Source organism: Galleria mellonella, unplaced genomic scaffold (assembly GCF_026898425.1).
Source record: "Galleria mellonella isolate WM207_F2 unplaced genomic scaffold, CSIRO_AGI_GalMel_v1 utg80, whole genome shotgun sequence".
NCBI lineage: Eukaryota > Metazoa > Arthropoda > Insecta > Lepidoptera > Pyralidae > Galleria > Galleria mellonella.
Window position 1 is genome coordinate 1,705,112 of NW_026442157.1, and position 144,179 is coordinate 1,849,290.

The window sequence follows — 144,179 nt, forward strand, 5'->3', positions numbered from 1 at the left end:
ATCTACGTTATAAATGAATGTATAAAAGCATATAAATAAATTAAAAAATAAATATTTTTTAGCTGTATAATTACGAATAAGTTACAGACATCCAAACATCTTAACGCAATATTATGAACGTGAAATACACGTAGACAAGTATTTAAAATGAAGTAACAATTTGAAATGTATAACTTTTTGTTCGACTTTGGTTAATTGAATTCTTTTGTTACGATTCAAATATTTATTTGGTTAAACGAAAAACTGTATATACATTTTATAACAAATACCAGTGTTTATTTTATAAACATTTTGTTTTGTTTTTGCCAATAATTTCGTAACTAAAAGTTGTGAATTTGCAAATTGCGGTTAAATATAAGGTAAGATAATTTTTTACGTATTTTCTACTGAATCTATTCATGAATAATGGATTTTATTATTAGATAAGAGGGAAAAAACACATTTACGTAACTTTAAAAGAAGAATTCTCGAAATAACTGCGTTTATTTATATATGTTTTTTGTGTGTATGTTACTGGATATTTTCGTTAATTTTGATCTAACATTTATGTCGATCGAAGTCCCTTGTCTAATTAGTAATGGCTTCGAACTTTGATAACAAAATACATCGTAAAACGATGAGATGTTTCTAAATTTTTTTTTTATTTAGAACGCGAAAACGCGTGTCTATATTTACATTTAAAGTTTGTTTTATATAATATGCTACAAATAACAACGGCATTTTGAATAGCCACAAAATTAAAACAAGATCAACACGGAAGTAAAACCCTATCGATTAAAAAAAGAATTATTAAAATCGGTTCGGGATTAACGATGTAATTGCGTATCAAATGAAAAAAAAAATACTTGAAAGATGCTAAATAATCACAAAACAAAACTACTACGAATATCAAATCATACAATATAGCTAAGTGCAATACAGTTACACCAATTTCCTATTCCGCGACCCTAGAGTATGTATTATGTATACATGTAAGCAGTATTTATATATCTTTATGTATCTGTTTATATATATATATATATATATATATATATATATATATATAAGTGAATATAATGAGTAGGGAATTTTACATTATTACATGTATCATATCTCTATATTATGAAATAATAGAATTTCATTGTGCCTTCGGTCACACTATAATTACTCCTCTCCATCCAAAGGTTGCCTGGAAGAGATCGCTTTTAGCGATAAGGTCGCCCATTGTTTTCTCATTGTGATTATTTCTTGTAATTGTTTATATTTATAATAAGTTTACTATTGTAATCTTTTGGAGGAAATAATAAAGAGTGTCTATTTATCTATCTATCTATTATGAAGAACCAACGAGCATTCGGGGGCACACACCAATTCAAAAAAGTTCGTTTCCTAAACTGACCCAAACTAGGAATCGAACCTGGGACCTCATTTACCCACAGCAACGTGCCCACAACTACGCTACGGAGGTCTGTAACAATATTTTGCCCTTTATAAACTATATACTTTATTATTCAAACTACAATTTATGCCTTTGTATCAACACATCTGCTACCTCCGGAAGTTTTATTTTTATGAGGCCAGTTCAGAGTCAGCCCGATTTCGTCTAGGTCAGCATTATTTGCAGACGGGAACTTTTTAGACAAAATTGGATCTTCAATATGGACGATATGATAGTAAAAAGATGAATCTCTTAAAATAGGTAGTATTAGAGTGTGGCAAAAGCTATCTATATGCCGTGTAGTGTTGACATAGAATGGGCTACAATTTTCTGTCTCGTTGGTGTCGTAAAAGGCGATTATGGGAATTTAATGGTCGAGGAATGGGCAATAGATTCCTTCTTAAAACATCATCATATATCAACCTATCTGCGGTGGGGGGAAAGGATTATTGGTAATATTTTTTTTTTATGAATGATAATGGAATGGTAACCCCGCCTGCCATTCATGCTCACCAATCACCCTCACTGGTGCTCTGCCAGTGTATACCGATAGCGCAGGCGGGGTTACCATTTCATTATCAACAGCTCGTCTGATGGTAAACGGTCACTGTAGTGTTGCAGGCTACAGTGACCGTTTACCATCAGACGGGCTGTTTGTTTGTTTGCCATCTTTATGGTATAAAAAAAGTTTCGATTCCAGCGCCCCAAAGTAATTTTTGTCCAATTTTGTTTAGTGATCAACTAACTTAATCATTTGAATAGATAGTAAACTATTACTTTTACTTCTATGCAAATACGAATATAAATTTACTTACTTAAACTACTTCCGCCAAGATATTGTTGGTAGACATGAAGTATCAGTTATGTTATCGAATATTGTCTATTATACTCATATTGAATGTTGGACAAACATTGCTTCCAATTTTATTATTCATATAAAATAATCGATAAAAAGAAGATTTTCTGTATAAACATTAATGAAATGTTATCTAGGTAAACCGGTTTTGTTGATTTATTTATTGTAAGAGTTTGTTCGTTGTACACTTCTTTATAGAAAGTGATTTTTTTTTATTCAACTTAGAATGGCAAACAAGCTGACGGCCCACCTGATGGATAGTGGTAACCGTCGCCTGTAGACATGAGCAGTAGCATGGACAAAACAGACTATACTGTTTCGCCCATGATACCCCCCATGCATTGCCATTCCTGAGGACTCAGGTGTTATTCCTCTGTACCCAGTAAATTCACGCCATATCTTACCCTTTAAACCGAAATACAGCCATGCAAATACAGCTGCTTCATGGTTGAAACACGAATGGGACAGAGGTACCCAAGCAATCGACTTTTGTATAAAGTCTCCCTCTGGTATGTGGGTTTTTTTTTATACACACAACGGCCCAAATGAGAGGCTAAGCGCGGAAAAGAGAGACATTACATTACATTTGTTTTTTTTTTTTGGATAAAACGATTTCAATTATTTCACATAAATATATAAAAATAAGTAAGCGATGCATTTATAAGTTCTCAGATTCATCATCATCATCATATCACAGTACTGTTCACTACAGAACATAGGCCTCCTCCATAAGGAGGGGTTTACTAACAGTTGCTACGCTTGGCAAGCAGGTTGGCAATCGTAGTTAGACTTTTAAGTTTTTTTTTACAACACAGGGGGCAAATGAGCATGCGGCTCACCTGATGGTAAGTGACTACAGCCGCCCATGATCACCCACAACACCAACGGCACTGCAGGTGTGTTGCCGGCCTTTTAAAAAGAAATATGCTCTTTTCTTGAAGGTTACGATGTCGTATCGGTCCGGAAATACTGCTGCTAGAAGTTGATTCCAAAGAGCGGTTGTGCGTGGAAGAAAGTGCCTTGAAAATCACACGGTCGAAGACCGCCACTTGTCCAGATGGTTAGGATGAAACTTTATGGCGGGTTGTACGGTGGTGAAAATCAGCAGCAGGTATCAATCCGAAAAATTCCTCAGAGCACTCCCCATGATAAATTCGGTAGAAGATGCCGAGAGGCAACATTTCTACGCAGTTTCAGTAGACCGTGTCGAACAGTAAGGCGCTGATCATCAATAATTCGAGCTGCCCGACTTCGAATGCAGTCTAACGAAAGGAGCTGGTACTGTGGCGCTCCTGCCCATAGGTGAGAACAGTATTCCATATGTAGCCTGACTTGAGCTTTCATAGATTAGTTAGGTATAAATAATATATTTATGTATCACTAGCTTTTACCAGCGATTACATCCGTGTGACCGGGATACGTTTACTGGTCGGAATATAGTCGCTTATATTTTAATTGGTTAAGTCATTTTTTTTTATGGGTGATAATGGAATGGTAACCCCACCCGCGCTATCGGTATACACCGGCGGGGCACCAGTGAAACGTGAGGATGAAGCAGGCCAGTTAGCCCATCGTGACGAATTCAATAAGAATTGTTCACGATGGTTTCCATGGGGAACCACGTGGAGGTTGACCTGATAGGGCATTTTGCTAGCAATGGGGCTGTCAAACTCCATTGCTAACAACCCCTTTCCTCCCACTTGATTAAGTCGTTAAGACGCTATAAGGTAACAAACAAACAAACTCACTGTCACATTTGTAATATAATTTAGAATATAAATAAAAAGTTTATTTAAGTAATGCAACCAATCGACAGCTGTGTTCCAGTGAAACAAAATATCGTCATAGTCGTAGAATACTGACGGATCTGACAAAGATTACATATAAAGATCCGTCAGTATTCTACGACTATGACGATGTGTATGTATATTTATATATGTTTATATGTGTATATATATGTATGTGTATATATGTGTATATGTATGTTTGTGTAAGTATATGTGTATGTTTACAGGGTATTTTATGTAATTTATAATGTGTAGTTTGTATTATTCTTTGTGTATACATAACTTATGCGTTTATACAATATATGCAGATCGTATGACTGTCTATTTTTATTTTTAAAATAACACAATTAACATGGAAAGGTTTTGCTGGAAGAAATCTCTTATTAGAGATAAACTCGCCTTTGTACATTATGTTTATAATGACTTGTAATTAACAAGTATGTCTTGTGTACAATAAAGAATAAAGATATTTTGGCTATTGCTGAATATAGATTTCAGAATTTGAAAATACATAATTCGAATAAGAAAAATTCTTGACGACGAAAAAAACCGAGTGGGCCATGAAAATGCCAACGCGAACTTACGTATGTAACGAGTTATAAGAAAGGGACCGTTGTCCCTTCTTGTTCCTTTGTCTTTTGAGCATTATCGCGTACCCTTATCATTTTATAGATCTGAAACTGATATCCTCGCGCGATTACCAAAACACAAACATGTATATGGAATTTTAAATATTTGCCACAATATATTTATTTGGGTAAACAAACATAATATGTTATGATCTATCTACAAGCCAAGTCACTTGCAAGGTAGACAGAGAGAATCGAATGCTTACAGTTTTTATCTATAGACATACTAGCTTTTACCTGCGATTTCATTCGATATGTTTATTGACTCGGATAAAAAGTAGCATACAATTTGCACCGTCTTTAATCTTTTAATTTGAATTCAGTATATTTATTAAATTGCCATATGGTCCCGGCATAGAATAGACCACCCCTTCCTTTTCCGTGGGTGTCGTAAGATTCCTCTTCGTAACATCCCTCTTAAAACATCTCTAAAGCTTAACTGCGGTTGCCAATTTTCCTGCCAAGCGTGGCAACTACTGGCCTAACCCCCCCGAGGGGGTTAAGAGCGGACAGTTAAAGGTTGGTATGATGATGATGATGATATTTATTAAAAAGCTATCTTTTCTCCGTGACATCGTCCGCGTGACCGGAATATGTTCATCGATATAAAAATCATGATAAAAAGTAACCTATGCCCTTCATATATATTCGGTAGTATATTCATTCTATGTAGTACACGTATATTAAACATCATATATATATTATTTATTGCACTTGTAAGTTACATATAAAATAATCTATTTATAAATGTTGTGAACAGGGGTGGATTTATCTCTGACAGAGATCTCTTCCAGTCAACACAGTACAGTAAGAAAGCATTTCGTTAGCGGGCAGCTGAAGTGCTACAACTGTTAATACATAAACAAATATACAGTTAAATAAAATATTAAAATATATAATATAATATTACATAAATACATACAATATAAATACATATAATACCTACCTACTTATATAATAAATGTTAAAATAAATGAATATACTACTTACATTAGAAATAGAATCATAGTGATTGGTTAAGGTTTCAATGTGCTATAAGGAAACGAATAAAAAAAGTCGCTTTCACATTAACAATATTAGTAAAGATATATATATGTATAATCGGAATTTTAATAGGTTACTACGTGTGTACAATGTTTTTCAACCTATTTATATTTGAGAAAATAATTTAATTTCACAGGTAGAACACGCCCTAAATAGATATTACTGATTTATTTTTAAAACTGTATATATGTATTTATAAAATATATTTGCAGTGGCATGATTATTACTGTTTTAAATTAATATTAATTTTAAACATTATTATTATTATTATATAGAAAACGCTATATTTTCGAAATTAGAATAAAATATGACGAACTTGCATTGGGAATGACATAATTATACCAGAGGGAGACTTTGTACAAAAGTCGATTGCATGGGTACCTTTATCCCATTCGCGTTTCAACCGTGAAGCAGTTGTGTTTGCATAGCTGTGTTTCGGTTTGAAGGGTGGAATATGGCGTGAATTTACAGGGTACGGAGGAATAACACCTGAGTCCTCAGGAATGGCAACGCATGGGGGATATCATGGGCGAAACAATATATTCTGTTATGTCCGTGGTACTGCTCATGTTTATAGGCGACGGTTACCACTTTCCATCAGGTGGGCCGTCAGCTTGTTTGCCATTCTAAGTTGTATAAAAAAAAATAATTGAAACTGGACTTGAAATTTTGAAAATTATGAATAAATGAAGGATTTTGGGCTTTTAGTTAACGCAGATAAATCTCAAGCGGTCATTATGGGTAGTTCTCATTTTATTGCTAAACTTCGGTATTTAACAGTTCCCAACGTTATTTATGACGGAAAAATAATCCCATATTCCACTACTGTTAAAAATTTGGGAACTGTTATAGACCAGACACTGTCATGGGGTCCTCATATAGGTGAAGTAAGTCGAAAAATCCACGCATCACTACATTCCTTAAAGCGCCTGCAGAACTTCCTCCCTTTAGGAACTAGACTTTTACTGGCTCAATCTCTTCTTCTTCCTCTTCTAGACTATGCTGATGTTGCCTACCTAGATCCCACACAGGAGCTTGTTGATAAACTTGAGCGACTGCAAAATCAATGTATTAGATACATCTATAACCTTCGAAAGTATGACCACATATCTAGTTATCGCAGTCAACTCAAATGGCTTCCTATCAGGCTACGGAGAAATGTCCACATTCTTACTCTTCTTTTCAATATCCTTTTTAATCCAACATGTCCACATTACCTTCAGGAAAGATTCAAATTTCGCGAAATTGATGTTCGCCTGAGATGCAGTAATGACTTCATTATAGATTTGCCTTGTTTTAATACTCAAAGCTATGCCATGTCATTTACTGTACATGCTGCACGTCTCTGGAATTCACTTCCTAATAACTTAAAGATGGCACAGTCGTTGAAATCTTTTAAAGCAGGTATCATAAAATTTTATTTTGAAAATCCCTCTTCATTGAGCCAATTGTGAATATATGTATTTATTATGTATACATGTATGTGTATGTAGGAGTGTATATATGTATGTGTATGTATATATATATATGTATATGTATGTGTGTATATGTGTATATATGTGTATATATGTATATGTATGTGTATAAGTTTTTATTTATTAATGTTATATTATTATTAATTTACTTTTATTATTTACATATGTAGGTATATAGAGCTGTTTTTATTGTGTTATATATTCAATTTTTTTTTTTTACTGGGTATTATTTAGTTTATCTTTAATTGTACGGTTATTACCCTTATACATTCTACAGTTTTCTTTCAGCTTCTCAAAGGTTGACTGTAAGAGATCCCTTTATGGGATAAGTCCGCCATTGTATACTAAATCATTTACTAGTATTTAATCTGACTTATGTACAATAAAGATTTTTACAATTACAATAAATGATCTGTATCTGTAAAATTACATTTTCATATTTCAGCTATCAAGTCAATTTGAATTAGGAATGCGTAATGGATACCGATTCGATATCTATTTTTTTTTATGGGTGATAATGGTTTGGTAGCCCCACCTGCGCTAACGGGATACGCTAGCAGAGCACCAGTGAAGGGTGATATATGAGAATGAAAATAGGCCAATTAGACACTATCATGATGAATTCATCAGGAATTAACCATGATAGTTTCCATGGGGAACCGCGTGGAGGTCGACCTGGTTGGGTTTATTGCTAGCAATGGGATTCTCAGTCTCCATTACTAACAATCCCTTTCCCCCCGATATCTATTTTATTGGGTTCCTGTGGACGGCGGTCGCCGGCTGGTTTTCACTACGCTTTTCGTAATTTCAAAAATAGGATAGGTACTCACCTGCGAACAATTCCAGCAGCTCTCTACAGGATCCGGTGTAGTCTGATGGTCAGAACGATGACACGAAACACAGCAGAAATATATTATTCGTTAATTTATTTGTAGGAGAGCGGCCAGTCGCGGTTACTCATACGAAGTTCGAAACAGAAGGGGCGATCGGCGCGAGAGGGCAGCACCGACCAAGATTGGACACAATCAGTCCATAGCCCATAGATTACTACTAAAATTGCGAGCATGCAAAGTACCCTATCCCTTATATATAATGAAAAGCGAGAAGGTACAAATATTAATATAAATTATGTTTTAATTTTAAACTGGCGTCACCATCGGGTATTTTCGAATATGTTAAAAGTCTGTTATTTAATATTATTTTTTGAATAATAGACTTTTAACATATTTATTATTGGACTATTATATAAATACTAGCTGACCCCGTAAACGTTGTTTTACCACTTATTGCGAAATATAAAAATCGCAATTAAAATACAGGGGTTGATCGTAAAACGATGAAAATTTAAAGTTGTATATATTTTTCATTGCTAAATTATAATAAAATAAAACTAAAAAAATTTGTCAAAAAATAAAAAAAAAATTGGGGTGGGTCACCCTTATCATTGACGGGTATGAAAAATAGGTGTTGGCCGATTCTCAGACCTACCCAATATGCACACAAAATTTCATAAATATCGGTAAAGCCGTTTCGGAGGAGTTTGGTAACAAACACCGTGACACGGGAATTTTATATATAAGATCGTAAGTAAATACGTAGATATTGCTACATATTATTTACCCCTAATTTGAATGGAAATTGGTACAGATATAGGTAATTCGAATTCGGTTTGAAGTAAATGTATTTCTATTAAGGCGAATTAAGTCGTTCGATATACGAATAATGAAATACGATACTGGCTGAATATAAATGTTATGTTTTTCTTCTATCTATTTTGTCTTTGATTTTGTCCATTAATCTTATGAAAAAAAAAAAATAAAGAATAAGTAAAACGACCTCCACGTCAACATTAATATCAAGAAAATAGTAGTTCTAAAATACACAGTGTGCTAGTAATTTCGCTAAGTTGAGATTTATGGCTTGTTTCACGTATAGAAAGCGTCCAGCGCTTGTAGTTCTGTTGCTTTTTTAAGCAATTTTCAGAACTAGGAGGTACGCGATTCGTTTCGATTTTTTATGTGTCTATGTTACGTGACTATGAATGAATGAATGAATATCCTGGAATAAACACCCTTCTTGTTCCCTTCAAAGATTAACAATATTTACACAAAATAAATAATTAATTACATAAACTTATTTACATAAAAACAAGATAAAGAGGCAACAATGGACAGTCTTATTGCAAATAGCTATCTCTTCCTGACAACTTTAGGATGGAGAGGAATAATTAAAATTATGTCTGATCAAGGCGTAACAGAAAAAAGAGACAAAAAAGGGCTAAAGATAAATTTAATCGCAGTCTGAACAATATAAATAAAAATATACAATGTCACCAACTCTGAACCGATTTTCACAATTCATTTTGTAATCGATAAGATTTATTCACATGTTAAAATTGCTATTTTCCTTTGCGGAATAAAAAAAAATTGCGAATTGTAAAACAAAATATTTATTTATTTGCTTATATTATATTATATTATTTCGTTTTGTCGATTGCAACAACATTTAATATTTACTATACCTATATCTATGATGTTCCATAGTATTTGGATAATAAAATAACGACCTATCTGTGAACTTCTCCATTGAACAATAAAGCATTTATATCTTAAAAAACCGATTTCAATTGTGACAAAACCAATTATCTTGATTTAAAAACTAAACTACTAAACTGATTTTGATAAAATTTCTATGAGACTAATCTGTATGATAATCATTTCGGATAAAAAAGAATTTTTCAAATTAGTTTACAACAATTGGAGTTATAAGGTAACAAGTATTTAAAAAAAATTGAAACCCTTTTTGAAGATGGTTGCGAGCAACCAAATCGACTCAACTCTTGACGGCGCACATATGCATTGATTTTACTAAAACGACAAATGTCAATTATAAAAATGATATGGCATTCGAAAGCTTAAGATGTCAGCTTTAATTTGATATCATTATCATTGGTGATTGACGCGAACTGCTGGATATTAGTGCAGGAAGAGTTCACCTAAAGTACAATTGCTTGAACATATTGGTAGATACGCGACTCCGCGTTCTAAATTCAAATATCCAAAACAAAAAAAAAAATTAAGTAATTCGATACTAAATTCATTTTACAGCCTCAGCTAAATCGATTCGACTTTTACACCCAATCTTTTGGCACTAATTAGAATTAATCATTTATAAAAAGTGATTCACCTTAATCGTTTAGCTAACTAAACATTGACAAAAAGAACGTATATTTTTTTCTAACGTTTAAAAAATCAGTTGATTTTGTCAAAGTCAACCCTTTGTTCGTTTTCATCGTGATTTATTGTTAGGGCTTAAAATAAAATGGTGACATGAACGAATCGATGACTCCATTCAAAGTTATGGTTGCGAAAACGCCCTGTGAAACTATGGTTGGATAACACTTTAGATTATTCCATTTCACTTGATTCGATTCGACGTAGAAAACAAAATTCTTTCTTACGTATCATTTTCTTGATCTTTTTTACTTTTTTTATTTTGGGTTTACGCTTTACGTTTAAATTTACTGTTGTAATCTTATCGATTGAATAATAAAAAATAGTCTATCTATTTATCAATGGATTCGGCATAATATTTAGGTTATAATAAAGTTTTAATTGCATATGCATATGTACAACGGTAGAAACAAAAGGCTTAGTGTGGTAAAAGAATCAAAATATATATTTACATTTACAAAGTTTTCATTGCATCATTTTCAAGAAGATTATAGATTTATAGTTCACTTTGTACTTGTAGATTTTAGTTAGTAAGGAGGCTATAGTATATAATATTATCCTGGCAACTGCGTTTTATATAACAAAAAAAAATTGCAACTTAAATCGTAATAAAACATACATGAATGAAAGGTATTGCATAGATTTCTCCCCTAAGTTCTTTCCATTTTATTTGAGGTACGCCAGACAGCAGTCGACCATACCACAGAATACATTTAAAAGGAAAGCCGATTTTTGTGTCTAGAAATGTGTAAGGGTTGCCACGAGAGTGTTAAATAATTAAAAAAAAAATTACTATTATCGCCTAATTATTCTTAGCTTTGATTATTACTAAGTTTATTAACGTGCTGCAACCAACAAGAGACAGATTGTAAAAAGAATTAAAAAATGCGAGTCGAACTTCCGGACCCAACAACCTACGTTGAATTTGATACGATTCATTGTTGTTCGTACGACACTTTACTCATAGGCCTTAGCGCTCCTCTTAGATAACAAAGCATCTAGGCACCATTTAACCAGTCTTCTCTATAAAACACTGGTTACTGTTTAAGTAGATAACAAAGCACCTAGGTACCATTTGACCAGTCTTCTCTATAAACGCTGGTACTGTTTAAGTAGAGTCTACCAGACAGAAGGAATTGTATAGTTTGACAGGTAGACAGTCCAACAATCTGGACAAACTAATGGCTGTAGGCAAGAAGAGGGAAAAAGATCACGCGGACGATCGCCTAATCGATGGTCGGACCAAGTAAACGGAATCTATCGTTGCAAAATGGAATATTCCAGATGAACCTTTATGAAGATCGAAGAGAGAGAGACAGGTGACATTCCCGCGGCCCTTCTGGAATCTATCGTGGTTATTCCAGATGATTGAATTCATCACGATAGGTTAATTGACCTTACTTTTCATCCTTACCTATCATTAGCGCAGGAGATGTTACCATTTTATTATCACTCAATAAAAAGATTATAAAATGGGTTTTGGCATAAAACCCCTTTGTTCCTGTGGGTGTCGTAAAAGGCGACTAACGGAACTTAATGGTCAAGGGAGGGGCAGCCGTGTCCCTCTTAAAACATCACCAAAGCCTAATTGCGGTTGGCAATCCCCCGCCAAGCGCCGCAGCTATTGGCAAATCCCAAATAGAGGGAGGCCTATATTCAGCAGTGGATAGCTAATGACCGATATGTTGATGATTAAAAAAGTAGCGGAGTCTATCAGCCTAATTATGCAGATTCAACGGATATTTCACATTTCTACCGCCTCATAAGTCATTCGATGTTCTATAACACGCCCATGACATCATGCAGTCAATAATCATATTTAAATCATAGCTGCTGCCTTCAAAATAGCAAAATCTACTATAACACAGTAATTTCATGGCTAAACCGATGTTTATATACCTGTTATTATTACCTTTATACTGGAATTACGAGGAAATAATAAATAATACACATACCTACATATAACTATGTTTTGAAATAGATTTGGATATAAAAATACAGTATTACAATGTTTGTTCAGGCTTAGCTTTGAAACTACTCAACCGAGTTTAATGAAATTTTGTAAATGTGTATTGTTTGCTCCAATTTGAGGGATGGAATAGTAAAACAACTCAAATGATTGTCAAAAATTTTTCACCTATAGAAACCAGAGGGAGACTTTGTACAAAAGTCAATTGTTTAGGTTAGATTAATAAAAAACACTCTTTATTATTAGGTTATTATTATATATGCCGTGTGGTCCCGGCACAGAATAGGCCACCCCTTCCATTTGGATGGGCATCAGTGTCCCTCTTAAAATTTCATCAAAATCTGCTTGCCACCTATTGGCAAAACTTCCCAAGGGAGAGGCCTATGTTTAGCAATGGACAGTTAAGGGCTTATATAATGACGATAATTATATTACTTATTATATATATCCACGTGCCCCTAATCTCCGCGTGTCACCCGAACTCTTAACAATTCTAAAGAAAATAAACTTTTGATTTTGTATCAAGTTTACGTCGTATTAAGAAAAAAGTTCTTATAAATTTTATAAAAGTAAATACTTGAAAGAACATCCTACATTTATTTGGTGTCAACTTAGGATAATATTATATTCTAAGATGTTTAAACGTGAGTAAGGAATAAACATTTGCTACAAACTTTTACATTTATAACATTGTCTAGTTAGCGACGTTGTTCGCGCGTTGATTTTGTATTACCTCATGGGAATGAAGCATTTTTCCGCAGTAAAAATATCTTGTACCACTAAATTATTGTTATATAAAATTTCATCAGTAGTTTTTGTGTAAAGACATATTATTAAAATAGCTTTTTGCTCGCTATTTCTTTTGCTTGAATTTCTAAAGTAAGAACATTAATAAAACAGATCACTTCTAGATAGCGTATCAAGATTTTTTTTATGCAACTTAGAATGGCTAACAAACTGACGGCCCACCTAATGGAAAGTGGTAACCGTCGCCTATAGACATGAAGTACCATCGACATAACAGAAACACACCCCCTATGCGTTGCCATGTCTCAGGTGTTATTCCTCTATACCCTGTAAATTCACTGCCATATCCCAAACCTTCAAACCGAAACACAGCCATGCAAACACAACTGCCTCACGGTAGAAACACGAATGGGACAGAGGTACTCAAGCAAACGACTTTTGTACAAAGTCTTCCTCTGATAAGATAAAATCTATACCAGTTTTAAGTTTTTAGTTAATGAAAATCATATCCAATTAGGTGTAGTAGTTTTTATTTGATACCGGAACAAAAATTTAATAAATTTAATCTTTTGACATCTATTGGTCTCCAAAACCACTTATATTAATTTTTCTTAAATATACATACGTACAGACGTCGTTTAGTTACAATTTTTTATGTTAGTAAGACAATATACTTATTTATTTCCAATACAGAATTTTTCGTAATCATATCTACAGTTATATAAAAACAACAATGTTCGAAGGTTGTACATTATATACATTGTTCGTACTTTTGTTGATTAATTGCTTCTTGGAACTTTTGGAATAATCAGTGACGTACTTACAAAACGTTACCTACTTTATTATAGTCACTATATTTTGATATTTGTGTATTTTTGACCTATTCTTACTTGTAAGTATAATATTTATAGAATAGAATAGAATAGAGAATATTTATTGCGAGAAAAACATAATTGCATAAAAAAAAATACAAAAATATTACATATATAATAAGTGTTTCATGTTAGGCAAAAGGAACTGGCTCAGCTAATGCTGTGAGTGTCCCAGTGCAATGTGTACAGCTGCAGTGTTGATTTTCAGCCAGTCCCTCTCTTTACAAAATACAAAATTTATATGATATTTACATATATTTATATGAATATTTTTCAAAAAAACTTCAAAAGGAAAATACAAAAATTTTTCTAGTTTTTTTATATAATTATTTCAAACGTTAACTATCCACTTTATTATAGTCCCCATATTTTGATATTTGTGTATAGTTGCCACGCTTGGCAGGCGGGTTGTAAGCAGTTAGGCTATTTAAAGATATTTTAAGAGGGACGTTCTTAAAGGGCATATGACATTAACAATTTCAGTGTACGGAGGCATAATTAATATTTATAGATATATATATATAGATAATGGAAACTCATGGCAAATTGCACCGCGTGAGGGTTATAAAGTGTTTTTTTTTTTACAAAATTAAGTTAAGTATATACTCTGTGCTCTGAAGAATTGTTTGGATTGATACCTGCTGCTGATTTTCACCATCGTACAACCCGCCATAAACTAAAATTTCATCCCAACCATCTGAACGAGTGACGGTCCTCCATCGTGCGTTTTTCAAGGCACTTTCTCCTACGCACAACCACTCTTTGGTATCAACTTTCAGCAGCAGTATTTCCGAACCGATACGACAACATAACCTTCAGGAAAAGAGCATGTTCCTTTAAAAAAGGCCGGCAGCACACCTGCAATGCCGTAAATATATATATATATATATATATATATATATATATATATATATATATATATATATATATATATATATATATATATATATATATATATATATATATATTCTAATTAAAAATTAATATGAATGGTTGAAATAAGACTAATAGATGTCAAAACAAAATTTTTTAAATTTTTTCCACCTTTCTGTCGATTTTATCTCTCTTTCTGTCTGTATGTTTGTTTTGGCATTACGTAAAAACTACGGAAAAATTTGATGCGGTTTCCGCATTTCTAGTTCTAAAGGTCTAACTTAAAATTCGGTTTATATTTTTACTTAATACGACATCAAGAAGAGCTCTAGTTTAGTAGTTTTCCAATTTCTGAAATCCACATATATTATATAATGAGTAATAAATTTGTAGTAAAAATATATTTTTTTATACTCTTTCTTTGTAAATAATTTTGAACTCAATTCGTAATGTAACAGAGACGAATGCCCATGTAATTGTTGAACAAGCTGATAAGCTACATGAAACGACTCCCAAGGGTGAAATTTCTGGAATACACTTCAAGGCTTTGTGATTTGAATTCAGTATTAAAGTTGAAGATGTGATAGTGCAATACAGTGCCACAAATAATGATTTTTACTGTAAATTTTTTATTTGCTGAATATTTTCTTTTTACACATATTTCATTTATTTATTTATATATTTTTATACATTCACTTATAGTATATATACTAGGTTATAAAAAATGCACACAGGCGGACTTATCTCTTAAAGGGATTTCTTCCATTTTTATTTTATTTTTTATATTACATTTATTCATAATTTAAGATTGTGTTGCATAAAAAAACTGATTTCAATCGAGACAAAATTAATTTTTTGATTTAAATAATCCATTTATTTTAATTCGAAAACTAAACTAAACTGATTTTGATAAAATTTTATGGGACTAATTAGTAAGTATATCCTTTCAGATAAAAAAAATAGTTTTCTAAATTAGTTTACAGCTAACGGAGTTATGAAGTAATAAACATAAAAAATATACAACTTAGTTAAGAACCTCCTCTTTTTTCGAAAGTCAAGTAAAAATAGAGATTCCCATGAAAATTATAACTCAAGGTACAAAAAATTTGCTTATTAAAGCTATAATTATAATACTAATTTATCTTTCTATTTATCTACTTATGTGAAACCGGGGCGGATCGCTAGTGTTTAAGTGTAAGTGATTTTGATTTTGGCATGTTAACGGCCCATCCAATTGACATACAATTTATCATACACTCTTAGTAGTTGGCATTGAGAAGGATATAGTTCAATCAATCAACATGTCCCAGTCACGCGGACATAGTCATGGGATGATAGTAATATTTTCCTTGTAGTTGACTATTCGTATAGATAGAGAATAATGTTAGAGAATTATACAAGAGAGACTGTATATTATTAGAGTTATATATATAAGATTTTTTGTCATTACAAATATTTTTTTTATACAACTTAGAATGGCAAACAAGCTGACGGCCCACCTGATGGAAAGTGGTAACCGTCGCCTATAGACATGAGCAGTACCATGGACATAACAGAGTATACTGTTTCGCCCATGATACCCCCCATGCGTTGCCATTCCTGAGGACTCAGGTGTTATTCCTCCGTACCTAGAAAATTCACGCCATATCCCACCCTTCAAACCGAAACACAGCCACGTAAACACAACTGCGTTACGGTTGAAACAAAAATGGGGTAGACATACCCAAACAATCGACTTTTGTACAAAGTCTCCCTTTGGCTAAAATTCGATATTATACGAATTTTTATTTCGATCTGTGAATGCTGTTCGCTGCAGATGGCCTTTACAGCTTCACCGGGCGCGTGTAGGAGCAAGTGCAGATGGTACTTTAACTCCCGCGAGAGAGAAGCGATGAAGTGTCGACTCTTACCGATGGACTTTAATCTCGTTGTCCGGTCTTCAAACTGAAATATCTTGTATTATGAGAAAATAGGACATGAACGTCTGAAGCTCCAATTTGAAAATTTCATTTTCCAAATTGGTCAATTTATGGTTCAAGAATAGAGTTCAGAACCTCCTTAATGTAAAACAACTATAACTACACATAGATAACGAAAGTGATAGATTAATTTATTTATTCAATAATATTAAGTACATTTCGAGACAGAAACTAAAGTGGCTGCTATTATATTGATTTTCAATTATGATTATTACTTGTCTAGTGTGGCTATAAATGTATGTTACATTCAAATTACCCCTAAATTACTATAAAATGCTAGTGTCTTAGAAAATATTGTTAACTGCCAGTTGTCAACGACGTAGATAAAATATTTAAACCATTGACGTGACTATTTCCGCTATTAAAAATAAAAAAAAAGACGCATAAAAATCTCATACTGATTGAATTTGAATCGAAATTTGAATATTTCAAATATTACAATCTATTAATTAAATTCACACAAAATATTTTATTTACTTATTAATTTTGTTAACAATCTACGTTGTGTAGATTTTATTTTTATATTTAATTAAACAATAATAACAATTTGACATATTTGAAGATGAATATATCGTCGTAGTCGTAGAATACTGACGGATCTGATGAATATTACATATAAAGATCCGTCAGTATTCTACGACTATGACGATATATGCTCTTCAAATGGCTGTATATTTCTGAATAAATCCGCTCTTGATTTATTGATAACTTCGATACGGTTCGTTGTTATATCTTAATAAAAATCTTTCGTTTCTGCGTCTCAAGGGTCCATGGGAAAAGTTTTCATGTTATAGCGTAAAGTGGAGACGAAGGCGACGATTTATCAAGTCCCCAGCAGAGTTGCGCACTTTTTTGCCCCTTTTCAGTGTTTATTGTTGTCATTTTAACAAATTTTAATGTCACATCTCTAATTTATTTCCACATTGAGTTCGTACTATACCAGCATAATTTGTAGAAGTTTTGGGATTATTCTGTCTCTGAATGATGTATCAAGTTGTTCAATTGGTTGAAGCTTAGATTTTACTAGAAATATACTACTAAAGTCTAAAAGCTTGGGCAATTCCTTCCCATTTCGCTAATCTACTGTGTTGCAGTTTGGAAAGTGAGTTATCATAGTAGAATTACAGGGTACGGATGCATAAAGTCTTAGTCCTCAGGAATGACGACACATGAAGGCTACCATGAGCATCACAGAACATTCTGTTATATACTTGATGTTGTTCACGTCTGTAGGCGACGACGGTTACCACTTTCCATCAAGCGGCCCATCAGTTTGTTTGCCATTCGAAGTATCACAAAAAAATATCTACCATGTCCATATTGTTTCATTAGGTAGGCTCTAGTTTGATAACTCACATGATGGAAGTGGCAAATTTTGTCAATAAACATAAACAACTCTAGAATGATCACAAAGTTGGCAATACAATAGTGCAAGAGAAGAAAATTTCGCAATAAAACCCTTTTTTATGTGGGTATATCCGTCATGGGGCCCGTTTGCCCCAGGGGAGACGAGTGGGTACTGTCGGATTTATGTCGTCAATATGGTACAGTGGCGAAATAAAACTCTGACTGCCTACTCAGCATGGTAAATATATATTAATTATTTTAACCAAAAAAGACACATATGTACTCTAAGATATGTCTTTGACGGCTGGGCATAGCTTACCTTACCTTCCCAACTAAATACGGCTATAATTTTATCACATGTACCGCCACAATATTATTAACTTAAATGATTGCGTGATTTTCCGTCTCTTATTGACTAACAAAAAGTATGATTTAAAAAAAAATGAATATTGAATGATGCACCCACTTATGCCAACGGTATACAGCAGAGGTCGCCAGTTCGGGGGCCGACCACATACTCTTTTTTGTTGCAGTATCCGACCGTAGTGCTCCTCAAATATTGTGTCTAAATTGCGTCCACCATGTACTCTCTTGTATAGGCATTCCGTCACCCGTATCCAATAGCGAGGACGGGATGCCTTAAATATTGCACCGCAAAACATAAAAAAAAACGCCGCGGTATATTAAAACAGTGGAAGATAAAAGAAAAAAAACGCAAACAAGCTGACGGCCCACCTGATGGAAATATTATAGACGGCAGCACCATGGACATAACAGGAAGCCCATGATAAAAGACTCAGGTGTTATTCCTCAGGTATAAATTCAGGTCAGTTGACTCATTATGGGCAATCTATATATATAAAAATTAATGCCACTTTTCGTTGTAATTTTATAACTCAAGAACGGGCTCACCTATCCAAACCAAATGTTTGGCTTTGAACTATTTAGTAAATGGTTTATGTGAAATTTGCACAAAATCGGTCGAGCGGTTCTTCATTTACCACATTTTTTGTAACAAATGAAATCGATAAATAGCGGATCATTTTGTTAATAGGGATTTTTGTGTCAAATTAAAACTTTTTTTTAAGATATGGATTGTGCTGTCAATTTGAAACCTTTTTCAGTGTTGACAGTACAAACATGTCGTTATATCATTCATGCGGTCATTAATTTTTTTTTATTATTTTACTTTATACGTAGCGAAGCACGTACCAGGCCGTTAGTACTGTATAAATTGAACACGATGGTTTCCGGAGGGACCGCGTGGAGGTTGATCTGACAGGGTATATTGCTAGTAATGGGGATTAGTATCTGCATTATTTACCTCCCCTGCAGATCTTATACTATAAATACTACAGAACTGACAGAAATACTTAAATATAGATTTTTTTGTAATACCTACATATTATATATAGAAAATAACCAGACTGGAACTAACGGATCTACTCATAAAGAGGATAATAAAAGGCGAGATAGTATTAAACTGCTATACCATCAAGGTCGGATATAATCTAATATGACATGGGGGGAAAGGGATTGTTAGTAATGGACACTGAGAATCCCATTGCCAGAAATATACCCAACCAGGTCGACCTCCTCGCGGTTCCTCTGAAAACTATCATGGTTAATTCCAGATGAATTCATCATGATGAGCTAACTGACCTGTTTTTATTCTCATTCTATCACCCTTCACTGGTGCTCCGCCAGCGTATCCCGTTAGCGCAGGCGGGGTTACCATTCCATTTTCACCCTTAAAAAAATCTAATATAGCATTCATCATCATCATTTCAGCCATTATCCGTCCACTGCTGGACATAAGCCTCTCCCATAGACCGCTATAAAGAACGGTCCTGAGTCACCTTCATCCACTGACTCCCGGCAATGCATTTCAGGTTGTCACTCCATCTAGTTAGGGTTCGTTCTACACTGCGTTTACCCGTATGCGGTGGCCACTCAAAAACCTTTCTTCCCCATCGGTTGTCGGTTTTTCGAACTATCTAACCAGCCTATTGCCATTATTAATATTTTTTTTTTTTTTTTTTTTTACAACACAGGTGGTGGTTTTTTACAAACACCTGATGGTAAGTGACTACCGCCGCCCATGATCACCCACAACACCTACGGCATTGCAGGTGTGCTGCCGGCCTTTTAAAAAGGAATATGCTCTTTTCTTGAAGGTTATGTTGTCGTATCGGTTCGGAAATACTGCTGCTGGAAGTTGATTCCAAAGAGTGGTTGTGCGTGGGAGAAAGTGCCTTGAAAAACGCACGGTGGAGGACCGCCACTTGTCCAGATGGTTGGGATGAAATTTTAGTTTATGGCGGTTAATAATGTTAGTTTAGTTTATGGTTTAATAATATTAATATAAAATAATATTATTAAACCTCAATATAAATTGAGAAATCATTCCAGTTTTATTATTATTTCAACAAATAGCGTAACCTGAACACCGGAAAGGTAAACACGCCAGACGGGTGAATTGCACACTGCAATGGCGCTTTCCGAAGTACAAATAGCAATAAATAACTTAAGTCTTGTAGTTTAACATTAAAATATATATGTTTTTTTAGTCGTTAACTGTACACTGCTGAATATAGACTTCCCCATAAGGCGCGTTTTGCCAGTAGTTGCCAAACTTGGTAGGTGTTTTGCAAACACCAGTTAGGCTTTAGCGATATTTTAAGAGGGATGTTACTGCCCATCCCTCGACCATTTAATCCCTTAGTCGCCTCTTACGACACCAATGAGTAAGAAGCGGGTGACCCATTCTATACCGAGACAACACGGCACATATGTATGTGTACTTTTATAAAATGTAAATTGGGCAAAGGAAATAAACAAAACAGATATAGGTACGTACATCGGTTACCTTTAATTAAAATAGTACAGTAAAATAGCAACATTGATAACATCTGTATCGCAGTAAACACGTAGTTGGCGTAACATATGTGCATAATTGCGGTCTGGTCTGGGTTTTGATCAATTTAGTAAAGTAATTATTCCGATTTAGCGAATATCCGCAAATTCGTATTCGCAATTAACACGTTTGTTATAATGTACTATGTTACATTTACTTACTAATATACTAAGCTGGGGGAAGGGATTGTTAGTAATGCGGACTATCAGTTCCATTGCTAACAATATACCCTAACAGGTAGACCGTCCGTGGGCCCTCTAAGAAAACTGAATTCTAAGTGTATTCATCACGACGGGCTAACCGACCTGCCTTTTCATTCTCACCTATCATCACTCACTGGTACCCCGCCAGCGTATACCGTTAGCACAGGCGGGGTTACTACTCCATTGTCATCCATTAAAATACACTAAGCCTTAATAATATTATAAATATGAAAGTTCGTTTGTTTGTTATCTTATAACGATTCAACGGCTTAAATTTATTACCATGAAATTTGGTATACTAGTGAAAGAAAGAAATAAAAAGAAATATCTATTTAGCGTTATAATTATATATAACAGTTAACAACTAAAACATAAACATTTATAAACTTAAAGAAAAGGGAAATACAAAAATAAGCTTATACCTAATTAGGAATTATGCGACCAAAATGGTCACCACTCAGCTAACCTACCGCAGCTAAATCAATCTCAACGTTGATTTTCTAATATATATATATATATATATATATATATATATATATATATATATATATATATATATATATATATATATATATATATATATATATATATATATAAAACTATGTATTACTATAACAATAACAGTTATGCAATATTTATATAATACGACTGATTATGTGTTAGAATTTGATTTTTTAGCAAAAATATCTTATTAGTTTTTGTTTAAACAAAGCAACAGATTAATGATTAATTAAGCTGTTAAGTCGCTAAGAGGTAATAAATAAACAAACTCATTGTTGTTTAACTTAAAGAGATTATAACAGAATCATGTCAAAGTTCAGTCGATTTCAAAAAAGGAGATGCACAATTCGATTATATTTTTTATCTTTGTAACCTTAAAACTCCATCAGTTGTAAACCCATTTGGAAAAACTCTTTTTATCTGAAAGGATATATTTACAAATTGATCCCATAGAAATTGTATCGAAATCAGTTTAGTAGATTCGTTTTTAAATAAAGATAACCAGTTTTGGCACAATTGATTAAAGTTGTTTTTTTTATGTACCCGTAATACAGGTATTCTTATACCTATCTCAGGCACCAGTCTCTCACAATTATATTTATAATTTGATTACTTTAAGCATGTCTCATTGTATTTCACTGTGATGAATTGTGAAGAGAAAATAAATTTATTTTTTTATTATAAATCTATTTTATGGAACATAGTCTTAATAATTCATTTTGTTCTACTGTCATATCAACATCAGCGGACAATCATAAGACAGTCTATAACGTCGGGAGAATTCATTCCTCTTTTAAACAAACTACCTGTATATCAGGTATTTAGTAGAATAAGTTTGACCTAGTCATAAAATGCATGCGACAGATGCCTAGAACGTAAAGCTAAGTTCAATGATATGGCTACCTTTATAGATCGGGTAGGGATCAGCTGAATTTTATGAGTCTCCGTTTGTGAAACAGTTATAATTTTTATATGACACATAAAGTTAGAAACATATATTAGATCATAAACCATTTCTACGTAGACGCTTGTCACATTTATATTAGGCGATAAGTTCATGTTTATTATATTATATGTAGATATTATTATTAGTACATTGCTGCAGCGGCCAGCAACTGAGGCATTGATGGACGAATGTGCAAGTGAGTGAGTCTACCAATGCCCAGTTTTGGCCAAGGCTTGTATAGTACTTTTCTCAAACAATGCGCGGAAATCAAAACCACAATTTTATTTTTTAAGTTCAATGACGAATAACGAACAATAATCATTTTTCACGCGCCATAATGTTCCTTTGTTTTTTTTTTTCAATAAACAGCTTTCCATTTGCAAGCCAGTTCAAAATTTAAATAAAACCTTTTATTAGTTTCCTCCTTGGTAGCCATGTTTCGAAGTAAAAGGTCATTCCATTTTTTAATTACAGGATAGATATGAGTTTACATAGTAATTTATCTGGCCGCAAAACACTACAGATATGGATTTTCATATAACTTTTGCCGGCCGCTGCGCGCATGTATCTGGCCAGTACGGCAATTTTGAATTATCTCTAAGAAGATTGTCAAAATAATGCTCACATTTTCAAAAATGTTTGAGAAAAAATAATTTAAGATTGTATTTCACAAAAAGTTACTGAGATTGTGGCAAAACCGATTATTTAAATTTCTAAACTACTAAGCCGATTTTGATAAAAACTCTATGGGATCAATCTGTAAGTATCTTTTTTACAAACAAAAAAGAATTTTCCAAATCGATTTATATAATAACTGATAGAATTATGAAGCAACAAACCTAAAAGTAGAGATTTTTTTTGAAGTCAGTCATAGCATAAACATAAATTATTAATTTTTATTCATAAGTGAAAAATCGACAATTATCTCTGACTACCCTATAAGAGATTATAAATGTGAATATATTTTATACACACATACAAAAACTTTACTATCTATCTTGCACTCGAGTAAAAGGTTTCTAATCAGTAAAACCTATGAAATCTCTATAGTTACTTTTAAAGTAGGGTCATGAATTTTAGTCGACAAGGGTCTTGTTAGAATTACGTATTACTTTTAGTAGTGGAATGCTCCAAGTATATGATGAAAGTTTTACCTTCCCTTCAATGGCTTGAGCAGACGCGAAACTTTTTGTCCGCGAACAAATTTCCTTATTTATTTTTTATATTAGGCAACAGGCTTGTATACAAACATAGGTCTACAGATAAGTACCTAAAACTCTTGTTTGGACTTCTATTACTCCTATTAAGATCCTCTTGCAGGTTTTTTTATTACATTTTTATAGATAGATGTTTATTTCTGAGGCCTGGCGATCTAAGACACAGACAGCTTGCTGCCCAATTTAGACGCCAGTCTCCCACAAGTATGTTTAATTTCATGTTATTATTGCCTATTGAATTGTAATATGGTTGTGGTGGAAAAATAAAAATTTTTGTTATTATTTTTATAGAAATGTTTCTTGGCCGAGATAAAAAGTAGCATGTATTTTTCTTCATCCCATGTAATACATATATGTCAGATGTTATAGTGATTGATCAAAGCGTTAAGGCGCGATATGGTAATAAACAAAAAAACTCACATTTATATTTATAATATTAGTAAGGAAGTAGATATATGAGGAAATATTTAAGAAAAAATTTCATCAAAGGAAGTAAGTATTCACGTATAGTCGAGTTTGTTACTAGTTCACCATGACGTTCAGATTTTCAAGCATTTTCAACCGAGAATGGTAAAAAAATGTCGACACCACATGTAAGTGAACAAAAAATTTATTTTATAAACTAATATTATAAGAAGAAAGATTATTATTGTTTTATTTGTAATGGATATAATCACATAAAATACTTAACCGATTCTAAAAATTCTTTTACCTATACAAAGCTTTTAAGCTTTTCTCGTGGCGTGTTTCCTTCTTTTTATCGGTTGGTTGTATTCATAAATCATGTTGTCTCTGTATTCGTTTAGGTTAGGTTAAAAGTTAAATTGTTAGCGAGTACAGTACAAAGCGTTTGGTATTAAAAAAAAAATAACAAAACACGTAGCCCAGATGTGTTGTTAGGAATGAACGAAATTTAATTCCCCTTGTTTTCGTGTGGATATATATACATACTGTATGTACTATATACATGTGGTGTCGGTGATGTGATGTTTGATATCATTATTCCTTGGCCGCCCCCCAAAAAATGACAGCTGTCAGTCTAAATTTTCTGTCATAATAGTCAACCATAAATCTCATCCACTCTCACCACAAATGAATGACAAAAAGTCTATCGTCTACTCAGGTCTTAAACATTATTCACCGTTGTAATAAATTCAAATTATAATTCCTTTTGTCTTTGAATATTTAATTTCGGGTCACTATTGTTTTCCATCTGAATTTAAGTTTGCGGTAACAAGGTATTTGAGGGGATATTTCATCACACTTAATTCCTGTCCGGTTTGGATCAGAATGCGAATTAAATATTTAGGATAACTTGTTAACAAATGCCTGATCTTCAGTTGTGGGGAATTCATGGATCTTTCGAATTCTTTTCGCGCTTGTAAGGGCACGTGAAGCTGTCGTCGGGTAAGCCACGTCTGAGGTCTTCGTGTATAATAAAGGTGACCTAGAAACTCTGGACCTCAGGGGGCGCCGCCCACACAGGAATAGTAGAAGGTATCTTTGGAATTCAGGGCCTCTTTTCTAATAAAAAAATCCTCGTAGAACAATATTTTATTTTGTTTTTAATCAACTTATAAAAAAATTACTAAGATTATAATTATATTTGGCGCATATTTTTGTATATATCTGATAGCATTTTTTCTAAGATTTCAAGATAGCCTCATAGTAATATAGTCTCTACGTATGTACATGAAAGTTATTTTTCATCATGATCATATCAACCGTTAACTGTCCCCTATTAGGGGTTTTAAGAGTAGTTGCCACGCTTGGCAGGCGAATTGGCAACCGCAATTAGACTTTAGAGATGTTTTAAGAAAGGCATTGCTGCCCATCCTTCGACCATTAAGTTCCCTTAGTCTTTTCATATGTCATCCATGGGAAAGGAAGGAAGGAACATAGTATTACAGTTGTATAAATACTTATTAATTTTCCGTTTAAGCATGATTAAAAAATAAATATATAAAGTCTACAAACTTTTGTACTTTTAAAACTATTCCGTTTAATTAAAAAAAAAAAATCTGCACTACAAATCAATCGGCGCTCATAATTAATTTTCAAGACTCGAGTCGAGATAGGGTCTCGAGTGACTTAGAGACTGCCATAAAAAAATGGAGCCTGCAATCTGCACAGAGTAATGATTGAGGGTAGTAAAACAGTCATAAACAACAAACAGTATTTTAATGGCCTGCTTTAAACGTAAACAACTATTAACTTGGTGAAATGCTCTAAGAAAAATTGTGTATAGATATGTAGATAGCCGTGAAGGGGAGCCAAAAGGGAACAACATAAAGATGTGTTTACCAGAGGGAGACTTTGTACAAAAGTCGATTACTTGGGTACCTCTGTCCCATTCGTGTTTCAACCGTGAAGCAGTTGTGTTTGCATGACTGTGTTTCGGTTTGAAGGGTTGTATATGGCGTGAATTTACTTGATACAGAGGAATAACACCTGAGTCCTCAGGAATGGCAACGCATGGGAGGTATCATGGGCGAAACAGTATACTCTGTTATGTCCATGATACTGCTCATGTCTATAGGCGACGGTTACCACTTTCCATCAGGTGGGCCGTCAGCTTGTTTGCCATTCTAAGTTGTATAAAACATGTGTTAATGTTTAATTTGATAACATAAAAACAATAAGAGGCCTAAGTACTCCACATCCTATTTACTATATCCTGTGTCAGGAAATAGACAACCAGTGTTTTGTTCAATAAGACAAAGATACACACTGACTTGTAGCCTTTTTGTGTCGCTATAGGATATGCATGTACAATATTTTTTTCTCTATAATGTTGTCGTGGAACCTTTTTCTTCGTTTTTCTTTGTAAGATTTTATATATGTATGACTGGAGCTTACAAAATGTTTTTTTTTTAAACAAAATTCATATCTCCCCTCTTAAGGCGAGAAGATGACAAACTAATCCCTGGTAGAAGCACAGGCGGCCGGGGTTCAAGGCTCCAGGGAAAGAAATAGGCGTACTATACGAGGAGTATCCAAGAGCATCGCTTGCTGCATCTTTTCCGGGAGAGAGCTGCCTTGGAATCCCAAACACTCAGACGTTTGGGATTCCAGGGCTGTTTCAGACAGGTTGGGATAAGATCGTTTACTGACAGAACGATTGGGATGACTTCGATAGCTGTTAACTCGACATTTCTTTAAATTATTAGTATGATTGAAAAATACTAAAAGACTACATTTTGTCGTAAATTCGTGCGTGTGGATTTTGGAAATAGGTAATCACTTCTAGATGGCGTATCAAGATAAAACATACACCAGATTTTATGTTAAATATTCAAGATCATAACTGTGAAACCTGCATCCAATTTGGTGCAGTAATTTTTGCATGATAGTATTTTTTAGATGCATAGTCCGTCAAATGGGCTAAAATTCTATAAAAATATTGTTGTGGCGTCTATTGCTATTACTCGTATTAAGATTATTTATATATGTTTTTTTTTTAATTTATGTTTTTTAAATGTCTCCTATGAACATGTATCTTTTCGGTATAATTATAATTTTGTTGTATTAGTATAATAAGGAATGATAAATAAAGGCTCGTGTATCCGACGGACATTTTATCCGCATTGCTAAAATTTACGTCGAGAATTGTCTCTCATGTCGAACTTAAAAGCTTGGGAAGACAAGATAAACATAAAAAGTAATTTTATCCGTCGACAAAATATGAGCGATATTTTTTCTGCGGATAAAATTTCTCTTGTTTGCGCCATTTATTTCATTGATATAAATAGATGAATACTGTTAATATAAAAGTCATTGGCTTTTAGGTTTATCTAAATGTGTGGTCCCGGTATACAATAGGCCCCCGTTCCTGTTCTGAAGATGTCATAAGAGGCGACTAGGGGAGCTTAGTCTCTCTTAGAGGGATGAGTAGCAGCGTCCTTCTCAAAATATTAAAAGCCTAACTGTGGTTGCCAACCCGCCTGCCAAGCGTGGCAAATATGAGTAAAACTCCTATTATGGGGTAGGTTTTTGTTGAGCAATGGACAGTTAACGGCTGACATGATGATAATGATGAATCCTTATAAGATTAATAAATGCCAAAACATTAATATTTACACATCTGTACGAGCGTATCTGGCTCCAAGGATGTCTCTGGTAATCCAACGCGGAAATGCCGCAAGTGTCATGGGGACTTTTGGGTCGGGTACGGATCATGAATGGGACTGATCATTAATTTTTTTTGTGATTCTGTGAAATATATTAGTTTTATACACCTACATATATAGATAAATAAATATATGTTTACAAATCTTCTACATCTGTATGTTTTTTTTTTTAATTGAAGGCGGTTTTCATAGTTGTGTTAATATGAGATAATATGCAAAAGAATATATATCTAATAGATACAGACAGATAGATTTAATACAAAATGATTTTGAAACCTTATATTTGTTAAGACATTTCTGGCTGCGCGGGTTTTATATTTTACTCAAATATGCGACATCTCTCAGTCCTCAGATTCAATATTTGTTATGAGACGGGACAGTGGTTTACTGTTTTATTTACATACACTACTTTCTTTCATCTAAACGAAGGCTGTTTGAATTAGAAATTAATGAAAATGTACCAAGTTTTGTTGAAATTATCATAGGAATACTCCCTAAATTAAATTATTATTTACATTGATATTATTTACTTTACATTATTACTTTGATTGATATTTTAACTCTACCTACTTTTATTGGTTGTTAACAGACTATTTTATGTTTTTTTTTTTAATGTATAATAATGAAATGGTAGCCCCGAATGCGCGGGGGAAAAGGGATTGCTTACATGACATCCCTTACTGGTGCCTTGCCTTCGTATATCGTTAGCGCAGGCAAAGTTGTCATTCCATTATCGTCCATTAAAAAAATCTCTGAATGCGCTATTGGTATACGCTGCAGGACACCAGTTAGGGATGATAGGTGAGAATAAAAAGGCAGATCAATTAATTTATCGTAATGAGTACACGTGGAATTTAGCACGATAGTTTCCATAGGAGACCATATGAAGGTCGCTCTGATGGGGTATATTGCTAGCAATGGGACTAGTAGTCCACATTACTAACAATCCCTTCCCCCACTATTTTATAGTTAGACCAATCAATCATTTGTAGACATATTTATTAAGTTCTGTTGAAACAAACTACATCTGTACTCGCAACTTCGCGTCACGGGAACATATTTATTGAATGGGATATATAACGTATGACCTTCTTCACACAAGTTACTACGTATGTATTAAATTTCATGACTTTAATACATACGTAATAACTTGTGTGTACTTGTATTGGTGGAGCCGTTGAGGCATCGTGAGATAACAAAGAAACTTACGAAGACGAGGTTTGTGAATAGTTAACAAATTCTTTGAGTTCCTCGGAGGCAATTATTTGGAAGAAAGCCATATTATATATGCCTTTCCGATATAGAATCTTGAAAAGTATGCTGTACCTATGTTGATGTAATTGTTTTGTTGTTTACGAACTATTTACTAATTGCTAGAATTCATTGTACAACAAATAAGCTACTCGCCATCCCGAGTTGATGTAGTTTCTGAGAATTTAATTAACGTAATGAGATCGAAAGACTTTATATGCTGACATGAAATCACACCTAATTAAATCTTTGTGTTAGTTAAACACACACAATTATACTTAAATATATGTAAATGATTTAATTTGGTTTCTACATAGATACGATGTTATAAGACGGATGTTTAATTCACAATTAATTTGGTGATATTATTTTTGATTTAGCTTGAAAATCTAAAATAAATAAATAAATAATTCATTCATCATCATCACTGTCATATCAGCTTTTAACTATCCACTGCTGAACATACCAATTATGGAGAGATTTTCCAGTAGTTGCCATGCTTGGCACGCGGGTTAACAACTGCAGTTAGACGTTTGGTGATGTTTTAAGAGAGACGCCCCTGCTCAACCCTTGATCATTAAGTTCTCTTAGTCGTCTCTTACGAGACCAAAGAGAGGAAAGGGTGGCTTATTCTATGTTGGTACTACACAGCGAATCTAAATCATTAATATGCTTTTTGTTCAATTTTTTAAATGCAGGTAACTCGAGATCGTTCCTTTTGGCAGTCTTGAAGGAGACCTATGTTTAGCAGTGGAAAGTCTGTAAATTTTGCGCACTAAAATTAAGAAATAATTTTGATACTACGACTATATTTCTCGGTAAAAAATATATAGAAAAAGAAAAAATTGGGATAAAATTATTCTCCACTTCATTTGTGTTTTATAAAAAAAAAATATGGCGTGGTTGCTTGGCTCCATTTATTAATTAAAACAAGAAACAGATTAAAAATAATGAGCTCTCCACCTACGCTGACGATCATAAAACGGATTCGATTTAATTTTAATTAACTACATAAATATAGAGTGAAAAGAATCCAATAAGTCAAGTAACCAGACAGTAGTTCTAATTATTTTGTAATAGTACGTTGACCCACTTCGTTAAAACCAACCTACCAACCAACTGACACAATAAAGTTTTTTTTTTTTTTAATAAGTGAAAATGGAATGATATCCCCGCCTGCGCTATTGGTATACACTGACAGGGTACCAGTGAGGGATGATAGGTGAGAATGAAAGCAGGTCAGTTGGCCTATCGTAATAAATTCCAAAATTAACCTTTATGGTTCCCCAGCGGGAATGACATGAAGGCTAGTGAAGGAGCTTTTAAACCTCATTATTAACAATCTCTTTCCCTCTAACATAATAAAGTTGGACCAAAATTCAGTCGAGATATTAATATAATGTATATAATATTGTTTTGTAGGCGACTAAAAGAACTTAACAGTCGAGAGATGGACAGCAGCGCCCCTCTTAAAACATCACGAAAACCAAGTGGGAGGTTCAGCAGTGGACAGTTAACATCTAGGTTATAGAATGAACTCCCGTCTTTAGTTTCCCCCTGACAATATAATATGGAGTATTTCAAAAAACGTGCCTGCAAATATTTAAAAAAGGCCGGCAACGCACAAGCAACTCCAACAAGCAACAGCAGGTGTTTAACCTGCAACACGACAGGAGTTGCTTAGGCGATGGTAGCCGCTTTCCATCAGGTGGATCGTCTGCTCGTTTGCCTCTCTAACAATAAAAAAAGAAGAAAAAAATATTTTGTGAACTCGTGATCTATAAATATCGCAGAGACGTAGATAAAGTTATTTATTTATTTAATAATTTATTGTACACACTAATTATACATACAAGTTACGGTTCATCATCACTGTCCATTGCTGAATTATAAGCCTTCCCTATGAGGGGAGTTTTGCCAGTAGTCGCCACACTTGGCAGGCGGGTTGGCAACTGCAGTTGACGTTTGGTGATATTTTAAGAAGGACGTTGCCACCCGTCTCTCGATCATTGACCATTTCCTTAATCGGCTCTTACGACATCAACGAGAAAGGAAGGTGTGACTCATTCTATAACGGGATTTACACAGCAAAGTTACTATTAAAAGCTAGTTATTAATAATATTATATTTAAAGTATTATAGTACAATAAGTACAGGATACCTAATAATATCTTATAATTACTAGTTGTGTGAATACAAATTAACACTTTATTTTCCAAAATTATATTGTATTGAAATAACATTTTCTCTAGCGATAGGACCGCCTCTTAAACCTTTATGTATATATTTCAATCTGTATTTATGTTATTGTCTTTCACTTGAAATATTCAATTATCATTGTATATTTTTGTTTCTGGTGCAATAAAGAGTTAAATAAATAAATAATACATTTTCCTAGAATATACACTTATAATAAGCTTGTATAATGGACTGTGTTTAGAGTAATTGTTCAATATGCTACCCACAGCCGCTTTCTACTATCGTACAGCTTACTAACGACAGGGAGTTTACACCCATACCTTAGAGCCTGGATGGTCACATACAGCGCGGTTTCATAGATGTTTCCTTTCATAAACGCTCAAGTTTATTTAATTTTTAATATTTTTTATTTATTTTAGATAACTTGGATCCCTTTTTGTTAGTAACTTAAAAAAACTATGTTAATACTTAATCACTAATAAAAGTTATGAAATGAGCTCCCTGTTGAGGTTTATCCAAGAGACTACAGCATAAAGTTCTTCAAAAAAGGGGTAAAGAGATTTTTTTCTTTACCCCTTAAGAGTGGATTGGTTTGTTTGTTACCTTTTGTCGCCTGAACGGCTGAACCAGTCTTCGTGAAATTTGATATAAATGTTCTGTTTGAGATGATGATGGGCATAACCTACTACTGATCTCGGTCAATCAATACAGCCTGGTCACGCGGACGATGGCGCGGGTAAAAGCTAGTTCATGTAATAAATACGTTTCATGGATGAATGCATGTTTATTACTCTTTCACACAAAAACTAATAAACGGATTTAATTGAAATTTGGTATATGAATAGGTCATATTCTAACTTAGCATATAGAATATATTATATGTTGATTCCGAAGGCAAAGTCGCAGGATACAGCTAAATAATATTTGTAGCAACGTTCCAAATTCAACATAGTTCGTAAATTTGAATGATGCAATGCGGACTATTTATAAAATGCGTATAGCATTACTCCCTCTGCAATATACAGTACGTACATGCTCTGTGTACAGGAGTAAGTATAAAGTAAGTCAGTTGTTCAAGTGTCATAAGAATTAAAAAATATCTTTATGGTGATGGCGTAAGTATCATAATCCAATACTCTTTACTACTAGTAAGTTGTAAGTTAGTAAACTCTATTGTAAATTTAAACGCAAAAATTCATGAGGATGGATATTTGTTACTCTTTCACACAAAAAGTACTGAACGGAATTGATTAAAATTAAGTACACTGACGGGTTATTTTCTATCTTAGGATATTAGATATTTTATATTTTGATTTATGTGGACGAAACCGCGGGATACAGCTAGTGTTATCTACCTACCCCAATGAGAAATGAACGTGACAAATATGTACGTAAGCATGTAAATTGATAGTTACTCTTTATTGTTTCCTCCATACTTCCTATTAAATATATATATATATATATATATATATATATATATATATATATATATATATATATATATATATATATATATATATAAGTAAATGTGAAAGTTAGTTTGTAATATCTTCGCATTTCACCGGGTCAATCAAACATCAATATAGTATAATTTGTCGTGTGGTCCCCGTATAGAACGGGCCACCCTTCCTTTCCCGGGTATCGTAATAGGCAACTAAGGAAACTAAATGGTTCAGGGATGGGCTAATGTTGGTGATGAATTCTTAAAACATTACCAAAGCCTAACTGCGGCTGCCAACCCGCCTGCCAAACTAACTAACCTACTAATAACTAACTACTGGCAAAACCTCCCTTTATGGGGAAAGCCTATGTTCAGCATTAAACAGTTAATGGCTGACATGATGGTATAATTAATGACATATTGTCTTTTACTCTATTACCGTATGGATACTTCGATAATTCATTTCATCAAACGAAAATTATAACAAAACAATAACAAACTGCGAAAGGTCTGTGAATGTTTTTGTATTCTAGATACGAAATCTTTAAAGTGACTTGACTGAAATGAAAAGCAAACATTGTCTCAGAGCATATAAAATAATTTATTTATATAATGGATCTCTAATAAAACAAAATATTACAAAAATAAAACATAAGTACAAATTGAAAATAGTAACGCTACGAGATTTCTACGGCAGTGCTACGCTGTAGTTCGTCGTAGCCGCACGTCGCGCATTTCCAGACTCGTACTACGTTACGATCTTGTATACGTACTTTACGTTCGGTAATTATAATTTCAAAATAAGAATATCGAAAACAAAAAAGCAGAATTAATTTTTATTTTTGTTTTTTAAATAAAACAATAAACAAATGCTCCAGTGAAGTTTTACAGTTTGTTGTCCATTATTATTTATTATGGGATGGTAATTATAATTTTGTGACACGAATAAAATGAATGTAGAATTATTGAATTTACTAAAATATGAAGCAAAGACCGCACCGAATATTAAAAGTAAGTGGCAATTTTATTTATATATTAAATTCTTTTATAGAGTTAAACAGTTTTTAATAATATTATGCAATAATTTTTTTTAAAGAATTGATAAGTTTAGAATTTGATACAATAACATAATGTAATTGTTCGTATCTATAATAAGTTTATTATTGTAATCTTTTAGAAGAAACTATAAAGAGTATTTATCTATTTATAGAGCAACAGGATATAGAGATGATTTATTTCGAATTCTGTAATGATCAAATCTTTTTAATTTGTCTAAAGTAAATTATGTACAATAAAGATTTTACAATACAATACTTAACCATATGTGATAAATATACCAACTATCATTATATAACTATTAGAGTTCCTGATTAAAAAATATGTATTTTCAAACTTCAAAAAGAACGAGGCTCTTCATTCGGTTGGATTATTTTTACATTTGTAAGATTTGGAAACTTATTTTTTATCTAAAAATATATTCTTTCAAATTAGTTCTGTTGAAATTTTATTAAAATCAATTTAGTAGTTTACTTTATAAATCAATATAACTTATTTTGCCATGATATAAATAGCTTTTTGTGTGGAATAAAATCTGAAATTATACTAATATCATATCCAATGAATAAAATATGAAGAAATAATATATAATTTAACATACTCGTAATTTATAGGACAGAACTTTTGATTACTGTAGAAATAAAAACCTAAAAGAAACTAAATAACTTAATGTCAGTAGCCATGACAAATGACCAAGTAAGCTGGTAACAACGAATAATTTGACATTATCAGATAATGGTTATTTATTAAAGAAACAAAACAAAAGTTATAAGATAAAGAAAAAATGTCAATTATTAACAGTTTACTTATTTATTCTTTATTAACTCTATTTATCTATATCATTTATATTTATTCGTTTAATATTGTTTTGTTTTTATAGTAAACAAATTATATAATAGATAATAATAAGATAATTTATTTTATTTAAACAAAAAGACTCGTAATATCTAAGCTCAATTGTGAATGGTGTTTATTTGCAATACTCTATGTTTTATTTAATTAATTACGCCTATGTTTTAAATTGAACACTCAATTTTACATAATGGCGAACTTATTCTGAGGTAAATTTTCAATCACGTTGATTTAAAATTATAATAGATTTAAGTCGAAACTACGTAACTTAAAAAAAATCTTACATTATTCTTAACCATTTATCTTAATACCTTTTTATCGCATTTCATTAAATCAGTCTTTAACTGTCTACTACTGGGAGGAAGGGATTATTAGTAATGGGAAGGTTAGTCCCCATTGCTATCAATATGCCCTATCAAGTCGACCTCCATGCAGTTCCCCCTGAAAACTATCGTGGTTAATTCTAGTGAAATTCGTTGCGATAGGCTAACACACCTGCTTTTATCCACACCCAAGAGTATCATCTTTCACTGGTGCCCCGTGAGCGTATAACGTTAGCGCAAGCGGGATTACCATTCCATTATCACCTATAAAAAAAAAGCTCTCTCATGCGGGGTGGGAGGGCGGTTGCCAGTAGTTGCCGTATTTGACAGGCGGGTTGGGAACTGCAGTTATGCCTTGGTGGTGTTTTGACTGCTACCTATTTTCTCTATCTTCAAGTTCACTTAGTCGCCTCATATGAAACCCAACGGAAAGAACGGGAAGTCACATTCTATGCCGGAACCACACGACATGGAATAATATATATCTATACTAATATAATAAAGCAGAAGAAATTGTTTGTTTGACTGTTTGAACGTGCTATTGTATGGAACTAGCAGTCTAATTCGAAAAATTATTTTTACATTTGATATATTATTTCTTTAGGAACAAAGAGCAAAGCTACGGGATAAGATAGTACAATAATAAACTTAATAGTAACGTAAATTCTCTCTGAATTTGACTTTATATTTATGTGTTTTCCAAAAATATTGTCAACTCCTAGTAATTCAGTTTTCAATTCAAGTAGGTTATCATTTCGTTTGCTATTTTTTGTGGTTATGTAAACCGATTCCTTCGTTAATTTTGATAATTATTTTAACGATTGATATCATTTATTTCCGAGTTGGTTTTATAATAATTTCGTGACCACTGAAGATGCCGTTCTACTTTTTAAAGCAAACAACTGTCTTTTGTTTGGAAAGCAAAATCTAATTTTTTTCGGATCGGATTCGTATGTTATAGACATACGAATCCGCGTTCTAAATTCAAAAATATTTCACGTCTCGATTGTAATTGGTTCTAATACTAATTTCAGTAAACTGTATGTATTATATATATCATAATATATTTTAGAGGCTACTTATAAAAGAAATGTCAAACCGGACCATAAATATATTGTTTTTTTTTTATTTTCTTCTCATCTTTTTACATGGATGGGTTAGACAATGGTCGTTTGACCGTACAACCGAGTCATTGATAGTTTCTGAACCGAATCTATGATAAAAGTCTAAGAGACATCTTCAGTAGCATATTTTTAGAATAATTACAGTAAATATTGGTACCTACAAATAATCATGACCGTCATGACCGTGATAGAATGTTATATTTCATAGCAATTCGGTTAACTGTATTTTAATAACTCCATAAAGCTTTTAATGGTACATTGGTAATATTGGAGGTATTTGAGTCATGCAATGTTTTATCACGACCAAATAGTATTAAGTAATAGATATTTTAATTGATAACTATAGTTTATTAAATATTTGCAGTTACAATTCAAAAGGCTTTAGTATTATTTCTCTATCAGGCAAGTGGATTTATAATTTATTTATTGATTTCTTTTATCAACTGAATGAGCATTACAATTTCTTAATATGCTTACTCAGGAAAGCTTTAGTTTTTTTTTTTTTTTTTTATATAAAACTTAGAATGGCAAACAAGCTGACGGCATATAGACATGAGCAGTACCAACACATGTATAAATAAATGGAATAATATAATCAAACCGAAACACAGCCATGCAAACACAACTGCTTCACGGTTATTTATACTGGAATAAATAAATGGAATAATATAATTCCTTTTATTTATACATATGTATAATATTTATACACTATTATTTATACATTAATTAGATTTAAATTAGAACAAGACAATTAGAATAAATTAGAAAATAACGTCCATATCTTTGAACACAAACAATCTGTGGTGATCCGACCAAACTCTAGCATAATACTGAACTCTTTGCTGATATAATAAATGCGACAGCGAGATTGTTTATTTGTTATCTCTGGGCGTCTAAACTAGGGGTGAGTAATATATAGTAATATCTATATATTTTAGTTACACAATCTAAATATTGGTCCAATAAGGAATATGTTAAAAGTCTGTTATCCAAAAACTAATATTGGACAAAAAAATTTCAACATATTCGAAAATAGATATTGGACCGACGATATGGACGATATCGAAATAGGTGATAAACTTTTTTCCACCATCAATGTCCTGAGGAATTCAATATATAGATCGGTATCGATTATCGATCGGTATTGAGGAATTCAATATATAGGTCGGGAATCGGTATCCATATAACCCATACCTAGTCTTAACAGTATGGCTAATTGTCATGAAATTTTGATATATACATAGTATTAAGGTAGGACATAGACTATACATAGACTATATAGTCTAAGATCTCGACGCAGATTTTTTTTTTCAAATATAAAACAATATAATGAAACTCAGCAACCCTAGTATGGAGTAACTGAGAGCAGGCAACCCGGATGTATTGTATTATATTTTCGCTTATCTCTCATTGATACCAGAGGGAGGAATTCCACCAGAGGGAGACTTTGTACAAAAGTCGTTTGCTTGGATACTCGTACCTCTGTCCCATTCGTGTTTATGTCGAGTAGTTGTGTTTGGATGTGTTTCGATTTGAAGGGTGGAATATAGCTGTGAAATTACAGGGCATAGAGTATTAGTACGGACATATTTGAGTATAACATGAGTATAAAAATTTCAAGCAGACATTTATCTACAAACATATATAGAAGTGGTTTTTTTAAATCAATAAATTTTACTACAAGTCGTTATAGAAAGATTGGAACAATAATATAGGTAATCTCTTTTTCATATGACTCTAAGCAATAATCATAAATGACCGATCCCTGTCGTAGATCTAAAATATAGTCGATACAGGTGACGAATAACTTACGTATTTTACTACGGAATATAGGATCACACTCATATTTTCATTTTAAATTATATATTTATCAGTTTACTAGTTTTTACCCGCAACTTTGTCCGCGTGTCTGGAATATATTCAACGATCAGGATAAAAAGCAGATGAGTATATATTCAACGATCAGTTGTGTTTGCATGAAAATGGCGTGAATTTACTGGGTACAGAGGAATCCAGGAATCTTATATAGCTTTTATGTCCATAGATTTATAACAGTTAACTGTCCATAGATATAAAAAAACATATATTTTATAGTAACTAGTTAAGATTTTACGATATTAAAATAATAAACAAACAAACTCACTTTTAAATTTATAATACTTTTAAGGGTAAGAAATGAATTTACTTATTTATTAATTTACTTTTAATTATTAAATTTTATGAAAATAAATTTTAAATCAATATGTGTTGTTAGTAATAATTTATGGAATTAAGAAATGTTCTTATACTACTATGGTCATTTTCTGTTTAACATCTTTATATACTTTCACACTTATAATATCAATACCTAGGATACACGAATTGCAAATGACTAGTAACTGATGAAAAAATATAGGATATTGAAGTGTAACGGAATGATTGATGAGTCAACGATGTATGCGTTGTTTGGAACGCGAGGTACGAGAACATAGATTAAGAATACTATTTTAAACGTAGAAAGAGAATACCATTCTTAGTCTATGATTAAAAATAGCACCTGATGTAGGTGAATTCGAATTTTAGATGCGAAGTAAATGGTTTTTATTGTAAGTAGATAGTAACTAGCTGTATTTTTAATGTGATGCTGATGGGTTTTTCTTACAGTAACTAGATGTATCCCTCGGCTTTGTCTACGGTTATATCGTGATATTGAATAGTCCTCCTCAAGAAGTGAATCATAAAATGCAAAACAAATTTTTCAAATTCTACTAGTTTGTTCCAAAGATGAGCTCGTTCAAATAAACTAACAAACAAAAACGTTTACGCTTTATTATAATTTCATCTGAGATTTCTAGGTTGCTGCTAAGAATCTTCCGACACTTTCTATATTTTATGTATTGTGATGTATGTCCTGCATATACTATATATATATATATATATATATATATATATATATATATATATATATATATATATATATATATATATATATATATTATATTAGTAACATGTCAGATATTTGTAAACATTTCCTGTCAAACTATATCGGAAACTCGAAGTTCTATCATATGATCAACATTGTTCACAACTCATACACGAACGCTGGCAGTATTGATAATATTCTAACTGTCATAAAGTTTAGTATATTCCCATTATGTTGAATTAAATAGTTCATGTTCAATTTCATTTTCCCACTGTCTACATATTTGTTAGAAATCATTACACAACTTATGGAGCGAATGTGATTATCTAAATTGAAATACATATCTAGGTACATGAATACATTGTGAACAAGTATTGTGTTCTATCAATCCGAATTAATTCGAAGCGAGGATATTTTTTTATGCAACTTAGAATGGTAAACAAGCTGACTGTCCACCCGATGGAAAGTGGTAACCGTCGCCTATAGACATGAGCAGTACCATGGACATAACAGAGTAAACTGTTTCGCTCATGATAGGAATGGCATTCCTGAGGAATCAGGTGTTATTCCTTTTTACCCTATAAATTCATTGCCATATCCCACCCTGCAAACCGAAACACAGCCATGCAAACACAACTGCTTCACGGTAGAAACACGAATGGGACAGAGGTGCACAAGCAATCGATTTTTGTACAAAATGTCCCTCTGGTGAAATTCTCTAGTTTTGAACAGATTTTCATAATTTTGTATTAGACAGGATTAATTCCCGATAATAAATTAAAAACCTTGGTTTTTGGATTAATGAAAATAAACAATAAGTCCGGTACACCAGAAATACTCATTTCTAACTGCTCAATAATTGATAGACATATCGAACAAGCCACTTTAACGTCAAATCATATTCGATGCCATAGTTTCATTCTATGTGGCCAGCCGCCTTTACAAACAAATGTTTTATTCAAAACCAAATCGATAACACCGCTGTGGCCTATTGATTAAGAATAGTTTGAACATCAAAAGAGATACTATAAATAAGAAGCTTCCGAATTGGACTGCATGTTATAAAATAATTATTTAATAAAGGAACATGAAAAAGACGCAAATTTAGACTATTTAAATTTATAGAACACGCATAGAGCGCATTTATAATTTATAGTAGCACGTTTCCTATCATTTTACAATTACGATATAATAGTAGGTGAGTACAATGTATGCAATTATACCGCCACGATATGATAGAAGAGTAAAATGTATGCAATGATATGGAGCTTTTAAATTTTCCGCAATAATAAAATTTGCTCAAGATTTAAACGTGCACAAGATTTAAATACAAATGCATATATTTTGCTCTTCCTTTGTATAATAATAATAAGTTTATATCTTTGTCCGCAATAAAGTACAATTTACGATTTATTCATGTAATAATATATCGTGATGATAAAATAATACGATATCGTGCCTTAATGTTATGAGTAAATTATGAAAGTACCGGTAGAGTTAAATTTGTACTAATAGTAAATATTTTCTTTAAACAAAGCTGTCGCCGTTATGTAACCCATAATTAAAATGATACCATCATGATAAATAATACCATATATCTACCAGAGGGAGACTTTGTACAAAAGTCGATTGCTTGGGTACCTCTGTCCCATTCGTGTTTAACGTGAAGCAGTTGTGTTTGCATGGCTGTGTTTCGGTTTGAAGGGTGGGATATCGTGAAATTACTGGGTACAGAGGAATAACACCTGAGTCCTCAGGAATGGCAACATGGGGGGTATCATGGGCGAAACAGTATACGCTGTTATGTCCATGGTACTGCTCATGTCTATAGGCGACGGTTACCACTTTCCATCAGGTGGGCTGTCAGCTTGTTTGCCACTCTAAGTTGTATAAAAAAAATCTATCACGTTGCATCAAATATATGGCCATACTCATATCTATATATAAACAGTTATTAGAAAGATATTATGTTTGTAAACAAAAAGCTAAAATTGAAATTAATTCTATTTATAATTTGAAAAAAAAAAAAACAATGTGGTTAGGTTAAGCGACGACGTATGTAGAACGATAGGAAATAAATGGAAGCGAAAAACTGGATACTGTATACATATTGGTGGGTTTTGGGACTGGGCTATGTCCAAAAGTATTATAATGTTATTAATATGAAATTAAGTTTGTTTGTTCGTTACTTCTTAGCAGTTGAACTGCTTAACCAATCGTCACGGAACTCAATATATACGTAGTATTTAAGATGGACAAAGACAGGCAACTTTTTACCGTGGTCAATCAATATGTATCTATCATTTAGAAGAAGGCGTGGATACAAATTAGTTCTTTATGAATAAAAAAGTGAGAAAAAGAAATTCAATAGCTATTTTAACTTTGTAAAATGTTTCTTTATAAATAAGGTATCCCTTGCCGCGTCCCTCCCTTCTAACCTTATAGAATAACTAATACGAATCAATTAGGTCACCAGTTAACACCTGCTCAACATATAGACATACAGGACCATAGCTTGACCCGTGTAGGGCAAAAGAACTTTTTGGTAGAACAGAAGCCATAATTAAGTGACTTCGAAAAACGAATTTGTCTAATTTTCTTAGGCCTTCCATTTTTAGGTACGGCATTGGACCAATTTTTTTTTTATGAGTGATTATGATATGGTAAACCCCGCCTGCGCTATCGGTATACACTGGCGGGGCACCAGTGATAGATGACAGATGAAGATGAAAGTAGGTCGGTTAGCCCATCCTGACGAATTAAACTAGAATTAGTCACGATGGTTTCCAGGGGGAACCACGTGGAGGTCGAGTTACGACCAGGGTATAACTATAACATTTATATATCCCTTTCCCCCATTCTGGGAGGCATTGCCTCTCAATGCCCCTCCTATTAGTTACGACCATGTTAACATAACATTATATAGTCTGGATGATGGGTGAGGATGAAATTAGACAAGTATGTCCGTTATGAATTCACTAGGAATTAACCATGACATTTTCCAGCGACATCGCGAAGAGATCGACCTGACTGGGTATATTGCTAACAATGGGGCCGTCTGCCCCCATTTCTAACGATTCTCGTCGCCATCTCGCTATTCCGGTATCATCAGTTGCTTTCTTTGCTAATTTGCATATCAATAGGCGAGTTGGTCAGTCGTATTCAATCACGTAGTGTAATATCGATCCTACCAAATGTCTCTAATAACGCGTGCCAAATCGGATACAGATATATTCTACAAAATAGTAGGTACAAATTAAAAAAAATAATTCAAGTAAAAATTGATTATAAGCATTTTTTAATAGTCATTTTTTATGAATCTGTCGCCAAGTTAGGAATGCAATTTCAACTGTCAAGAACGGACAAAAACACAGCTGTTTAAATAAAAGTTTAAAAATATGTGAATGGATAAAATAATTATCAAAATTCATATTGATAAAAAGAAAAAAAAATAAAAAACTGCAATCAATCACACGCATTCTTCAACACACTAGTCCCTACTGGAAGCTTGTATTTAACCATATTATAGGGAGTCCAACGACCCGTCATACCATGCCCAATTTAACAAGAGAAACAAAAATAAAAAAAAGTTGTTTCAGAGATAGTCAAATAGAGGAGGTTGGCGATTTGTCGGTATTTTATATCTAGAAGAAAAATATGTGCAAATATATATCGTCAAAACACGAAGAGATTTGACAATTTTTTTTTGTAATTAATTAATCAAGATTACTTTTGTGCAGATCCCATTTTTGCTGTTCTTTGCGTAGTAAAATTCTATTTGTTACGAAATACAGACTTATAGTCACAAGATTCTGTGGAATAATTAATATTTTTCTATTTATTTGTCGATGATAACAGACAAAACACAGACAAAAAGATTGAATAAAAGAATATTTTTATTCTTTCAGCAGCAGTTAAAGAATTATTTTGTTATATTTAACACACACACAAATGCACACGCACGTACATACCCACGCACGCACGTAAACATGTACGCGCGAGCTCGTACAAACACTTTCAATTCACGCACACATGTACCAAGAAAACACGTACTTGAAAAATTCTTTTGTTATATTTAAACACACACAAATACACACACACACAAACATACCAACGCACGCACATACCCATGCACGCGCGACCTCACACAAACACTCTCACAGAGAGTATGATTTCAGATTTACAAGACTTCCACGGTTTGCGATGTTGGCTAAAGTAATATTTGTTTGTTGTGCTTAAACTTTGTTTCAATCTATCAAGAAACATTTTGAGGCCTTTGAGGCCTTTGAGATCTGCAGGATTTCATATTTCATCAATCACACACTCATGAGCGCGACGAAACATGGCAGCGGTAAAGTCGTTAAATAAATACACACCCACACATATGATTGTAAACTTGGCTGGCAAATAAATTTAGAAATTTCTGCCGCAATTTAGTATGCAATGCGTAAACATTAGCATGTTTGTATTTGTAAAGGTTAGCGCTTATGTTATACTACGAAATATATTCTAATTGTTTAACATTACCTGGCTTTATATAAAAATTGGCTCGAGGATCTCTGTTCCACTTGAATTTCTGTTGTCAAGCTGTACGTTTACGTGACTGTTTTTCGGTGCATAGAGTAGAATAATTATCACCGTCATCATCATCACCATTATTATCATCTTGCCTATTATTTAGGCCCCGTAGATTGCTAAAAGGAACGGTGCTAACCACCTGCATCCACTGACTCCCTGCGATGTATTTGAAGTCGTCATATCATCTAGTGGAGGGTCGTCCTACACTGCATTTACCCGTACGGGATCGTCACTCAAGAAACTTTCCTCCCCGTAGTTTGTCGGTTCTTTGAGCTATGTGACCAGCCCATTGCCACTTCGGCTTGCTTATCATTTGGCTTATGTCGGCGATAATAAAGATAAAGGGTGGGATACTGCAGTGAAGTTACAATGTACGGGCATAAAAACTTAATCCTCAAGACTGCCAACGTATAGGAGATACGAGTACTATAGGCGTCACATAGTACACTGTGTTGTCCATAGAGCTGTTTATATCTATATGTTATTTATTTATTTAAATAACTTTATTGATCAAAATAAAATATGATGCAAAAGGCGGAGTTATTGCTAGTAGCGTTCTCTACCAGTCAACCCTTAGGGGGGAAAAGGATTGCTAGTAATGGAGACTAAGAATCCAATTGCTAGCAATATACCTAACCAGGTCGACCTCCTCGCGGTTCTCCCTGGAAACTATCATGGTTAATTCCTGATGAATTCATCATGATGGGCTAACTGCTCTGTTTTCATTCTCATCTATTACCCTTCACTGGTGCTCCGCCAGCGTATCCCGTTAGCGCAGGCGGGGTTACCATACCATTTTCACCCATCTACTAGTCAACCCTTGAGATGAACAGTAAATCACGAAAGCGACACTTCATTATTATGTTATGGTTACCAGTTTTTATCAGGTAAGTCGTTTTATTTCGTTTACATACGAAACACAGTCCGAATGATTTAAAAAAATTATGATACCTTATTCAACCGTGAGTCGACTTTATTCTCTTATTCCACTTTCCCCTTTCTGATATGACATCATGAGTATGGACCAGCGACTACATCTATACACAGTAGACCGCCCACACTTGTATACAAATAAATTTGCCAACTCTTACGTGAACCGTACCGTAACAATGTGGAATGACCTTTCCCGTGACGTTTTTTCTTCATCATATAACCTCGGGTCTTTCAAACGTAGCGTGAAAAAGCACTTAGTGAGCCAATATAGTACGACCAATCGTTGAGAGTAAAACGTTTTCTTTTCGGTTGATTGTATTCATCAACCAGGTTGTTGTTCTTTTTTTTATACCACTAAGGTGGCAAATTAACATATAGCCTATCTGATAATAAACGGTTATCGTAGCCTATGAACGCCTGCAATACTAAGGGCATTACGCGCACGTTGCCAACCCTGAAGGAACCTTTTTATTCCTCAGGATGATTTGTTTGCTCAGGATGGTGTCGTCATGTCGAGCTATAATAAAAAGAAAGGAAAATCGAACAAATTTTTCCCATGTTCGTCTTTAAACTTCTTCTAAAGTTCAAACTTTACCAAGACTGAAGTCGGTGTGTTCGTTGAAAAAAATCATAATTAAATTATTAATTAACATCGTAACAAAGTTCTTCAAGCAACAGCTGACAAGGTTATTGTAGAAATTAAATGAAAACAGTACTGTAGTAACTGCAAGCGACACGTGTTAATTTAGCTCTGTACAGCTGTTGACAGCCTTCAGACGCGGCGACGCAGTATAAAACTCGATATAAGGTGGAACAGACATTATTATTTATTTTTCAAATGAATTTTCACACGTGACTTCGTCCACGTAACTATAATATGTTGATTGGTCGGGATAAGTATCCTATGTCTATATTAAGCGTGTTTAACTAAGGGTGTGCTCCACAAAACAAAACCGACTTCGATTATAGCAAAGCCAGTTATTTTGATTTAAAAAATAAATTACTGAACCGATTTTGATAAAATTTCTATCAGACCAATCTATAAGTATTTTTTTTCAGATAAAAAAAAATATATTACAAAACGGTTTATAATTGACACACTTATGAGGTAACAAACAACCACCTGAGTGAGGCTTTGTACAAAACTCGTTTTCTTGGACACCTCTGTCCCATTCGTGTTTCTACCGTGAAGCAGTTGTGTTTGCATGGCTGTGTTTCGATTTGAAGGGTGGGATATGCCAGTGAATTTACAGAGTACATAGGAATAACACATGAGTTCTCAGGAATGGCAATACATGGGGGGTATCATGGGCGAGACAGTATACTCTGTTATGTCCATGGTACTAGTCATGTCTATAGGCGACGGTTACCACTTTCCATCAGGTGGGCCGTCAGCTTGTTTGCCATTCTGTGTTGTATAAAAAATTACAACAGAATTGTGAACCACCATCTATGAAAAGTATATACATACCTAAAATATGTAGGTGTATAGAAAATGCTCAAACTAATAAATTATACATTAAGATATACAGACAAAATGTTTGCATTGTGCTGGATTCGAATCTGCTATTATCACACGGTGAAGCAGTGTGCTAACTAAACACCTAGAGCACTAAATTAAAATACTATCACAAAACAAAACATTAAAGTTATAAGTTTTTCTCTTAACTCATTTCTTTAGTCGGATATGAACTGTTCAGCACTCAACTACATGTAAAGAGAGAAAGTTGTACATAGGAAATTAGATTTCCTCCATCCTTCATTCCTGTTCTAGGTAAAAACAAAGACATTTCATTCAATCTAAGTACCTACTAGCACTTACTATATACATATTTTCAATCTATAAATGATTATATTTAAATTCATGATATTATTTCCTGTAGCGAATACGACTTTTGATTCGTAAAGATGATTAGATATTGGTCTTTCAAAGGGCTAAATCGATTTGAATTAAATTTGGCACACCGTTCATTGTTTGAGAAAATTTGCAGTGGAAGCGTTATAATTACAATCTTTGTCCGTCTGGTGTCTGATATCTGCTCACCAATAAGGTCAATTCTCTCTAAACCTATCTTCTAAAATTAAAATTTCATTTTTATATTATAGCAAAATCTTTTTTAGCAAGGACGATTATGAACTAATTTTCTAATAGATTTAATTTGGGGGGAAAGGGATTGTTAGCAATGGAGTTCGACAGCCCCATTGCTAGCAATATGCTTTATTAGGTCGACCTCCACGTGGTTCCTCTGGAAACCATTGTGAACAATTCTTGTTGAATTCGTCACAATGGGCTACTGACCTGCTTCATCCTCATCTATCATTCTTCACTGGTGCCCCACCGGTGTATACCGATAGCGCGGGTGGGGTTACCATTCCATTATCACGCATTAAAAAAAAATGATTTAATTCGAAATAATTACAAATTTAGGTCTTTAAAATAGTAATTTTGCGATAATATCAAAATAAAATATTTGTTTAAGAGATAAGTTCATAGAAATGGCGCACTAGAATCGAATCTAATGTCTAACAATTTTGTATCTCCGACGGTCGACCGCAATGCAAGAGTAGGATGTGACGACACTACAACCATTTACATAAATTTAAAACATTTTTTACGCCATAACTTCTCTGAATTGTACTAATTCCTCAGGTTTCTATTTAAAGTCACGTAACACAATAGAAATTATAAAATTTCAGCATTTACTCGGAAATTCTTCGGTCAGTTCTTTTAAATTTTTTGGTTATGATGATGTACAAAGAATAAATAGGTTGTAACTCCATAGGAAGTGCTTTATTTTAAGAGTTATAAGGTTTATTTTGAACAATCATTTAGCGCATCTTAATTAACGCGAGAAATGAAGAGAAGAACATACATTTATATCTAAATAAATAATTTTGTCACGCATGTCTCTCATTAGAGTAGGCAGAAACAATGGAACGCCAAATGCTTAGATTCAAATAGGTCTCTTTTTCTCTCTATAGCGAAATATCTTTGTTTCATTTAAAAGTTTCCTCTTGTTGGTGCATCTAATTCATGGATTCTCTATCCCAGGCCATTTCCTTGACCTCTCTATACGACATGACACCTAGTGTATAAAAACAATAGAGAATAGAAGAGGCAAAATGCTGGGCAAAATTATACGACATGACGAATTTTTAAAGAGCATAGTAGAAGGAAAAATAGAAGGCAAAAAAGGAGGAGCAAGATCGAGGAATAACTATATGAGACAGCGAAATATAGTTATAAATTAAATTTATCGATATAAACAACTAGTGATGAAACGTGACTTTTTAAAAATTATCTTATAATGTGTTAATTCAAGGCGGCCAGTCGTAAAATTAAAAGCCAAATCTTTTTGTAATATGGATAAAACCATATTATGCCGACCCCAAATAATAATTGGGATAAAGGTAGGAAGATGATGATGATGTAAACTGTCAACGTAAAATTTCATTCAAAGCCATTCAGCCTTTAATTGTAACTGATCAATAAACGTTCAATAAATGATGTTTTTAAACTTTTATATTTATAACTAGTGTTTACTCGCAACTTCGTTTGCCTGACGTGTGATACTCGTATTTTATGGGATAAAATGGAATAGTATTTAATTCGGTATCAGTATCGATGGTATCTGTATGTTCATATCAGCCTTCATGTGTCAACTGCCAAATATAAGCCACAAGTTTCATCAGTAGTGGCCACTCTTGGCAGGCAGATTGGCATCCGCAGTTAGGCTTTAAAGATGTTTTAAGAGGGACGCTGCTGCCCATCCCTCGCCCTCAATGTGACAATAATGTGACACGGTGTATGATGGCAGGGTACCAATTAGTGCTGGTAGGTGAAGTCAATTGACATATCGTGGCTCGTGGCGAAGTCATTTTTAGACGTTTTCAGAGAAGACCTAGTGCAGGTCGACCTGAAGGTATATTGCTAGCAAAGGAGCTATTAGTCTCCCGTTATAAACAAAGCACCCCATTCTTATTGGAAACAAATAATCCTGCAGTTTACTTATCTGTAAAACGAACTTTCCGAATGGAGATAATAAAAAGGGATTTTGTTCTTTATTTCACGTTTTATACACGTTTTTGCTCTTAGACTTAGGAATAAAAGCAATTACTGGGTGTGTTATTATTTACTTTGTTAAATGTTGAATACGTTAAGTTCTGGAACTTTCTCAGTACATATTAATAAGTAAACATATATCTATACAAGAAACAATGAATCGCTAAATATGTTGCTAAACACGAAACTCGAGAACGGCTGGAGCAATTGAGCTAATTCTTTTTTCTACTAATACCTATTAATATTTTTTCTTGTGAAGAGAAAACAAATTTGGTAAAACTCGTCCGGAAAAATGTAAAAATCCCATTTTTCTTTTTGCCCCATACAAACCGTTCTTAGCTGTTAATTCAATCAAACACTCACGTTATACCTGTCAATAAATTTCGTTTTACAAATACTGTTATTCTATATTTTCTTAACTGAATATTGTATAGAGAATGCCTACGGAATAAACAACAAAAATAAATAATAAATGATCATCATCATATCAGCCAACCCGCCTGCCAAGCGTGGCAACTACTGACAAAACCCCCCAATGGGGAGCCTTTTTTTATACAACTTAGAATGGCAAACAAGATGACGGCCCACCTGATGGAAAGTGGTAACCGTCGCCTATAGACATGTGTAGTACCATGGACATGACAGAGTATACTGTTTTGCCCATGATATCCCCCATGCGTTGCCCTTCCTGAGGACTCAGATGTTATTCCTCTGTACCTAGTAAATTCACGCCATATCTCACCCTTCAAACCGAAACACAGTCATGCAAACACAACTGCTTCACAGTTGAAACACGAATGGGATAGAGGTACCCAAGCAATCAACTTTAGTACAAAGTCATCCTCTGGTAAAAGGCTTATCTTCAGGAGTGGTAGTTAAAGGATGGTATGATGATGATGATGATGATATCAGCCGTTAACTGTCCACTACTGCACATAGACCTCCTCCTATTGGAGGAGGTTCCCAGTAGTTACCACAGTTGGGAGGTAGGTTGGCAACCGCAGTTAGGCTTTGATGATGTTTTAAGAGGTACACTACTGTTCATCACTCTACCATTAAGCTCCCTTTCTCGTCTCTTACGGCACCCACGGGAAAGGAAGGAGTATGGGTCTACTCTATGACAAGATCATAGAAAAATTTCAAATTTCCATGTTACAATGCTAATCTCCGAAACCACTCAACCGGTTTAAATTAAATTTTATAAATGTGTATTGTTTCCTTTATCTTGAAAAACAGGATATGGAAAAAATACAATCATTAGGTGGCGGTAGGGTCCTTGCCTCCATCTAAAAGGTCCATTTTCCATTTCGTTCATTATACATTAGGGAGCGAAACAAAGAGCATAAGATCAGATAGAAGGTAATTAAATTAATAACGCGATAAAAAATTATTACCCAACGACACAAAAGACAAATACATCCGTACAAAAAAGAAGAAAGTCCGAAATGAAATACTGAACCAAACTATTTGCCATAATTATCTTCACCTTTAATGGAGGCCCACATCTCTGCAGTGGGGTATTTATAACCTATTAATTTAAGATAATTTAATCGAAGCATTCTCTTTTTTAATGTCGCTTAAAAATAAGTAGATTTTCTTCCACAAAACATCGATTTTAATTGTGATAAAATTGTTTTAAAAACCAAATTACTGGACCTATTTTTTCTGTGTAACCCAATTCCAAAGTATATTCTTACAATTAAAAAATAAAAGAATTTCCCAAATTGGTTTATTAACCATGAAGTTCTGAGGTAACAAACGTAAAAAGTACAATTGCATTGGTGAACCTCCTTCCTTTCTGAAGTCGGTTAATCATGCAAATACAACATTAAGTCATACACAAACAATGGCTAACGACTAGGCTAATGCACGTATTGAATTGTTGGCTTGAATATTCAGCATTGTGAATTCAACCAAAAGCCCATTGTGTCGGAAAATCGGAAACTGTACGCAACGATTTAGGACAACGCTGTTACATTTTTGCAATTCCATATATATATGTATATATACATGTAGGATCAAGAATTTTCAAAATGAAAATTATTTGCTACATGTTAGTATGTATTTAAAACTTTTCTTAAAATTATTCAAAAATTATAACACCGTTAACCATCTACGAGTATATAGAACACCAAGCAAGCAATGTTAAAGTAGCAAGAATGAATCTAACCTTTTCAATCTGTCAATCCTACTCACTCATGCATATTCGTTCATTCTCGTTCATTAGACGTTCCGTTACAGCAAATATTGACCATATTATTATTATAATTTTTTTTTATACAACTTAGAATGGCAAACAAGTTGACGGCCCACCTGATGGAAAATCGTAACCGTCGCTTATAGACATGAGCAGTACTATGGACATAACAGAGTATACTGTTTCGCCCATGATACCCCCCATGCGTTGCCATTTCTGAGGACTCAGATGTTATTCCTCTGTACCCTGTAAATTTATGCATATCCAACCCTTCAAACCGAAACACAGCTATGCAAACACAACTGCTTCACGGTAGAAGCACGAAAGGAACAGAGGTACCCAAGCAACTTCCTACATATATATATATATATATATATATATATATATATATATATATATATATCTATCTGCAGACCGCAGATTGTATATTATCACCCTTACTATTAATATAAACGTGACAGTGTGTTTGTTATCATTTGGCGCCATAACGGCTCTACCAACCGTCATGAAATTTGGTATATATGAAATATTTGGGAAGGAGGACAATAGCTTCTTTTTATTACGGTCGATCAATATACCAAATAATACGTGAATGGACTTAGATGCCAGAAGAGAATCAAAAGAATCAATCTATTATGATCAAACAGACTGTCACAAACTAAAGTTTCATCTCAATCATCTGGACGAATGATGGTCTTCCACCATGCGTTTTTCAAGGCATTTTCTTCCACGCACAACCATTCTTTGGAATCAACTTCCAGCAGCGGTATTTCCGAACCGATACGACAACATAACCTTCAAGAAAAGAGCATATTCCTTTTTAAAAGGCCGGCAGCACACCTGCAATGCCGCTGGTGTTGTGGATGATCATGGGCGGCGATGGTCACTTACCATCAGGTGAGCTGTATGCTCGTTTGCCCCTTGTGTTGTAAAAAAAATCTTTTTAAAAGAACAGTCAAGTCTACGGAAATGCGTGTGTGCATTTGACGAAAGTAAAGAGCAAGAAATGTATGTAAGAATAAAGATCTTTAGCACTCAATTCTCTGCCTACCTGCTTGCCTGCCTGCAAGTGGCTTGGCATAGAAATAGACATACAGTTATGTAGACTAAATCGCACATAATGATTAGTAATATAATGAAAATAAAAATAAATATTACTACAGATAATTTTTTTTTTACAACTTAGAATGGCAAACAAGCTGACGGCCCACCTGATGGAAAGTGGTGACCGTCGCCTATAGACATGAGCAGTATCATGGACATGACAGAGTATACTGTTTCACACATGATACCCCCCATGCGTTGCCATCCCTGAGAACTCAAGTATTATTCCTCTGTACCTTGTAAATTCACTGCCATATCCCACCCTTCAAACTGAAATACAGCAATGTAAAAACAACTGTTTCATGGTTGAAACACGAATTGGGACAGAGGTACCCAATCAAACGACTTTTATACTAAGTCTCCCTCTGGTAAAATTAATACTATATATTACACAACGTGATCCCGGTATAGAATGGGCCGCAACATCCTTTCCTGTGAGTGTTTTAAAGGCGACTAAGGGAACTTAATAGTCGAGGGATGGATAACAGTGCCTCTCTTAAAACATCACCAAACACCAAACTGTGGTTGCCAACCCGCCTGCCAAGCGTGACAACTAATAACAAAACCTCCCAATAGGGGCGGATTATGTTCAACAGTACACTATTAACAGCTGATATCGTCATAGTTGTAGAATACTGACGGATCTGACAAAGATTACATATAAAGATCCGTCAGTATTCTACGACTATGACGATATTATAATGATGACATTACACTGCGCCTATTCTGTTTCGTATTTATTCACAAAATAAGAAGAATTAATGCTTTATTTACAACAATAACTAATAGAAATACTTGAATACTTTTATTTTGTAAATAATAAAAAAGATCCTAATACAAAATAGACGTACTATTATGCACGTAAATGAATGTAACTATCTATCTATCCTATTTAAGAGCTGCGCTCTTGTCGATGGAGCTCTTGCCACTCACTACGATACTCAGCGAGTCCCTTCACCTCTTGATACGACATGACACCAACTCCTTCCTTGATCTGCCTGATGTAACTATATCTCGGTCTCCCTCTTCCCCTCCTTCTTTCTATCTTACCTTCTATTAATAAATGTAATGTAATTATAATAAATGTAAATAAACGTAATTATCCAAATATCGAATCTGCGACTATCGGAACGTGAAGTAGTGTGTGAAATCATCAAGGCCGTCAAATAAAAATATTAATGTAAAGGGACAATCATAATGCTTATAATCCCACGTCCAAAATTTCAGATAGGTCATGAGTAACAGACCTCTCTCCGACAGGCTTTGAGTAAGGTTCGTGTTTGCGCCAATATGTGATAGATAGAATAGGACTCGACCTAGGGGTGTGCCAGCGGGCAATTGCCCAAAACGGCGAAATGAGTTATAAGTTAAGGTGATAATTCGTTATAAAATGTATGCAAATATTTTTTGCCTGAAGAGGCAAAATGAAGTAACTGCTTTTGGAGATACAAATGTGATAATAATACATAGATATTTATTGTACTAACTAGATAATGAATATTGAGGCGTATTACATTATTTATTATAACTAAATTATGAAAAAGTTTTAAGCGTTTAAAAAAATGCATACCTACAACCTAATATTATTGTAAAATGTATGCGCATTACTTTATTTCATTTTTTTTATTGTGTATGAAGATGTCTATTTCCTTCATTAGTACACCAGCGCAAATCCGCTTCGAGCATCTACTAAATAACAAATGAACATAATGCTATAAAAAAATAAATATATATTATAAATAAATAAATAAATATTAATAAGTACTTGTATTAGTCGTACTTAGAATATAAATATTTTAAGCATTAGCCAAAGTATAATATTCGCCAATTTGAATATGAAAATATCATTATAATTAACGTAGACTCTAGTCTGGTATGTAACCTAAATGTTCTCCTCAACTAGTAACGAGATACTAAACGTATTTCATGTCATAATTTTCTTTGATGTGTTCGAATTACAAATTAATATTGAGCACAAGTATAGATCAATTTATTCTAATGGCAAATAAAAATAATTATTAATTCCAGTAAATTTCTTTTGCGTACACTTTTATGGTTGTAGTTTTCTTTTGTGGTTGTTGATTAATAAACCTTACTTATGATCGGTATGAGTAATCAGTGATCACCGTTGATTAACTTAATATCGGTATGAATGATCAATGATGAGCGTTAATTAATTAGCTTATGATCGGTATAAATAATCAGTGATGATCGTTAACTATTTTAATATCGCTATGAATGATCAATGAAGAGCATTGATTAACTATCATATGATCGGTATGGATAATGTGAAGACTGTTGATTAACTAATTTAAGATCTGTATGAATGATTAGTGAAGAACGTTGATTAACTAACTTAATATCGGTATGAATGGTCAATGATGAGCGTTGATTAGCTATCTTATAATCGGTATGAATAATTTATTTATTTAACTCTTTATTGCACCATAAATAAAAATATACAATGACAATGAATGATTGGTGATATACAGTAACATAAATACAAATTGAATATATATATATATATATATATATATATATATATATATATATATATATATATATATATATATATATATATATATATATATATATATATATATATATATATTGAATATACACATATTCAGTGATGATTGATTATCTAAATTAATATCGGTATGAATAATTGGTGATAACCGTTGATTAAGTAACTTAATATCGGTGTGAATGATCTATTAATAATGAGCGTTGAATTACTATTTTATGGTCGATATGAATAATCAGTGATAACTATTGATTAACTACCTTAATATCGGTATGAATGATTAGTGATGACCATTAATTAACTAATTTAAAATTGCTATGAATGTTCGTAAGAATTGATTAACAAGTTTAAACAGTCTGAGAGCTAACAGAAACTTTTTAATTTTGATACATTATAGTTAATGGATGAGATAATTTTGCAGTCGACGCTTCGTGTTTCATATTTAGTCCAAATGTAACTTTAAGTTTACTTCTTTTAGAATGATATTCTGAATTTACATCCATTTTACTTTTAAATAATTAGTATAATTAAGACTTACCTGTTTAAAGTTCTAATATGAACACAATATCATAATTTTTATTTTTACTCATGTTTTATTTCAAATACTAAAGAGCATGAATTTAATAAAAAAAAAAAAAGTTTTTCTTAAATAATTTATTATTCGTTCTTTAAATCTTCTTGTTGTTTTCACTATTCTTATTTTGATATTAATAAAAATAATATAAATTTAAATTTTTATGCTTATTTTTTATAACAGATGTGTATTAAGCATCTCTATGTGTTCTTTACCTGTCCCCTTAACTATGTGATAAAATTGTTTTTCCACCTATTCTTATTTTGAACTTGTTATTTTTAGAGACCACAAATACAAAACAAGTGGGTCACTGCCTAGTAAAATGACCGCATACCATTAGAAATTCCGTTGTCCTATTTCCTTATAATGTAGGTGCTATGCTAATAGGGACCAAGGAAATGTGTGTAATTACTGGCTCATCTCTATGGTCCTCTAAACACCTCTCTACTTAACCCTTTAACTATGTACAAGGATAAAATATGTAGTTCATTCCACGAGAGTAATAGCCGACTATTCGACTAACAACCGTAAGCTTTTATTACGATACACCGTAATAGAGACCACATAATAGCTAATGTAGAGAGCGACAGTGGGTCACTGCCTAACAAGAGGACATGACAAACCGGATGCTAAAAGCAAACGATGCATTCTAAATTCTAAGTTATCAACCGTTTTGAAAAATTTCTTTTTTATCTAAAAAGATATATTTACAAATCGGTAATATAGAAATATTATCCCTATTAGTCCAGGATTTTACATTTTAAATAAAATAACTCGTTTTACGACAAATAAAGTACTTTTTTTTTGGTAGACAATCTTATCTACCTATATGGATCAATAAAAATTAAAGTTTGTTCTCTGATGAGATTTATTTAAGATCACTCTTTAATTAAATAAAGTCTTGAATTAGATATATATATATATATATATAAATATATATATATAACATTTTATCTTGAAAATAATATTGATGTTGGTTAACCTCAGTGTTCTGTGTGCTTAAGACCTTAGAAATGGTTGGTGTAACTGAGAAAAATTCGGTGTATCTGTCAGCGATGCCCCAGTTTCGCAAAAGATACTGCGAAAATAGTTGCGCTCAAGACCGTGAATTCATGTTCACATTGGATGCATTTTTCTCTCCATTACACACATACCTACTTTGTATCTAGCACCTAGACACATTTAAATTAAATTGCTATTTTTTTTATATTCGATTATTGTTAATGATCAATTATAATTGTTTTTTATTTATTTAATAACACAGGGGGCAAGTGAGCATGCGACTCATATATAGTAAACAATTTATTATTAAAATTGTCATTGTTAATATCATTATATATAATTTAAAAGACATTGTATAACAAATTAAAAACTAATAAATAAATAATAAAAATATAAACAACTAACTAATTTGATTTAAATTGGTCAATAAATAAATTTATTGACAAAAATAAAATATGGTACAAAAGGTGGACTAAATGCTAGTAGCATTATCTACCAGTCAACCTTTGGGATGAACAGTGAATCACGAACGGAAACGTTCATATTATGTAACAATATTTATATGTCCTATATATATATATATATATATATATATATATAACATTTAACAGTATCAAAATTATAACTATGTTTATGCAAACAAATAATTGAACAACAAGTTTAGTGACTCGTGTAATGTCTTGCCTTTGCTATACTATTAGTTATACTCTACTGTGGCACTGCAAGATTATATCGTTACGGTATAATAAAAGTAGGAAATGTATACAGGGACAACTTGTCCGACTAGGTAAGTCCAACTTCAACCGAGAGGTCAACCGACGAATCCAACTCGGCTGGGCAGCGTTCGGAAAACTACGTCACATCTTATCTTCTAAAATACTTTAAAGTTTGAAGACGAAGGCCTTTAATCAGTGCGTGTTGCCAGTGATGATCTACGGAACTGAAACATGGTCTTACACGATTGCCTGTATGCAAAGGTTGTAAATTGTTCAGCGGACTATGCTCTTGCATATTCGGAATTTCTTTGCGTGACGGAACACAACCAAAGTGACCGATATAGCCCCAAGTATAAACAAGTTGAGGTGGCAATGAGATGGTCGCATTGCTCGAAGAACCGATAATCAATGGGGAAGAATGGTCCTTGACCTGGTGACCCTATACGTGCAATTGCAGTGTACGACGATCCCCATTAGATTGAGTGATGACCTCAAATGCACTACAAGGAGTTAGTGGATATAGGTGGCCCAGGACCATTAATTATGGCAGTCTATGGGCGAAGCTTGTATTCAGCAGTAAACAGATAACGGCTAATATGATGATAATGATATTATATGGAGACTTTGTACAAAAGTCGATTGCTTGGGTACCTCTGTCCCATTCGTGTTTCAACCGTGAAGCAGTTGTGTTTGCATGACTGTGTTTCGGTTTGAAGGGTGGGATATGGCGTGAATTTACTGGGTACAGAGGAATAACACCTGAGTCCTCAGGAATGGCAATGCATGGGAGGTATCATGGGCGAAACAGCATACTCTGTTATGTCCATGGTACCACTCATGTCTATAGGTGACGGTTACCACTTTCCATCAGGTGGGCCGTCAGCTTGTTTGCCATTCTAAGTTGTATAAAAAAAAAATACTTTGTGCTAGTTTTTGTTCGTGGATTTTATATATATATTCGTTCGTTCGTTATATATATATACGTTTTTCTTAAATATCTCCCATGTCCAGACATCGTGTAGTTACAATTTTATTATATTAGTAAAATTTCATATTTAAACATTGCTGTGTTAACAGTAAATAAATTTGACTAAATACTTGCCAAGAGACGAGAAATTATAAACTTTTAGCTAATTTCTTAAGTATATTCTGATGACGTCGAAAACAAATATTTCGTAGAATTTTCCTTCTCCGTTCAAAAGTGAAACCTTTTGAAGTACAGTTTGGCTATTATAATTCCTTTGTTAACAAATTGCACAAAAGGTTTTTAAATTGTACATAATATTGATACTTCTGTCGAACGGTTTTATGATTTATTTTATTTAATTAGGTGTTATTTTCAGAAGTCCATATCACCATTGTATCTGATGGTTTTCGCTGCCCCTTTATTGACGAGACTGGAAAGTAACCTGTGCAACTTAGAAGTTGTTATCTATCAACCATTAAATATTCACTGCTGAACATAGACTTCCTTATAAGGAGAGTTTTGCCAGCAGTTGTTAATTTTGGCAGGCATGTTGGGCAACCGCAGTTTAGCTTTTAAGAGTTTTTTTAAGACTTGTTTTAAGAGGGACGCTATACATTCATCCACCATAAGCTCCCATAATCGCTTCTTACAGACATTCACAGGAAAGGAAGGGGTGGCTTATTCTATGCCGGAACCTATACGGCAACTTAGAAGTATTAAAAAATAGATTTATATTGTTGTATACCTATTTGTAGTATATACACTATCAAAAAACGTGTAGTAACATAACGTAATGGTAGTGTAAAATTTTCAAATTTATTGATTTGTTCGCATAGAAATCATTCAATTTTTTTTGTTCGAAGTGACTCCTAGAATTGCGCAGATTTTGTAATGTGCCAATATGATACTTCTAATATAAATAACAAGCAAAGAGCGACACAGAAAATAGAATTACCGATGACCAAGCGATTGTAATCAGTCACAGAAACTGTCTGCAGTTCTGTATTGCTCTACTTGTGAGTTGTTGTGGAATTGGCACAGCTTACTGCGCAATTCGTGTACTTTATGATCATAGAGCCTTAGTTCTCAAAGTGGTTCAGATAGACCCCCCGGGGCACAGTGGGAACTTTGACTCCTTTTCATCTCATAAATCTATAACTTCCGTATTAATAAAGATATGTACATGATTTTTTTTTCCTGATAATCTTAAATATATATGCTTTTAAATTATGTATGCGTTGTGAGTAAAAATTTATTTCTAATATTATAAATAATATAGGAATACAAGAAATATAAAATTTGTAGGCTTACATTTATGTTCTAAGAAATTTATACAGGAATAAGTAAAAGTATCTGCGTAAAAAACAAAAACTCTTATAAAGATAACTTAGAAGTCACTCAAGAGCTCCTTTACTTCATCAAAAAGTTCTAAATATTTTTTATTGGAAGAATAGAATAGAATAGAATAGAATAGAAAATCATTTATTCAAATAAACTTACATTCAAGCACTTTTGAAAAGTCATTACATTTTTTTTAATTTACCGCTTTACCGAAGGTTTTCTTAAACTTGTTATGTATGGGTCAGAGGTATATAAAAGTGCGTGTAGAACATCTTCGTTAATGAAAATTTCGAATATTGTTTTGCATGATTGAACTGTTTATAGTCTTTGTTTGACTCTTGATCATCTTCTAAAAGTTGCCCAAGAGGCAAGACAGAAAAGTAACGTATCACACTTTCACAATGAATCAACACCTTGTGATTTTGCGGATAGCAAGATTCTGTAACTTTACGAATCAACTTGTATGATGGAAACAATAAGCAATTCTTTGCTATCAAACAACTCATCATATTTTCATACTGTGCCTTGTTCAGATCCAATTCTACAAAAATGCTAAGATCTTCATCTTTTGAATATGCTGTTATATGTGTCGGTTCATTAAGAAAATTACTGCGTATTTCACTCTTTTTTTCTGACGGCCATGCTCGTAAAATATCAACGATGAATGCTTCATCTACTTCACCACGTGACCTTAAACCCTGTACATATGAGTTCAGTATGAAATGAAGTCCATAGGTTTTTTTTTTTTTTTACAACACAGGGGGCAAACGAGCATGCGGCTCACCTGATGGTAAGTGACTACCGCCGCCCATGATCACCCACAACACCTACGGCATTGCAGGTGTGCTGCCGGCCTTTTAAAAAGGAATATGCTCTTTCAGGTATCAAGCAGTCCCTTGTTTTTCCGTTTCTTTGTACTCTCTGAACTGTCATCGTATCTTTTAGAAGGTCTTCCTCTTTTCTCTGTCGAAGTAAAAGGTTCAGGTTCGCATGTTGTTTTTTCTAGATTTACAGTGAAAATGACATTAAACCAATTGCTATTTTGATTTAAAAACTGTTCTTTCTTTCGACCACATTTCGTATAGCGTTGACGAAACTGAGTTACGAAGGACTTCTAAATACTTGCGATAATTTTTGCTATATTCGCATCTGAAGATTCGGTAATATTATTTCGTACATAGTTTGAGATATAATCAAAAATTTGTATCACTTTCAACAATAAGAGACTTAAGTCGCGTCCGGTAGACTTATCATTGCGGAGAGATAAGTAATTAACAATTGTTTAGAAATGACAAATGCTTATAAAGAACTGTAATATTTCATATGTAAATGCACTATTTTATACTTAATAATGATCATAGACGTTGCAAAATTACTTGATTTTTCATCATTATGCGGTTATGCGGTAAAGAATAGGTCTGTATGGAAATAACTAAATAATGTGAAATACTTGTTAAAAGTAACGCAAAAGATAAAATATAAAATAATAATTGAGAAAAAAGTATATTTTTGAGTGTCCAGACATAGAATCTCAAATAAAGAAAAAAATCTTAATATACGTACTTAGAAAAAAACATTCTCACCATGATATTATACTAGATTTAAATATATTACGCAGTAAAACTGCAAAAAAAAATCTTTTGCCCTCAAATTACATTATAAATAAATTAAACCAAAATCAGAACTTAAATAACTGTTTCCAACTGAAAGTTTGAGAAAAAAATAATACATATAACCATATATGGTTCTTTGATTAAGTAATATTGTACTAAACTAAATATATTTTTATTTTATAGTAAAGTACACATTCTAAGCATTTTAAAATGGTATCACACTATATGACTTCTATTGTTTTGATACTATAAAATTATACAAACGAAATTTAAGTTTCATAATTATTTTTGTATTTTTTTCATTCCTTGACTTTAGATTTTTTCTATGAAGTATGAATAGTGACAGATTTGAATCATACTTATAATGATAGAGTAACTCTTTAGCTACAATTTGAGGTATTATACATGCATATTCACAGAGTTTTAGAAAAAGTATTTATGAGATGGCTTTCTTAGGAGAGTTCCCACTGTGCGGGGGTCCACGGGAGACTCGGAAAAAATGGAGGTTCACAATTCGTAAGTGAGGGTCTAAGAAAGTTCAGTCATATTACGATGTAATCACAATAATAATTGTGTATCTAATTTTATATTTGAATAAATACGAGTACAACACAAAAAGATATACTGTTTTTATTTTTAGGAGTTTTCTAAATGAAATAAATGAGAAATGATTGGTTCCTTATCCTGTGAGTAGATGTCCAATAAATAAAGTTGAATGGAATCACTTTTTTGATTGATCAACTTTTTTGACATCCACTCACAGCCCAGTTAATTAATTAAGAAATCAATTCTCTAATTTTTTTCCAAAACTATTAGCTCGTGGTTATAACTCAAGTGCAATGAAAATTTCCATAGTTAGATTAATCTTCACATTTTTTGTCGAATTTTGGGAATATGGAACAAAATATGGGAAATATTTTGGGAATATGCAAGGGGTCCAAAGGAACTAGCTAAATTTTGAAAATAGTCTGAGAAAAAAAGTCTGGAACCCTCTGTCATAGACAAAGGATAGATTATGATACTTTTACTTTTTTATCTGCAATCAGTCAAAGATCGATTTTTTTTTGATCTGCTTAATAATATTTATTTTTATGATTACTTAGTGTACTAACACTGTAACAGTAGTCAAGCTAAGCTCCCTTAGACAAAGTACAAGCAAATTTATGGATAAAATCGTTTCGGCCAATGCTCACATGTAAAATGACAAGACACGTCAAGACGCACGTCGTCTTCTCAATCTATGTCATGGACTCGTTGGCGATAACGACTCTATCGATAAATTCTTTTGTACTTTATCTGCCTCTTAGCATACGCGTAGCCTTATACTATTATGCATATTCCGTATCATTATTACTATGTGACCCAAACTACTTTTCAACCGACTTCAGAAAGAAGGACATTCTCAATTTGGTTGTTTTTTTTTTTTGTATTTCTTGTAATATTTGTTAACTCCGTCAGTTGTCAACCGATTAAGAAAATTATTTTTTTATTTAAATTAATATATACTTATATTTACATTAGTCCAACAATTATAAATTTTATCAAAAAGTAGTAAATTTTTAAATAAAATAAATGGTTTAACCACAAAAATACCGACTTGTAGGAGGTTCTTTATGGAACACAATCTTAATTATTTTTTTCCATGGAAACCATTGTTGCTATACAAATGTGCTATAGAAATGTATGTAAGTGTGTTTTAACATTGCGTTACATGATCTCATTCGAATAATGGCCGAGTAATAACTATACGAAGCCAAACAAAAGTACGTACGTAAATGTAACCTTTAATTATAAATGGCTGATTTTATAGGTTATATAGGTTATTTGTCAGTAAGAAATTGTCCTAGCAATAAGACTGCCTTTATTTATTTTATTTATAAGCTTATAAATATGCTTTTGTTCATTCAAAATATACACAAGCGGACTTATCCCTTGAAGGGATTTCTTCCAGTCAACCTTGAGAACTCGTTTTGCCTTTTGTACCTTTCTGTATATACTTTAATCTGCACTTTATGCTACTGTATTTCATTTAAATTTTATAATTGTCATTGTATATTTTTATGCTTTTGGTGCAATAAGGAGTCAAATAAATAAATCTATTTTTTTTTCCTAATGGAAAGTGGTATATATATATATATATATATATATATATATATATATATATATATATATATATATATATATATATATATATATATATATATATATATATAATATATATATATATATTGTAATATATATATATATATATATATATATATATATATATATATATATATATACTATCCATTAGTTTATTAACTTTCAATATACACCATAATTAAACCTTAATGAAGATCTAATGTAAATAGTATCGATTGCAAGATGAAATTGTTTTTCGAAGTTATCGTGACCTTAGTAAAGTGTTAATTGCTAGAAAATTACCTACGTCATTTTCTGCCTTATTTCTTTTTATTATGTGTAATTATATCTATATCAATATTTTAATTTTTATACTTAATAAGCATGCAATAATAATAAATACTTTATTCAGAACATAAACATTGATTACAATATAATTGAAAACCTAGGATATTTGCAGAAGTACTCATATAAAACCCCTCATTGCAGGATTCGAAAACAAAGTAAATAAGACGTACAATTTATTTACATTAATGAAGAAAAAATTTTGTTTTTTTTTTCTCAAATATAATAATTTTATTTCATGTTAATTTTAAGAATCTCTCTCTCTCTCTCTCTCGGGTGTGCGTGTGCGTGTGCGTGTGCGCGCGCGTGTGTGTGTGTGTGTGTGTGTGTATGTTCATGCATGTTTTTACATATAAGGAAAGAGTGATAGGTGCACACAAAATGCCAAGTATTAGCTTGTTTTATGAATATTGTTTTTCTATGAACAATTTTCAATGTAAATTATTACATATTTGTTATGTATTTATATTATTAATAGGTGGGTACCTGTGTATGTTATAAAGTCAAAGACATTTATAACATAGATATAGTCGTTAAATAATAACTACATAACTTATATTAACTAATAAACATCAGGCCGCCCATTGATTTCTCAATGTGATCCTTTCTTGTAATTGTTTGTATCTATAATAAGATTATTATTGTAATCTTTTGGAGGAAACAATAAATAGTATCTATCGTGAATCATACTGTGTTGTAAATACATAAATAAAACCGTTATAAATATTACTTATAATTACAATAAATCATCATCATCATTTCAGCCATAATCCGTCCACTGCTGAACATAGGCCTCCCCATAGACTGCCATAAAGAACGGTACTGAGTTACCTGCATCCACTGACTCTCTACAATGCATTTGAGGTCGTCACTTCATCTGGTGAAGGATCGTCCAGTACTGCGTTTGCCCGTACAGAGTCGCCACTCATGAACCTTTCTACCCATAGCTTGTCAGTTCTGCGAGCTATGTGACCAGCCCATTGCCACTTTAGCTTGTTTATCGCGAAGACTATATCGGTGACTTTGGCTTTTTTGCGGATATCCTCACTTCTATCATGCAAAGAAACTCCGAGCATAGGCTTCTCCATAGTTCGCCGAGTAATTTGAAGCTTTTGCATACACCATACGTACTACATAATCGATCATGTAAGATCATGTTTCGGTTCCATAAGTCATCACTGGCAGTTACAATATAGTGGTTAAATTCCTAAACAAAAACAGCTTAATCTAAACTGTATGAAAACTAAACTGTATGAATACCTAATAAACAGAACATACTATTCAATTGACGATTTCCTTAAAGATAAATGTAATAAATTTCCATAATATTATAATTTCTTACTATAAATGTGACATTGTTTATTTTTTTTTTATATAATTTGTTTTTTCTTATATATAATTGCAAATTTGTATACCTTGATATATGGGGTTGATCATAGAGGACTTATCTTGTTTTACCATCTATTGTTACCTATGTATCACAATATAAATAAATAATTAAATCTCCTCAAAATTATGTCAACAATATAATTTAACCCACTAAGAATATCATCAAAGACACGGCCTGTAGGTACTGCGTTTATTTCATTTTCTGAGCTGGGTGCCTCTCAAAATTTCAGTCCACTACTTAGTATTCCATTTTAGTGGCATTGTAATTAACCCTAAAACCAGTCGGTGGACGGAGAGCTCCTCAGAATCCTTTGTGACTTAAATAGCACCCAAATTACACGCTCACCTGTTGCAAAGGGTCACACAAATTTGTAATAAACATTATAATAATTCCATAATTATTTGTTATTGGAATTTATTAGGGTATATTTCTGAAAAAAATCGCCATTTTTTAGTTGTAAGCCTTTATTGTTTATTTACTTATTTATAAAACAGCTTATCAGATATTACAGCTTTTACCAATTCGCGTGGCAAGGCCTTATACAAATTATTTCGCACAACGTATAATAAATTAAAACACCAGAGATTAACTTCGTTGATATCCTGTGAAACAACACCAGTACAATGCAAAAGTTAACTTGTGGATTTAATGGATTTAAATATAAAATCCTAAAAAGGACGTGGTGCAAATGAACTTGTACGAAGTCGAGCTAACCACTATATCAGTGTTTTTCAAACTTTTTCTTAGCTTTTTCATTTAATATTTTGCGGCTCTCTACCTTCCGGTTTCTAACCCGCTTGTATTTTATTATATTGCAAATATTCGTACATTTTTACTTATTTTCGTAGTTAGATTTCGGTTAAAAACAATAGAATAAGTAAACAATACATAATTAAAAATAAATAATTAAACAAACATCGACGTTACGTTGCAAAACTATTATTCTTTAAAACTTTGTGATTTTCCATGACCCTCTTGCACAGGCTTAGGGACCCGAGGGGGTCGCGAGCCACACTTTGAAAACCACTGCATTATACTATGTATACTCGTCGTTGCTATATAAAGCTTCACCACGCCTATGCTTCATAACCCGTAAAAGCCTATAATGGTTGTTAGGTAATGAATATCGAACTCGATATCATTTCAGTAACGACATTGACCAGTTCATTACACTTAAAACTACGAAACATTTGTAATACTGTATTGTGTACTGCATAAGGTACACAATTGAATATTCTTGTCAATTCGTAGGTATTTTGTGTTGTGTGCCAGCTGTAATATTAAGGAACAGTATTATTTATATAATCGATATTGGTTCACTTTTATTTTAGTAATTTGATGGGCTTCATCGATAATTCTAAGGTAACTATTCATCGCGGCTTGGTTTATGTGAATCAATTGTTTTTATTCCGTTTATTACGACGGAATTTCTGGAAACTTCCATACGATTTCGAGGAAATTTTATGTCACTCACCTACATTGTATAAAAAATCTCTGCGTGGAATTTTATACTGCCATCAATTTTGAACGTGTGATATCTGTCAGTCAATTGATGCTGAAGTTTTATTAGGTACTTACTCAGATAACGTATTCATATTCATGGTCACTTTAAAATGTTGTCATTCGCTCTGTTAATGGAGTGAATGTTAATGGAGCGAATTCGCTATGTTAATGGACTGAATTATTAGTAAAACATTTAGTACTGTCAAGGCACTTATAACATTAACTCCGTACAAATTTATAAATAAAAAATCTTTGAAATACAAAAGTGTATTCAAAGCTATTTAGAAATAGTCATTACTTCAACAAAATTTGTTGGTATTAATTTCCTGGTATAACTATTGTGAATTAATGGTGAGAATTAAGTGTATAAATTATAGTTCACCGTGAGTACTTGCAAGGTGAGTTATTAGACAGAACCGAAATACATCACTTCAGAAACCAGTCTTGAGTTGTTCTGTGTGGAATTGAATCATAAATACATTTATAAATACACTACTGATCACTGTTTACAATCGTATAATTGTTGTTATTATGAAATAAAAAAGTTTATCTAACATTATTAATATTCTTTTGGATGTGGGTACCTATTTTTTATAATTTGAAAAATGACTCAAACGATTATTATCAGTGAATGTTATGAAGCATTCCATTAATGAAAGAAATATTAATGAAGCGAATGTTAATGGAACGAATTTTAATGGAGCGAAGATTAATGGAGTGAATGTTATGGAGCGAATTTGCTCTATTAATGAATCTAATATTGAATGGTATGGAACGAATTCAATCCATTAATGGAGCGAATGTTGATGTTAACTCAAAACTAATGAGCAACGTATAGATATCAGACATGGTTAAAACAAGAATGTTATGGGTACGTAAAATCAAGAATTTATCCATGCTATAAAACAGCGGTTCTTAATCGGTGATCCGCAGACTACTGGGACTCCTAGATGCATCCAAAATGGTCCACGAAGCTGTCCTAAAGTTATTAAACAAGTGACAGTTTAAACAATATATATTTGTGATTTATTTATAGAATAGATAGAACATGTTGTTTACGACCTTTTTACATAAAAAAAGGATAAGCACAAACATTGAAAACTGACTTGTATTGTGTGAGAAGGGAATTGTTACTTTAAATACCATGAACTTCTTATAGGTTTCTCTGTAAACTCCTATAGATTACAGGAAAATCTATGAGAAGTTCGTATTATTCATGCATTCGTATATCATTCAAGTAAAGAACTATTTTTGTATTTTTTCATTGTTATTTTTATTTTATATCCGGGTGTTCCAAAGATAAGGAGCAGAAGAAATGATCAAATTTTTATTTTTTTATATATATATATAACTTCTAAACTATTTATCTTTAATTTATAAATATATAAGACTCTCACAACAAGCTCTTTCATTTGATGTATCACACGATATATGTATATAAGAAGTCGACATGTTTAAAATTCATTTATTTACGTTATATGTATAGCAAATTTCAGATAGACACGCAAGTGATCCTAAAATAGTTTCGTTTTTCCTTTTGAGGTACGAAGCTCTGAAAACCTCTGTTAGTATGGGAGGCATAAAATTCTTTGAAAATATTCAATTCGCAGGTAAAACACTCCGTTCAAAGAATGCTAACGATTTCCATTTTAGCTTGTAGATTTAAAAATGCGACAGCGAAAAAAGGGGTTTTATTAATAGGATCCGATAGTATAAATTAAGTATATTCTTTTCTATTTAGGCAACTAAAAGAGGAAAGAAGTTAAACGATTAAAATTTCACATGTGACTTGCCATTTATTTTTCAGTTCCATTACACTTTCGACAGTATAATTATACGTTACGTTTACCAGACCTCTATCCCATTCGTGTTTCAACCGTAAAGCAATTGTGTTTGCATGGCTGTGTTTCGGTTTGAAGGGTGGAATAGTGCAGTGAATTTACAGGATACAGAGGAATAACACCTGAGTCTTCAGGATTGGCAACGCATGGGGGGTATCATGGGCGAAACAGTATACTCTGTTATGTCCATGGTACTGCTCATGTCTATAGGAGACGGTTACTACTTTCCATCAGGTGGGCCGTCAGCTTGTTTGCCATTTTAAGTTGCATTAAAAAAAAACAAAACAATCCAAATGTTCAATATGCTTGGATCGATCTTTTTCATTCACCTCACGGAGTCCGAAGCAGAATTGCACAGTATTGTTCCGCGCAACTAATATAAAGTGCTTTGAACTTTTGAGTAGTTGTAACGTTGTATTTTTTTCCATCATTATTATTATATCAGCTGTTAATTGTCTACTTTTAAACATAGCCCTTCGCCATAGACTGACTGTGTCGTTGAAGGATTTGCCAATAGCTGTCATGCTTGACAGGCGGTTTGGCAAACGCAGTAAGGCTTTGGTGATGTCTTTAGAAGGACGCTGCTGCCTATTCCTTGACTATTAAGTTCCTTTAGTCGCCTCTTATGATACCCACGGGAAAGGAAAGGGTGACCCATTCTTGACGAAGAAGAAGTTTTTTTATGTTTGTTACATCAGAACTTCGTCAGTCATAAACCGATTTGTAATTTTTTTTATCATATGATATACTTACAAAATGGTCCCATAGAGATTTCATAAAAGTTTGTTGTTTAATTTAGTTTTTAAATAGTTTGCTGAAATAGGTGCTATTTTGTTGAAGTCCTTATCATTGGTATTACAAAATAAATTTAATCAAATAACCAGTCTAGTTTTTAAATAAAAATAAATGGTATCGCCATAATTAAAGTCGGTTTTTTTGGAATACAATTTTAATTAGATGGTGTAGTGCAAAAGTTTATGGGTGTTGCTTCAGATTATCAAATAAGGTCTCGTTCTTTACTAGAGGTAACTACTGTTTAAATGTAAAAAGAAAATCTATTTCCACTTTTCAATACGAGATTTTACTAAAAAAGCTTTTGAATGTTGTATACGTAATCAGATTATTCCTAGAAAAAGAAAAGAACAATAGTCTAAGTTACAGAAAATAGTGAAAAAGCTATTTTTCCGTTGTAAACAACGTCACGTTCATGGGTGAGCTGTTAACTAAGTTATTCGGGGTTTTTCTTGAAAATCTAAATAGTCCGCTTGTATTGGAAAAAGTAGAATTCTTTGAAACTTAGGAACCATCTAAAAATATATTCTTTTTTCCTTAAATCTAAGACTTTGGAAAAAATGATAAAAAAATATTGGGAATCATTATTATTTGTTATCTATAATAAAATTTACTGGAAAACTATGATTTTTTTTATTTTACTAGTAAAAAAAAATAATTATTTTTGTAAAAAAGAAAAGATAAAATAAATTGAATAAATTTTAATAGATTTTGGTAAATAGATATGAAACTGTATTGTGACGTCATCGCAATACATAGTCAGAATCGCGGTTTTCATTTGGGTAGCTGTAATTTCAGCTGTAGACTTGAAGAAAAGTTTACCAGTTACGATTGTCTCGAGACTACATCCTCGGCGTAACTCCCAAACTTTAGATTAATGGAAGCACCTACTCATAAGAGACAGTCTAAATTGAGAGCAATCTTTTCCACTCTGTAGGGCTACCTACAGTTATAAAATTTATTTCCTCATTTTAAAATTTAAAATTATATTTTGTCGGACTCGCTGTAGCCGTGATTTCATCTGCATATGAAATATATCTGAACATATTAAACATTGAACAAAGCTTTTATAAAAAAAAGTCCATGGATTTCTTATGAAAAAACTATGAGAATAGTTCATCATCATCATCATTACCTTCAAATACTATCGCTACTTTACTGGTATTACTGTGTATGTATGTATGTTAATATATGTATGTATGTTTTTATCATAAACATAAATATATGATTATAATTTGTAGTAATAGTTCCATTGTATATATTGTATAATATGTGAATTAATATAGATATCTTTGTAGCTATTTACCTACAACAATTTTCTTTTTTTTTTTCACTATATAATTACATTTCTGTTTTACTAAAAGTTAATAAAGAGAAAATGCTTTATAGCATTAAGTTTGCCTTTTGTACTAATACTTTTTTTTGTAACGTGGTTAATAAAAAATAAACAAATAAATATTGAAGGAACATAATAAATAGTAATTTACGTACTTATCCACAGCAAATTCTAAAGAATATATTCAATTTCATATGGATTGATTGAAACATTAAGATATTAAGTGCGAACAAAAAATTAAAAGAGAAAAAACAACCAGTGCAATTTATAAATATACTGGGTCCCTAGTATATTCCAGCTTCGCATGGGTGCAATGCCGCACCGCTATGTCTCTGCATTTTAATTATGTATCTTCGAAAATAATCATTTAAATTACATGCTTTAAAGGACCATATTGATCTATATTATATGGATAATGTAATTAAGGTACTTAATTGGATACAAATTAATGCTGTATTGCTTAAAATCACTTCGTAAATAAGCCATTTTTTCCGTAAAATATAAAGGATAAGAAATGGTTATTGTAGGTTGTCCTTAAGAGATAGATATATATCATTGCGGACTTTTTTGTTGACCTTTTTAAGGTGTACAATACTGTAGTACAGTATTTTGATTTATCTTGTGGGATTCAGTTAGCGTTTGCAATGTAAGCGCAAAAACTGAGTTTATTTACGCCATCACATTAGAAACCTCTAAATTTATCAGTGTTTCTCTGCAATATTATGCATGTATTATACATATAAACCTTCCTCTTGAACCACTCTATCTATTAAAAAAAACTGCTTCAAAATTCGTTACGTAGTTTAAGCATACATAGGATCGGACAGACAGCGACAGCGACTTAGTTTTATACTATGTAGTGATTGAAGTAAGGATATTTGTAATTATGTTTCATGCACATTGATATATTGGACCATATATCATTTTGTATATGTCTTAAATCAGTGCTAGAGATACATTTAAATCATTATTTAATGGCCAAAACCAATATTATATGTCCGAAATAAATCATATTTAGCCACCATATTGTTCTCCACTACTAAGTTTAACATTTACAGTAATCGCTTTCGGAAACATTATTTGATATTTAAACAACATTGAGACAAAATAGGGTCCATAGACAAACTAAACGAAGTGATTTATTTGAATTATTACAGTTAAATGTACCTAAAGACAAAGTGATTGTTCCACGCGGTTACTACATCGACTTTTGTGATAAAATCAAATCGTTCCATATTTTTTTAGTTGGAAAAATAAATAAATAGACGAAATATGAAAAACCAAAGTACTTATTGTAAACGAATTTCCTCGAAACGTTTCAGTCTCATACTGACTTTAAAATAAAGTTAATCAATTCCATTGTATTTTTTTTTAAAGTTTATTATCTTATAATTCCGTCAGTTGTAAACCGATTTGGTAATTTTTTTTTTATATATAAAATGATATACTTCAGATTAGTCCAATAGAAATATAATCAAAATCGATCCAGTAGTTTAGTTTTTAAATCGAAATAACTGGTTTTGCCACAATTGAAAACGGTTTTTTATTTATGGAACAAAATCTTAATTATGATGTAAAAAATTACTTAATTATTACCTTGACTTCATGCTATTATTAATAACGCATTTTTTTAAACTCTTGTCTACGTTTGTGCGTTTGCCTTTCAAAGGTGACTCTCTTTTCAAATAATATTATATTTCATATCAATTTTATTCTCCCTTTGCACATATTCACTTATTCATTCTTTTGTCTAAAATCAGATACACGAGAAGAGGCTTACGTCCCAGAGGCGTTTATATTTTAATTAAGCACTTAATTAATATTGAAAGATGCTAATATGACATGAAATTCTATTTCTATAGAGATTTTAGAAATTTTGGTTAATCCTATTAAGGATTCAAGATTTTATTTATTTGTAAAACATGCGTATAAATATATGCAGATGTTGACAACATAATATCGTTCGACATGTTTAGCCTGTACGGCATACAAATATATGTAGTTACACAGATAGTTCACATTATACATCAAGTCCATTTTATATCATTAATCGTCATCACATTCCAATTTTAAATACATTTAAATAAACAATAATTGTCAGGCAAGAATAAAAGAACGATGTCACAATGATGTTAATAAATATAAATAAATATTCGCTTTGTCAAATAAAACATTTTCAAATCAATTTAAAAGAAGATAAATTTGAAAATATTAGGTAACCTTACATTTCTAAATTAACCAATACACTTAATTGAGAGTATTTAAAATTACGATCCACGAAAAAAAATCACTTCAACTGTGTCAAAACCAGTTTTGATATAAAATCTAAACTCCGATTTTGTTAAAACTATAGGACCAGTCTGAAAGTATCGTAATGTCATTAAATAATGTAATGTAAATAGGACTCTATTTTCCGCGCTTAGTCTCTCCTTTGGGCCGTTGTGCATATGAGTCGTGGCTAGTACAGGCAACCCAGCTCCGCCTAAAAGCACAGAAGCTTCTTGGGATCTTCACAGGCCACACGGAGCGACCTCACCGTTCCGAGGATTTCTAAACGTTGATGGGCCACAGCTTCACATTCTAGGATTACGTGAGCAACCGTTTCTTTGGCGTCGAAAGAGCCTCGACATAGAGGGCTGTCTGTGGCTCCTATTGTGTATAAATGTTTGTTTAATGGACAATGGTCCATTATTGTCCCTATCATTATCCTGAGGTTTTTCCTATCTAGATGTAATAAACGTTTTGATAGTCGTTGATTCAACGTAGGCACGGCCAAGTCGATCTGAAAGTATTTTTTGGGTAAAAAAATAATTTTCCAAAGGTTTATACCTGACGGAGTTGTAGGGAAACATAAAAAAAATACAATCGAATTGAGAACCTCCTTTTTTTTTCAAAATCGGTTAAAAACATTCAAATAGTTACGACCGCGTGTTCGAATATCATCGAATCAAGTTACCTGAGTATAAAAATCTTCGATTTATCTTTCAATTTCATTAAAAAATAAATAGATTAAAATAAACTCACGGCTATAACATTTGATGGGGTAGTCTTTCTTGTCCGTGTCATAAGAGGTGAATAAGAGAATCAGTGTCCCTCTTAAAACATTACCAAGACTGTCATCATAATATTAGATAATAACTGTCCGCTGTTGGGGAGAAAGGGATTGTTAGTAATGGAGACTGAGAATCCCATTGCTACCAATATACCCAACCAGGTCGATCTCCTCACGGTTCTCCCTGGAAACTATCATGGTTAATTCCTGATGAATTCGTCATGATGGGCTAACTGACCTTTTTTCATTCTCATCTATCACTCTTCACTGGTGCTCCACCAGCGTATCCCGTTAGCGCGGGCGGGGTTACCATACTATTTTCACCCATTAAAAAAAAAACTGTCCACTGTTGAAAATAAAGCTCATCATAGACTGCCTTTGCCATTGAGAAATATTGCTCGTAGTTGCCACATTTGGCAGGTGGGTTGACAACCGCAGTTATGCTTTGATAAGATTTTAAGAAGGACGCTGCTCATCTCCACACCATTAAGTTTACATATTTAGACTGTGATCGGGTCAAATTATCCATTTGTTTATATTTTTATTAATTCCTATTGAAACAGAGTACATATAAAAATAATATACATTATGAGTAAAGTAATTTTCGTAACAGAATATTACAATATGCATCAGCTGTAGCCCTACAGCTTTCTGCCTTATTGTCTCAATGTAAACACCCGAGTACAAGGGTCTGAACAGTAAGACAACGCCTCTATATATACACAAGAACAAACATGGCCCAAAGTTTTGTTTACAATACATTTATTGTGTATATATTACGTTATACAGAGATTCGATTAGGATATACCAACATAGTCATCTTATTTCTCATATTTAGAGACATAATTAATTATGTAGTTAAATATATAACAGTATTTTAAGTTCTCTGGGTTTAAAAATTCAAATAAGTAGTTCTATAAATATTTTTTTTCATGGGATGTTCTGGGAAATTGAGCTATGGGTAAACAAAACTTAAGAGCAACAATCCAATATTATTTTATATTGGTCTTTACTAATTTGATACTAGGAAGCTTATTTATGGGAAAGGCTTATGTCCAGCAGTGGACGGTTAACGACTGAAATAATGATAATAATAAAAAGCTAATTTATGCACTCTAGTGCAGCTCGAATAGAAGTGAGACGGTGACGTACGAAAGTAAAAGTCAAATACATTCTCATTCAAAATCAGTCTTTAGTCAAATGAGAGATTAAATATTGCATATATTAATTTAAATAATATTATTATGTATTATTTTTCAAACTTACGTTCATTTTTTATTGGATGTCTATATATAACGGGAAATCTTGCCGGAAACGACAAAAACTCAATGAGTTCATTAATTTACCAATACATATAGACATGTTATATCCTGACTTAACACAGGATACGTAATATACTGATATACGCGGGCAACGCCGTGGTAAACAGATAGTTAAAAATAAAGGATTTACTTATTTACTTCATTATTTATTTACTGATTTACTTATTTATTTAACACTTTATTGTACCAACATTACAGTATTTATTGAAGTATATGTTGAACAAAATGTGGTCTTATTTCTAAGCAATCTCTTCCAGACAACCTTTCGGTAGAAAGAATTAAATTATTAAGATAATAATAGATGCTTACAATTTTATATTATTTGATACCATTGAGAGTAGAAAATTTAAGTAATTTATTGGTATTTGTTGCAGGCGAGGGAGGTCACTGGATCAGACGGAAAGCGGCACTGCAAGCTCGTCGAGGTATCGACACACGTTCTCAACAGAGAATACTGCGTATTCGCCGGCAAATTGGTGTGTATATAGAATAATATATTTGTATATATAGGACGATAAATGGGCAGGAGCGTCCTTTCTTAAACATCCCATAGAAATTTCTGATCTGTAAGTGTATAGTTTTTGATAAAATAACAATTTTCCATATCGGTTTATAACTGACGGAGTTATAACGTTACAAAATCGAATTAAGAATTACGAGAATTACAACAAATCAACATACTTATTCTAAAATTAGAAAACTTATAAGTTAAATACTTAATACGTTTAATCTTTCAATGTGATTAAAATTTTTTTGTTCGAATGTTTAAAACATTTTTAATAGTTAAAAAAAAACAACAATAATAGTATATTCATCGTGCCTCCGATCAAATTATTTATAATTACTCCTCTCCATCCAAATATAGCCTGGAAGAGATTACTTTTAGCGATAAGTTTGCCCATTATTTTCTCACTGTGATTATTTCTTGTAATTGTTTATATTTATAATAAGTTTACTATTGTAATATTTTGAAGGAAACAATAAAGAGTATTAGTTTATTTATCTATCTTTATAAACTGTAAAGATTTCAATAAAACTTGAAGTACACATAAATTATACTCTATTATTATTCATCTATGTATCAAATTATAACCACACTATGTAATGTACATAATTTAAACAAAAATAGCCCGACTTTTATGCACATACATTGAAATAAAGTAGTGAATTAGGTCAACTATACATAATTATATATTATTTATAGATAAAAGTGACCTCAAAGAAAGAAAACACCAAAGACCCAAGTCCGAGTCCACCTACACACAATTGATTTCGTATTGTGCCCATTTTAAATCACAGGAGAATGAAGGGTCGAATCACGAACATGAAAATTGCGTGACGTCCGTAGAAAAACGCTTTTCATTCGGAACTTGATATCGCAAAATGTTTGGAATGGGTTGCAGTTGTTTGTTCGCACAGGTGCCAGAAAATCCGTTTTGTGGAACAAAAAATACACAAGTTGATTCTGGTTCGTAAAAAAACATTGACTTCTTATTTTTATTTGTGGCAATTTGTCGACACTTTATATAGATTACTAGCTGTATTTCGTGACTTCGCCTGTGGTCGAATCGTGATATCGAATAAAAACTTTCTTAAGAAATGAGCTATAAATGCAAAATGATTGTTTTAAAATCCGATTAGTAATTACATAAGTGCATTCAAAGACACCAACTCTTCCACTTTGTTATATTAGTGTAGATTTTTTTTTATACAACTTAGAATGGCAAACAAGCTGACGGCCCACCTGATGGAAAGTGCTAACCGTCGCCTAGAGACATGAGAAACACAACTGTAAATGAGAGGATATTATGGACTTATGATGATCCTTGATAGTCGGAATCAATTATTTTATCATTATTATTGTTAGTATCAGGGTTCAGAACTTGCCCTTTATAAGTTTCGAGTTTATATTTTCGATACCGACTTACACTGAGGTTGAGATAATTATTAAATTGAAACTCTAGAGAGTAAAGTCATTTGATTGTTCTTATGTAGATCGAGTTCAAGTCAATGCCATACTATCTCGTCAGAATTGACTCGAAAATTTACGTTGGACAGTATTTTGGAGATATAAACAGGAGACCTAGTGTGAGTTATACAAAAATGTATATTACCATTACGATTACGTCGACAATTTTATATTAGAAATATAGTTGTGCTTCAAGCAGATGGGTTCGGAAATTCAGATTTCTTTACTAACATAACAATTGATTTTTTACTGACAAATTCCGCCCCTCAAAGGGAAATATTTTTTATTCAGTGGACAGTGTTAATTGATATGATGATGACTTTTGAACTATCATCTTTAATTTTTGTTTTTTAAATTATAACATCAAATGGTGCGATACCCACAAAAATATTACAGTGAATCCATGGATGTACGAGTAGTAGGCGCAGAATTGCATTTTGTAAAGAAATGTAAGATAGGCTTATGACCAGCAACGAACATTGGTAATAAATTTCTTGTTTTACAGATGGCTTTTAAAGTCACAATATATATATGTAAATGTCTCTGCGTATAGCTAAAAGCACTGTTCGGATCTTGGGTATCAGACGATTATGGGACAGGCACGATCCATCTGTCAAACCTTTAAATCCACCTTTGACAAGTAGATAATTTTTTATTGATAAATTGTATTGAACGAATGAAAATTGTAACTTAAATTATGATAACCGATTTTATAACAATTCAATCAATTTGGATTTCGAATAATATATAGGTATTGAAGTAGATCATAAATCAGTCTGCTGCGTGAAGTCATTTTCAATTATTGTTAGCTCATTTCTCATCAGTAATGACTCGGCTTTATTCAATCACAAAAGCTTTGCAGATAAAACTGTCTCCATGAATAATTGCCAATACGACTAATGATGATAAATTTTTTACTGAGTGCAAAAAATATATTTTTATTTTGCTGTCAATATGTTTCCATTTGTGTATAAATCTCTTATTTATTCCATTCATCGTAAATTTTATTTTAGCTAAATCCAGCAATTGTGATTTAAAATTTTTGATTATATTAAGACAAGACAAAAACAAACAAAACCCTTATGGAGAAGGTCTATTTCAGCAATGGACAGTTAACGGCTGATATTTGATGATAATGAAAACAAAAACAACGAAAAGTGCCTACTTCAAGTGCTGCAGTATAGTAGCATTTTATGTACTAAAGAAACTTTATTAATATAGCTATATAAGTTTATGCTTTTATATTAACATTTTGGCAATGTTGCAACGTATAAAATTGCTTTTGTGCTGTACTCTGTGCGACATAGCACGGTGCGGGTGACAGTTGACATTTTGACAGTTTTAACTTTTAAACATTAAACCAGAGGGAGACTGTACAAAAATCGTTTGCTTGGCCACTTCTGTCCTATTCGTGGTTTTACTTAGAAGCAGTAGTGTTTGCATGTCTGTGTTTCGGTTTGAAGGATGGGATATGGCAGTGAATTTACAGAGTACAGAGGAATAACACCTGAGTCCTCAAGAATGGCAACGCATAGGGGGTATCATGGACGAAACAATATACTCTGTTGTATCCATGGTACTGCTCATATTTATAGGCGAAGGTTACCACTTTCTATTAGGTGGACCGTCAGCTTGTTTGCCATTCTAAGTTGCATAAAAAAATGTATCGAGTAAGATTACCGAGTTCAAGTTGAAAATTAAACTCATCTTTATTCAAATAGTTTTTTTTAGAAGTACTTTTCAATCGTCATTTAATTTATTTATAAGTATAAACAAAATATTTTATCGAGTCTGTAAGTATTAGAAATCTGTCGTTCGCATCGTGCTATAACGCACTGATTATAAAAAAAATACCGTGAATTCGTTCAAATTTGAATGTAACATTAATGTAAAATATTACTGCATAATTCATCCGTTTGTAAACGACATCGTCAGGCAAATTGTAAAACGCCCCTTCGTTTTGTGTACTAATACGAAAATCAACGAAGATTTATACAATTGTCATTACAAACAAGCAAATATAGATAAAGTATAAAAAGTTAAGTATTTTTCATAAGAAAATATTTTCTTTTCTTTTTTGATTTTATTTATTTATGTTGTATTCTATTATTTATTCTGACAAAGTCAGACAAGTAATAAAGTGATCTTATGACAATTAGGCCTAAATTATGATAATTATGGTAATATTTATATATTATAAATATTATATTTATATATTATAAATATTATGAAATAACTATATCCCAGAGCTCACGTGAATTGGGATAAATATACTCTAGGATATAGTCCGTCTGTGTATCAAATTTTAATGAAATTCTTTCTGACATCTAAGCGGAATTGAGTAACACATGATTTTAATAGAAAGAAAGAATGAAAAGTTTTATTAACAAACAATTGCATTTACAAAACAAAACAAAAAATAAAAGACAATAATATTAATTTGAAATAATTAGTCACCAACATGGCCATCGCCGTGGGTGCCCTGGCATAGAATGGATTGCCAGTTTCCCGTGGATGTCGTAAGAGACGAGTAAAGGAGGGCGAGGGATGGGCAGCAGCATCCCTTTTAAAACATTTCTAAGAGCCTAACTGCGGTTGTCAACCCGTTTGCCTAGCGCGGCAATTACTGGCGAAATTCCCCTTAACGGGAAGGCTTATGTCCAGCAGTGGACAGTTAACGGCTGAAATAATAATAATAATAATGGCCAGCACTCACCATAATGCTATGGCAATTTATTTACTGCCACAGCGCTGTTATTCTGTGTAAGCCACGCAGAGACTTCACGGATAAAACCTTAAATATGTATAAACTCTCATATGTTCATTATTAACAGGATAAAAATATGTTATAATTAATCCCTCTTCACCTACACAATATCGAGTGGCTAATAAAGTTAGTTCCGTGAGAAATAAATTGAACAGTAATATTATTTGTCCGGGAACCTCTGCCCTCTATTTGTCCCTTGAGATTAAAACCTAATAGCATCGCAAATACATTATTGATTCTATTATACTCATATAAACATAGTGATATAGTTCAATGGAGAAATGTCATGTATCTTTATGTAGTGGTAATACAGTACTGGACTTAGGGAAGGTAGAGGGCGGTCAGGATTCAAGGAGAAGGAAATCCAAAACGAACGCTGTGATATAAGAAAGGTGTTTTATTTTTTATTTTATCTTTATTTGGTCTCCCAGCAATTGTTACACTGATAAGACTTAATACTAAAATTACTGTCTATTTATACTTAGTGTACAATCATTTTTAAGGAAACACAGCATGCTTGTTAACAAAAATAACAATAATACAGTATAACTCTTGAGGTATTTGACATAGGTTTTTTAGATTCAATAAAGTAAAAAAAATGTTATAGGATTAGTAAAGCTCAACTTGGGAGGGAATAGGACCGATCACCAGTAATGTTTATCATCAGTCTTTAAATCTGTAAAGTCATTACGGATATCAACGCGGAGAAGAAAAATGTTTACCGGATGAGTAAACATTTTTATTTTTTAGATTTAATAAATTCAAAAAATGTTATAGGATTAGTAAAGTTCAATTTGGGAGGGAATAGGACCGATCACAACCGATGTTAACACGGAGAACAAAAATGTTTACCGGATGAGTAAACATTTTTATTTTTTAGATTTAATAAATTCAAAAAATGTTATAGGATTAGTAAAGTTCAATTTGGGAGGGAATAGGACCGATCACAACCGATGCTAACACGGAGAACAAAAATGTTTACCGGATGAGTAAACATTTTTATTTTTTAGATTTAATAAATTCAAAAAATGTTATAGGATTAGTAAAGTTCAATTTGGGAGAGAATAGGACCGATCACAACCGATGTCAACACGGAGAACAAAAATGTTTACCGGATGAATAAACATTTTTATTTTTTAGATTTAATAAAATCAAAAAATTTTATAGGATTAGTAAAGTTCAATTTGGGAGGGAATAGGACCGATCACAACCGATGTCAACACGGAGAACAAAAATGTTTGCCGGATGAGTAAACATTTTTATTCTTAAGGACAACTCAGTAAAAGGTACTTTTTACTCCCACGAGGACACGGTTAAAATATCCAGGGGCGCTACAGAAACTAAAGCCGGCCCTGTAAGAATACAATGTGTTAATACTCGTTTTTCATACCCAGGATATTGTAAGAGACAAATAAAAATGCTGTACATAGGCCTTTATCTTATGGGGGAGTCTCTATGTTCAGCAGTGGACAGTTAAAGGTTGGTATAATAATAAGGGCTTTATATAAGCCTCTTTTAAATAAAATTAGTTTTTTTATTTTAAACTAAATATTTATAAGTAATGGTTGATTAAACCAATCATACAAATGTAAACAATGACCTCATACCAACTTTTTATTCGTTTGCTTTTTCAAATAAATGTAATGCTTAGAATACTTTCACTTAGGGGAATTTCCCTCCATACGTCTCAATCATTATTTCAGCATATATATATATATATATATATATATATATATATATATATATATATATATATATATATATATATATATATATATATATATATATACCTGTATCCATGACTTCCTTCAACACATTTAAGGTCGTCACTCCATCTAGTGGGGGGTCATCTTACACTGCGTTTACCCGTACGTGGTGGCCACTCAAGAACCAAAATAATTCCATTCCCATCGGTCGAAGAACCGACAAATTTCAATAACGGAGTTTAATATGAGAAATGTATTTAAAAAACCTGTAATTATATAGTATAACTACCTATCTAAATATACAATGTGTTATAGGCATGGGCAATATAAATACCCATTCAATATCTACATACTGTGTTTCTCTGGATATTGGTGGTGGAAAAAGGATCATCACCCATTTCGATATCGCCCATATCGGCCAGATATCTATTTTCAAATATCTTAAAAGTCTGTTATCCAATATATTTTTTTGGATAACAGACTTTTAACATATTCGTTTTGGATCAGTATATAAATATTATAACTAAAATATATAGATATTGGTATATATTACCCACCTTTAATGTGTTAAGTAGTTCATAGTTCCCGCACTTAAGTTAAATGTTAAAGTTAAAACAGGATGAGTGAGTTAGTTTTCTTTTTAGCTAAGACCACATCAATAGCAGCACACGATTAAAAATAGCACGCAAAGTACATGACTTTGAGTGCTACTTTTGCTCGAAGTAATCTCAAAAAAGTATCTTCTAAAACGTCAAGTTGTCAGTCAGTGTCAATTTTGATAGCTAAATCAACATTATAATATTAAAGAATCGATCTGGGATGACTAGGAAATAAAGATCAATTGTGTTAGGAAAAAATATATGTAATGGGTCGAATGCGGAACAAGGCTGTCAACGAACGAATAACAAAATGACAAAAAAATAATAATGACTGATCGATATCGGTTACTAAATTTAAATGTTACACTCTAATAGTACAGAGTACAAAGGTCACAGTATAAAATAGGGGCCCTCACATCGATGCGGTTAAACAATCAATTAGCTAAGTCCACCGTGACAAAGGTCAAGCCATTTAAACCGATGTCCATATATTGTTAGAACGTAAAATCATTAAATAATTAATAAGACACACTTCATTGTTTTTAGGGAGGAAGCGAGGGACACTGCATACAATTTATTTATATGGGTACCTCTATTCTATCCATGTTTCTGCCACGTACCAACTGTGCTTGCATGGTTGTATTTTATTATTATTTCAGCCGTTAACTGCTGAACATAAGCTTTTCCCATAAAGGGAGTTTTGTCAATAGTTGTCACGCTTTACAGGCGGGTTGGCATCCGTAGTTTGGCATCTGGTGATATTTTAAGAGGGACGCTGATGCCCATCCTTCGACTATAAATTAGTCGCCTCTTACGACATCCACGGTAAGGAAAGGTCCATTCTATGTCGGTAAATGTGTACAGACATAGAATGACTCATATATCATACTGATATGTATGACTACACATGATTCTGTTTTGGTTTATACTTATGTCCGCCTTCGTTGACGTAACCGGAATAAATAGTAGCCTATGTCCAATAAGATTATAAGCCAACAAATACACTGTTTTATATTAGTAATTACCAAATAAAGTTGGCAGTCCCGATCTGTTCTGTCATAGCGTCAGATACGAGAAGTTGTCTTTTGTGTCCTCTGCTCAACTCAATTATACATCACACACTTTCATATTTATAATATTAGTAAGGATTATATTTCCTTGCCATGTCTTATCCTACAAACTTTACAATAAAACCTCAGTCTTCAAGAATGGCAATGTATATAGGACTCTATGAGTGTCATGGTGTAATGTGTGTAATCTATATGAGGCAGATACCGCTTTTCATTAGACGGACTATCAATTTGTTTGTCATTTTAAATAAGTATCATAAAAAATGTATATACAGGATGTATATACAGAATATGTATACACTGGCTGGAAATAATTAATATGTTTTAAACTATATTATAAAAAAAACTTTTTTAAAAACATATTGTGTATAAATTAATGTACCTGCGATTATTGTATAATGAAGTTGCATTGATAACCGTACTGGGTGTATGCATCTCGGCATAGAATGGACCACTTCTTTTCCCGTAGGTATTTACTGTAAACATTAGATTAAGTTTTTATATTTTTTATATTTAAGATATAATTTTGTTTGATTAATATATATATATACATATATATTTAATTTTTATATATTTTTAATTTACAAAAAATGCTTTTTTAATTATAAAGTACTATCATACCTACTTGTACAACAATTAGTCCTTTACCTTAAGGTTGTCTTGAAAAGATTGCTCTCAGCAATAAGACCGCCTTACTGTACTTATACAATTGTATCGTTGTGTTTGTAAATTGTCTTGCTTATTTCCTATATTGTATAATGCAAATAAAATATACTCATTCATTCATTCATACATTTGTCCATAGTTATTAAAATTATTTTAATAATTTTAAAAAACAATAAATATTTCATTAAGGATCAACGAAAAACTTGTTTTATCCTCGTTACTCGGGAAACTATTATATTAATTTAAAAATAAATGAAGTCTGATACAAGTTTGTTTATTCAGTATTCTTTGTTCATTAGGCGGCTATTTAATGAAGTATAAAAGCAATTAAGTAAGTCTATAAAGTTACTAAAAACTGAGCGAGGCGTACTAAGTGTTTTGAGATATTGTATTTTAATTTTTTTTTTTGTAAATAATTTAATGAGCTTATAAGAGCGAGTCGTAAATTGTTTTTAATAATTAATTTGTAATTAATTAGGTTTATATCGCCGTTTGCCTTGTGCGAATTTATCTTTGTCGATTTCCATGGAATTTCAAAAATTATTACATAATTTTCACGACATAAAAATGTTTAATTTTGATTTTAAAAATTACCTACTTTCTTCTTCATTTATGAAACTCCAAACATTGATAATATTTATAATACTAAGAAGACTCCCTATCTAATAGATTTAAATAAATTATTTATTTTTTAACAACTGTTTTATTCCCACATCCTGGGAAATTATACATAAAAAGACACCTGTATTCCTAAATTATAGGAAAGAACAGAAATTTATTTAATGTCTGTGTATGTGAGTTTCGATAGTATTTTTTTATGTGAATCAAATTATAAATGACAAAGATATCATTAATTTTAAATCGATTATATATTTATATTTTTTTTTTATTAAAATAATTTACTCACATATGACGCTCGGGTTATGGAAAGAACTCTCTGTCGAAGTTTTCTCAAGAGACCACAGCATAGAGTTTTTTAAAGAATTTTAATTCGGTCCACAATTGACGGACAAATCAATAAACATACATAAAAACATATACAGTCGAATATAAAAACTCCTCCTTTTGGATGTTGGTTAAAAAGGCGGTAAAGAGGTTTCTATAAAGTTGGCAACACGTATATATATATATATATATATATATATATATATATGATGATTTGTAATTTATGTAAATATTTATTTATATTATATATTTGTTTAGCACTACTACTGCCCATTCACTACTTCCTATGTCACTGTGTTAGGTTGACTGGAAGAAATCTCTTTTATAAATATATATAAAAATTCTGTTTTTAACAGCATTTTGTTAATGAATTGTTAGTTATGCAAAACTATTTATAATAATATCTATCTCTGTAAGACATAATGCTTATCTAACGCAAATGTCATAACCTTGCTCCAGTAATTTGCATAAACAGGCCATAGTGTAAGGGTAGGTCGTTAACCGGGTAATTAAATTGCAATAACGTATACAGTGTACACTTCCAAGTATTACTAAATAGGTACTATTTTAGTTTAGTAGTCAATTTAAATTATACTTCTATTCCATCGAATACATACAACACTAGATAGTTTAAATAAAATTACTATAGTCTGTTTGTATAGAACAGAATAAAAATGTAAACAAGCGAATAATTAATTCGATCATAGACAATCTGCTGATGTAATTACTGTCTGCTCAAGATTAAGGGTCCCGAATGGTCCTGAATCTAATCGAGGTTCCTCAATCAAGTTACACGGTAGTTAAACAATTAGTTATTACATTAAAATATAATAGGTACTGACGAAATTTTTAACTATAAAATCTGCTATTCAAATTGAACCATCAAATCAAAAATCGATTAATTTTATTTTGTTTCTGTGATGATTTATAAAACTTGGTTACCACTTCATTATATTCTATTGAAATGGATTATGTGTTTTTAACCGACTTCGAAAAGAAGTATTATTTTTATTTCAACATGGGTTTGTTCTTGATCTTGCCACAGTTGATGATAAGAACTAAAATGAAGCGCGCTTGCCTAGAAAATATAAGAATCATATACTTCAAACTTGCAGGTTATATTTCTCTAGGAACACAAAAGCAAGAACAAATATTTAATTCATTGTTTTTTACAATTTTTTTTGTTTACATTATGCACCCAAAAAATAAATAAAAAAAAACTTATTAAACAACTTATTCTCATTAATTTTGTCACAATCAAGTAGCGGTTTTTCTTTATCCTTTGTTTGTGTCACGTTGTTGTTGTTCATTGTCGTTGTTGAGAAATAAAAAAAAAACTTAAAAAAATTACTTGCTAAACACGATTTCCCTTCTAAATTCAAATATTTTTAATTCGATTTATCCACGAAATATCTTGTTGTTAATCAGTGTTTCTCTAAATTTTTGTTTCTGTAGAACATAATCTATTCATTAGTATTACATTTATAGAATATTTATTCATTTATTTAACTATTTGTGGCAATAAAAACATAAAAAAATGGCATATATAAATAATATTTATTTAAACATAAAGGTAGAAAAAGCGGCCTTATAACAAGGACAATCTTACAAGTAACCTTTGGCTACAGTAGAACAGAAGTGAGTAGGTGACGCAAGAGTGAATTAGTATTATTTACATGCATACAATATAAAAATATTAAATACATACTATTTATTAAACTACTTATTATAACAATAAATATATAATACATATAAATATATTACATAGTATACAGAAGGAAATATGAAGAATATACATAAAAATATTTTTTTTAAAAAGACCTAAACTCTTCGTCATATAACAGTTCGTTACGTTCACCATAATCAACAAGGGATTTGAATGCGGGTGCCGACTTGCGATGATGGATGAGACACCAGAGTCGACGGAATTATATGTTTTAGGGTACTGTGGTTAAATTACAAGGCGACAGAACTCTTATTTAATGATAACCTTGACCTTAATTCACTGCCTTACTGTAGCCTTACCTTCTAATAGTTATGGTTACAATCCCCGCAAAATACAAGCATTTGTATTCTTGTACTTACACACGAATACAAATGTTTGTATTTTTTATTCTTCATGAATACAAAATACAAACTAATAATAAATACTTTCGGGTTAGTCTAAAATTCATTTGTGACAATTGAAACTACCGTTTTTCATTGCGGACTAAAATCTGTATTGTATGGGATTCTAAATTCAAACAATATTTTCTATGTAGGTTTTATTTTGTGAAACAAAAGAAGAAGCGATTCCGCGTTCTTAATTCAAATATTTTCTATGTAAGTTTTATTTTGCGAAAACAATTACTCATAAAAGGCGATTCTGAATTCTAAATTTAAATATTTTCTATATAATATGTCTATGAAATATCTTGCCCTTTATCAATTTACCCACCGAAGTCGTTTTTGTGCAGAGCTAAGTTTCTTTATTTTATCTTCCCTCATGACGCTCCAGAATGATATATTATTAGGATAATAATATATCATTCTAAGAATCATGACATCATATAAAAATAAATAGGAGATAGCTGAGTATTGCGGAAGTATATTACTTACTTTAATTTTTTAACAATGACCTTTTAGTTTGACTACATTAATTCCATCGAACCAATTACTAATTGCAAATAGTTCTGTACACGTAATACCCTTGATAATAACCAGTAATACGAATAACTTTTTTTCGTAGAAATTTTGTCGTGAAAATAATTAGGTTTGAAAATTTTAAATAGATATTGTTTATAGATCAGTAGTATAAACTAATATAATATAAAAACTGTATTAATTGAAAAACCTTTATTTTTATCTGCCAAAGTTTTACTGGCACACAATCAACTTTTCTTATGAAAATTTAAAATTTTGTTTCACAAAAAACAACTATTTCAGTTGTGACAAAAGTAACAAAAAAACAAAATATTTAAATTTATTTGTAATTTATATCCATAGGAACATAGAAAATGTTCAGAGAAATACAAACGGACATATTCATGAACACAAATGTTTGTGTTGTGCAAGGATCGAATTCACAACTTATGAAAGGCAAGGCATTATAACAAACTACTACACCACCTCAATAAAGCGTAGAAAAATCTAGAATATTTAGTTTGAATTCAAAGAGTTATTCCACAGAGGTTTTAAATTCAACATGTTTAGGTTCGTATAAAAATTCAAATAAAGAAACTTAGGTATCTCCACAACTTCCAACTGAAATATTTTCTAAAATTGTCTCCTGTGTCGAAATAAAGAAAAGAGAATAAAACATAGTGTGCATGCATCTCAATGCTAGATACATTACTCCCGTTTCAATACTGTTTTATTCAGCGCGATCGTCTTTTGGGAGCGACTTAATTTATTTCTTCCAATTAGCATTTATATTATACAAGTATATATATACGCGAATTCAACAAAAACAACCTCCAATCTCTGGCACGAATGAGTTTATTTTGCCTCTAGTGACTTGTTAAAATGATGTTCTATTTAAATTCCTCATTCTTTTGTAATCTTCTTTATGATTTCCATAGCGCAATGGGAGGCGCCTGCACGTAGCTTTGGGTAAATGAGATAACGAGTTGGATTTAGGAGATGTTTTTAATAGAATGAAATTAATATAAAAAGCCAGCGATAAGATAAACGAGGTCCGATTTAAATTTGTTTTCAAGTTGAATAACAAATATATATAAGTCCGTATACGGTCCGTACACACCTACATACATGCTAATTGTGTATACATATAATCGCTATTATAATTGTCACACAATTATAATAGCGATTATATGTATACATGATGATTATATATTCTTTTTTTTTAATTAGTGCTTTATGGGTTCGATCAATTTTTAAAAAAGATTTTGATAGAGATATGAAACGTATGGAATGTAATAATCACGTGGACGATGTCACAGATGCAGCTTATTAAAATTTCGAAATAAGAAAGATTTGAATTCAAGTCTTGTTTGATAATGATTTTCATATTTTGTATCAATTTACAGTAAATATAATAAATTGCTAAGTGAAAAAATATAGGTATGAAAGTTGTGCTGAGACTTCGAGCACTTAATGTATCACAATCGCATTTCTTAATTACACAATACAGGCAATACATTAATTAATTAATTCTACGTATTACGCACATGGCCAGTATGTAATTCGTAGAATTAATAATCGATATAAAAGTGTTTTGGCAAATAAAGATTCATTCCATTTCATCTAAACCAATATGCCTAAAAATAGACAGTTTTCTATATTTCGCAAAAGACTCAGCATAAAATATTGAGTCGTTAAGGCGCCAAAAAGTATTAAAAGAACATAAACTTAGCTTTTCATTTAAGGTTATAGAAAAAAGTATTAAACTAAAATTCAAATAAAAACTACACTCTCTTTCATTATATCAATAATCCGGGTCTTTATTACAGCGAATTCACTTTTTAGCCGTCAGCAGTAGAGCGACTAATAAAATAACTATAATCTTGTATTATAGGAGATGACCGCATCTCAATGTCATTATTATAGCATAGTCATAAAGGGCACTAAAAGTAGAATGATTGCAATAATAAACTGGATAACATGTTCATTGTTTTACTTTGTCAGGTTCATGTTTACATCGTTCATATGGAAGTCTTATGTGCGTAATGACTTATGAGCAAAAACTCTCCAATGAAAAGGATCAATAATGTTTGGTCTCCAGTGCGGAAAGCGGAGGATTGTAAATATTCAAAAGCATTGAGGAAGGCCTACATCCAACACTGGATGAAACAAATGAATATCCAAGTCTGAATTTTCGAAACAATCCGCTATTAATATAAGTATACCTATATATAGTATATAGTAAACTGTGGGCGTGTAATATAGACTAATACAGACGACATAATGTTCATAAATACGAAGACATACGGGCTTGTTTTTATAGAAAATAACTTAATTTACGTCTGTGCGATCCATACGACATTCATGTACGGCTTGATTTAGACGACGACGACGACGACGTAAAAAAAAACAGTTATTTTAAATCTTAAACCCATTTAAATCAATTTTGGTAAAATTTCTATGGGATCAATTTGAAAATATATCTTTTCAGATAAAATAATAATTTTCTAATTTTAGTTTACAAATGGCGGAGATATACGGTAATAAACATAAAAATATATATAACCGAATTAAGAATCACCTTTTTTGTAGTGTCAATTGAAAAATATACACAAAAGAGTAACTTACCTGATCAAAAGATAGTTCGCTGATGTCCAACACATTTAACTTTTTGTATTATACAAAAAAAAATCGATTGTTTGATTGTTTAATTTTTTTTATTTTACAATATAACCTCTTTTGTTTTATTTTACAATATAACCTCTACCAACATATTATTAATATCACATATTATTTTATAATTATTTTTCAATTGATGGAGATTAATCTGTTTTTATAATAAGTACCGAAAATATATTTTTTTTTAATATTTATTATTTTTACCAAATCAAACACTCGTGTTTGACATTTACAAGGTTACTGGCCGAAAAGAGTTTATTCCTTGTCGCCACGCGAACTACGTATATTTTTACAGCTTTCGGAAGAAAAATAAATAGAACAAAAGTACAAATTGCAACTGGGCGTGTTCCAAAATCGATGGTGATCTTTATAAAAGCACTGTAAACTTGCGAGATTTATCTGTGCATTTCTTCCGGACATTAAAGTATATGTTTTAATTGTATTATAATAGTACAGTTCTACTGAGCTAATCTGATAATAAAGTTGGAAGGTAGTACGAGTTATTAAAGAAAAAAAATTACTGATATTCGGCAGATACATTGTAAATAAAATTTTAATAAACATTATAAATTTATGTATGCATAAAATAACAAGCAGTATGTGCGAGTATTACTAAAATATGAGTATTTTTTATTACATGTTTTTGTTATTAAATAGCTATTACTTTCTTACTTTTTCCTCTGTTTGTACATTATTAGTGTAATATGTTGGCAACACTAGCAATTTTTCACTTATAAAATTGGCAACACTGGTAACGCAAGAGATATATTCTTTTCCCGCCCTTTTTTATTGTATTGATTCATTGCAATAGATGTCGTGTACAATTTTGCTATTTCTACTCGTAATAAAAATAATAAGTGCATTATTGAAGAGTTTGGGTTGCACCACCCAGCCTACCTAACTTTTTTTTTATACGACTTAGAATAGCAAACAAGCTGACGGCCCTCCTTACATATTGCATGTTTTTTTTTTTTTTGTTTATTGCAATAAAGACTAAAGAAATTTATTTTAAAATGAGTTTATTTTGTTTAATGTCTTGGCGACTTAATAATTTAATTAATTGTTATAAAAAATGATACAAACACACTATATAGGCTGAAGAAGACTCTATCCTGGTCAATGAACATATCCCAATCACGCGGACGAAGCCATAGGAAAAAGGTAATAATTAAATAAATAGTTTCAATAAAACTAAACTTACTACAGCTTAAAGTTATTAGAGGTCATGCTCGAATGTGAAGTTTTTGATTTATGTTATAAACTTAGTCCAATGCTTTTGAGAACATACTTCGCTTTGTTCAGTTAAGTATTATTTGTGACCAATAAATTATCTTTGCTTATTATGCGACCACGTTAAATTAATATCGTAGAAATGACAATCAAAGTACAAGTAAGCTATTTTTATTCTACAAAGAACAATGAAAAAAAAATTTTGTTATGTACATCTATATTAATTGTTATTGTAATTGTAAAAATCTTTATTGTACATAACTATTTATTATTTATTAATATACCTAAACAAGTGCAAGAGTTTGTTAAAGTTAGTCGAATTAGAAAAACTATTTATGCATTAAAATTGGATAGCTATTTTTTTCTAAAAAAAGGGTATATCAGTCGTTATTTGTCCACTGCTAAACATAAGACTTTTCCATAAGGGGAGTTTTGCCAGAAGTTGCCACTCTTGGCAGGCGGGTTGATAACCACAGTTAGACGTTTAGAAATATTTATGAGGGACGCTGCTGCCATCATTCTACCATTAAGTTCCTTTAGTCGTCCCCCACAGTTACGACACTCACAGGAAAGAAGGGGTGGCCTATTCTTTGCTAAAACCACACAGCCATAATATTGTAAATGCGAAAATTTGATGGATGAATGCATAGATAGATGGGTGGATATTTGAAGCTATTTCACGCAAAAAGTACTAAACGGATTTAAATAAAATTTGGTTTAGGGATAGATTATATCCTAATAATAATAATAAATTTATTTGCATTAAATAAAGTAGGTATCGGTGGTCTTATGTTATATATGTTATATTTTCCTATACCAAATTTTATTAATAGGTACTAGGACTTAGCACATAGGATACTTTGTTATACTAACTGAATCACGCGAACAAAGCCGTGGGAGACAGCTAGTAATGTCATAAACCTTCTACCAACCTGAAATACAAGTTCGCAAATTTTCAAATCATTTTAATTGGCGACGCAATCTGGGGAAATTAATTTTTATGGCATAGTGCGGTAGTTTAAATTAATGTAAAGTTATATTTAATTGTTGGATGGTAACAACATACGGTGGTTTCATATAAAATTTAAACGACGCTTATATGAGTATAATGGTAGTTCTGTAAATACGAATTAGGATTGGTTAACATTAAATGTGCAATTATGTTGCTACAGGAGTAATAGGTTTTCTTAGCCGACTTCAATATTATTGGGTATTCTCTCAAAATATCGTACCGATTTAAATTTTTATTAAATTAATTAAAAGGACTCTTTATTATTTTATTATTCAAGGGCTTTTATCCTAAATATGAGTATATCAGTTCATTATACTTTATTCTACTCGTGCTTACTTTACGCTATCGTTTTATTTTATTTAATGGTTTAGAAAACGCCATAAACGATGTCAATTTAGTTCTTACTAAAATTATAAATGTGATAGTTTGTTTGTTAGCTTCTAGCGATTTGTACGCATGTTTCACAAATAAATATCGTGAATATAAACTCTTGTCCTCAGGAATGGCAACGCAACGTATAATGGGTAAAACAGTATACTCTGTTATGTCTATGGCTCTGCTCATGTCTATAGACGACGGTTACCATTTTCTATCAGGTGGGCCGTTAGTTTGTTTGCCATTCTAAGTAACATAAAAAAGTTTTTATCTTGGCTCAACTAATCACCGTGAAATGTTACTGAATTTTATAGTCAACCCTTAAAACTGTTTATTATATTGGACGCGTACTGTATAGGACATAGAAGTAGATAGACTACATTTTTTCCTAGCTAATGTACATATCCCGGTCACGCGGACAAAGTCGCGAGTAAAAGCTAGTACATAAAAAAAAGCTGATCGCGTACTGCGCGGTTTCAGAGATGTTTCCTCCCACGAACACTCAAGTTGTGGAATGAGCTTCCTGCCAAGGTTTTCCCAAGAGACTATGGCATGGGGTTCTTCCAAAGGGGGGTTTCTTCAGGGTCGGCAACGCACGCGTATTACCTCTGGTATTCTGGTATTATATCTGGTGTTCATAGGCTACAGTAACCACTTACCATTATGTGGGCCGTATGCTTGTTTGCCACCTCAGTGGTATAAAAAAAAATATAAAAAAAAATACCGAACACAGGGCAATTAATTACATACCATGTCTATAATACTAACCAAATTACATCATCAATAAATTTGTATACCTCAGACTACAATGGGAATATATGTATTTTATAATAAGCATAATATACCAATATTTTACTAATAAATGTGTCTATCTATGTATAGAACATAAAAAATAAAGATACAAATGAAGTTACGTTTCTTTTGTAAGTTGACATGATTCGAAACATAGTTATTACCTACTGTCATTAATTTATTAGCTATATGATTATTTAGGTCAATGGAGACTATGACTTTTTTAACTTCAGTAGACAAAAGAAATGTCCTATTATTATTTTTTAATCGTTTTTGTTGTCGAGTGATATTTAGATTCACATTTGGAATATTCTAGAATATGGTTACTCTACATTATTTTATTAGAGGCTCTGTACAGAATCTCTGTTTGTTTCTCCCTTTCGTAAAGAAGCAGTTGTGTTTGTATGTCTGTGTTTTATTTCGAAGGGTGGGATATGGCAATGATACCACATACAGGATATAATTTAGTTCTCAGGAATGACAACACATGAAGGTTATCATGGGCAACACAAAATACTCTGTTATGACCATGTTTGTTCATGTGTATCTATATGTGAGATGTCAGCTTATTTCCTTTTCTTCCATCAATTTGATATACACATATTATATGAGAATCAAGATGGGTATAGTTTATATTTGCTTAAGGAATATATCCTATTCACAAAAGCGAAGTCGCGGGTTCTAATATTATTAATATTAACACCTATTTCTTCTAGATTCAGTAACCAGCGCGACAGACGGTCCTGAGGAGTCGTCCACGAAGCGGTCACACACTGCGCCGTTGCCCTCGCGCATCTCCGCCGGTGAGAGCGGTAAAGCTTCTCTTAGTTGCTAGCTCTTATGGTATACACACAATCATCAATCTCAATCATTCAAAAAATCATATAACAGTTCCCATTTGAAACATGAGATATGACAGTGAAACTTCAGGGTGCTGAAGTAATTCCCATAGTTCTACTTTCATATCTATTCATTTCATTCTCCACTGGTACCCTGACATTATGTACCGTTAATATAGACGGGTACACCATTCCATCTTCATCTATTAAAACATAAACCATAGTAATTAAAAAAGGCAGCGTATGAGGTATACCATGGGCATAGTAATATTATCTGTGATAATGCTATTCGTGTTCTTGACTGATTGTTACCATTTTCTTGCAAGTGGGTTGTCAGATTGTTTGCCTTTCTAATGTATCATAAAATATACATAAAAATAATAGTTTTACCATGAAACCTAACTCGAAGTTTTGGACCCGAAGTTTATGCATATGTCAAGATACACTGATGTAGAAGTCAGTTTATAGATCAACATACGTCTTTACAACTCATCTACCGTCGTCCACTGTTGAACACAGAACTCATATTTGGCCACAAAGTACTACTTTCATCCAGCAACTGTTTGCGGTTAATGATGCTTTGTTTTTTATAAACCCTAGATCATAAAGCATCCAGACAATCGAAATTGCACCACTGTCATTGTATTTCCTTCAAATTTTTTTTTTCGTTCAGTTGAAATTTCTTAAAAAAAAATCACAGTATGTGAGCAGATTGCACCAGTACTTACTACAACTTACTCATCTGTAAAAACGATTATCCTATTTCTATTTTGATGCAGCAACAATTGGTTGCTAAGATTGGGTCTAACTTACAAGATGTTCAATGTAATCTGTATTAAACTGACTTTGAATGGCCAGTCCTCAATAGGGTTACATCTCTAACTTTAACGATATGGTTGAATTTTGTAGATGACAGCAAATTTTAGAGAGTGAGCTTGTTTGCTACTAAAAATATATAAAAATATGTTATACATTAAATTGAAATCTCAAATCATACAGAACGTGATTTTGTTAAAATTTCTATATCGTTGACATAATGTGGTTCATACATGGTGCGAATAGTTGAGATATGCACGTCAATCTAGTCACCTTATTATCAAACCGCGCTTTACTCGTATTTTGCTGGAAATAGATATAGGATTATATGGGTACCTCTGCACTCTCGTTACTGCCGCTGGCTGTATTTCGGTTTAAATAGCGAAAACTGGCAGTGAGGTTACAAGATACGTGGGCGTATACCTTAATTCTAAGAAATGGAAAGGTGTAATGGGTTTTGGTACTCAGTGTGTTGAGATAATAATTTATTAAGCAGTTTAGCATGAGAAAAAAATCTACGCGCTTGATTAAAGCCGCTTAGCTATTTACAGACCTTGTAAGAATACGTTTGATCAGATTCCATCTGAATCACAAAACTTAATTCTACTTGCATTAAGTTTCGGACACAGATTATTTATAAAGAGGGATATTGTCCTTTCGCAGTGACCGAAGCCTTTGTTAGTTGGGAATATTACTTTTTGCGCTTCTATCTCATTGGTAACTTCCGGAGTTCTGGGCAAGAACCCTTATAGTGGCATTATGTTTTCTTGTATTTTTGTCACAGCAATATTTTTAAACTATATCTGTTATTTTCTCAGTGTGATCTTTTCTTGTAATTGTTTATACTTATAATAAGTTTACTACTGTAATCTTATAGAGAAATAATAAAGAGTATTCTATCTATATCATTATGAAACTTTGGAGAAAAATGTTGTGTAGACATTGACTTCTGAAACATAGGTTTAACATAAGCCGCAAGTGAAAGACATCACTATTTAATAAATGCACATCAATTAAATCATACTATTTATATCAATAAAGAGGAATTATTATTATTTATAATATAAAGACATGATTTTCAAGAAAACTAAAGTTTTGAAGATAAATTAACAGATCTTGACTCATGCTTATCAAAGTAGAGCAGTTTCAAGAGTCTGAAATTGTCAGTTTGTATTTATAAATGCCGATTGGTCCTGGCATAGAATAGGCTACCTCTTCCTTTGCAGTGGGTGTCGTAAAAGGCGACTAAGAGAACTTAATGGTTAAAGGATGGGCAGCAGCGTTCATTTTAAAGCCAACCCACGTGTCAAGTGAGCTAACTACTGGCAAAGCCTCCCTTATAGACAAAGCAGTGGACAATTAACGGCTGATATATAAATAATAATCATAAATGATACGTAAAAGATTTAAACCATGGTGCCCAGATGTTACAGCTTGTAGTGATGTCTACTATTAAGTTATAGGGAAAGAGCGTAGCGATACTAATATAAGATATATTATTACTCTGCCTATATCAGATTTATACCTATGCATTGTACGGAAGAGCATTATTTTTAATTCATCAAAATTTTCCACAGAATGGAGTGGAGCAACGGGCGGACCACCAGCAGAGGTGGTGCTACGACTGCATCCCTCACCTTCCTCCACAGCACGTGCCAACGTATCGCTAGTTGACATCGGTTAGTGTAACGGCTTCAAATAATCTAAACGTCCTAAAGAATCGAATTCATTGTCAAGGGCGTGTGTTTCACCAAAAACTATAAATAAGATGAAAAAATACCTTCAGACGACTTGAACCGGTGGGATTCGAACGCACATCTCTTTGCTATCTGAACTGAGTGTGTTTCCAATTACACTACGGTAGGAATACTTTCAGTCGCTAAATTTTCAACCACTTTTCAAACGTTAGTACATCTGACGTTATAAATGTATCATGCCAGTTGTAATAGACCATCTTGTGACCATAACTTTTGTAAGTCTCTGTTAGACACTTTTACAAGTAGTAAAACATGCGCACGTCAAGCGCGCATCACGCCGCTTGAAAGGTCGTAGGTCGGAAGAAGGTTGAAATTAGGTCGTCTTACTAAAGTATTTAAATAATGTCAATAAGATGTCTGTCTTTATTTCGGTCCTCGTCAAAGATCTTTGTTTTGTAAAAGGTCGTCAGGTTTTTCTGTCGAATGTCTTAGCGGCAAGCAAGAAAATCGGTCAAAGATGCAGCAACACCGCTTAATTCACTACGCAGGCCCTAACAATCAAAGAATGAGAAACTATAGATAATTTAACAAAGTTGATCTTGGGCCAATTTTGAGGCGCCATTTCCCTAAACTTATTCTAAAATTAAAATTTGAATTTAATATCGCACTGAAATCTTTATTGCAAGGACCTTTATCAGAAGTCAAAATTATTATTAATTTAAATTATAATAATCCATAAAACAGTGATAATGATGATGATATCAGCCGTTAACTGTCCGCTGCTGAACATAAGCCTCCCCTTGGAGAGGAGAGGGGTTTGTCAATAAATTCTATGCTTGGCAGGCAGATTGACAACCGCAGTACTAACTGCGGTTACCAATTCGTTGTATAATCCTAAAACCATCAAATTAAAATATTAAATTAGAAGATAAGTTTAAAGGAACAACAAAATCATTATCAGATAAAAGATCTATAATTTATTATCGAATGTCATGATGATAAAATCAATTTATATTCCAGTTCAGAATGTAAAATGGTATGGTTTGAATCTAGAAGAAAAGGTCAGAAACTTACTTAGGTAAAAGACCTTGTCGTACAAAATTGCCTTGTCATAAATTAAAAGAAATTCCTTTTAGAAATAAATCTATGTACATCTATGTACACTTAAGTTAATGCATTTGAGTGTTCCCTTCTTTTCTCTAATTCGTATTTAAATTGTTTACTGTAATTGAACTTCCTTGGAGTACGTACTTAAACCCCTTTGCAAGCAAATACAAGCAATTAACTCCTAAAATTAATCCAAATCTTAACAAGTTAATTTTTTACTTAAAAATCAATTAAAAAGTCGCGTAAGTATATGTTTTTTTGGAGAAAAAAAAAATGTATATCATTTCCCAAAACTACGTAATAAAAAAAATATTTTATCAAACACTATCAAAGATTAAAATTTTTTATGAAAAAAAATTGTTTTTCATTTCCCAAAATTGCGTAATAAAAAAAATATTTTATCAAACACTATCAAAGATAATTAGGTTCAATCATAACATCAAGTTGACTTTGGGCCTTGAAGCCTAGATTGTGATCACATAATTTGATCATGGAAACCTTAATTTATTTTTTCTGTAATTTACCTTTTAGGTGTTCTAAAATTACCTTCCCTTATCGAAATAAAGGCTAGAATTATTTATCTACCTCTATCACTCTTCTGTCATTCCAATATAAATTTTATTAATTGAAATAATTTAAATATAATGCATAAGACGATTATTTAATTATTTAGAGATAAGCAGCAGCGTCCATTTTAAAACATTACCAAAGCCTAGACATAACTACAGTTGCCAATCCGCCTGTTAAGTATGGCAACTACTGGCAAATTTGTTACAATATTGCTATAGTTTTCAATGGTATTGTTTAATTTTGTTTTCTTCACTTGTACTATTCATTTGTGCAAACTTTAGTGGCTCTTAAATTATTATTTGTGTAATTATGTATTGTTATAGCTGTCTGTTTGCCTTAAATAAATAAGTAAAAACAAATAAATAAAACCCCTCAAGGGGAAGGAATGTGTTCAGCAGTGGTCAGTTAACAGCTGGCATGATAAAAATATGGAATGTTAAATTCTGCTAAAATAGCAGAAAGTTTCCCAGTCAAATCATATTACGATGTCAATCTAGAAATGTTTAATATCTAAAATTATTATTACAATAACTATTATTAGTATATATAACCTTAAATAAATAAATCGTCTTGACCATATCATATAGTCCTAAACTAAGCTGAAGGTCTACCATAAAACCTAATTGTGATTTCGGTTACCAATTTCGTGTCGTGTCAATGATGAGACGATGAGATACATTCATACTAAAATTAGATGCGACGACGAAGTGAGATGCTTCGTACGTAATGAACTCTGCCACAAAATATCAGAATCATAAAAAAAAATTTATATCATTTCCTTCGTAATATTTTTTGTGTCGATTGGTTTTAAAATTACGCTCATTTTTTTGTAGTTTATCTTCCACTCTAACCAAATGAATGTAAAGTGAGCTTTCTGCTGAGTTTTTCTAGTCAGTTTTATTTCGGTTCTTCCACGAGGATGTATTAAGATTTCTTTAAGTTTAAAAACATGCACTTTAACAGTGACTAATTACCATTAATATACTTATTTGCCGCTGTTGTAATTTTATTTTTTTTAAAATCATTTTTTACTTTACATTAAATGTATCAATTTGCTTGTAATTTCAATTTAATATCATTATAATAATAGAAGTCACTTCAAAAATTAATTTGAAATTCAAGTTACTGTGCTTAGTTTCACCGAACACCGTTCAATATTTCCCGCGTGCCGCACGCACGAACGAATTAAAATCTCCATTGTATCGGTTTATTCATATTTTACCTTTTCAAGGTTCCATACCTAAAAAATAAAAATGCTTAATCTAATTGGATCTGACCTTACTCTGTCTGTGACTTGAATGAATGTAACCATTTGAAAAAGGAACGAACTACGCTTTGTGATAAGAATAAAACATGGTGCATACGCATACAATACTTGTTTACAAACGATATTTATTTATATATTTTAATTTTGTGACAGTCATGGATCACGCAAATTTTATATGAAGTATCCTGATAGAAAATATCTGATGAAATTGTTTGATAGTAGATTATTGGACGAATAATTATCCTATCAATAAATGCGAAAGTTTGTAAGGAGAAATTAATAGATGTTTGTTGCTCATTTACGCAAAAACTACTAAATGGATTTTAATGAATTTTAGTACATGGGTAGGTTATATCCTAACATAGCACATAAAATACTTTAAATACTGATTCACGCGGACAGAGCTGAGGAATACAGCTAGTACTTCATGAATTAGCATTTTTCTATTTCTTATTTTAATCCAAACATCATCATGCCACTCAATTTTAAATTAGAACGATCTTTTCTCGTAGAAAATAATATTTTCATCCGATTTAAAAAAAGAGGTTCCCAATTCGAGTGTGTATTTTTTTATGTTTGTTACCTCATAACTCTCGTCAGTTGTAAACCGATTAAGAAAATTCTTCTTTATCCGAATAGATATATTTACAGATTGATCCCATATAAATATTATTAAAATCTCTAATTTAGTTTATAAATCAAAATAATTGGTTTTATCATTTTTTTTTTATACAACTCAGAATGGCAAACAAGCTGACGGCCCACCTGATTGAAAGTGGTAACCATCGCCTATAGACATGAGCAGTACCATGGACATAACAGAGTATACTGTTACGCCCATGATATCCCCCATGCGTTGCCATTCCTGAGGACTGAGATGTTATTCCTCTGTACCCTGTAAATTCACGCCATATCCCACCTTTCAAACCGAAACACAGCCATGCAAACACAACTGCCTCACAGTAGAAACACAAATGGACAGAGGTACCCTAGCAATCGACTTTTATACAAAGTCTCCCTCTGGTACTTTTGTACAAAGTCTCCCTCTGGTACTTTTGTACAAAGTCCCTTTTTGTCCCTCTAGTGCTTATCATCATTGAAGTCGGTTTTTTTGTGTAACCCAAATTCATTATAGACAACACAAGTTACAAATCTACGATCCATAAAATTCAAGATAAGAGATACAATCAGAAATCATAAAATTAACAATATAGTGAATACAAATTGTTGGCTAAAAGTGTAACTTAAAGGTTTAAGAGCATTTAAAAAATGGATTCTAATCAAATCTAATGACATCCTATTTAAAGAGATTAAAGTACCCCACAATTAAGATTAATCCGTCTTAATTATGGGAGTGCTTTAAACCTTATTTCTCATTAAAAAGGTTCACACTGGGAAACTTTTTGAAGTGGAAAACGTAATTCAGACTCTCGTGCAGTACGTTATAATAAGTCTATGTTCAGACAAGTTGAGAATTGTGAATATTCGCTACGCAATACCTTTGCTAATTCTATTTATTTATTTTATTTGGAATGACAACAGCTTTTTACAAAATTGAATACATATTACATTGTATTTACTACATGCTAGCCAATTATAGTTATCCACAGCGCAAAACATAAGCATCCGTTAAGCGAATAAAACCATATTTTATGGTATAACAAAAGTAGTATGGTGCATCCGCTACAATGCTCCCACTGTAGGTATACTGTGCCAACATTACAGCAGATGATTCTACAAACCATCCCGAGACCAATACGTCACAGTTGCGCTAACATCATGCGGTTGCGCTGCTAGGTAGTATTGTGGTAAGTATGGGTCTGTGGCGTCTGTAAATAAATATTGTAAATATTCATCTCATAGCCACTTGTCAACATCATTACTTTCTTTTCCATCAAGTAGGTTAATTTAATTGTAGATAGATATTTCACCTCTTTCTATCTTTCGGACTGAACGTACAGACACGACAGCGACGTTTACTTTCTACATTCATTTCTGGTGTCATTCTCTCATTATATGTGAATCAATAATATAATCAAGTTAGTTGTTATTTATTTCCTCCAAACAACTACAGGTCTGACGGAATTTACACTATTTCTCCATAGTAGCTATTTTGATTATTACTTTTGCATTCCATAGTAATTTATGCCATGCTAGTCTCATTTTGATGTTGTCGTAAAAAACAACATATGATTATACGCAGCTGAAATTATTTTTTTTAATTATCAATATTCAGTCAGGTCGACCTTCAAGCAATACCGATTCCTGGCAAATACGTCATGATGTTTCAACTGACATATCTTCATTCTCACTCATCATCACTCATTGGTACCTCAATCGAAGTAAACTAAATTAAAATATAGGAGTTACTATATTATTATCATTTATTAAAAACTTCTAGTCTGGCAATCAACGCTGCCCCACTTTTGTTTTCAATCGAATAAATAGAGTAGCTCATAATAAAATCAAAGTTCGTTCCGATAGGTTGATACCCTTATCGATGAAATGCCAATAACACAACGCCTCCAATCAATTCAGGCCATCGAATTATCAAATAAAGGGGAACTCAAATGTCAAAACAATAGACACACAATAATTGCTACGTCTAAATATATTTCTAGATTGATAATATGAAATATTTTATACAATTCGAAATAATAGTAAATTTTATTTATGGGTGATAATGGAATGGTTACCCCGCCTGCGCTAATAGTATACGCTGGCAGGGTACCAGTGAGGGATAATAAGTAAGAATGAAAAGGCAGGACAGTTAGCCCATCATGTTGAATACTCTTTCAGTTCAACACGATGGTTTACAGTAGGGACCACGTGGAGGTCGACTTGACAGGGTATGTCAAGAATGGGACTGATAGTAATGCGGACGCATTACCAGCAATCCCTTTCTCCAAAAATAATAGTAATTAGTGTTATATAATGACACCTAACGTTCGGTCCTCGAACTAGGATACTTAATGTAATCTGAAACTAAGCAACAAATATATTATTTAAAAACTAAACTATTGAATCGATTTTTATCAAGTTTCTAGACAAATCTGTGAGTATATCCTTTCAGATAAAAAAATAAAATACCTAAATGGGTTTACAATTGACGGATTTATGAGGTAACAAACATAAAAAATATATTTCAGTTCTTTCTTTTTTTTTGTAGTCGGTTAAAAAATATGAGTAAGCTAATGAAACATTTTTCATTATCTTCTTGTTCCCTTAGTTTCTATATCTTGTTAGTATAGTATTTTATAATTATCTTAGTGGGTCATTATCCGCCTGATGGATAACGGTAACCGTCGCCTATGAACCGGAACAACATTATAAACTATCACAGTTTACCAAAATGATCACGTTAATTGCTATTTCTTATAAATTATAAAACATGCAGCGAGAAAGTTTAATAGTTAACATCTGTGATGTTTATAACATCACAGAATGTAATGCAATATTAATAATAATTTTCTAAGTTAATACAATAGTAATCTACTTAAATATGATTACAGAATTCCTTAACTTACGGTCCCCGTAAGGGTCGAGACTGTATTTGGAGAATAGCGGGTCTACCATGAAATGAAATTCCAAATTCTTGGACACAATTTCATATTTTTGTAATACCGAAGTCGGCCCAGTAAATGTATTGTAGCTTAACATTTTGTTCGCCATAAATCCTACCATGAAAGTCCAAAGGAATAGTATTTTAATATTTTTAATATCTTTAAATGGTATGTATTATACCTGCTATATAATTTTAACATAAAATTTGTATTTCATTCGGCCTCAAAACTTCGGAAAACATATCATGGTAGGCCCTCAGTTATTCTCGTCGTCGTAATACTCGTGTGTTGCCACTTCTGAGAATTAGGGTGTTACATGTACCAATTAATTTCACTACTACATTTTCCTCATCAAACTGAAACAGCCATACAAACACACCTCGTGGGGAACAGAGGTCATGCAGAGAACTATCTGAGTACACAAAGTTTCAATTAGTTATCCAAATCCGGTCGTGCAACGTTATCAGGTTTGTGGTTTTACTTAATTTGATGCTATAAATGTTACGATAGATCGATTATACTGAACAGTTGATCTGATTAATCTTTCACAGATCAATGATAAATTCCCTATAGGTTTGTATTTATTGTTGCTGTTACAAAGGAAACCGCAGAGAGACTAGACAAACGTGTTTTAAACGTTGATAATCTATTTTTAACCATAACTATTAAATATTATAGTTAAATACTTATTTTAACTGTAATTTTTGTATGTATACTATGTAAATGTGTAAATGTGTACTTCTTTAGTATAGATGAACCTTCTTCATCCCATGCACTGTATAATATTATTTAAAAAGTAGCCTATATAATAATTATTATTATACAGTCTACTTATATTAATATTTATCGATATTTAAAGAAGAATTCTTTCGCAAAATATTGAGATATATTTTATATGATACTACTACTATACAATAATCTTTTCAATACCACTCAATCGACAGTTTGCAACGTGTTTGAAATACGTGTATAAATTCAATACCTACATATATGTACAATCATATATGAGAATGAAATTGGACAGAGGGATATTTTATTTCCGGCAAGTTAGATTTCATTTCGACGTCCAAACAATAGAAATATGATATCTGTGGCAAACATTCACCAAATGTCAGACATATAATCGAATTAGACGGTTTCCATATAACTCTATTAATCATACTAACTGGTACTATGTATATTTATATTGTATTTGTAGATGTGGTATCTTCAAATCTATATATAAAGGATTGATCTATATATTTGACATGGCTATAAGATTTATGATAAAGGAGTAAATAGTGTCTTACCACCACATCGTATGTATATTATATACCTGTTAGTCACAAAATGAAATAGTTTATTAATTGATTGACTGGTTGATTGATTCATTGATGAACTGATTGATTGACTTATATGGGTCATGTACGTCAGTATATATTGGAAATCTAAAAGAAACTGCGGAATTTATAATCTTGAAATTATACAAATAGGTTCTTTTCTTCATATCTATTCCTGAGGGAAATTTTGTAAAAGTCACCTGCAGAGGTGCCCTTATACTATCCATGTTACTGCTGTGAAATAGTTATGCTTGAATGGCAATTACCATCATCATCATATCAGCCTTAAACTGTCCACTGCTGAACACAAGCCTCCCCTTGGGGATTTGCCAGTAGTTGCCACACTTACCAAGCAGATTGGCAACCGTAGATAGGTTTTAGAGATGTTTTAAGAGTGATACTGCTGCCCATTCCTGGCCATCCCTTAGTCGCCTCTTATGATGTCCAAATTATACGAAGAATAAGGCAGTAAAACTACAGAGTTCGGGGATATAAATAACATCATGGTCCTCAGAATTGTCAAGATATAAGGGGAACCATGGACAACGTAGTACATTTTGTGATGTCCATGGTGCTATTGATGAATATAGATAAAGAAATTTCCTGCTCCAGCTATCTCTGAGATTACTACCTCTGGATCATTGCTTCAGTTCATAGCTGAGCCTGATATCTACTTCATCAGCTTTATTGGAAATAGATCCTCTGGGTTTTTCTTACCGTACAATCCAGAAGATATTCTTCCTAAGTAGATGATAAGCAATGTACCTATTTTAGGTTATGATATTTTCCCACCAGATGGCAGTGGCGTGGTAGTGAGGGCGGAAGAGGCACTGATTGTTGCATTCGTCCTCCTACTATGGGTGGCTGCCATAGCCCTCTTCTTCAACCGATGGGGCAAGATAAGGTGCGTCTATAAACTGTACGTAGATCGCCTGTTTTCTTTGATCAATCTTAGTGTCTTAGACAAAACTTCACACACAAAAATACTATTGTTGATACACCCTAACAAATATTATACTTCTTCCATTCTGAGTCATCTGTTAACTACGATAGTATGTAGGTACAGATTTTAAGCATATGTTAAATGTTTACGGCATTATCTTATCTCCTATGGATATAGCCGGCGACCGTCGTCATGATATCAATAAAATATAGCAATGAAAAATAAATAACAGAATATATCACTAAAATGTTAATTACGCATCTTTCTAAGGTGCAGTGTGTAGGAGACTCCACAGAAGTCCACATAACACACGTTGATATAGAGAAATCGCACATAAATGGTCGTAGGAAACCACAAACTTGCATATACGTCCAATTGGAGCATTCTTATACTGTAACTTCAAGTATTCCATCTCTTATCTGGGTGTGTGTAAACTATCCCTTCTAATAAAGGAGCACCATTGATAAAACGTTTGCCTGTTTTGCCTAGATAGAAGATACTATAGCGTAACCAGTAAAACTTTTTATGAATTACTATAATAGGCTTAATATCAACCGTACTACGACATTAAAGAGTGGGATGTATTAATACGACGAGTTTGGTAGTGACATATATTTCAGTTGATTAACAATTGATTGGCAACTGACTTGCAACTAATTAGCAACTGACTATTAGTATGGGATAAATGTTACCTTACATACTAAATAAATATAAAGAAAAGGAAATTAAGATAGAAATTGTGAGGCGATACTTTAATCTAGTACGTGCAGTACTAAATTAACAATTACTGCATGCATAATCATAGATATGACTTCACATCAAACTATACGGAAGTTCTATAGCTAGTAAAAGGGATATAGATTAATTTTTATTATTTATTTCATTAACAATTTGTGGAGCTTTTAAAATTATCATGGATTTTGAGATATTTTTTACATAATAATGTTATTTGCTTTCTCATAGTGCATGGTATCTACTCGTATGTAGTCATCTGTTTGTCAATGATTTCAAGTATAAAAGTGCGCGAAATATATATTCAGGATGTTGGAGCCATATCAACCCAAGTTTCAACAGCAACATCGACAGAGTTGCGCCCTCGCTGAGAATTCTGTATCGGTGGCACCACACGTAAGTAAAACCAACTTCTGTATACAGTTTAAAGTATAAAAAATAAAGTATTACGAGTATAAATGTGAAAGTTTGTAAAGGTGCTTGTATGTTTGTTACTCAATCACGCTTAATCTGTTAAATACAATTGAATGAAATTTAGCATATGGTTAGACTATATTCTACTTTATTACGTATAATACTTTATATATTTATATAGGTATTAATTCATGCGGCAAAGCCGCAGAATACAGCTAGTAATTTTATTGTCATTTTGATTATTTATCGGAAATATAAAATAGAGTATAAAATCGTCGCGTATCCACCAGAATAGAATGGGCCACCCCTTTCCTTCTCAAGCGTGTCGTAAGAGGGGACTAAGGGAGGTCTAGGGATGGGCAGTAGCGTCTCTTAAAACATCTCTGAAAGTCTAACTACGGTTGCTAACCCGCTTGCCTAGCGTGGTAACTACTGGCAAATCTCCCCTTATGGGGATGGCTTATGTTCAGCAATAGACAGTTGATGGTTGAAATAATAATAATAAAAACAAATAGAGAGAAATTTCTCAAAACAGTCAAAATTATTTTTATTGGAAAACATGTAGGTTCAAACAAAAGACACAGATCAGACCCTGATCAAGTTGTCAGCTGAGACCATATCTAGATAGATAGACCATATCGAGCAAAAACTGAATGATCACGCTACATTGTTTTCTTACAAAGCTCTTAATGTTCATACATTTTTGCTCCTTTGTCAGATAAGCTTTATAAGGCGAAATATATATTAAATAAATTATCACTGTAGTTCACACACATAGAATAGACGTAAAATTTCACTTTGACCTTATACTATACCAAATTTCAATTAAATCTGACACCAGTTTGATTGAGTGCTTGAAAATTTAATTACAAATTTTGAGCCAGAAAAACAGAGATATCTACAATTAAAACAAAAGCACAAAAAAAAACAACTATAGGGAGACTTCTGTGGGTCGCATTCATGTTTCTACCACCAAGTAGTACCTACACGAATGTGTTTCGATTTATAGGGTCTAATATGGAAGGGAAATTAGAGAGCACGGAGACATAAAATCGGCTAGATTCACTTGTCCCTACTAAGGTTTCCCCCCTGAGGGTAAAGAGTGGATTTTTTTCCAATCTGTACCTACTATTGTGCTACCAGTAGGGATATGTGGAATAAATGTGACATGTTTTTAAGAGCCTGAAATTAAAGCGATCCACAGCTGATATAACTTGATCAAAATCTTGCGAGAATTCAAGTAAATTATCATTTTAATATGATTTTTATTATAACCGGTAACTATCCACTAAACATAGGCCTCCCGTCAAAGAGGAGTTTTGTCAGTAGTTGCTACGCTTGGCAAACGGGTTGCCAACCACACTTAAGCTTTGGTGATGTTTTAATAGGGACGCTGCTGCTCATCCCTGGACTGTTAAGTTCCCTTAGTGGCGACTAAGGAAACTTAACGGTAACGATGTTAAGAGGTCTTACGACACTTACGGAAAAGAAAGAGATGATCCATTCTATGCCGAAACTACCAACAGGTTTGCCGAAATGATCAATTAATTCCCGTCTTTCTAAAAGATACAGCACGACGAAAGTCTTAAAGTTAATAAATGTGATGTTTCCTTATCAGTAAATCCTTTATCATCAGAAATTAAACGTGTATAGCGTCCTCCAGCCATTACTCTATATTGTGTGATATATATAACGTCATTCATGTCTGGATGGTAATGGATACTATTTTATATTTTTTTATACAACTTAGAATGGCAAAGAAGCTGACGGTTCACCTGATGGATAGTGGTAACCGTCGCCTATAGACATGAGCAGTACCATGGACATAGAGTATACTGTTTCCCCCATGATATCCCCTATGCGTTGCCATTCCTGAGGACTCAGGTGTTATTCCTCCGTACCCAGTAAAATCACGCCATTTCCCACCCTTCAAACCGAAACACAGCCATGCAAACACAACTGCTTTACGGTAGAAACACGAATGGGACAGAGGTATCCAAGCAATCGACTTTTGTTCAAAGTCTCCCTCTGGTAAACATTAAATAGATTGTAAGCATCCTTGCCACTACAAGTTATATTAAAAAATAATTTGTTTCACTTCAATACAGCACCGGGCATCGCTGTCGAGAGGCTGCGTGTCTTATGACTGTGGGAGTACTTTCCCAGCTTATCAACCGTGCGGATACTTATCTCATCGCCCGAGACAGGTATTGTGAAATTTTAATTATAGCTCGTGAACTGTTTGTGAGAGAAGTCTGGAGTCTTCCTATACGGCGTGTATGAGTTGACCTTTTAAATGCTATTAAGCCAGAATCATATACGTGTATAGTGAAACTTAGTTAAAGCGAAAATCAACTTACAAAAGTAATATAAGTCTAACAAGGGGACTAAATCCTATCAATTGCAAAAATAATAATAAAGTAACTTTAAAAAATATAATATCCCTGTACTTTTAGTACATGTGATAATAAAACATAATGTGGCAGAGCTCCTTATTGTGCTCGGATGATCAGTAGAACAAATTAGAAGAAGCATTTACAAGAAAAATCGAAATAAAGCGATATCCGTAGCTGCCGTGTTAGTAGAAGATCTATCTCTACCAGTCTAATGAACATTAATAGATGTTATAAACATGTTGATGACTATATTTTCAGAACTCCGTTTTCGTTGGAAGTTTGGGCGGCATGGCTCTCATTCCAGAAAGTCCACCGAGGCGATCACGCTCAGCTGCCGATATCCCAGCCCTCGTTCCACCATCAGATAACGCCCACGCAACTACCCCACGATCCTCTAGAGCAGCCAGTCTCCATAGCGCCGTGGACCTGAGGGTTTGTGTACCATCACCACGGACTTCAAGAGCTGCCAGTCTACATTCAGCTGTAGATATGCCTTCGGGGTCTGTACAAGTCCACGTCAGGGGTTCCGTGACAAATCTAAACAGACCCAGAAGTCCAAGGCGGCTCACAATAACGAATGTTTAAAAACTGTGCATGTCTGTAATTTTCGGACCAATTTTGATGTTTCTTCTGTTACTATGCTGTTAACTTGCTTTTGTGTTTAAACGTAGCGAAAGGCCTAAAGTTTAGTGTAATAACATTGATATATAAAAACATAAGATATACAATTAAATACTAAAGATATGGCATACTAAATAGAACGTATTTAACCCAATTTTGTACTCATTTTTAACAATCGACGTTTGTTGTGAAACGTGCAGGAATATTCCGACAAATTTTCTAAATATATTCTTACTATACTCATACCTTATCCTATGATAGCTGTTTATTTTTACAGTTTAAATTCGGCATATTTATAATCTTTTGTATGCTATTGTGAATCTTAGGTTTTTAGTATATCAATGTATATTCATTTAAGATTTATGTTGTTTTAAAAGGTATTTTGATAATTGGGTGATGCATGTTCAAAAGCATGGTACCAATAAATAATTATAATTATTAACTATTAGCATTAAGGTAATCCTAATCTCTTGATATTTCCAGTAGTATCCTCGTCTCTTTCTCTCTTTATCATATCTGTTGTATGTACTTATAAGTAGATATTTTTAGAGCGTTCGACGCAAAATTTAGAAGTGTGGTGCTATATTAAGAAACAATGCATATTATTACTGTATTTATCATTACATTACCTATTTCTTTAATTTTAAAATAACATGCCAATCATTTATTATTAGAATCGCTTTCTTGATATTAAATCATAAATTATTTATGACTTCATCTTAATCTAATTTAAATAAGAAAATTTAATTAAAAAATAGCCATCTTTTGCTTCGTTTTGTTTTCTTACATTAGATACAAGTCATCTTTCATTATACCTTTTAATTAAAAAACAAACCAAGGAAAATTCGTAACAATTGAATTAAGGAGATACTTGTAGAAATCTCTTCTTTTCCCTTTATTTTATTTTTTAAGTAAGTGGATGAGCTCGAAATTAATTTTGAGTTTCAAATTAGAAATGGTTTTTCTCGTAGTCTCTTTTATATTTTGATCTTGACATTGTTTTCGTTTCAGAATTTTTAAGCAATTATGATGGTATAAATATATTTATTAGATATATTATTATAGATGAACCTATTATATATTTATGTATTAATATGCATATCTTAGATGTATAAAAATTTTGAAACCATTAAAAATAATTCACGGACTTATTCTTATATTTCTGTTGACTTCTCTTTTAGATTTTGTACAACCCATACACTTATTTTATTTATTAATTGAAATCTAAATTATTGGTATAATTAATTTATATAATTTATTAATTGATTAGTAAAGTAAAAATTTAGTATTTATGTTTCTTTTTAATATCAATTAGTTACTTAATTTATTCTAAGAATAATTATTTAATAATTTATTTATTCTTTAGTACAGGACATGTGTACTTGGCGGACTTAATATTAAAAGCATTCTCTCCCAGTCAACCTTAGAAAAGTGTTAGAATGCTTATTTCCGTGTTTATACTCGTATTAATTTTGTTAGTTAAATAATTGTAATATTTCTGGAATAGAAACTATCACCTATAATTTTATTTTAGCCCTGTCAAATACGTCCTATAATTAGGTACACGCTGCTACCAATTCTAAAACAATGTTCAATATACATACATAATTAGTGTAGAGAACTTTCCCGAACAATTTAGATACAAGTATAATAATGCTAGCAAACTAATATGGCCAAATATATAAACTACCCTTGGTATATCACTGTAAATATGACTAGTATTAAGGTATTCACTATAATTAAATTAATATGGTCAATTAAGAACTTAAATACTGATCACTACAAGGCTCAATATCCAGTGTGTATTTATTATTTAACACTTTGTTTTATTTTTAAAAACTCCAGTGATTCTTCAAAGGAAATTTCAAAACTCTACACCTCTTTGGTGTTCGAGTTTGCATCCCTTCCCATTCTTATAATTTACTTTTGACAGCTACTCGAAAACACAACTGTTCGAGATTTTGTGAAAGTCAATTTTGAAAACAAAGTAAATGAGATATTTAAATTGCCTAATCTTATTTGATTACAAAGCTACCAAATTACATAAAATTAATAGATACTTATAAGAGTCCTTACTAATATTATTATTAATGTCAAAGTTTATTTGTTTGTTAACTCTTAACGGCTCAATTAATCGTCATGAAATAGTATACCTACCCTTACTATTTAGGATATAAGTTTTTTTTTTTTTTAATTTGAATCAATCGACATATCCAGGTTACGCGGACAAAGTTACTGGTAACAACTAGTATTATATAACAAGTTATTATAAAGAATATCAGCTCCATGGTGAGACCCTGATCAATGTCTGTCAACCAACTTACACCGTGACAATCAAACCAACCCAAATTCAATGGGCCTGTATCTTCTTAATAAGTTTGTATAGACACTTTCAGACACAAGGCAAACTCAAGGACATCTTAATATTGCTTTATCATCCGATTTCATATAAGTTGGAATTTTGCACAAGTATGTTATGTACACATCTTAGATTATATAGATGCAGTGTCTCCATAGAAATTCTTCGAGAAAAATGGGTCCACTTTTTCATAAGATTTTGCATGATAAATAGTTATGAGTGATTCCTTTATAACTTCTATATTTATTTTCTATTATAATTTCTGCATATTTTTAATACGTAAACATTCATTTTATTTATTAAATAATAAATCAAGATACCATTTTATGGTTAATTATATAGAACACTAATAAAAAAACGAGTCAGCTAAATTGACAATTAGCTGAGAAAAAATTGACCCGTTTTTGAGGCTCGATGCTCTATCTATATAATCTATGTACACATATAGGTAACTAGCTCAATTGAACGCAGCGATTTGGATCAAATTGATTATAAGATTAAGATAAGATAAAATGTAGGCAAAACCCAATATATACTTGTAAAGTGTAATCAGGTCTTTATAATTATGAAAAAGGGATATGTGAATGTACCCTTTTTTTGTAATGAGCTCATTTCATACCTCCACCTCTCATTAATGGATGAAATAAATTTTTATATAATTTAAATCTTTAATAACAAAATCTATCTAAACAATATCTGTACATGGGAGATATTTAAGAAAAAAATAATATGAGGCGTCTTAATAGGATAATTTTGTCTGTCTGCCTGAGACTATATCGTCATAGTCGTAGAATACTGACGGATCTGACAAATATTACATATAATGATCCGTCGGTATTCTACGTCTATGACGATATGTTTGTTTCACCATCACATAAAAATTATAACGCCAAATTAGATGCAGTTCCCACAATTGTATTTCTGATAGTCTTATTTTAAAAACTCATGTATATTTTATCTAAATACGCGATCTAAAACTGTACTATTTCATTAGTTTATCTACTTTAGAAATCCGTACGAATGAAGTATCGGGTAAAAAGCTAGTGTGGCACAAAACTTTTGGCACTTAGTTATCTCTGCCTGCACCGCGAGGGTCTTTCCATGAAAACAGATATTAAATGTAACCATTTCAAAAAAGGAACCTATGCGAACGTAATTTTTTTATATACCTACTATTTTAACAAAAAATAAAAAAGGACAATTTTTTTCATATGTGAATCACCTGGAAATAAATAATGTTTTTAGAACTACAATCAACTATGATATTTCTCTCAAATTATAAATTCATTTGATACAATATTCTACAGTATTAAGTAGTATATTAAAGATAATAATGACGATTTAAATTAACTGACTAGAAGCACATATAAAGACTAATTACAGAATGTAATTAATTCTATGCAACTAATTTAATTAAAGCAAACGACAGAACCGACTCAACCTAGAGATGTAAGGCTTTTATGAAAGGGCAGCAGTGGCTATTAAAACCTAGACTTACATTAGCACAACGACAACAGTCGACGAATACCTCTGACTACCCCATTAGTGATTATAGTCGTAACCATATTTATTTTTATTTTGTCGTTACATTATACATGTAGTATCAGTAGAAGACACAAATTAATAAATTACTCACTTTCTTTAAATTATGTAAATAAACAAATTATAAAAATTGTTTTCATAAATTAATTATTGTAATTCCACAGTATTAAACAAAATAAACAAAACTAATTATTATTAACAAAATAAGAGAAGAAGAGCTAAGAGCTTTAAGAGCTCCACCGACAAGAGCGCAACTCTTAAATAGAATAGATAGATAACAAAATGATAAATTTTGTAGTCACATTATCTTGAAGTATCGATATCGATAGATCACACAAATTACCTGACATTCAATTTAAATTGTGTAAATAAATACATTAATTATATAATTAACATCATTAACTAATTATTATAATTACTCGGCATTAAACAAAATTAACATATTATTATTAACAAAGTAATAAAAAATAAATAAAAAATATAATATATTTTAAGATGCTGTTATTTCCCAAATTCCAAATCAAAAAGTTATAGTTATTTAACATTATTAAGATTTACAAATCAGTCGTGCCTAGATCAGAAATAAAACTATAAGATATTTAATGTTAACTTACTCGAAATAAAGGTTAATACATTATTATTATGTTTAATAAATTTAATTATTCAAATGTAAACAAATTTAAGATTGATTTTTATGTAAAATGAAATCGAAATCATAAGCATTCCTTTAAATGAATATTTTTTCAGAATACATTTTAATACAAAATTACAAATAATCTCGTTGAATTCTTTTTTCTTTAAAGAATGCTAATGTTAGGCGATCCCGGTTGAATTCTAGTAATAGTAAATAATTTAGTATTTCTTTTGCACATACAAATTATATGAATAACACTTTTCTTTGAACCTGTAATTGTTCTAATGAGCCGTTTTTATCTTTAAATATATTCAGTGAAGGCTTAAATTTGTATAATAAACATGTAACTTTTCGTAAATTCCTTCTAGTTAAATACAAAATTATTTATTTTTGATCGTTATACTCATGTATTTATTTTGATTATTTTTTCTACATTTGTCACATTTGCTCTGATTTGTCAGTTTTTAAAAAGTTAACTGATTTATGTCATTCCTATATTAATTACTTATATGTTGTCAATAAAAAAATAATCCTTAATAAAAAATAATAAAAATAGTTTTTTTCCAAAAGAAAAACAACTAAAAATTCTGAACGTTCCATACTAATACGATATGCCCTGTTAAGTTTTAAGTACTTAAAATGTTGCTAATGATTTCGACTTCACGATGTGTATTCTTCTATCTTACCGTGTTTTGTTTTTTATTATAGGTACATTTTCATATTGTCATATTAATTTCTTATACTCTTCATTAGTGTACTTGCTATTTTGTTATTATAGCTAATATTTATCTTACCATCTGTGGACTACAATAAATATCTCGTTGAAATAAAAAAAAAAATTATGTAATAGAAAAACAAGACACACAATCAGAGATTAAAAAACAGTAGTAAATAGAACGCATTTAACCAAATAATACATTTTCAAAATCTGACGTAATGTTCTTGCAAATTGTGTAACAATATAACAATAAGTTGACACAAAATTACGTTTTTTTAGTAAGAATTCGGCTCCACTGATGCTTTATTTCGTCTACAACACTACAATAACTTTAAGACCTTATTTTTTTTTATTAGATTTGTGTAATGATTGACGTGGATCTTTCTTTTTTATATCAATAATAAATTAAGGTGAAGCAAAGTTCTGAAGGACAATAAAATCCCATGGCGTCAGTTTGCAATACTTTTCAAGTACTCAAGTTAGATCTTGATAACAATTTGTCAGAAGTAGCCTTCGTTCTTTGTAGAGACGAGAAAAATTCGATATGATAAGTGCTTTTGAAAGTTTCTATTCCGTCCGGAATTCGCTCAGTCCTTTGTGCACTTCGTTTAACCTCAAAAAAAATATATAAATAAATATTTAAACAAAACATCTGTTTCTAATTTAAAATTAGAATATATATTGCTAGAAGAGTAATTGTGTCAATTAACAAAATTTAATAAAACATTATTATTTATCTGATCATAATAAAATATTATACTAAATTTTGTACTATAAATAAAATTAAATTACATTATAAACAATTATAAATTAGTATTTGACACAGCTAATCTTCTACATATCAATCAATCAATTATGAAATTAAATGATTGATTAGTGAAATTCTCTATTTAAATAATTTCCTTTTCTTGTAAAGAAAATTACAACATTAGGTAGAACCTATGTATGATTAACATTTTAATATGGTAGAGGAGTATTGATTTATGTAATTGTTCTACATTTTATTTTTATTTTTTATTGTTATAATCAATTATTAATAATTTAAGTGGAACATGTAACCTATTGACAATGACATGAAAAGAATTCTATTAAACCTTTCAAATCAAATTGTGTTTTATTTGTACTTGTAAACGATTCCAATGATAGATAGAATAACAAGCTATCCTCTCTCTTGCATTATTATTATTTGTATTATAAAACTGCGTAATGATGTTTTGAGCCAGTAACAACAATTAGATTATATGCAGTATTTGCCGTCAACTTGCTGGAGTTTCGTCGGACAACCACAGAGTGTTAATGTTTAAATATTTAATATACAAATGTTTTTTTTATCTGTAATATTATTTCTTTTAATTATAAATGTAAATAATGCATTATTGTACTGTCGCTTTCCTAGATGAGCGATATCGAGAGACAGTAAAACTTACCTAGTTAATCAAATAAATAAATAATTATTATGAGGATTTATTTCTGTGGTAAGTCAAATATAAAATGAAAAAATAATTATCAAATATGAAAGTTAACATGCAGTTATATATGCACTTAAAATGGTCACCATGTATTTAATTCTAAAAGAACATGTGAGCAACGTAATACTACATATAAACAATATAATAGTACATAAGCTCTGAGGAATGCCAATGTATGTAATATTCAAATGAACAGAACTAGATTTTTTTTTATTAATATGTATAAATTCTCAATAAAACGTTAGGTTAACCCAATAACGACGAGTACTCAATATGGACCGTAACATCTTAGTCTTCGAAAATGACAACATACTTTTAAAATGATAACAAGCTTCCTAACTAGGGTTTATATCTATTTATATATGTAACGATTACTTTCCATCAGATACTCTTCGACTTGTTTGTTATTCAAAATCGTAAGAAACGTAACTCTTTGTGTTTTCTTTCCTCATGCGCATAGCTTAGGGCTTGAAAATATAATTTCCACCCAGCTTCTTTTTTCTGATCTTTAAAATCTAAATCTCTTTAAAGTAAAAGTTAATAGGTTGATTATCAGTTTGCGAACTCCATTTTCGTTCTCATTCTTACTTCCCATCAGAAAAAATCATTTATAATACCCTTCAACAGTAAAAAAAAAAATACTGGCCGTAAAGGTTCGAATTATCATTAATCTTAAAGATACAATTTGCAAATATTTGAAAAGCCCTCGAAACAATCATAAATCATTTGTTAATAGAACAATCTGTAATTCCATTATTACGTTCTCTAGAGTCCATCGGAGACTTGACCTAGTAGATGTGAAAATGCATCGTGTGGCAGATTTTCTCAGGGATCGAGGGACCGTTCGGGCCAAGGTCGACCCACAATAGGCCCGGCCGGCGGCCCTCCGTCACCAACCCAACGCAGATACGATCTAACGGAACTGGCATTGCAATTTTTCTTGCACTTCTTGAAGATTTTTTTATACGATTTAATATATGTATGTCGTTCACTGGAAAGCTTTGATGAATATACAATAATGTATGCGATACCGGAGTAGTAGTCATACGTTGCTCGTCTTGATGGCTTAAGTATTAAATTATGTGTCCAATGATTTCACTATTACATTATATGTGTGGTTTGCAATCTCGCATCCCGCATTCTAGCGATTTCCCGCATATTAATGAGAACTGCGGATTTTCCGCATTAGTGCAGTAAATTCTGCGCGGAAAATTTTTAACAATTTAGTAGCAAGAAGTACATTAAGTATATAGAAATCTAATGACCATTCTATTAATATTATAAATCCAAAATTTTGTAACGATGCATGAATAGATGGATGTTTGTTATTCTTTCAGGCAGAAACTGCTAAACAGATTTAAGTTCAATTTAGTAAACAGGTAAGTTTTATCCTAACATAGGACATAGGATTTTTTATATTGATTCATGTGGTTGAAGTCGCAGGATAAAGTTAATTAGTAAAAAAGTAATATGTTATTGATGGTTTCTGTTAATTTTTAATTAATAAATATAGTTTTTAATGTATAAAATGGTTTGATGTTTTAAATCCATTAGCTTATATCTATTTGATTTTATAAATATGATTTTTTTTTATTTTTATATATAAATATTTATATTTATTATATTATTTTAAAATATTTTTTTATTTTAAATATTTATCTATTTATTTTATTATTTCTTTTTTATTTTTATATATATAATATATTTAACTCTTTATATACCAGAACAATAAAATTTAATACTTATTCGTATATAGTTTTTATATAAGTTTTATGTTTATTCACTAGTCTAACAACAACATCAAAAAGTTGAAATTGTATGATAGTAACCATTATTTTTAATAGAAAAACAACAAAAAAAAATATAGTTAATTCGAAAAATTGAACACTCGCTATGTATTAAATGTTGTGAAATTTACAGTGGAATCCCGCTGTAATTGTGAATTTTCAGTTGGAAAGAATAGTTTGCGGGATTGCAAACTCCAATCATATGCCAGTCTTCAATCGAAACTGCAATTTTATCCTGCTAATATATGTAATAACGTAGTAAAATAAATTGTTAATATATTTTAAATTTAGAATGTTCGTTTTTATTATTAGGGACGTAAACGAACAGACGGTCTACTTGACGACACATGCAAGAACACTTGCAAAATGCCTGGCTTTTATATATATATATATATATATATATATATATATATCACTTCCATATTTATCAACTGTTTGTATGAATAACTGTTCTCTGTGTGTATATGATATCGAATAAATTGTTATTATATATTCATTAGAATTTCTTTAAAAATTAAAATGCAACGAGTATAATTCAAGACAACAGCAACACAACTGCTGTTGTCGACGGCATTCCCATAAATTCCATGCAGAACACAGCACCCGACAATATAACTATAGAAACGGTAGTAAAATATAATATATAGTTACTACTACAAGGAATTAGTATATATTACATAATTATATATTTTTCGTTATATGATAGAGTTTTTAATGGTTGAAAATGATGCTCGAAATTCTTTGTTAGCTTACTAATTTAAAATTAATGGCAGTACTGTGTCAATATTGACTGTTCGTTTCTGGTTGTCATATTGCTTATTATTTCATGCTATGTTAGCCTTTGATATTTACAATAATACAAGAAATACTGTAGGCGACAGGAGCTCATAAAACAACTCGAAATAAAATAAATAGATGCAGAAGTCAGCTTTAACAAGAAATTGGTATATTGCAACACACGCAAGATACACACACGTCGCTTACAAATAATATGCTTAGTTTATGTAAATAAAATATCTAGTATTAAAAATAGGTCAACTTTTTGTCAGATAATTGTCACGTGATTCGTTTTTTATTATTTTTCTATCTTAATACTATGACATTCTTTTTTTTATTTAGAATTTCTCTTGTATATATGTATATTTGTTCTCTATTGCTATTACTTACTTACTATATAAAATCTTATTTCTTCACATTCCAACAATAAATACGTATAAGTACTATTACACTACTAGTAACTTTTTAAATATTATCCTTCTGTCTTATGAATATACAATTGAAATTTATAGAAAAAAGAAAACAAAAAATTTTTTTAATAATGCCATTTTTCATAAGAAAGTAAATCATCTCTGCGGCAAGGTATACTATGGTCTTGTTTTTTTTTATACATCTTAGAATGGCAAACAAGCTGACGGCCCACCTGATGGAAAGTGCTAACTGTCGCTTATATACATGAGCAGTACCATGGACATAACAGAGTATACTGTTTCGCCCATGATACCCCCCATGCGTTGCCATTCCTGAGGACTCAGCTTTATTCCTCTGTATTTCCTCTTTGTTATTCCTCTGTACCCAGTAAATTCACGCCATATCCCACCCTTCAAACCGAAACAGCTATGCAAACTGCTTCACGGTTGAAACACGAATGGGACAGAGATACCCAAGCAATCGACTTTTGTAGAAAGTCTCCCTCTGTTCGCAAGTTGATTGATTGATGATGATTCTCTCTATGATTTTGATCTCTCATGGACGTTCTTCAATAATGTATTTTAACGTTAATTGAAAAGACGTCATACTTCTCTATTAAGTGTTTTAGGTCGGCGTCACTTGATCTACAGTGAGGATATTTATCTTCAGAAAGAATCTTAAGTCTAATAGCTGCTGGAATTTGGTAATGTCCGAACCTCATTCTATTTCTAACCGTAATAAATTTCTTATTGATACAAAACTTGTGATTGTCGTACCAAGGTTTTCTTGGCAAATCTTTTCGAGTTATCTTAAGAAATTTCTTTCCAGTAGTCCGACCATCTTTGCCTGGCAGGTTCTTTAAGCACAATATGGTAAAGGGCACCTTCAGAATAACCATATGATCTTCACCCCACTTGGGAGTTTGCAGCCTTATCCACTGTTTCGTTGTCATCTCTTCAGACAAAGTTGCCATATGCGATTTTAAATTTTTCCCCAATTGTATTTTTTTTTTCTCTAAACCGATATTTTAGTTTATTTACTTTTATCTGTTCTTACTTGGCAAAACAACATAAGTTTGTGTCGTCTTGCTATTGTGTTATTTAACAAATACCCTTCTTATTTTTTACTTCTCTTACATTCTCCTTCATTAATACATTTTATTGTACTTACATATATATACTATAATATATTTTACCAAATAATAATAAAAATCAAAGTTTTTGAAAAATATTTGCAAAATATTTCCATAATATTATTATATTAAATCAAAATAAAATAAAAAAAAAATTCATGAACAAAAGATATTTTTACTCAAGATTGCGAAAAAAATACCTAATTTGGCAACACTGACTTTAGATAATGTAATACATGGATATCTTATTCTCGACGCCTCTAAGCTCATTCATCAAAATCTGTCGTTTGGCCGCTACGAGTGATAGCAGAAACTCATCTAATATGTAACATAAATACCTACATAAACTATAAAATCAATACACTGTTTTTTGCGTTATACATTGTATGCTTTTGTTATTTACTGCAGTATGGCACGATATCCCACGATTTATATCACATATTGACACAAAAGTCAACTATAAATCAGTCTAATAAGCAATATCTGATATATGGTATATACTTGTATATCCCGCCAATCAATATGTATATCGATTGGCAGGATATACGAGTATATATATATATATATATATATATATATATATATATATATATATATATATATATATATATATATATATATATATATATATATATATATATATATAGATGTTGGACCAATACATATAGATGTTTATTTAATTTTTATTTATTTATTAGACGTATAAAAACTTATAAAACAATGTTCATACAGTATAATATAAACTATACAAGTTTTTCTGTATACTGCATATTCGCCGCCGAGCTACTAAAAATCTACAATAATTAATTAATTATTAATTAATTAATTCTGAACAGTTATATAATAGATAGACTCATTTTATATTGTGACATTTTTTATTAAAGCATTTAAGTACATTGCAACTATGTCATATCAAATATAAAATTAGAATCCAAACCAATTACATTTTGCACTCCCATTATACCGTAACGGTAAAATCAAATAATATCGTGCTTTTAGACTCGTGCCGAAATACATAACTTACCAAAACGTCCATTATAAGTATGATTATCTTAAAAAATATATTTTTATGTAAACAAATGCTTTCACAAACAAATCGTTTGTAATAAAACTTTTCACTCTCGCATTTTCCACACGCGTCTGTTACGAGGGAGGTACTTATAATACATATGTGTCGTAAGAAGTAGGCATATAATAAAAATGATGGAAATTATTTTGTGTATGCCGCTTGTAAAACCGGCTGCTCGTTTTCCGCGTTGTGGTCTAAATTGAACAAATATTTTATAGTCAACAGTAAGCGAGAATACTTATACTACTGTCATTCGCAATAGGGAAGGGGTAGTTAGTAATGGGGATCATAACAGTTCCACTGCTAGCAATGTACCCTATCAGGTCACTTCCACGTGACTTTCCCTGGAAATCACCTTGGTCAATTCTTGTGGAATACGTCATGATGAACTAACTGGCCTGCTTTCATCCTCACCTATCATCCTTCACTGGTACTTCGCCAATATGTACCGCGCTATCGGTATTACTAATTATTATTTTACTTAATAAAGCGGGATTACTATTCCATTCCAAAAAAAAACTATCGTTCTTAGGTTTATTTTTTTTTTTTTATTTATTTAAAGAAATAATAATAAAACCAAGTACTACTAAAGTAATAAAATACGTAGGAGAAAAATAATTAAGAAATACAAATTGCCGTTTAGCATAGAATGTGTGCATGCGTGGATGCGTGCATTCGTACGTGCGTGCGTGCCTGGATTCGTGTATCGCAATATTCTACAAAACGAGGTCCTTGCTCAGTATATTGCTGTAGTGTCAGGGACGCTACAACGCTGTATTTCAGCACGCACCTTGACAACCCTCAGGTTCTTATAGTAAGAAATAATAATAAACAATTTAGAATGGTTACTTAAATGCTAACTACATAATTTAAATGCTTTTGTACATTCATTAATAAAGATATCAAATTTTAAACAAAATGTACACAGGCGGACTTATCTCTTGACTGGATTTCTTCCAAACAACCTTAACAACCCGTTTTTTTTGTTGAGACTTGTCAAAATCAAATTCTTGAATATTTTAAAAGAAGTTCCAATAATTCATTTATAAAATGTAATTAGAATATTTTTATAAATACGCACAAAAATGAGGTTTCGAAATCGGTCACGTATATGAATAATAAAAACATTTAATAAAGAAAAAGGAACAAAGTTCGAGTATTTGACAACATTTTTTTTATTTGTGTATCTCTGTAGGATCATTATAGGAAATGAATTTTTGGAAATTAATTCATGTTTGAGTGGTATGGGTTGTCTTATACTCTTTAAGTATTCGTTGTCCAATTTTCTATATCACCAGTAGCAAAGACAATCCAAACTGACAGCCATGAGTTAACACAGAGCCTCATCCACTTTATCTCAAAACGTGAAACCTGCCACGTTGAATTCTAATATCTTATGGTCGGCGAATTGTAGGCACATTGAGGGTTATGTTTACCATAACGGCAAGAGTCGGCAAATGCTTCTAACTACTTCATTAAAAATATAGTTGTGAGTATATTTTGTTATTTAATATAGCAACTCATCTTGTCTTTGCACTGGCATACTAATGAAAAAATTTTTTCACCACTCCATACGATGTTTTAAATTTTTTTTTTCTAACAAGCAATTACAAACACAATATAAAAATTATTATTATTTAACTCTTTATTGCACCATAAATAAAAATATACAATGAGAAGTGAATAATTCAAGTGAAATACAGTAACATAAATACAAATTGAAATATACACATAAATGTCAAAAGGCGGTCTTATCGCTAGGGCAATCTCTTACAGACAACTTTTGGTATAAGAAGAACAGATAGAAGTGGGCAGGTGGCGCAAGAGTGAATTAATAATTTTTCGTGCATAAAATACAAAAACCTGTAATGCAAAACTGTAATTAGCCAATTATATGCCACAGTTTCCGAAATAAACTGTTTATATATATTTGGCAATTGATTTCCATTCACATAGATTTTACATAAAAGTTATGTAACATAGACATCCGTTAGGAAATGTTTTTTGGTAATTCCCACGAGAACGGATTTTAACGGGTTTTACGCGGGTGAACCCGGCGGGATTTCCTTTTGTTAAGTCAACATTATCTTCCTGCCCGTATCCCGAAAGCATTTAGGTTCGGCGCATTATGTTTTCTCTTCCATTCATCTTTGTATGCTGTCATCTCCCTATTCACATGAAACATTAAAAGTTATTTACACTTAACTTCTTTTAAAAATAAAGAAATACATGATAATATGGTTGCCGTGTGCCCCTGGCATAGGATAAGCCGTGACTGTCGTAAGAGGCGACTAAGGGAACTTAACCCTTAAAAGCCTGATTTTTTAAATCAAATTAAAAAATATATAAGTGTATCCTTTATTGTGTTTACTAATGGGGAAAAATAGTAAAAAAATCATAACGATATTTTTATATATTTATTTAGAAAAAAAAAACATTTGGTATCATTTTTGATAGGTACTTTAGGCATTACGGTAATCAAAATATTTAAATTTATTTAACAATGAAACAATGCAAACCCAAACAAATTTAAAACTTCAGGTATTTAAGGGTTAATGATCAAGGTGTGAACAGCAGCGTCCCTCTCAAAACGTCACCAAGGCCTACTTGCGATTGCCAATCCAAGCGTAGCAATTACTAGTAATTGATTGTCTTTATGGGAGAGGCCTATGTTCAGCAGTGGACAGTTAACAGCTGATAGGGTATGGTATGATAACCTTTATAGCGCAATTTTAAGATCGAGACTACATTACTCGAGCCAAAACCTCCCATAAAACGTTCCCTAAGGCCCAATAACAAGACGCGATCTTCTCAAGCGGAGTTACACCTAGTAACGATTGCATATTTTTCAGTTTATAACCATTATAACCGTGCCATACTATATGTATATATTATGCTAACACAAGTAAATTTTGCACGCATAAAAACAGCAATTTCAATTGGCCAATTCTACTTGAATCGTAACCAAATTTATTTAAAGTTTTGAAGGGTGGGATATGGCGTGAATTTACAGGGTACAGAGGAATAACACCTGAGTCCTCAGGAATGGCAACGCATGGGGGTATCATGGGCGAAACAGTATACTCTGTTATGTCCATGGTACTGCTCATGTCTATAGGCGACGGTTATCACTTTCCATCAGGTGGACCGTCAGCTTGTTTGCCATTCTAAGTTGTTTAAAAAATGCTATGTATCCCCCCATGATATTCCTGAGGACTCAGGTGTTATTCCTCCGTACCCTGTAAATTCACGCCATATCCCATCCTTCAAACTGAAACACAGCCATGTAAACACAACTGCAACGGTAGAAACACGAATGGGACAGAGGTACCCAAGCAATCGACTTTTGTACAAAGTCTCCCTCTGGTGAGACTATGCACGTACAGCATTTCATATCAGAACACACAAGCAAAACGTATACTAATTCATACAAATTTACAAATATTATAATGTGAAAGTGAATTTATTTGCTCGGTGCCTCCGTAGCAACTTTTCACCCGGGATGTGATTACCTCACTTACCGCAGGAACACACCTTACAAAGGCAGCTAGTGTAAATTTGCTGCGGTCTATTATAAGGCAGTTTACAAGCGATAATTCTCATTAAACTAAACGTCATTTTGTCCTAATGAAATTTAATACAATATAATTGATTCCAATTATGTATCAACATCATCATTTTTTTGGTTGAAAATAGTATGGTAACCCTGCCTGCGCTAACGGGATACGCTGGCGGAGCACCAGCGAAGGGTGATAGATGAGAATGAAAATAGGCCAGTTAGCCCATCATGATGAATTCATCAGGAATTAACCATGATAGTTTCCAGTGGGAACCGCGAGGAGGTCGACCTGATTGGGTATATTGCTAGCAATGGGATTCTTAGTTTCCATTACTAATAATCCCTTTCCCCCCAACATCATCATATTGAACGTTAACCGTTCACTGCTGAACATAAGCCATGTCCATAAGGAGGATTGTTGTTTGTAAGGTTTTTCACAGCCATTAAAAAAAATCCATTAAAAAAAACTTGCCAGGCAGGTTTTTTTTAATGGATGATAATGGAGCGGTTACCCCGCCTGCGTTAACGGTATACGCTGGCGGGGCATCAGTGAGGGATAATAGGTGGATAATGAAAAAGCAAGTCAGTTAGCCCATCGTGATGAATACACCTGGAATACATTACGATTGTTTTAGGGGGAAATTGACAGGATTTATTTACAATGCGATTTATACTAATAGACAGGCGAGTTAGCAACCGCAATTAGAATTTAGTGATGTTGTACTCGAATATTAAGTTCCCTTATATATATATATATTACTCTATTATTTACTCTTTGTTGCTCCACTTAAAGAATAGTACAAATTCAATAGTAAATTTAAAATACAGTATAAGCAATAGTGCTAAAAGTTAAAATTATTTATTACATTCATTTATATAAGCTAGATTGTAATATAAAACAGATATTTTTTTAATAGATCTTTGGAAAAGAATAAAAATATTACAATGTGAAGTTGCTGTTGTTTGCAAAATAAAACCCATATTCCATTTTCGAATATGTTTCGAACCCTGCACCTGCCTACTCACCCATCACCATACAATCTAATCTTATTGCCCCTCACAAAGTTACTTCCACTTAGTTAAGCCATTCTATTTGAATGGAAATATCTATCCATCCTTATGTTCGCTTTAATACATCCAATTATCAGCGCTGTGTCACTGACAGATGGAAATCCTGCCATGAAACTGTCGTACATTTAAATTAATCCATCTTCCAACAAATAATATTGTATTACGTAATAATGTAAAAGATTATTTTTAGTATGTAATTTGATATATTATATTACTAAGCGAGCATACTTTAAGAAAATAAAAATACAGCTATATTTTGGTTCTTTGATTAGAATTATTTTGTTTAATTCCGCTACAATTAGTATATATGACTGTCAACAATTAAAGACTAACTACTATTGTTCTCGCTAAAAGTTCTGTGTTTCTACATTAGTCATTAATCTCCGACCGCTATCCAGTCCACGCATGTGTTGCGATACGTGTATGATCTCTAAATGAGACATTTTCAGGTAAATTAATAGATCGCTGTTCGAAGCCTTGTGCTGATCGTTCGACGTCCAGACTTCTAATAACAAAATAATTGTAATCGACTAACCATTGATTTGGACTTCCACATAATAACATCTAGTTCAAAGTTGAATATTTTAATTCGCTTATATCTTACTAATATCACCACTGATATTATAAATTATCTGTTCGTCCCAGTTTCTCACGGTTGTACTATGTTTCATAATTTTGTAAATCTTTCAAACATTTTCTTCCATACAAGCTCTTGTCCTGACAATTACAAATACAACGAAAAAAAATTAGCCAAATAGGCGTAGCTGTTCTGAAGCGATGAGCATTTTGATGTGAAAATACATTCATTCTGCAATTTATTTTTATTCTTATAGTGACTGTATCCTGTGGATTTATTTACGATATAAATTAAAATAAATAATATTCTATATATTAATATAATATTTTTAGATGAATAGAATTTGTTAGACATAGAAAAAAATACGGTTCAATATATATTTGAGAATGAAAAGGCAGGTCAGTTATTCCATCGTGACGAATACACTAGCAGTTGCTAGCAATAGGACTGGTAATCCGCATTACTAACAATGCATTCCTCCTTCCTAATGAGACAGTGCGTGTACGGGCCACCGCACATACTTTTTTTTTTTTTAATGGGTGATAATGGAATGGTAACCCCACTCGCGCTAACGATATACACCGACGGGGCACCAGTGAATGATAGGTGAGAATGAAGCAGGTCAGTTAGCCCATCGTGACGAATTGAATAAGAATTGTTCACGATGGTTTCCAAGGGGAAACACGTGGAGATCGACCTAATAGGGAAATTTCTAACAATGGGGCTGTCAAACTCCATTGCTAACAATTCCTTTCCCCCCCATCGCACATACTTAATAGCATAGTTAATTTTAGCCTAGTAAGCAAGCAAAGTGACGACAATCGCGGTGCAGTCATAAGGACATCACTTTACGTAAATATGATCCCGGTTTCGAGTCTCGTCCCACATAACACAAGGTATCCTGGCTTGAGGACCAAGTGGTTGATGCGATTGCTTCGCATTTATTATTTTTTAATTGTTTTTTATAAAACAGGGGGCAAATGAAAATGTCGCTCATCTGATGGTCAGTGACTAACGCCGCTCATGAACACACACACCAGAGGCATTACAAGTAAACTGCCAGCCTTTTGAAGAGAAATATGTTTTTTTCTTAAAGGTTACGATGTCGTATCTGCTCGGAAATACAGCTGTTGGAAGTTAATTTCAAAGAGTACATGCAAGAAATCGCCTTAAAAATCTCATGGTGGAGAAGTATGTATGTTAAATTATTAAAATCAGTGTTCGAGCACCACTCAACCTGGGTAATATGTTAAGTCGATAAATACTTAGGGCCTACCCAATTAAAGCTATAGTCGCCAATTCGATATTATTGAATATTACCCTAATGGGGTATGCTGTAGTCATTGTGGTCAAAGTAACACTCGACATTCCCACATTCCTCCAAACACATTAAAATCCAATTGTAGGAGGCGACCCTACCGCCATCTGTGAACAGAAGACGCATACTAATTTTATTATTTTATTGATTTTTCTAGCTTCTTTCCCATTATTTTGTACACTTGAATTTTAGAAGTAGGAAAACTAACGACATATACTTTACTTCTGATGGCGTAAGACAAAAGGTACAATCGGCTTTTAAGTTAGACTTTCAGGAATATAACTATGAAAATCGCATCCAATTTTTTTAATGGATAAAAATGGAATGGTAACCCTGCTTGAGCTATCAGTATGTGCTGGCGGGGCTCCAGTGAAAGGTGATAGGTGAGGGTGAAAGCAAGTCAGTTAGCCCATCGTGAAGAATTCCGTGAGAATTAACCATGATGATTTCCTGATAGAGTACATTGCTAGTAATGGAACTGTTAGATCCCTTTACTAACAATCCCTTTCCCCCCTCGTATTCAATTTGATATACATAGTTTTTGCATGGTGCCAGAACAAATATAAGACAGACAAACAGACATTTTTTTTTAATTATTGTTTTGGCTTTGTCCTTGTATAATAAAGACCTCGTATAATCATCGTCTAGTTACAATTTTATTATATTATCAAGATAACAGTAAAAATAAAAAAAAAATTAAGAACAATTCCAAAATAATGAGATCATCTTATATTATTATCTATTTACGGATGGCTGCGTGTGTTTGAAATAACATTGTTTTATAATTTAGTTAGACGAGTAACGTTTTCTGCGAAACGGAACCATTTTTGAGATAAAAAATAATTAGATGTCATTTCAAAACAATGGGTTTGTACATAGATTTATATAAAAATATTTATTTATAGATTAAATATAATATAAAATAGATATAATTATACAATATTTGCTTTCTAAAATTATAGTATAATACTTGTATTAATATTGTAACCATTTCATTTTTATCTCTTAAAAATATAACTTGCCCAGTCAACTTCCGCATGGACCGCATGGTCTACATAAAATCATCATGATTCATCATCATTCATCATTTCAGTCATTAACTGTTCACTGTTAAATATAATCTTCCCCCATAGATTGCCATAAAGTATAAAGCAATGGTAAATACCATCATGGTTAATTTCTGTCAAATTCCTCATGATAGCCCTACTGGTTTGATTTCATCCTCACCTATCATCCTTCACTACTTTGTACTCTGCTAGCGTATTCCGTACCATATCAGCCATTAACTGGCCACTGCTGAACATGAGCTTTCCCCATAAGGGGGGTTTTGCAAGTAGTTGCCACGCTTGGCAGACGTGTTGGCAACCGCAGTTAAGCTTTGGTGATGTTTTAAGAGGGACGCTGCTGCCCATCCCTTGTACATTAAATTGTCTTAATCAACCAGGGGAAAGGATGCCTTAATTAACGGCCCATTCTATGCTGGGACCACACGGCAATTCACGCTAGCGTATACCCACAGCGATATCTCACCCATGTACGCCAATAGCGCAGATGCGCCATTCCATTTTCATCGTATCTTACTAATTTTCATTTGCCAAAAAAAACGTACGAACGTGCCCGAATGATAATTAGATTGGCCATCGACACATCAACTAGCGTCCTAAAACGTTTTTATTAGACATATAAATCTACAAGCTGCGAGATTACTTCTATTTAGGTTCGACGAAGGATTTTTGTCATTTGTTCTCAAAATGGCCGCCGTCTAATGAAGACATTTAATTCCATTATATTACGTCGTTCCTTAGCCTTTTTATGTCCAGAAAAAAGCTGTTATTTTATAAGATTATTGTTATGTTTAGATTTTTTCGTTTCGCTGGGTTTGTTTATGAATGAAAAAGGGAACTTTTACTTACGAGAATTATTACAAATCGTTTGTTTATTACAAAATTTGCAAGTAATTATTACAAAAAGTGTTAAATATCTACATTTATCAGCTTCAATTTAGTTATTGCAATAGCTCAAAAATAATGTGCAACTAAATAAAATAATTATATATACTATATATTATATGTTTGTTAGTCTCACTAAAACTTAAAAACGGCTTTGAGTTTAAATAGCAGATTTGAATATCTTTTTTTCATTTTGTTCATATTTATATAGGAATAATTTAGAAAAAAAAAATTATAAAACTTAAGCTCAGTTGAAAAATCGAATAATTAAAAATGTGTAATTTTGTATAGAAATCGCAACTTCGGATGACCTTTAGTAGATGGCTCTGTAGAGTCAAAAAGGAAAATTTCAATTAACGACAGCATTTTTTTATTTTATTTTATTAATATTATTATTCATTATTATTATTATTATTAAATATTGATGTAGTTTTTTCCACACTTTATATTAGAAGTATGCAATTGAAAAGATATATATTAATTAAATATAGTTTTTCCTTATATATTTATGAACGAATAAGTTAAAAACTCTTCAATGTCTCCCGGTACAGTTACTTGCGTAAAATATGTCAAGTAAAAAAACATTTCAAGGAGCAAGGTAAAGAAGCAACAATGGGCGGCTCCGTTTCGTGAGACTTTTTGTGAACCATGACAAATTACGGGACCCTTAATGAGGAAGCCCGTCACACAATTGGTCGGTTTTTGTTTCACTTAATTAGATTGGTAAGAATGGTAATTGGATTTTTTTTTTAATAAGCCGTATTATCATTGACGAAGTATTGACATGTCGAAATATTAATTTTTTATCTATGCTCTTACCAAATACCTATTGGACTTGTAGTATTTGTACTTCAGAAATCTAGTCCTTAATTATAAATATGAAAGTATGCCTGTTTGTTTGTTACCTTTTGGGGCCTTAACAGCTTAGTCAAGTGCTTTGATATTTTGGTATATATATATATATGGGATGGAGAAAAATATAGGCTACTTGTTATCCCGATCAAGCAAACGAAGTCGCGGGTTAAAACTAATAATAGAACGTAATAATTATTAAATTATTAATTTAATTACATAAAACGTAACTGTATATGATTTTCTCGTCTATCCAGGCTCTTAAATCCGATGAAAAACCAACTTTCAATTAACATACATTTTATACGAATAAAACATAAATAATGCAATATCTATATACCTATTTTTTTTTTATGGGTGAAAATGGTATGGTAACCCCGCCTGCGCTAACGGGATACGCTGGCGGAGCACCAGTGAAGGGTGATAGATGAGAATGAAAACAGGCCAGTTAGCCCATCATGATGAATTCATTAGGAATTAACCATGATAGTTTCCAGGGGGAACCGCGAGGAGTTCGACCTGGTTGGGTATATTGCTAGCAATGGGATTCTCAGTCTCCATTACTAACAATCCCTTTCCCCTCTATACCTATATTGAGTATCTGTGTTATCTATAATCAATTATATATTTCATCTATGTTTTACCTAGTATACGCTATTCGTATAGCGAGAACATTGGCTAAGGTAACATGGTAAACAAGCTCTTGTATAATATAAGATGTAGGTACTTAAGATGTAACTTACCGTTCGTAATACCAACTCAATTTAATTGGATCTTTTCAATTTGCCTCTATATTTGTACTACCCAGAATAAGCACTTATTAGAAAATCAAAGATATTATAATATATATATATATATAATAGAATTTCATATATTTAAAATATAATATTGATGTTCACTTTCATACTCGTAGTATAGTGGATCACATATCAATGACTGTGGGTTCGATTCCCAATACAAATATGTGTACAAATATATACCGTGTGGTTCCGGCATAGAATAGGCTACCCGTTCCTTTTCCGTGAGTATCATAATAAGCAACTTAGGGTGGGCGAAGGATGGGCAGCAGCGTCCCTCTTAAAATATCTCTAAAGCTTAACTACGGTTGTCAATCCGCCTGCCAAACATGGCAACTACTGGCAAAACCCCAAGGAGGAGGCTTAAGTTCAGCAGTGGACAGTTAAAAACTGATAAGATACTGATGATAATATATATAAAATGAAATGAGATGGAATGAGATAGAATGAGATGAAATAAGATGAAATAAGATGAAATGAGATGAAATGAGATGAAATGAGATGAAATGAAATGAGATTTATTCGTAAAAACATAATTGTAGTTTCTTAATTAATATTATAGTTTTAAAAGGGTACAGTAATTGTGGTTTTAGAACTGGGACAGATAGAAAATACGTTTTCATTTTAAATAACTGAAAATGGCCGCCATTTTAATTAATATTAATTTGTAATCAGTTTGTAAGCAATACGTATACATTTATATTTATATTATGTAAGAAAAAACAATCAGCAATTCAAATTTAAAAAATCGACTTCATCTGGGAAATTTTTAATCCAATTACAATCCAATTAGGCAACGTTAAAAAAAGCTCGTTTAATTTGGAAAAAAAAATATTAAGCCAAACGTAAAATTGACTAATTAAATATATGTGTGTGGCATTTTCGCAGTCAGTTGTGTAGGTCCCGGCGTAGAATGAGCCATCCCTTAAAGAAAAGATAAAGGAACGGACAGCAGCGTCCCTCTTAAAACACTAAAAGCCTAACTGCGGTTACCAACGCGCCTGCCAAATGTGGCAACTACTGGCTAAACTCCCCTTCTGGGCAAGGCTTTTGTTCAACAGTGGTCAATTAAGGGCTTACAATGTTAATTAATTACATATGTTGAATGAATGAATGAGTATACTTTATTTGTATTATACAATATAGGAAATAAACAAGACAATTTACAAACACAACGATAGAATTGTATAAGTACAGTAAGGCGGTCTTATTGCTGAGAGCAATCTTTTCAAGACAACCTTAAGGTAATGGACTAATTGTTGTACAATAGGTATGATAGTGCTTTATAATCAAAAAAGCATCTTTTGCAAATTAAAAATATATAAAAATTATATACATATATACACACACATATATACATATATATACATATACACATATATATATATATATATATATACATATATATATATATATATATATATATATATATATATATATATATATATATATATATATATACATACACATACATACACACACACATACATATACATATCAATACATATCAATGTTATTTTTTAACACAAGCTTTTTTTTTATTGGACATACATAAATATTTTAAAATCTATTATAACGTTTCTAATACCTACTCTTTTCATCGCCCATTGATGCGTTTTATATATTTTTAAATTTATTAATTATCACAATTTAAAACACTTTTTATTTCTCAACCGACTTAAAAAAGAAGGAGGTTCTCAATTCGGTTGTATTTTTTTTATATTTGTTACTTCATAACTTTGTCAGTTCTAAACCGATTTGGAAAAATTCTTTTTTATCTATAGGAAATACAGATTGGTCCCTTTTTTTATCAAAATCAGTTTAATAGTTTGGTTTCTAGGTTAACTTTTTTTATGCAACTTAGCTAACTGTTAAAAAATCTAACGGCCCACCTGATGGAAAGTGGTTACCATCGCCTATAAACATGAGTAGTACCATGGACATAACAGAGTATACTGTTTAGCCCATGATACCCCATGCGTTGCCATACCTGAGGACTAAGGTGTTATTCCTCTGCACTTTTGTACAAAATCTCCCTCTGGTGAAATAACTGGTTTTGTAACAATTGAAGTCAGTTTTTTTGGGACACAATCTTTAATCTTACAAGTATCTTATCATCTTATCTTATTAATATAATAAAATTATAAAGAACTAGACTATATCTGTACTCTGTACATAAGAGATAATTAAGAAAAAATATTATTACGGTCTTAATAACAAAAATACAGGCCAAAACGATATTTTTTGATATTTTGTCTGTTTGTACCTACTTTTTTTAATGGATGCAAATGGTAACCGCGTCCGCACTATCGGTATACACCAACGAGACACCAGTGGAAGATGATAGGTGAGAATGAATACAGGTCAGTTGGTCCACCATGATGAATTCGACAAGAATTAACCAAGATGGTTTCCAGGGAGAACCGCGTGGAGGTCAACCTAAGAGGGTATATTATTTATATATATTGGTATATTGGTAGGACGACCCTCCACTAGATGGAGTGACGACCTCAAATGCATTGCAGGGTGTCAGTGGATGCAGGTGGCTCAGGACCATTATTTAAGGTAGTTTATGAGGAGATAATTATGGCTGAGATGATGATGATGACGAAATTGGATGCGGTTATCACGTTTATATTCCTGGAGGTCTAATTTAAAATCTGTTATTTGTCTCATTAAGATATACCATCTAGTAATAGTTATACCTAACAGCTTTTACTACTTCTGAAATTCATATGTACGAAGTAGCGGGGAAAAAGCTAGTAAACAGTAAAAACGATTGATCAATCACTATTGAGAGATTTGAAAATCGAACAAAAAGAATGGAGTGAAACAAATTGGTTAAACATAAGATCATTGTTTGAATATGCAATAACTTATACGTGACAATAATAATTCTCCCTTGTTCCGTCTCCGTGACATGGGTAAGTAAACGAAGGCTTAGAAGGCGAAGAGATAAGCCAATTCCGAATAGGAATGCTCGACTCATTTCAATATTTGTTCGGAATGAATTTGCTATATTTGTATACAGGATTAGTGGTAACTGGTATACAGAACTGACATCCTGTTGTAGTATTAATGAAATTGTACAACATTTCATAAGGGAAACTCTAAATCACAAAATATTTATGGATACGATTTATTCCATTACGAGAAAAACAAGTAAAAGACATAATGTAGAGAGTTTTTTTTTGATGGGTGAAAATGGTATGGTAACCCCGCCTGCGCTAACGGGATACGCTGGCGGAGCACCAGTGAAGGGTGATAGATGAGAATGAAAACAGGCCAGTTAGCCCATCATGATGAATTCATCGGGAATTAACCATGATAGTTTCCAAGGGGAACCGCGAGGAGGTCGACCTGATTGGGTATATTGCTAGCAATGGGATTCTCAGTCTCCATTACTAACAATCCCTTTCCCCCCATTTAGAGAGTATTAATTTTGATAAATAAAAAAGAGCATGGTTACCTTTTGGTGAAGTTCTAATAATAGCAATTTATAATATTGTGAATTTCATAGTTTTACTGTTGAATACTAACTTTTCGCCACTTCTTAGGCGTGGATTTCACCAATACGAGTAGAAAAAAGCCATTAAAAGTTTGCAGCGCCATCTAGAAGTGGTCTATACTTCTATCGAGATAATCGATCACCAGACATTTGATCTTTAGAAGTATAACCGTGAAAATCGCATTCAAATCGGTGCAGTAGCTTTCACGTGATGCCAGAATTAACATGTAATATAAAAATATAGACAGATGGACAAAATATCTAAAAAAAATATTATTTTAGCATTTATCGGTCTTAATTAGATTGGTCATATAATTTTTCTTTAATATCTTTTTTATACCACTGAGGTGGCAAATAAGTATACGGCCCACCTGATGGTAAACGGTTGTAACCTATAAACGCTTGCAATACCAGGGGTATTACAAGCGCGTTGCGGACCCTGAAAACCCCTTTTTAACCCCCCTTTTATAGAACCCCATGCTGTAGGCTCTTGGGAAAACCTCGGCAGGGAGCTCATTTCATAACCTTAGTGTTCGTGGGAGAAAACATCTCTGAAACCTCGTTGTACGCGACCATTTAAACTGTAGGATATGACTCCCTGTCGATGGCGAACTGTACGAAGGTAGAAAGTGGCCATGGTCATCATATTGAACAATTCCTCTAAACACAATCCGTTGTACAAGCGGTAGAACACACAGAGTAAGGCAAAATCTCTCTTAAGACTTAAGGGTTCGATACCGCTTGTATGCCTAGGATCATCGACAATTCTCGTTCAATACCTACATATATGTATATCCATGTACGTACATCGTCCAGTTACAATTTTATTATATAAATTACACTAGAAAGATTAGTAAAAATCACGAGTCCCTATGTTCGTACATATTAATTTTTATGATAGTTTATTTTCCTTATGCCTATAATTATTAATATATATCCTAGTATTAGGTACATATTTAACATATAATTTTGTTTGATTAATATATATATTACATCTTTTACAAATTATATATATATATATAATTTGCAAAAGATGCTTTTTTAATTATACAGTAGTATCATACCTACTTGTACAATAATTAGTCCTTTACCTTAAGGTTGTCTTGAAAAGATTACTCTCAGCAATAAGACCGCCCTACTGTACTTACACAATTGTATCATTGTGTTTGTAAATTGTCTTGCTTATTTCCTATATTGTATAGTGCAAATAAAGTATACTCATTCATTCATTCATTAATATTTAAACACTTAACCATACATACATATCGATCACTCTTGTCCACAAAACTTAACCAATTTTGTGAAAATGTATGATTTGTTCTAGCTTGAAAGATAAGCTTGTTTTGAACAAGATGAGTGACGCTATCAAGATATAAAAAACCAAACGAAGTCTCAGATAAAAATTAGTCAAATAAGAAATAACAATTTTAAATTTTTTTGAAATGAAAATTATGATATGTACTCTGTAACTTCGCTGCCATATTCCGTCCAACGAAACTGACAGTTTTAATCTGTTTTAAACGAGAATTGCAACTAAACTACACAATCTAGCAGCTGGCGGTGGTATAAACGAAATGAAGTTAAATTAACTACATCAACTAAAATAACACTAATTAAATTACAGTTGAGCGTATTAGTTAAACTGGCCGTTTTATGTATAGAACGATCTAATGTAAAGGCGGTAAGGCAAAAAACAATTGAAAACTCAATTATAGGGGAATCCCCGACGGACGATTAACTTCCCAAATGTTTTTAACCAAATTAACGTTGCTATAAATTATGTATAATATGTTTAAAATTTTCTAATGTGGTAAGTTATATTGCCCTTTTAATTAAGCGCATTAAACTTTTTATATTTTTCAAAAAAAGAATTTGTGCATGAGTTTTTAAATATCAAATTTAGAACGTGGAATTTAAATTTGCCTTCTTTTGGGATTCGATCGATATATCGGCATATTTTTAATGTTCAACCAAGTCTGGAGAGTTCATTACAAGGTAATGCGTAAATAAAATATTTTTAGATCATGATCCACAATAAAATTGACATCATTTGTAATTATAACAAAATCGGTTATTTTGATTTAATAATTAATTACTAAACCGATTTCGATACAATTTCTATGGAGCTAATCTGCAACTATGTAAATCCTTTCAAATAAAAAAAGTACTACGAGTTGTTTTGTAGTACGACCAGTAATTGAAGATAAGAAGTAATTATTTTGGAAATATGTACATATATCAGCATACCTTTTGAAATATTACTTTCAACCGACTTCAAAAAAAGAGGTTCTCAATTCCATTGAATTTTTTAATGTTTGTTACCTCATAACTCCATTAGTTATAAACTGATTTAGTAAAATTTTTTATTTGATATATTATTCTTACAGATTGATCCCATTACAGATGATTTATAAAAATTGGTTTAGTTTTGATGGAATGGTAATAATTTTTATAATATACTGTTTAGTGACTTATATATAATGATATTTACGAACCTATTGCGCAATAGCGTAACTAATAAAATAATAAACTTATAAAAAAAAACTAAAAAATAATACTTTAGCGAGTAATTTTTGGACCATTTTATCGTCAAAAGTTTTAGATCTGTTCATTGATTTTTGTTGCTAACTGTACCATAGACATCATAGTATATATTCACGATATTGTACATGCCTATAAGCAATGGTTACTTTTCATCAGGTGTACCGTCAGCTTTTTTTCCATTTTAAGTATCATAAAAAATATACATTGCTATACACATAAATAGGTTGAGTAGTTAATTAAGATTTCGCCATACAAATATAGTTATCTCCGTTACTCATGTTCGGAAATAATAAAAATACTTTGCCCATTCTGTCTGAGATACAGAAGGATTTTGTCGTCTTCTATTTCACTGTCACTATGATATTTGTAAATTTTAAATTTTGAAAAAAAAATTGTGAAATTTATAAATTTTAATAAAAATGTCGAATTGTTTTTTCTGCATTCCAGTAAAATATGAGCTAATAATTTGGGGATATTTAAAATTGGTACGTACATTTTTAATATGTTTATGTTAGAATGAATTATTACAGTCACAGTCTATTTTAATACAGTAGTTTATAAAAAAAATTCAAGTTGGAATGACAAACAAGTTCATTTGATGGAAAATTGACGATTTATCTTTAAACATGGGCATCACACTATATTACGATGTTTATGGATACGTATACAATATAAAATATCATTGATTTGGATTAATTATTGTACAAAATAAGAACTCCGTTTTGTACAGAATGTACTCACACTTTTAAAACATTTTATTTTAATGAAATTAAATTTTTAGGTTATGTTTTATTTATTGTTCTGATTGCAATATTTCATTGCTAGCAACATAACCTATCAAATCGATCTCCACGCGGTTTCCCATGGAAACTGTCTTGATACATTTTTGTGGAATTCATCACGATGGGCTGACTGACCTGCTTTTATCTTCATCTATCATCCCTCACTGGTGCCCCGCGAGCGTATACCGATAGCGCAGGCGGGGTTACCATTCCATTATCACCCATTAAAAACAAGACCTCATGATGGCATGGGGTCTTTTTTCTTAATATATATGAATACATATTTAAAAAAAATATTATAAAATTAATTAATGTTGATTTCCACTCAGGGTTTGCTGGAAGAGAATTCTTACAGACTTAAGCACATCTATTGTACATTTTTATTTATTCATTTATATTATATATTATGAATGTATTATTTTGTGTACAATAAAGTATAAATAAATAAAAAAATAAATAAATTTTACGTGTCATTACAATTTAATTTATTTAAATCAACTCTGATTACAGATTTTTTCGATAACTGTTATGATAAATATAATACAGTTATATTTCCGGCAATTTTCCACGCAAATAGAATGTACGAGTTGGGAATTAATAATAACCTTTTTTTCTATAATAATTACAATTATAGACAGCATGTTCAACGTTATACTTTTAGTTGCTGTATTTTTGGTAAGTTTCTTTTTTATATAGTCACTTTTTATTTTCATATTGTTAAAATTAAACTTTTTTATGCAACTTAGAATAACAAACAAGCTGACGGCCCACCTGATAGAAAGTGGTAACCGTCGCCTATAGACATGAGCAGTAGCATGAACATAACAGAGTATACTGTTTCGCCCATGATAACTCTCATGCGTTGCCATTCCTGTGGACTCAGGTGTTATTCCTCTGTACTCTGTAAATTCACTGCTCCCACCCTTCACCGAAACACAGCCATGCAAACACAACTGCTTAAAGATAGAAACACGAATGTGACAAAGGTGCCAAAGCAAACGACCTTTGTACAATGTCTCCTTCTAGCTACAACTTCATCATCATCATCATATCAGCCTTTAACTGTCCATTGCTGAACATAGGCCTCTCCTTTGGAGGATTTAGGCATTATTATAGACTGTTTTATGATTAGACTAGCTGTTGCCCGCGACTTCGTCCGCGTTTCCGTCGTTTTTCGTAAAATAAGTAGCCTATGTCCTTCATCACGGTTCAGTGGTTTTGATGTAACAAACACATTTCCCTTCACTGCTCTGCTCCTATCGATCGTAGCGTCGTGAAAAGTATACTATAACCTGCCCAGGAGTATGAAGAATAACTGTACCAAGTTTCGTTAAAATCCGTAGAGTAGTTTTTGTTTCTATAATGAACATACAGACAGATAGACAAAAATTTTACTGATTGCATTTTTGGTATCAGTATCGATCACTAATCACCCCATGATAGTTACTTTGGAAATATATTTCATGTACAGTATTGACCTCTCTACAAATTTATTATAAGTATAGATTAATTGTTCGTTTGTTTATATTCAACCGAGTTCAAAAAGAGGGATTCTTAATTTAGTTGTATTTTTATTTTATATTTGTTGCCTTCATTAGTTGTAAATCGATTTGGAAGATTCCTTTTACATCTGAGAATACATATTTAATGGCTGGTTTCAAATAAATTTTATCAAAATAGTTTTTAAAGCAAAATAATTAGTTTTGCCATAATTGAAGCCAGTTTTTTTTTTTTTGTGGATCACAATCTTAAATAATTTTAAACAGACTAAGTTTTAAATTTCTGTATGGTCCCCGCATAGACTGGGTTACCTTTTCGGTTCCTGCAGGTGCCGCAAAAAGTGGCTAAGAGAACTTAATGGTTGAGGGATATACAGCAGTGTGCCTCTTAAAACATCATCAAAGCCTGACTGCGGTTGCTAACCCACCTGCTAAGCGTGGCAACTAATGGCAAAACGCCCCAATAAAGAGAGACCATGTTCAGCAGCGATCAGTTGGTTAATTCTTGAACTACACATATTTAAATCCAAACAGAATTGTAAAAATAGGTTCGAAATTGACCACAGACAAATTTTTTTTTGCTTATAATTTTTTATAAATAACCAGAGTGCGTTCATGTACTGGGATACTCTATTTCCTTGTGTATTCCAAATACTATGTGTGTACCAAATTTCATGGCATTCAGTCGAGCCGTTAAAACACCAAGAGGTAAAAAACTTACCTCCACATCCAAATTAATCATTTTTTTTTTATTTATTTTCTCAATATATTTCATATTATAAATGAGAAAGTTTGTTTGTTTATTTGTTATCGTATAGTTTATAGCAATACTAGCTTTTACTTATGACTTTGTCTGGATAACCGGGATAGACTGATCGAGATAAAAAGAAGTCCGTGCCTTTTTCCATCCCGTGTACTGCATTTATACCAAATTTCATAATAATTGGTTAAGTCGTTGAGGCGTTAAATGGTAACAATCAAACTCACTTTCATATTTATGAAGTTAGTAAAGGTGTGAGGATTTAAATTTTATTTTTATGTACTCGTAAACTGTTTTCAAACTTCTCTACCAGACAACAATGTTTTCATTTACCATTTTTTTTTATATATGTGTTATGTCTATTTCTTTCAGAATAAAAGGCTGTTGTACCTTGCTTATTTTTACTACAGCCTTCTAATGATGTCTGTCTGCCCTGTATTATTCTGTATCTGTTTGTTCATATTTTTGAATCCATATGTGGAGTATTTAATCGTTTGTGTGATAATTCTGATTGCACTATGTGGTTTGGTAATATTTTGTAAGTAATTCAATCATGCATACCATTTTTAAGTATTTAAGAATTATGAAGAGAAATTAAGAAGTATATATATAATATACTATTTTTTATGCAACTTAGAATGGCAAACAAGCTGACGGCCCGCCTGATGGAAAGTGGTAACCGTCACCTATAGACATGAGCAGTACCATGGACATAACAGAGTATACTGTTTCGCCCATGATACCCCCATGCGTTGCCATTCCTGAGGACTCAGGTGTTATTCCTCTGTACCCAGTAAATTCACGCCATATCCCACTCTTCAAACCGAAACACAGCCATGCAAACACAACTGCTTCACGGTTGAAACACGAATGGGACAGAGGTACCCAAGCAATCGACTTTTGTACAAAGTCTCCCTCTGGTATAAAATTATTATTAAACTTTTTTATACTGCATCTTTACTTTTATTTTGTCTATTGTTTTAAAATGCTTCACCAAATTATCTTTATATCGTGAAGATGTAAACCACCGTTCTCGTTTCGTCGAAAACGTTACTCATCTAAGTAAATTACGAAACAATTTCATATCAAACACACTCAGCCTCGCATATATAAATATAATGTATGGTGATCTCATTATGTGTGAATCGTTCCGTAATTTTATTATGTCTTTATTTCAGTTCTGCAAGTCTATATCACGGTAATGGTGAGAAGGGAGTTGAAGAAGAAAATCGACAACGCCGACTGTAAATCTGCAATTAATTAAATTGCTTAACACTTATATATTTATTTATGCTGTCCGCTCCAGCTTCACACATTTTTACTTTTCCATACGATTCTTTAAATATTATTTATTCATACACACCTTGTCCTTACAATTACAAAGACAACAAAAAAAGAATGAGACCACTAGATACAGCCGTTCTAAAGTGATACACTAATGCATCCGCAATATTTTTTTTAAACTACAAAGGTAGCAAACAAGACTGAACAAACAGAGGGAGATTTTGTACAAAAGTCGATTGCTTGGGTACCTTTGTCTCATTCGTGTTGCTACCGTGAAGCCGTTGTGTTTGCATGGCTGTATTTTGTTTGAAGGGTGGGATATGGCGTGGATTTACAGGGAATAACATCTGAGTCCTGAGGAATGGCAACGCATAGGGGGTATCATGGGTGTAACAGTATACTGTGTTATATCCATGGTACTGCTCATGTCTATAAGCGATGGTTACCACTTTCCATCAGGTGGACCGTCAGCTTGTTTGCCATTCTAAGTTTTATAAAAAAAAAGCATATAGTTCATCTGATGGTAAAAAGTCGTGTAGTCTATGTACGCCTACAATACTACTAGTCACGTGCACGTTGCCGATCCTGCAGACACCTTAATATACCCATTTTGAAGAACCTCATACTGTAGTCTCTAGGCAAAACCTCGACAGGGAACTTATTGCACAGCCTGAGCATTCGCGGGAGAAAAATTCTTTTAAACCACACTGTACGTTTAGAGTAAGGTAGTATTAATATAAGTCTGTATATTATATTATGTTAAACTCGTACTTGCTGTGCCCAACAGGGTCCATAATTGATGTTGGAATGTTATCTACTAATTATATTATGGAATGCAATAAGAAATAAATAAATAAATATATCTGTTGCTTATTATTAAAAGTATTATTTTGTATTGATAATCCTGTATTGTGCATTATAGAACAAGAATTATAAAAATCATTAATCTACATTACGAGTATAATAAAATTATTGTAATCTTTTGGAGGAAACAATAAAGAGTATCTATCTATCTACAGGGTGAAACCATAGTTGTGTACGTTAGCTTTACATAAAACTGAGAATTTACCCATGCATATAAGAATGTATATTAAAAAAAAAAAAAAATGACAAAAAATATGTTTGTTGTTTATCAATTTACGTACTTGCGAGAAATATTTTCAGTTTCGTTGATAGAGCACTCCCTCAAAAGTGTTCTAATTATTTAGTGTTATTTAGATTTATATTTTAATTCATTTTTTAAAATATTGTTATAATACAATAATTAGTAATAAAAATGTAAACTCTTGTGTTATAGTTTTTTTCTTTATATTACTTAGTTTAATATAAAATATCCATCTTACGTAGATTTGATTTCCTGAATATACTTTTTAAATACTATCTTCCAGCAATATCGTGAATGATGATAGGTGAGGATGAAGTCAGGATAATCGTGACGATTTCTTTTCAACCTTTTTTTTTTATACACCTCCTTTGACCCGAGGACTTTCCGAATTCTACTATTTTTGTTTTTTGCAAATGTTACACAATGTATATCATCGCCAAGTATCATCCAACTTTGATTATATCTAAAGGCGAAAATTGATACTCTCTCACTTTGCCACTTTAAGTGTCAAGAAAAAAAGGTAGACCGATGCTTGTTTATCACTTCAGGTTGCAAAACAAATAATAATATAATGTAATATTGGTTTTATTTAATTTTATCAATATTTAAGTCAGTTTTTTTTGTGTGCAAGGATATCTTAATTCATAATTTCTTACTATAGTCAAATTAAACACGAAAAGAAAGTCTTCCATATTCAAATATTAAATTTTTCGATTTCAATTATCCAGTCGTTATAATTCAATTTAAGGTAATCATGGAGGCAATCTAATTTGACCGACTAATATTAGCGGTAGCGCACAAAAACGCGAGCTCTAAACTCCTTATTTATTCTAATTTACTCGTACTATACAGGTCGTGTGTAAGAATTATTCTTGTATTAAAAAAAATCCTTTTGGCATCATTATAATGGCGAATGTGGATGAAAAAATAAAAAAAATATGTAAGTTTAGAATTTACATTTTTTTTTCTTTTATAGAATTTTAATGATCAATCTATAAATTTTTATATTCCAGTATGTTTATATGATAGAATAGATATCTCACTTTTTTCTACTTATTTGCTCATTAGCTACCAGTTGTCAGGGTTCACACGGTTTTCAATTGACTTCAAAATAAGGAGTATCTAAATTCAGTTGTTTTTTTATGTTTGTTATCTCATAACTTTGTCGGTTCTAAACCGCTTTGGACATTTCTTCTTTTATCTAAAAAGATATAGTTTCCAATTAGTTCCATAGAAATCTTATCAAAATCGATTCAGTGGTTTAATTTCTAGATTAAAATAATTAGTTTTGTCACGATTGAAATCAATTTTTGTGGGACACAATTTTTAATTATTTGATAATAAATTCCAGGT

At 32.1% G+C, this 144,179-nt stretch overlaps 2 protein-coding genes across 6 annotated transcripts; both read left to right on the forward strand.

Moving 5' to 3' along the window:
• The first annotated feature begins 33,751 nt into the window (after window positions 1-33,751).
• On the forward strand, window positions 33,752-112,351 carry LOC113520825 (uncharacterized). 5 transcript variants are annotated; one of them, XM_052901773.1, is made up of 8 exons: window positions 33,752-34,044; window positions 74,982-75,083; window positions 93,756-93,851; window positions 96,272-96,373; window positions 105,013-105,136; window positions 106,201-106,288; window positions 108,415-108,513; window positions 108,961-112,351. In XM_052901773.1, the coding sequence occupies exons 1-8, from the start codon at window positions 33,984-33,986 to the stop codon at window positions 109,285-109,287; spliced, it is 999 nt and encodes a 332-aa protein (XP_052757733.1). In that variant the 5' UTR covers window positions 33,752-33,983; the 3' UTR covers window positions 109,288-112,351. The 5 variants fall into 5 exon arrangements, with proteins under 5 accessions (XP_052757733.1, XP_052757736.1, XP_052757735.1 ...); XM_052901776.1 differs by having other exon boundaries at window positions 105,013-105,121; XM_052901775.1 differs by having other exon boundaries at window positions 93,756-93,842.
• Window positions 112,352-137,652: 25,301 nt separating this feature from the next.
• Window positions 137,653-143,010, forward strand: LOC113520617 (uncharacterized). Its single transcript, XM_026906003.3, has 4 exons — window positions 137,653-137,881; window positions 138,689-138,853; window positions 140,810-140,975; window positions 141,616-143,010. Exons 1-4 carry the CDS (start codon window positions 137,816-137,818, stop codon window positions 141,699-141,701), a joined length of 483 nt encoding a protein of 160 aa, XP_026761804.2. The 5' UTR covers window positions 137,653-137,815; the 3' UTR covers window positions 141,702-143,010.
• Window positions 143,011-144,179: the final 1,169 nt, after the last annotated feature.

Bases quoted from the DNA above. Each gene is read 5' to 3' on its own strand.
- LOC113520825 (XM_052901773.1), top strand. From the start codon at position 33,984: ATGAATGTAGAATTATTGAATTTACTAAAATATGAAGCAAAGACCGCA. The intron at 34,045-74,981 runs GTAAGTGGCAAT...TATTTGTTGCAG, and splicing joins GACCGCACCGAATATTAAAA to GCGAGGGAGGTCACTGGATC. The intron at 96,374-105,012 runs GTTAGTGTAACG...TTTTCCCACCAG, and splicing joins CGTATCGCTAGTTGACATCG to ATGGCAGTGGCGTGGTAGTG.
- LOC113520617 (XM_026906003.3), top strand. From the start codon at position 137,816: ATGTCGAATTGTTTTTTCTGCATTCCAGTAAAATATGAGCTAATAATT. The intron at 137,882-138,688 runs GTACGTACATTT...CTCTGATTACAG, and splicing joins TTTGGGGATATTTAAAATTG to ATTTTTTCGATAACTGTTAT. The intron at 140,976-141,615 runs GTAAGTAATTCA...TCTTTATTTCAG, and splicing joins ATGTGGTTTGGTAATATTTT to TTCTGCAAGTCTATATCACG.